The 121896-nt window shown below is 36.8% G+C and overlaps 1 protein-coding gene and 1 long non-coding RNA gene across 3 annotated transcripts; both read right to left on the bottom strand.

The window, feature by feature from the left end:
- Window positions 1-6466: 6466 nt before the first annotated feature.
- Window positions 6467-89839, bottom strand: SNX7 (sorting nexin 7). 2 transcript variants are annotated; one of them, XM_037498993.2, is made up of 9 exons: window positions 87645-87835; window positions 67393-67575; window positions 62054-62164; window positions 61230-61394; window positions 59025-59223; window positions 54545-54744; window positions 51257-51343; window positions 19644-19796; window positions 6467-6854 (listed from the first exon to the last, which is right to left on the bottom strand). In XM_037498993.2, exons 1-9 carry the CDS (start codon window positions 87822-87824, stop codon window positions 6777-6779), a joined length of 1356 nt encoding a protein of 451 aa, XP_037354890.1. In that variant the 5' UTR covers window positions 87825-87835; the 3' UTR covers window positions 6467-6776. The 2 variants fall into 2 exon arrangements, with proteins under 2 accessions (XP_037354890.1, XP_054547824.1); XM_054691849.1 differs by lacking the exon at window positions 87645-87835 and adding an exon at window positions 89806-89839 and having other exon boundaries at window positions 6469-6854.
- A 6673-nt stretch (window positions 89840-96512) lies between these two features.
- On the bottom strand, window positions 96513-98607 carry LOC129145198 (uncharacterized). The gene is made up of 3 exons (XR_008550390.1): window positions 98557-98607; window positions 97360-97462; window positions 96513-96772 (listed from the first exon to the last, which is right to left on the bottom strand). It is a non-coding gene; the product is annotated as an uncharacterized LOC129145198 (long non-coding RNA).
- Between the last annotated feature and the right edge of the window lie 23289 nt (window positions 98608-121896).

The following is a 121896-nucleotide window of genomic DNA, read 5'->3' as shown; positions in this document are numbered from 1 at the left end:
ATCAATACTGGTTATGGACAATTTGCAGCCTGTCCCCTTCAGTAGTCAGTGATATCACTCCTACATAGTCAGTGTTATTCTTCCTTATATTTAGCCTTTTCCTTCTCCCTGTTCTTCTGCTGTTCCTAGCTTGCTAAAATCCTCCAGTGTCCCCACCTTTTTCACTTACTATCAAGGCAGTCATAAAACCATATTGATTGCACTCTTTGTGAGCCTATAGATCTATCTGCAGTCAGGTCCTGGAAATTACTCACAATTCCTAAGAGCAAACAAACATAATTCTACTAAAATTAAACAACTTATCTTGGGACCACTTGTCTCTCATTCAGCATACTCCATAGACCGATTTTTTTCCCCTTTCTTCCTGTACATCTAGATTTTCCCCACTGCAGGATCTTTGCATGTGCTATTTTACTCAATCACAATCCATTCCCCTTTGTCTATTTGGTTCATGCTTATTTTCTGGGTCCAGTAGCCTTGCCCTGTTTACTCCATTTTAAGCAGATGCTCCATATTATGTTAGGAGTCTGCTTCATAGCTTTTGTTGCAATTCGTACTATGTGTTGTTATGGATTGAAAAATGTTGAAGTTCCAACAGTACCTCAGTTCCAACAGTTCCTCACTGTGCCATTATTTCAAAATAGGGTTTTATTCAACAGAACATTTGTACCCCTATGTTTACTGCAGCACTATTTATAATAGACAAAACCTGAAAACCACCCAAATGCCCAAAAATAGATGACTGGACCAAGAAGATGTGGTATATATACACAATGGAATACTATTCAGCAATCAAAAAGATAAACTCATGCCATTCGTAGCAACATGGATGGAGCTAGAAGGAGTTATGCTCAGTGAAATAAGCCAGAAGGAAAAAGAAAAACATCGGATGGTTTCACGTGTAGGAGGAATATAGGAAACCAAAACAAACAATTATAAACCAGAGACATCCTGCAGGAGAGGAGGAGGGAGAGGGATCAGAGGGAGGGAGGGAGGAGCACAGGGGACTGTGGTGATGGTGCACAGGTGCCTTTGTGAAGAAAATCCTGTGGGAACTACACCTGAGGAAGGGAAGCAAACATTGTTTAAAAATGAACAATAATGTAAAAAATATATAAATAAAAGCACAAAATACGGTCTTTATAGAGGTCATTAAGTTGAAATGAGGTCAGTGGAGAAGATCCTAATCCATCATGACTAATGTCCTGGTGAAAGGGAGAAATGTGGATAGAGACCCTCATGAGGGAAGACAGTGTGAAGACACACAAGGAGAAGATAGCAGGGAACACAAGTATCAAGAATTTTCCAGCAAACACCAGAAGCTAGAAGAGGGAAGAAGGATTTTCCCCTAGAATTATCAAAGAGAGGATGGTCCTGTGGAACCTTGATTTCAGACCTCTAGCTTCTAGAACTGAATGAGTTGTGCTAAGCCACCTGTTTTTCAGTACTTAGTTATGGCAGCCCTGACATTTATTATTTACATATGGTGGTTTCCTCACTGGACTGACTGACTTGCAGGTTATGCTTATTTTATTTAATTTTATTGTTTACTAACAATAGATGAAGGTGTCTGGCACCTATTAGCAGTGGAGTATTTGTGGAATTATTGAATTACTGCACAGGGAATTCATGAAGGATGAATACAAAATGCATGTGAACACATTTCAAAGATTTTAGAATCTCAGATTGTGCAAATAAACCACATAAAAACAATAGTCATGTAATTTTAAAATCAGATATCGTATCATAAAACTTCAAGTAGGAAAAGAAAAGCTTTTATGTATAATTATCAAATGCCTCATGTAACCAGATTATGATTAGCTATTTAAATTGCATGTTCTGGGATGACTTCCTTTAAAATGAGAGAGCATTATTCTTCTGATCTTAAAGATTGCCATGTCATATTTTAACATTAAAAAAAATAAGTCTCTTCAATCTTTATGACTTACATTAAAAAATATAAACAAGAGTAGAAGTTCAATTTTTTTCTTTCTCAACATATGTAAGTATAGCTTTAAAGAATTACAGAAGTTAAGGTAGGGGCAAACACACAACTAACTGTCCCGTTTGAAAGTATCTCATTGCTCATAGTTCATAATCTTATGAACTTAAGCATAAATACGTTTTCTTGGGGGAATTTTAATACATGAAAAGGAGGGTCAAATGTAACAATCGTATGCATGCGGTTGGCTTTCTGCTCCACTGATTTTTTTTTTAAGATTTATTTTATTTATTTATGCATATAGGAATTGGGGTATAGACCAGAGATGTGGGGGGAGGGTAGTGTAAGGATTCACCAGAGACAGAGTGGGGAGCAGAACAGGCAGATCTACTGAAATATACTGCTGTGGGTAAGGTGGCTAGACAGGAGAGATCTGCTGCACCACATGGGTTAGTTACCCGGCCAGGGATCAAACTCAGGCTGCAGTGGCTGGTGATGGCTTGATAGTTCTGAGACTTAACCCCTTATGCCACCAGGGAGGCCCTGCTCCACTGATTTTTAATTCATGTCTTTTCACTGGTTACTACACACATTCACATACCACATGTACACATCCCCCATATATATAAATATGACCTTAAATATTTACCTGTATCTATTTCTATTCACATATATGCATCACATTCTGAGCCTTTCTTACCATATCTTAGTAACTATGGCTTAGTTTGCCTTATCTCAGAATATCCTAAATTCATGAACAGACTGGAAGTCTCTAGTATTTAAGGGGTAACAAGGGGAAGCTGATGCAGAATTTAACGCTTTTTTTTAAAAGTCAAAGTAAGTAGTCAAAGTCAGTTGTGTATAATTTATTCTTATACTTCCCAGCAATGTAGAGTTGGCAGATTAATTCCCCCTTTCCACAGATGGGAAATTGGGGCTTAGAATTCTTAACAAGCTTGGAATTTCAAATGCTAAAATGCTTTTTCCTTTTTTTTACAGTATGCTCAGAATTTAACTCTACCTCTAATGACTCTGAGTTTATCCAAAGCAATTATTAGACACACAGGAACATTATTTCTACATTTCTAAGCTAGATGTCAGAATCGGGTTGCCAAAAAGATGTTTCCAGAAAACTCTCCAGAATATTTTCAGCTAAACTCTGAAGTTAGAATGCTCATGATTCATGTTTTTGTAAACCAACATCTGCTTTTTCAAAAACTAGAAATTAGGAAAGTTTCTTGATTAGTATATGACCAATGAATTTCTCAGTGCCTAATAGTTGCATATTTCTATTCAGTTTATGTAGCGATCGAACTGATTTTTCTATCTAGAAAGTAGCCTATGATGTGACGTTTCTATGTGAAAAACAATTACATCCTTCTAAAATACTCTATTTTTAGGCTTAACCTGTGCACTTTATATGTACAAACCTTTACATTTATTATTATATGTAGCACTATAGTAATTAGGTACTATCATTAGTTTTTTTTTAATAGAACAGGTAAAGGAAATTAAGTAATTTTCCTAAGGTTACAGAACTATAAGTCAGAGTCAGAACATAAGTCTAAGTGTCTTAGCTCAAATTAACAGAGGATTTTGATATATTTACATCATTTGATATATTCTTATAGGCTGTGCATTCCCAGTAGTGATATAACCTTGTTATTCAAAATGCAGCCTTTGGGCTGGAAGAATCAACATCCCCTGGGAACTTGTTAGAAATGCTGGACTCCAGGCTCCATTCAAACTTAGTGAATCAGAGTCTGCATGTTAACAAAATTCTTAGTTAAAAAACATATTAATGTTGGAGAAGCAATGGTAGAGGACACATTAATATTGGAAGGAGACCCAAGTGATCCTTGCCCCATTATTTTCTCATTGATCATAAGGAGTAAATTCATTTTCCTAATATCCAATTTTCTCATGAACATACTATAGAGAAAATAATACCTATGTTTCTGGACTAGTAGTTTACTTAAGAAAATGCAAGTAGGGCCTCCCCTGGTGGCGCAGCAGTTGAATGCTGGGCTGCGAAGCTGCCTGCAGCCTCTACAGCGCCGGTTCAATCCCCAGCCACAGACGAGGGTCCCACATGGCGCACAGACCTCTCCTGCCACCCGCTGCTCCCCTCAGCAGTGTATTTCGTCAATCTGCCTGTTCTGTTCCCCACTCTGGCTCTGGTGAATACTCTCACCCTCCCATGCTTCTGACTGTACCCAGTGCTCGTATAAATAAATAAATCTTTAAAAAAAATACTTTCTTAAAAAATAAAAAAGAAAATGCAAGGAAATCACAATCAAGCCTTGTAGGCACATGAAAGGGACTTAATAATTGATATACTAAAAATCTCTTAAAATAGTATTCTGTTTATGCATCTGATAGGTTTAGAGTACCTGGAAAAGATGACTTTTTAAAAATAATTTAATTGTATGTGGAACAACATACTGAAATAACAATCAAAGTGTTTCCTTAAATGCTTCCCAAATTCATTTAAACTTTAGAAGCACTTATGTCCTGAAAAGTGACATTACACGATCAGCAAGCAGAGAAACCTGAGATTCAAAAGTTTAAATTCTGAGGTCTTTAAGCACAAACAATAAATTGATCAAGAAGGATGAAGGATAGATTCTGAAATTTGGGGTCTCACCAATCAATGCAACCTCAAAAGAAATGTGGGAGAACAAAATGATGATGCATTAGTCAGGGGTCTGCAAAGAAACAGAACCAACAGAGGGGTGTGCGTGTGTTGTTTATTATAAGGAATTGATTCATAAGCTGACAAAACCCATAAATTCTGTAGTTGGCAAGCCAGAGACCTACAAAGAGCCAATGCTTCAGTTTGAGTCCAAAGGCAGGAAAAAAGCCAGTATTCCAGTTCAAAGGCAGTCAGGAAGCAAGAGTTTTCTTACTCAGCCTTTTTGTTCTGTCCAGGTCTTCAAGTGATTGGATGAGTCTCACCCACATTAAGGAGGACAACCTGTTTTACTCCATCTATGGGTTTAAAATAAATCTTAAAAAAATAAAAGTTTCACATTTAAAAAAATAAAATAAAATAAAATGTCTTCCAAAAACATTCTTATGGAAATACCCAGAACAGTCCTTAACCAAGTATCTGGGAACTCCATGACCCAGTCACATTGATACATAAAATTAATGATCACAGATGATTTAATTTTTATTTTATCAGTAAGGTCATTGCAATGATCACTACCTCTTAAAAAAAGAGGCATGTTCATGACTTCAAATGGAAATTTCAAAGGACATAAAGTGAAAACAATTTATAGAAATGTTTGGCTGTATGAGCACTAAAATACATTATCCTTACTTTTCTCATTTGATGTGGACCAAAAAAACCTCTACCAAGTTTAAATAAATTAGAAATTTGATTTTCCCAACATCAGTTGCTTCCTTTTTGCTGTTGTATGCTCCTGGCTCCTTTGTTGCAATTTAACTGTGAACCAATTAAATTATATATATAATTTTATATATTTATATTATATATATTTATATATTTATGTATGTACATATTTATATATTATATACTAATATATATAATTGAAACATGTAATATTACAATGCAATGTTATTGTATTTAAAAAGTATAACTTCAGCATATGTTAACAAGTATACTATATATTCATTTTTATTGCATCGTGAGTTTCTCTGCAATACTATTACTTTGATATTAGGAACTTGAATATATACTTTTTAAATTCAACATGTATATATACACATTAAGTTCACACTAAAAGTCCAATTCTATCTTTCAGCATACAACTGACCCCTTTTGCCAATCATCTTTCCTCCCACACTTTTGGCAACAACTACTCTTATAGTCTCAAAGTTTATTTTTGTTTTGTGTCATTCATTTGCTTCTCTATATACCACATAAGAGTGAAATCAAAATGTTGTCTTATTCTGACTTATTTCACTAAACATAATACCTTTTAGGTCCATCCATGCTGTTGCAAATGGCAGAATTTCATCTTTTTCATAGCTGAATAGTATTCCATTTTGTATCAAAACCATATCTTCTTTATCTAATTGTCTGTCAATCAGCACCTAGGTTGTTTCCAATTCTTGGCTATTGTAAATAATGCTGCAATAAACATAAAGGTGCACATATATCTTCAAATTAGTGTTTTTGATTTGGGGGGCAAATACCCAGAGTAATGGGATAACTGATTCATAAGGAATTTTTAGTTTTTTTGAGGAATGTCCATACAGAGGTCAAACAGGCAGGCACATGAAAAGATGTTCATCAACTCTTATTTTCAGGGAAATTGAAATTAAAACCATAGTGAACTATCAGCTATCAACTCAAACCTTTGAGAAAGCCTAATATCCTATTAAAAAAAAAAGGGGGGGGGATATGGAGAGAAGGGAACACATACACACTGTTGGTGGGAATGTAAATGGTGCAGTCATTGTGGACAGCAGTATGAATTCATGTTAGAATCTGTTTCAGAGGCCTGAGCGACTTTAGTCAAAAAAGAACACAGCTAGCCATTTCATATTAAACTTTTTATTAAAACTGAATCTTTACAATATATTTAAAATGACGTGTTTCACAAACAAATACTTTTAAAAGATTTTCTATATGCAATTATTGGCACAAAAATTTGAGAACAAAAATCTAAACTATATATATATTATACATTATGTATATAATCTTATCAATAATCTGGAATACCTGAGTTTCAAGTTGTTGGTTTTCCAGATAGTGTGAAACATTTTTCATCTACTTAATAAAGGACACAGCCCATTCAGAAAAAAATAATTTTGGTTAACAGATGCTATTTCCCAATGATCACACGGGAAGTCTTCAACGGAATTAAGGTTTATCTTCAGAAGCTTCTTCCAAGTGAAGGCTGGACTGTGATGAAAGAAAGGATTCCCAGGTAGCAAGGCACTGAATAATGGAAACACACCATGAGCAGATTAACAACGGTTCATTTTTGGTGTTAAAAGGATAAACAAATCCTCACATATTTATTCCTAGAGCAATCTACCCTACTCTCTCCCATCAGTTTCCCAGAATCATTGCCATTTCCTATCTATTTTACTTATTAAAGAGTGTTACTACTGCTAAATAGTATGAGACAACCCATTATTATCCCATTGTCAGGAGAGAAAACAGGTAAGCACAGGAGAGATGGATTTGAGGAGGAAGGAATTAGGTATCTTGATTGAGGAGTGGTGATACAAATGTCTTAATCACATCTGAATCCTACTACATCAGGTGTGATTTTTCACAAGTTGATTAATCTCTATTATGTTTCGTCAGTTATAAATTAGGTTAATGATAGTATATACCACCAAAGCAATTGCGAAAATTAAATTTACATAATCTGTATAAACCTCTATGCAAAATATCTGGCACAAAGTCAGCTAAAACAACTAGTAATTATTATATTATGGTAGTCTGTTTTGACTAGGCGGTGAGACTGGGCCATTAATGTGTCATAGGAAATGAAAATGGGCCAGACGGAGGTGAAGGTGATTCAGACACAAAAACAATAATGGGATCTACATCATGATTTTGCTTAGAGCCGATCCTCATAATAGTTCTGTGTCAGTCATCTGTATAAACTTAATCCTCAAAATAATTATAATAGTTTGCATTTTACATACAGAGAAAGAAAGATAAGTGACTATTTTTCACCTGAAATAATGTAAGCAAGATCACAGTGCAACATTTTTAAGGTGGTCAAAGAATGAACTGGACATGGTAACTACATAGGTATTTATTTTTTTCCTATTACTTAAATTATTTTAGATATAATTGACTACTTAATAACACCAACAAGATCTTGTAGGGCGTATACGTGTAAGTAAAATATAAAGCAAAAATGATCATAGAGGCCAGGAGAAAGGGAGTGAAAATTATAATTGTAGTTTCTAAATGACAGGTGAAACTGTATATTACAGGTAGACTATTTGATATATATAATGAACCAAAGTAACTACTAAAATAATAAAACAGTTATAAATAATACATAAATATTAAAAAAAAAACAAAACCAGACTATTAACTGGGACTGAAGGTTGACAAAAAAGAGAGTAGACCCAAACTTCACATTTGGGGATAGCTCCATTTCCCTATAAATGTCATTTCTACTCAAGCTCTCTGGCCTTCTTTCTGCAAATCCATACACAATCTACTATCTGGTTACCCTGCAGGGCAGCCCAAAGCAATTACTGCTTTCAGGAGATATCTTATCTTTTTCATAACTCTGCCAAGCTAACATTTAAATAAACTTCTGAGCGACCTCAAGGTAAAACTCAAAATGTAATTTTGAGCAGTCTGCTCTATTTAGAATTCCTGTCAAATGCATGATCCAAACTGCACCAAAGATTAGTCCTCAAGTGAACAAATTTCAATCACACTATTCTGCTCCAACTACTCTAGTTTAATAGTGTCTAAGGAAGATATTCAGTAGTTAACCATGCTGATTAGTGTTGTGAATTTATATTTATTTTTTTTAATTTCTGAAATAAATCCTAAAATTGAAGCTTAGTGAAAAAGGCTAATTAGCTATTTAACTATTTCCTTAGCATCCATAGTACCAGAGGCAGAAAAATAATTTATGTATTTTGAAATATAGATTAAAAGACATTAACATAGAGGAACAACAGAAGAACATGGCAACTGCTGCATGTCGATATAAATACTTGGCCAGGCATTAATAGTTGCTTTACATATTACCTTCTTTAAATTTCATAATGAAACTTTATGAATATTTTACAGGTGAGGTATCTGAGCTCCAAAGGTTCAGGATATGAGGATATTACAAATCTGAAAGGTGGTATATTTATCAGCAAATGGAAAATAATCTCTTCAATGACCACCAAGGTGTTTAATAAGCCACCGGGTCATTAAGATAAGAGCTTTCTTTTAGATAATGGAAGGAGGGTAAGAAAATATATGACTGCAGGGCCATCAGGCTGATCAAATTTTAGGAAAATATATATGGAAGTTGAGGGTTTAGAAGTGGATTGCCTATCATACTTCTTGGAAGTTCCAGGAACACAATACCTTTGAAGATGATTGAGTTAATACATGCCAGGCATACAAAAGAGTTCAGTAAATGTAGATGTCTATTGAAAAGGAATGCATTGAATTTCTGATGCAAAGATGCTGGTCCTCATAAAAACTGCATTTTTCAATCTAAATATGAATCAATTGACATCCTGGTTTCTGCTGCTCTGTAATCGTGTTAATGTTAAGTTGTGCTATGAAAGTGTGACCCCACTCTGGTTTCTGGGTCTGTAAAGCAGGGGGTTTGACCCCAAACTGTGCGGTTCCTGACATTGCCAATCCTCTCTTAGAATTTTTATACCATGGAATATTACTCAGCATTCAAAAAAGATAAACACATGCAATTTGCAGCAACATGGATGGCACTGGAAGGGATCATGCTCAGCGAAATAAGCCAAAAAGAAAAAGAAAAATACCGGATGGTCTCACTCATAGCAGGAATCTAGAAAACTTAAATAAGGGAACAGGAAAACGAATAACTATAAGAAAGTGAAAATCAAAATCAACAAAAAACTACGAACCAGAGACACTTTTAGGGGAGGGATTGGGGTCAGAATGGGGGGGCTGCAATTGTATGGGGAATATAAAAATAAAATTTATTATAAAAAAAAAATAAACAATAAACAATTAAAAAAAAAAGAATTTTGATAGCATGCATTGTACTAAATAAATGGTAACTGCCCCCTCTTGCCAGTGTTTAACATTAACCTGGAACCTAATAAATTGTACAATTATTCAGTTTATATATATATACACACACACACACACACACATTCTAAAATAATAAATCATGTCGAATACTGCTTAAATCTACTCTTTCTTGCTTTCTTTGGCTATTAAAAACTTAAGACATTAATTGTTTTAACCACATAGTTAAAGTAATTCAGTATAATTCAGAATCTATGTCCAGAAGGCATAATTGAAAGATTTAAAGAATCTTCAAAATCAAATCTCAAAGCCTAGTATGAGACTTGCTTTACAATCATAAATTTTCTTTTTAAAAAAGATATTTCTATTTTTTGGGCCTCCCTGGTGGTGCAAGGGGTAAGCACTGCACTCTGAAGCAATCTGCAACCTCTGTAGCACGAGTTTGGTCCCCAGCCTGCCAGGGAGCAACCCACATGGTGCAGCAGACCTCTCCTGACTTGCCCAATGCTCCCCTCAGCAGTATATTTCAGTCAGTCTGCCTGTTCTGTGTCCCACTCTGTCTCTGGTGGATCCTCTCATCCCCACATCTCTGGCCTGTACCCCATCTCTTATATGCATAAATAAATAAATCTTAAAAAAAGATATTTCTATTTTTTACTTAATTTTATTAATAATTGGCTTTTCATTATTTTCTACCAAACAATTATTTTTTCTTTTATATCACTACAATAAGTAAAACAAGCTGGTATCTATCAAAATGAGAGTAACAACAACAAAAATATCTAGCAATACTGTCGGCCTCACCTTTAAGAGTACCTAACTATTAGCTCATTCTGGTTTTAGACTCTTGTATTATCATGGGAGAATCAGCAGGAATTCCACTTTTTAAGTGGAATTAAGTGTCATAATTTTTCACATACATTATTTGATACTATATATTTTTAAAGACTATAATTGCATAGAATAAATGGGGTGCATACCAAAGGTGCGGGGGTGAGAGGATTCACTAGAGACACACGGAAGCACAGCAGGTGGATTTACTGAAATACATTGCTAAAGGGAGCAGTGGGCAAGACAGGAGAGGTCTGCTGCACCATATATGGGTTAGCTCTTTGGCTGGGGATGGAACTCAGGCCTTAACAGTGATAGTGCTGAGACTTAACCCCTAGGCCACCAAGAAGGCCCAGGTACAATATATTTTGATGAAATCAGGTGTTGCCTCATACAGATAAGAAAACTGTGATTCATGGAGTTCACTATTTTGCTGTTTCCAGTGCTTCATGCTTCTTGCTGCATAAAAGCCAAAAAGTATGCTGGCCATTCTATCAGGCAGGAGGCTGGGTGACCAGAAAGCAAGTTTATCAATAACGCTATTTAATTGAGAATCCAGTGAACGTTTCCCCCAAATAACTCCAGTTAAAGATCAAAAACTGTAGCTTGTCCTTGAAAGGCAGGCCTGGGGAACCACGTTATATGTTAGGAAGATGAGCCTGGGTGAGGGGAAGCTGACCCAACAGGTAAGCTAAAGATCTTTTGTTTCTACACCCATGCATAAAATCTCAAATGCACAGACAATATTTAGGAATTTAATTCTCAAACTAATTTTGAAAGTAAACATCTTGCTACTTCAGCAAAGGTGGTGATGGCTTTTTGCCACTGGAAAAGATAAATGTCTCTTCCCTTCTCATAATTGGGCAATAATCCCATAAGCAAATGTGCCCAAGATTTTTAAAGAATGAATGATGACAAAAGGGATGTTTCTAGAACACAACCCAGCTTCCAAAGGAGTCCATAATTTTTCAAACTGGTGACTGAAGGCTCTGTTTCACAGTGTGACTTCAGGCAGATCTCTTACTTCTCTGGGCCTCTTTATACATAAATTCATTGAAGATGGGCTTTAGAATGTGTGTCCATTAAGTTTCATTCTAGAATTAACAGTGAAGGTTTCCAGGGGCTAACTGACCAAAAAGAATTAGCAATGAGATCAGATACCATTTATAAATCTGCCTTGCTTTGCTCAGCTTGATAAGAGTGGAAATGCACAAAATTTTATCAATAAAATTGATAAAAAGCATTTCCAGAGGTAAGATTCATAAGTGAATAAGGAATATTTTCAGTTAATTTTATTACTACTAGCAGTCTACATTTACTGAAACCTTATTATGTAGCAAGCACTGATTTAGGAACTTTACAAATATTTTATTCATCTATCATTTATTTAGCAGCTTTGAAATATTTTCTATATTGGCTATTTCAGGTTAAAGTAAAATAAGTGATGGTTTAAGAAGTAAGCTGGTTGAAGCTCCTCTACAGAATTTATGAGTATGAAAGCTTTAAAATATTTTTAGTGACTTATTAGGAATATGAAATTTTGTTTCTAGGACTCTTCTTTCATCTTTATCCATTACATGCATACATAGATACACATATTTTGCCCGTAAACAAATCTATGATATAGGTACTATTATTCTCGATACTTTATAGATAAGGATACTGGCGCTCACATACATAAAGTCTTATAGCTCTCCCAGCTAAAAGTCACAAGTTATGTGACAGGCACTGCCTGTCCAAAATCCAACTTGAAGTTTGATATCTCTATAAGTTATGCTACAGGCCTGTTCATGGAGCCAGCTAATCAAACATTTAGTTTCCTTCAAATTATATTTGCCAAATTAAGTATTATCTATGTAACTATGATGATAAAGTAAAATAACCACAAACTTGCCTTTAATAACAATGATACCTGTTACTATAAAACCAGAAGTTCCCATATTAAGCCAAAACTTGCTACGTCTCTAGTTGTCCAACTAACCTAAAATGTACCTTTTAGAGAGTACCATCATAATTGAATCTCTCCTAGAAAACAAAAAATGAGAAATATGACTGAGAGTTCTCTAAGTATTTTAATACTGCCTTAAATGATCTTGGGTGAAATACCATACATATTTGAGAAAACACTGAAGTTCAAATTTGTACTTCAAAACATCTCTACACTAGGCCAATATCATTGAAAAATAAATTATATTATAAAAATTTTAGCTTAGCCCTAAAATGAGGGAAATAGGATGTATGACATTTTAGAAATTGTTTTTTTATCATCTAAACCTAAGATTCAATGCAGAAGAGGACACTGCAAGATGCTGCATATTTAAAAATTCTGAAGTATAATCAATCTGAAAACAAATTATATCTGATATTCTGAGATTATTTCTATTATTTTGTAATATTTCAGAATTAGTCATTATATTTCACTAAAACTTTTTTTTATAATGACTAGTAATCACTGGCCATTACATTTCATTATTTTTTTTTAAATCACTGGCCAATTTATGTATCTAGAAACATGAGAAACTTTAAAATAAAATTTTTAAAATTTTCCCCTGAAAGTTACTTTTACATTTCTCTTAAGAACATAAGTAATAAGCCTGCATTTGTAAACACTGTAAATATTTAATGTACTGCAACAGTTAACCCAAAAGACTCTAGCTACAAACGCCACCTTGTGGTCCATTTTAAAATTATTTGTAGAACTAGTCTGCAGAGTTCTAAATCAAGATTTGCTTATGATAGAGTCGTCGATAATATTTATTTCACATCTCTCATTTTCACACATGGAAAAATTGGGACTCCAAAAGACTTAATACAGTAGCAGTATTTACTGTCAGAATTAATAAAAGAATCCTTTCAACTCATACTTCTTCTAGACCTTATCATTGTTTATGCTTATAACAAGCAAACATGAAGTTTATCATTTTAGTGTTAGGACTTCAATCACCAAGCTTATCATGTTCATCATACAATGAAGTACAGCATACTAGACAGAAGAGTACATTTACCTCTTGATTACTGGAAAACTACCAAAGCACAGTTAGGATGCTTACGTGCTCATTGAAAGCATTTTCCATAAAAAGCATATCCCATATATAAATTTACTTTCCTAAAGACATGTGAGATGTGTATGGACAGGAGGGTGAAGATACAGGGGGAAGAGTATCAATACTGGGCCTCCCAGGTGGCGCAGCGGTTGAGCGCTGGGTTGCGAAGCTGCCCGCGGCCTCTGCGGCGCCGGTTCGATCCCCGGCTGCTCCCCGGCCACCAGAGGAGGGTCCCACATGGCGTGCAGACCTCTCCTGCCGCCCGCTGCTCCCCTCAGCAGTGTACTTCGGTCCTTCTGCCTGCTCTGCTCTCCGCTCTGGCTCTGGTGAATTCTCTCACCCTCCCGCGCTTCTGACTGTACCCAGTGCTTGTACAAACAAATAAATAAATAAAACATGCCTCTATAAAAAAAAAAAAAAAAGAGTATCAATACTTCTGTATGACAGATTAGCAAACTGGGTATAGATAGGGCATGATTAAGATTTTATAATTAGCTAGTGATAGGCACCCTGATACTCAACTTTAATTTCTTTATTAGTAAATCTGTTTTCTTTCTTTAAGGTTTTATATCATGTAATGTGTGTATGTGCACATACATACTTTAAATCATTTTTTCCTTTTTTTTTACAGGAACTATTATATTGGCCCACAGTATATACTCTATCATTTATAAAACACAATAAGATGAAAGTTTTTGATTCAGAAACTATGTATTTTTATAAACCATATATATTATTTCATTATGGATATATAATCTGTTGAAATCTCTGATTAACTTAACTACAGAAAAACTTAACTAGTCCAAAGGATGGAAAGGCACTGATTGCCTATTTGATGGCATAATTGTGTGTTTCACACCCAAATGCAATGTTATTTGTATAGATAATTGAGAAATAATGATATTGAAGAACATGAAAAATTGATGAGAATATTTTTATGGATGTTTTAAGCAAGTAAAACCCTGAAAACAAAATTTTTTAAGAGATAGGAAACATAAGAAGTGATATCAGCCTGCACCCCAGCTCTTGTATAAATAAATAAAATCTTAAAAAAAAAGATAATACTTGAGAATTACATGTACCATGCACTTTTAATGAAAGAATGAACACTACCTATAAAAAACGTAAGAGATGAACAGTCTTAGAAAGCAGAAAGGAGTTTAAAGCAGTACTTCTCAAGTTATCTGTGATGAAGAACACATAATATTTTCTGTCTGCTAAGAATTGTGATGCAAGTGTGCACAACTAATCTGCATTTCATACCACCTGAAATTACCACAAAAACTGGATAATACCTAAACTGGCTTTTACCTTATACAGCAAAACAAGTCTATTAGTCACCTACTTGGGTCTCCTAACAATGTCTAATTGTTATAAAAGCTTTAACTTATAACTTTCAATTTCAGAATTTAACTTGTTGTGAATCTGTAATAAACCACTTATGACTGAGGATAAGGCTCACTTTAAGTAGTATTAATTTGGAGAGCAACATAAATATCCAATATTTCCCAAATTGTGCCTTATGGCACACTGATCATACAATACTGACACAGGTTAAGAAAATTATGTTCCAGGGCCTCCCCCGGTGGTGCAGCGGTTGAGCGCTGGGCTGCGAGGCTGTCCGCAGCCTCTGCAGCACCGGTTTGTTCCCCCGCCACCGGCGAGGGTCCCACCAAAAAAAAAAAAAAAAATTCTGTTTCAATTCACAAACCATATAAACATGTAAAAGACTGAGAATTCTAGTAAATAAAACTGTTCATTTAATCCAAACTTACTTTACTATAAAATCTTTTCTTTTAAGGTTAACACTTACTAACATTACAAAAATTAATTTTCTATAAGCTGTATCTAGAGATTCTAGATAGAATCGCTCATTTACATCATTCAACAATTGCTTAAAACATCCAGGGTCAGGGAACTTATTTCTTTACAATGCAATTTAATATAATTTAAAAAAACTTAATGCAAGGAATACTTTTTGTGTGAGTTCATATTTTATGGTTTCCAAGATTCTTGGTTTTCAAGCATACTTGATAATGGTTCTCAATGTTTTGTGAATCAACAATAGAACATGCACTCCTCTTTCTTCTGTAGCTACCCTACAAATATCTTTATTCTCTTTTAATTCCTTTCATGAAAATGCATTGGTAAAACCTTTATCATAAATGACTACATTATTCTGATCATGTGTTATACTGAAAACACATCTCCAGGACTGAATTCAGTGTTTTGATCGCTAGTAAAGAATGGAGATAATCACTTTGCTCAAATATTTTTTCAGTAATAAGTGTATTCTAACAGAACAGGAGCTTACTATGACTCCCATAAAACTTAAATTTTGAAAAAAAGCAAATTTCAAAATTATTACCAAAACAATAAATTAAATGAGTTGACTTCTACAAAGTACACTAACAGTTTACATGGTGACAATACTCTTCTGCATCCTTTGAAATGTTTCCACCATCACAATCTTTATAAACATCATCAATATCATTAGTATCAAGAACAAAAATAGATAATCTTTCGTACCTGCTATGGACAACTAAGGAACAATGAGAAAACCATTATGCGCTTTTTTCAACATTCAATATAATGTTATATACTTTCATATCATTCCATATGTTAGCAGGAAATTAACAGGAGATTCTTTAGTTATTTCAATACACTTTGAAATTATTCACCCATGTTCAACTGGATTTTTGATTTTACTGCTTTCTTATTCTTTTTTTTTTTTTAAGTAAGACTCAATAACTTTATACTTAATTATTGGTCTTACAGAACAAAATGGGAACAAACACATTATACCTGGTCAGTGTTTACTTAGAGATAACTTTTTTATATTTGTTGTCAATTATCTCCAAGTAAAACCACACATCTCAGTACATTTTAATATGACAATAATTAGCATCTGATAACAACCTATAATTTAATCTGATTTTCCCATCATTTTGATATTTAAATTTTAAGTCATAAACAACTTGTGGCCAATTCACTTAACAAAAATAAGGCCAAAAGCAAATGTATATACCCCATTTCACTGACAACCAGGAGCAAATCTCTTTGGGGGAATTAATTTTACAAATGTTGATGAAAAAGAAGTATTTCCATAAGAATGTGATTAAGTTTAAAAAAAAGGGAATGGAAAGATTCTGGAATATTTCACTTCTCTGTGTATCTGAGATATTCTGAAATTAACAGATAAAAACAGACTGTTGCTGTTTCAGGCCTCACAAGCTGTGTGCTAATTAGGAAGCTTTGATTATTTAAGGGATCCAACTTCCTGATTATGCTTCAACTGATGTGCCAAATCAGTTAAAAGTTATTCCCTCAGGAAACAAAAAAACAACAACAAATAACTAGATCTGGAGGGGTGCTTCAATGTTATAATACAGAAAACCAAAGATTCCTCCACATTTATGTACACTAGATGCAATATACTTGACATATTTTTAGTAACATTTAGAAATATACTTCACTTTGAGGAAAGAGTTAAAAACATAACACACTGATATAAACTGCTGTGAAGAACAAAATTTGCAATATGGCATATGGCACACTAATGCTAATTTAACTGTTTCTAAGAAAGCAGTATTTTATAAAAACTGAATTAAATCTAGGGGAATGACAAAAACATGTATTTATGTTTGAGGTAGCATCAAAAATGCTATGAACATTTTTTCTCAAAAACATAAAAAAGTCCAAACTTAGAAAAGTTTGCAGACTTTATCTTTTAAAGGAAATGACAGTAGTGTAATTGTCAGGGTGATTTTCATACTCTCATATATTTGTTTTGTAACCATAATCACTACTAGTTATCACATATTCTAATTAGCAAGATCTTTTATCAATTATTTCAGTTTATTGTCATAATGATCCTGCAATGTCAGTGTGGACAGGATGTATTGCAAAGGAGAAGTACTATTTTTTCTGTGCATTTAAACAGTGAAGGCTGGTATTAAAACCTATGGTGGGAAAAGTGTTTTCTTAAACACACATATTTTATATCATTTTGAAATCTGAGATGGGTGGAAAACTCCTTTTAGATACTTGAATGTACTTAAGGTTGTGAATGTAGAATAAGGAGAGAGAGAAAGTAAAGGTTCCAATCCCACCTACACATACAAAAAAAAAAAAAATAATTTGAATCTGTCCATCAGTCTCCAGCCCACAACTATGAAACCCCTAGGTCAGTTCACACTTTAGCCTTTGTTGTTGCAGTATCCTCCCAACTAGTTCCAATATGTCCAGTTCTCCATTCTGACCCACACACAGCCAGAGAGATCTGCCTAAAATGCATGCCCCAAACCTTCCTTGTGGAAACTCAATGGCTCCCTTTCTCCTGTAAATAAAAGATAAACTAAACTTATAAGGTCCTCTTCAGCCCGATGAGGATCAGGACATGCTACACTAAAATCTGACTCACTCACTGGCATACTGAATATTTTAAGTTTAAGGTATTCGACAAAAAAGGCAGAAGCAGGAAGGTCAAGTCCCTGGTCCTTCCTGCCCCCCCCCCAATAGGTCATAAAACCACCAGGTGAGAGGAGACACCTGCTGCTCTACTCCCAGAGGAAAGGACATCCTGACCACCAAAAATAAAGGAAAACCAAGATATTTTCAAATCAACAGGGCCTGCCAAGTTCCCTCATACTCCTTAATCTTTCAGATTTCTACATGACTGTCCACTCTTCATCAAGTCCAGTATAAAAATACTCAGATCTAATTGTCCCTTCCAGTCTTCATTATGAAGTTCCTGTGTCATGAGGAACGTCAATTAAATCAATGTGCATGTTTTTCTCCTGTTAATCCATTTTTGTCATTTAATTTTCAGATTCAGTCAGAGATCCTAGGAGGATCAGGGAAAACTATTTCCTCCCCTACAAGCTTCATTTTCAACTTAACATGACCTCCATGAAGCCATTCCCAAAAAGGAATGAGTTAATCAAGCATCTTCTTGCTCATGTCTAGGCTTTTGCACATGTGCTCTCTTAGAACACTCTTTCCTTGGCTACCTCTTCTGTGTCATTCTGGAGTCAACTTAAACATACCCTCTGCAGACTCTTCCTCATTGCTTCTACACTAAGTTAGATTTGCTTGCACTGTCTTTCCGTTCTGGAATTCATCCCATTTTATTATAAGCTTTTGTTTGAATTGATCATTTCCCTTATGGAGTTGACTACGTGAGGAAGGGACTGCGTTTGTCATGCACTGTGTTTCTCTCCAGCGCTCAGCACATGTCTGCTGGTAGGAGATTAAGGAATTCTTGTTGAATGAAAATATCAATATCAATTAATCTTTCAAAATATACAATGTTTTAAAGTACCTTTAAACTGACAAGTACTATAGATGATAAAGCATACAATAATTTTCTTATTGCATCACTTTCACATATTTATTAATGCAGCCAGAGAAAAGATTAAAGATCTATGTTTAAAAATATACCTTCTAGAGAAAAAAATTTACTTCTAGAGAAAGTAAATTTACAATATTTTAGATGGAGACAATATTATAAAATTTATTCAAAAACAGTAACTACCTGGAAGAACTGTTGTTAAAAAAATGATACTAAGCTAGTTCCTGAATTAAAGCAATATTGGTACTCTATTGTAAACAGAATTGCCTGTTCCTTTGTTGATTTTCTTTTAACAGCGAAGGAATACAAAGTGGGGATGGCAGGAATACGGGGTGCAAACCCTGAACTGATTTTCTGCTCACTCAAACCTCTGTTCCTTTGCTCATTTTGCAAACATTGTAAGGGCGAGGAAAAAGAATTGAGATGACAGAATCATTGGGAAGCACTATCAAGTGCTTCTGAAGAGTTCAAATCTTGAGGGGAAAACAAAACAAAATTATAGCATAATTCTTTCTCACATTTAGTACAGCCCAAATTAGGCACTAAGGGCATGCTGTGTAAGAAGGAAAACTCATCCTTCCTCCACATAAGCACATTTGCTTTAGTGGGTAGGTTTTGCATTACCCTAGTAATTGGCAACTCCATTGGCACTGAGCCACCAAAAAGGCTTTTGAATGTGATACTTGGTTCCTTAATAGACTCTTTCAATAATACTGGACAGATAGAAAGTAAAAGAGAAGGCAACATATAAAAAATGAAGCAATATCAGAAATGGTGAATTACCTGTTCATAATAGTGGATATTCTCCTCAGCTGTATCTGTAAATGCTGACTTGATATCATTTTGCATATTTTGTTTCCATCTTTCCCAATCTGCTTTCAGGGCATTATTTGCACATGCCACTTTATCTTCAAGTTTTTCAATTTCTTCTGTAAACTGAGTTAGATCACAAAGACAGATAAATCTATGTATTTTTGTTGAGATCAAAACATTTACACTGAACATTATATCAAAACTACTTAAAAATAATCCTTTTTCCGGAAAAGTCACCAGTATTTACCATGTGTATGAACTAGTTAAAAACACTGGATTCACTCAGAGATGTTTAAGAGAGTTCCAAGGTCTGCTACTAATTAACACTTGACCTTGGCTAATTTTCTAAAGCCTTGGGCTTCAGTTTCACTCTTTAAAAAATAAAGAAAATTAAACTACAAATAACATCAGAACTCTTTTACATCAACACACTACTGAAACAATTGTTTGTGGTGATAATATTTACATTAGAAATATGGTTTTGTTTGCTTCACCTCCCACTCTGGGTTTTCATTTTTCAATTGTTCTAACAGAAGGTTTGATTAACTGACATGTTATAACATCCATACGAATTGACTAGCCCCACCTGCAGGTACAGGGAATTAACTTGTCAAATTTAGTCAAATATCTTGTACTAGAGTCTGGTTTATATCACCAAACACTTCACACCCATTCCACGCCCTAGTGGGGAGTCTACATGAGATACTTTCACCTGCTCTCCCACCAATTTATTATTTTACCTTTGGTGCAGTTACATAAATATTTATAGTTACATAGTTTATATACACATATCCACTCATATATTCAGTATATATTTATTAAATTCCTTCTCTGAACCAGGCATTCTCCTAGGAGTTGGAGATTCAGTAGTGAAGGCCATAGATAAAAATGCCTGCTTTTCTAGAGTTTATACTCTATTGGGAAGAGACAAACCATAAACAAAATAAATAAAATATGAACTATTAGTTGATAGAAAATGATAAAAAGAACATTGAAACAAAAAATAGACCACAAATGCTAAGATAATGAAATTTTAGATAAGATGACCATCAGAGAATGTCTAAATAAGAGTCATTCGAATAAATATGTTAAGTCATCATGAGAGTGAACCCGGAATTCTCAGTAGGGAAGCATCCCTGGCAAGAAAAATGGCCTGGAGGTTGAAAGATACTTGGTGGTCCAAGAAGAACAACAGGTGAGCATGACTATAGCAAGTAGCAGAGTTGGAAAAAAAAAAAAGGAAGGAAGTTCCCAGAAGATGAGGTCAATGAGTTAATGAGTGACCTGATCTTACTGAGTCATGTAGTCCATGCTACAGTTCTTGGATTTTTCTGAATAAGATCCAAAGCCACTGAGATTCAAGGGGAAATTACAACACCTCTTTCAAGTTTTAAAAGGGCATTAGACATTATATATTACCACTGTTGTGTGACTGAATGTATTTGAAAGAAGAGACCTGATTTCAGAGATGTTAAAATGTAAAATTGTATGCCTTAGTATCAAAGTTATTTTTGTATACAGTGGTTGTTTCAATTATTACTTTTTATTATTATTTTTTTTTGCTATGGAATTTCACCTCTCTATTCTTATTTTCTTGTAGTCAGTCATCTTTGCTATTCCGCATCTAGGACTCATTTGGTATTACATAAATTTTTTATTACCTATGGGAGATCTAATCCAGTAGTTAGTAGACTTTCATTTTTTGTGTATTTATAGTTTTTACATTCTTGTTTTGTTTTTAAACTATCTCTGTGAGGTCATTTATTAGTTTATGAGTATGTGCACTCCTTGGGGTAATTTGTTTGTTCAATCTTAGAGAATTTGTCTCATAGGATATTACTTGAACAAACAATAATGGTAGCTTGTGAATGCTGGGAATAAGCCAAGAGTAAACTTGATGAAAGGCCAAACTCAAACAAGATCTGGGTTTGCTGGAAGAAGCCCAGGGGCTAGTTAGAGAACTTAGCTCCTCTGGGTTGTTAAAGGAAACCTTGCCAATTTCACAGCCAGATGGAGAGTATAAGCAAAATGTGTCTCTTGCTCTACTATCAAAAGTTACCTGTACCAACTGCAAAAGCACTCTTACTATCCTCTAGTTAAGTCTGCAGTCAAACATTGCTATGCACAGGTGTGGGATTACTGGCAGAGTTCCCGAGTGAAACTGACTTAACAAACACAATATCTAAGTCATATATTCTCTCTTTTCCCCCTTTGGAGAGAGAGCTTAGAACGGTGTCACTATCATAAGGAACTTACAATAAAGAGTTTTTCTTTTGTCAGTGTGTTACTTCCCCTCAGACAAGTCCTTGAAGTGGTGTTAGGGATGGTTGGTGCTTCTGCTCTGGTCAAGAGCTACTGAATACTAGGGAAGAATCCTGACCTCACACTCACCAACAGAAAAAAGGTCTTTCACTTTATCAGCAAAGCATCAGAGTTAAGAAAATTGACAATGGGTTAGGGTTAGACCAACCTCAGTTTAAGTCTCATTTCTGTCTGTAACAAGTGATATGACATTGGGTAAAACTATCCATTGAAGGCCTGGTCTCTATATCCTTAAAATGAATATAAAAATAATACCTATCTCATTCTATCTCATTGGGATTTTTTTTAAAGATTTATTTATTTATGCATACAAGAAATGGGACACAGGCCAAAGGTATGGGGGGGTTAAGAGGATTCACCAGAGATGGAGTGGAGAACAGAACAGGTGGATCGAGTGGAATACACTGCTGAGGGGAGCAGCGGGAGAGACAGGAGAGGTCTGCTGTGCTATGTGGGTGATTTCCCTGGCTGGGGATGGAACTCGTGCTGCAGTGGCTGCGGACAGCTTCATAGTGCTGCACCTTAACCTCCTGTGCCACAAGGGAGGCCCCTCATTGAGATTTTTAAAGAAAATTGCATGAGAAAAAGGATCTTAGTTGATCTGCACATTGACAATTTGCCCGATGCCAGTGCCCTCACCACCACTAGTAGCATTATCACCATCATCAGAGTTGGCGAAACTGAGGCTGATTCCATTTCTACATCTAGTATTTTAGCTTCTGGAAATATCCCGTTGTTATTTCAGGATCTAGGTCTTAAATCAATTTCTTAATTTGCTCTTACCAATGTAGAAAATGACATATATTCTTTAAATCTATATAATCAATTCTTGTGATTTTTGGTTGCTATATGTATTTTTTCTTTGATGAGCTCATCATGATTTTTTTCTTGAAAAAGGATAAAAAAGACATTGTTAAAGGGAGGGACTATTTTTCCTACCCCCATTTACATGAAGCTGCCTTGGACTATACATTCCAGTAAGCCATGAACCAGACTTCCTGAAGGGGGAGCTACTGGAACTAGGGGTGGAGCTAAGCAGCCATGCCTGGTATCTAATGAACATATGCCAGCTCAGGACTTCTTGTTTCTGTGGCCCTAACGTGTACCCTGGTACTGCTTGTAGCAGGATAGATTGCATGACCATGTGTTAGTCAATTAACTCTCTCCCTCTCTCTCATTCTGTTCTCCCTCTTCTAGCTGCCATTGTTAACAGTACTTTTTTTTCCTTCATTTATCTTTTCATGTCCACTTTTGAGTTCTGTCCTCTGTCCTGAATTCTTTTTTTTTTTTTAAAGATTTATTTATATAAGCACTGGGTACCGCCAGAACCGCGGGAGGGTAAGAGAATTCACGAGAGCCAGAGCAGGGAACATAACAGGCAAACTGACGAAGTACACTGCTGAGGGGAGCAGTGGGCACGGCAGGAGAGGTCTGTGCGCCATGTGGGACCCTCGCCAGCGGCCAGGGATCGAACTGGCACTGCAGAGGCTGCGGGCAGCTTTGCAGCCCAATGCTCAACCGCTGTGACACCAGGGGAGGCCCCCGTCCTGAATTCTTAAGTGAACAGTGAGGACTCACACCCAGGTCACCCCATTTCTCCAGGGGCTTCCCTGAAACAACATTATGTATTTCCCATACTGAATCATTTTCTTATAATTTTAATTCTAAGAAGATTTAACTGACATTAAGTGCAAAACATTTAATTCAAATTAAGAATGCTCTGCATTCTATCTTCCCTGACAATTTATGAAAGCATAATTTTTGAAGTTCCCTTAGTTGACATCAATTTTAGCAAGTTCTTTGATACAAGGGATTATGCATTCAAATGATGTCACCAGGCGCTGAACATAGATAGTGAATTAAAGTTAACTAAAATGCCAGAGTAAGCTGTGTTTGAAACCTGGTGGTCCAAAGAAGCCCCTTAAGTACTTTGGTGCCCTCGAACCATAGGTTTCAATAAACCTAAAAGTAGGAATTCAGTTCACATACTCTACTGTAAAGTGGCATGAAAAAAGAAGAGTTGAAAAAGATAAAAGTTTGAATAATTCTTTTTACAAATACTTGAAGTGATCCGGCGGCCCTCTATTGGTGGAAAAACTGAAGAAGAAAGCAGTGCATTTTGCCAGGAAAATGTCGTAATGCCAGAGTAAGTATAAAAGATTGTAAGATAGCCAAAAAAAAAAAAAAAAGTATATTTACCAGGAAGGATACTAGGTAATTTCTAGCTTCAGCTATTTTGAATTAGAAATTAGCCACACAATTAAATGAAAAACCATGAGTAATAAGAACTCAGGCAAACAAGTACTATCCTCTAGCGGTGAATACCTTCCTTAGTACCAGTAACAGCTGTTACAATAATAACATCTTACTACATTTCTGCCATGGGCTATTGCGTTAAACTATGCATTTTACATATAGTATTTCATTTAATTTTCATATACATATTGCAAATTTGGTATTATTATCTCCCTTTTACAAGCTGGGAGACTGGAAGAAAGAAATGAAAAAGATTACATAGCTATTTGTGGCATAATAGTGATTCAAAGGAAAGATCTGCTTAGGTCAAAGCTCAAGCTTTCTATATGACTAAATAGGACCCAGCTAACTCTCTGTGTCTTTCAAGGTTGAACTGATTCAGCTCTTACTTCCAAGAGTTTGTAATGTATGAGTACAGTTGAGCAAAAATGAAACAAAACCAAAAGCTGTAACACAAAGGCAGAATGTGATATATATCATAAAGGAGGGGGAAAAGGAGAGAGAGAGAGAGAGAGAGAGAGAGAGAGAGAGAGAGAGAGAGAGAGAGAGAGAAAATGAAGCTTAGTGTGGACTGGGTAGGGCATATCTTGACTTAATTCACTGGGTCATAACTGGGAAGGAAACAACTAAATGATGATATGCCATAAGTCAAAGCACAGAGATGGTAGGCTACAGGACGTGACAAAGAATGGGTAAGAGACAGGTCTGGGGCCTCCCCGGTGGCGCAGTGGTTGAGCGCTGGGTTGCGAAGCTGCCCGCAGCCTCTGCGGCGCCGGTTCGATCCCCAGCTGCTCCCCGGCCACCAGAGGAGGGTCCCACATGGTGCGCAGACCTCTCCTGCCGCCCGCTGCTCCCCTCAGCAGTGTACTTCGGTCCTTCTGCCTGCTCTGCTCCATGTTCTGGCTCTGGTGAATTTTCTCACCCTCCTGCGCTTCTGACTGTACCCAGTGCTTATATAAATAAATAAATAAATCTTAAAAAAATAAAAAAAAAAAAAAAAAAAAAAAGAGACAGGTCTGGAGTCTGGAAGCTGGGCATGCAAAGAAGTGGAGTGCAGCTGAAGAGGCTGAGGGGTGACTGACCACTAGGGGGTTTATAAGATATGAGCATAACGTGAATTGTGCAGGAAATGGGAAGTCACTGGAGATTTTTTTCCAGGGCAGAGCTATACTTTCAGATAGATTCCTGAATCAGAAACACACAGCAACAGCTAAAAGAGGAAGGAGGGTGGAGAGGAAGGAAGGAAAACAGTTGATTTGCATTAGGATTAAGGAAACAATGAAAAATGAAACAATATAAGGAGGGTTTGGTTCATTCCTATTGACTCACTCATACAGTAGTGTTCACTCTTGACTACTCTGTGTATAGAATGAAAATGGAGAGTGAAGAAATAAATCTTTCCCTCAGGAACTCATGCCTAAGGGAAGGGAAAAAAAGGCAACCAGATAAAGAAGTATGAAAGGCATTTTATTACAAGCAAAAACAGCAGGTATTACGTTCCAGAAGCATATTTACTTTGAAGTTTCTAAAAAAAAAAAGTAGGTAGTTCATTCAGGTTGGTACCTAAAATGTGAGTAGGGAAATGCAAAGATGACTAAAGAGAGACAGTCCATTTCCAGGTCCTAAAGGGGTTTCTCTTGGATGTGTTTAGATTTTAACAGAAGACAAGCTGAATTCCTGAAGGAGTTTGAGCAAGAGAACTGGGCAGTTCTACCTAATGTCACATAACTTGTAACAGATAGAAGTGGAACTTAATCTGAGGTCAGTCTAACCTACTGTCAGGGCCAAGACTGGATCAGAGATACTGAGAGGAAAATAAAAAAACCTGGGGGGGGGGTTGGGAGGGGCCAAAATCAGCAGGATGTGGCAACAGACTATATTTGAGCACTGGGAGAAAAGTGTATTGTTGCTAAGGTAAACTGGAAGAACAGGTGGGGTAGGGTGAGACAGAAGATGAACGCCTAAAGGTAGCATTAATAGACATTTACTACCCCAAATAGTTGTTATAGGGTGAGGTACACTGCGAAGTAAATACTCAAAGTCACTCAGTGGCATATGAAATATCAGATAATTTTTGGAGGTCAATAGGTGTCAAGGTCACCCTTAACCTTTGAAATTTCTGAAGTGATTTTGTTATAGTAATTTGGTTAAGTTTGGGTAAGGTGGGAAGTGATAAGGACATACCAATTGCAACGAAGTACACTGAATATTTTAAATAATGAGAAATTAGAGAGCGATAGCTGGGAAAGAGAAGGAAAACTCTAGGAAAACTAACCAGAAAAATGTTTTGCATCTCAGAGTAGCTGATGCACAATGCTAATCTTTCAGTAGAGACCTCTTCAATAAAAGGATTTTACTTTGATAGTCTAAGGACACTTCCATTATCAAAGAATTCCTTCTAGAACAAAAACTAGGCTCACTTGAAAACTGTTGAAACACTTGGTTCTATAAAAGGAATACCTAATCCAACTCATTAAAATAGATAAACTGATAAAAGTGGTGCTATTTGTTGCCCGAGACCTCTTCAGATATAATCAATAATATTGTTTCATAGCACTATGCTGTCAGAATTCTCTGAAAGCTGTAAAACATTTTGCTGGTTCCAAGAAATTCAAATGTCATTCACATTTTATTACATAGAAACTTCCAGTTTAGTATATCCATAAGAGAATGAATTCACAGTGAGGAATGCAAACAGACGCAGGACATTTAATATTTATAGTGACTGGGTTGTGGGGAAATGGGTGTAAAAAGTAACTCAATTTTTCCACAAAAGAACAAAGAAAAAGATAGCAACAATAGAAAATTTAGAAGCAGTTCATACTCATGAAGAAAACCACCTTGCAAGAGTTATATACTAAAAAGATGATGACAAACTTTGTTCACTTAGAGTTAATAAAACTGGTTCAATTCTTTTCTACTAAGGGGAAGGCACACAGCAGCATATGAGAGACTTGGTGCAAGGAATGCTTCATTTCTTGAGGCATCAAGGGCTAAATAAATCTTAGAAAACAGCAAGTCTTACATTTTAGAGTTTCCCTTTGTTCTAGAAAGAAGTTAGGATTAAACTCTACACTCCTTTTCAGTTAACCACTATTCTTCCTGAAAGGGGAACACAACCAAACTGTGGTAAACTTGTGACAAATTTCAATAAAAATTCTTACTACATTTCTGACAAATGTCAAAAATAAATGTGCTGACTTCTGAGGACAGAAGAAAAATTAAAGGGAAATAATAAAGCAATCATCACACTGAAACAGTAAGTACACCATAATGTCAACATACAGAAGGTTACAGTGATATTTAATTACTATAGCTATTATTTCTCATCCATGATAAGTAGAAGCTAAGAGGAAGGGGTTAAGTTGAAGAAAAAAAGGCAAATTATATTCATGTAATGTCCCTGGACTCAGCTGAAGGGAACTCCCTCCTTTATTTCTAAGGTTGGGCTTGCTGTGTTTTCTTTTTGCTTTTTATTAAGGTAACTTCTATTTACAACACTGTATATGGGATATAGGATCACTCCTCTACTGGTATATGTTACCACACCCACCACCAAGGCATCCACAGTCATCTACCATCGTCCACTGGGCCCCTCCCCTGCCCCCTTGGTACCCTTAATTTTCAGTCAAATTCCCAGGGTTTGTTGTTTTTTTTTTAGTGTTCTCTGGCTTTGTTTTGTTTCTCTATATTCCACGTGGGAATGATACCATCAGAACCTGTCTCCTTCTTGCCATGTTTCTTTGATTCATTTCAATCTTAACTGGAGAATGGCTTGGTGATGAAAAGGGCCAAGAACAGGTGCACTGGGTTACATCGACACCAAATTGAGCTCTGAGTCCTGGTCATCACCCTGTGCGTATTTGTTACAAGTCATGTGGGAAGCTGGGGAAAATACTCGGGTGAATCTATGCAATAACCTATTTTTTATTGCTAGAAAACAAGACCTACACTCTACTCACATAGGCCTATGGACCGTTTTGACAATTATAGGCCATACAGCCATATTTAACAGTTCATTCATGTTTTGAAGCACATAGATGTTATGTGACCAACAGGTGCACTCAATTCCTCAATCCGATTTGACTATATAGAGTTTTCCCCTCCTTATACCCTCAAGGCTGACGAAGTAAACCAATCCAGCAAACCTACAGTATTTCAATGACTTTTATTAAAATGCATTAACATATTTTAATTTTCTACTTTTACAATTTAAATTTGCAGGAGCATATTTTCATGTAAGTATAAATATCAGAAATAGCTCTGCTATTAAAGTTATATAAATCCCTACAAAAATGGCTTATTTATAACATTTTATAACCAAATAATTAACTAAAATATGAAGAAAAATTTTTGCAAAGAATGGGTCTCCCTGGTGGTGTAGGGGTTAAGACTCAGGGCTATCAAGCTATCGCCAGCCACTGTGGCATGAGTTCGATCCCAGGCCTGGGAGCTGACCCACATGGTACAGACCTCTCTTGTCTCACCCAATGCTTCCCTCAGCAGTGCATTTCAGTAGTTCTGCTCCCCACTCTGTCTCTGGTGAATCCTCTCACCCCCCACACCTCTGGCCTACACCCCAGTTCTTCTATGCATAAATAAATCTTAAAAAAAATTTTTCAAAGAAAACTAATATGGTATTAATTTATCAAATGATTTATGAGTGCACTTTCCATTCTATAATATTTTTGTGACAAAATTTGATCTTGGAAATTACATGACAAGTATCGATTTGTCCATAAATAAATACTAGAGATGTGAATTATATTCTCATGATGTTAGGGTAGCAAAATATTAAAAAAAAACAAAGATATTGCTTGAAAGAACACGCTCCAAATATAAATCTCTAAAAATATTTGATTATAAATGAAATTTGGAGGTTTCACTTTATACTCATTAACTATACGCAGTAAACAGATACATCCAGAGTGCATATATTTGATCTAACAACAGACAGTAGGACATAATTGGGCTTTTCTTCTTAGAGATTAAAGTGTACTTAAAGATGACTACGTAGGCTTACGCTTTTCAGAGTTGTCTGATCTTTTGATGTATTTCTCTCAATGCATTTCCATCACAGAGGCAAGAACTTTCAAATATGCTTACAGAAATAACAATTATTCCACTGAATTTTTTTCTACTCCATGCCCTCCTACAAATGGACATCACAAGGTATTTTTTTGGACTTTCTGGCAGGAAAGTGCAACTATTTAGGAATTACTTTAGAAGAGCTCTGGCTTTGGCAAGGACTATAAGGGAGAACAGTCATCTTTTGGAGGGATGAGCATAAAAAATGAGTAACTACCTACCCTGCCAGATCAGTGAAATAACCTCAGTTATTAAGAAAAGGACAAACAGTGCTGATCTCTTTATATTCTTGCTTCACAGTCTTTTGTCTCATTTTTCTTTGTTGATAGTACTGCCAAAGATGGACTAACAGTCAGAAAAAGTGGGGGACTCACATTAAGTGCCCTGAATTTATGATGAGAGGCAGGGCTACGTTCCTGCATGTATGCAGCACACTGTAGATTCTTATCATCTGCCGGCTAATATTTCAAATGTGGACCTTCTCCAACCAGGTCTTGTGCTGTTATGTCTCATGTGGCTCCCATTTCAACTTCATTATGTCACAGGGAAGTTGTGCTTGCACCAATGTAGCTGGCCCAAGTTTTCAGTAATGTGAGCAAAAGCAGAATTTGAACAAGATGTGGGTCCCTATGACGGTATATTTCCACATCTGTAGGCCAGTTCTTAATTGTTTTTCTTCTAAAATGCTGGCCAACTTAATCCAAGGATTTGCTTATTTGTTATTTGTTTGTTTTATATTCTTGCCCCCCCAAACATTTCATTATATTTATTTGCATTCCTTAAATCTCTTTCCCCCTCCAAAACAGAGTTTCTATTAATAAGATGGAAGAAGAAATGGGGTATAAAAGTAAATATTTATTCAACAAATCTTTATTCCTAAGAGCTTACTATGTGCTAGCCAATGACTCAGGCACATGACCAAGGCCACAGGGGTGAATCTAGAGGGAAAGTCCCACCATTGGGAGCTTATGATCATGACCCAAAGAAATTTAAGAACCACATTACACACTGGGGTCTCCCCCACTTATTTCACCTTACCAACTGCCTCAGTCTTTTCTTGATTTTTTTTCTCTTTTCATAAAATAAGGACGTACCTTGCAAACTAAATTTTAAGAAATCCAGAATAATTAGATTAAAAAATTCTTCTAAAAAAGGACATGTATCTTTATATCTAAGAAATATCCCAATTGCACAAAATATTCATGTGATGAAATTAAGCTAAGCATTGATATAAACAAATAAACAATCAAACTGCAATCATCACAGATGGGGTAACATTTGCATTTCCAGGACATCTGTACAAATCCAGTGTCTGTTGCATGTGGGGAGTAAGATGCGTGCCTGTTATAATGAGGACAGCACCTGCCTCAGTGACAAGCTCCATGTGTCCTACTGATAGGTGCTCTTTGGCCCAAGATCAAGACTTGGACTCCAAAAACACTGTCTACTTAGGAGGCTTGACACTGAAGAACTAACATTTCACCGTTCTCAGTTGCCTTAGGGTATAGTATGTTTGTTTTGGGGACTTCCTCTCCTTTTTTTAGAACTTAAATATTTCATAATCACACACATTCATAGGTCCGTGATCTATAGTCTGGAATCTGAAGTCCCTGGGTGCAAATCCTGATGTGTGATATTAAAAACAAGTTCACTTCCTTGAAAGGCCACAGTTTCCTCATCTGTAAAATGAGGAGAAAGAAAGAATCTACTTCAGAAGTCTGCTTTGAATAATGTGTTAGCAAAGCTTGTGGGATGTGAGCATTTAATACTTGTAGACTTAGAGAGGCACTTTGAAGAGATTATGAAAGTGTTATTCTTGGAGTCTCAGAAATGTCTTGACCTAATCTGCCCTCTCACTCACTTGTCCTATGCTAGGAAACATCTAGCATGTGCATAAAAAAGGAACAACAGACAGAAAGAAAGAAAGGAGACATTTTATTAGTAGCTCAGAGAATCCCAAATCCCTGAAAGACCTGCTTGGTGGAATGGACAATATGGTCAGGCTAAAAAGTCTATGGAAGGTTAGCAATTATGGGTAAGGCCAGAGAGTCCAGAAATTCTCTTCATTTTAAGGAACTGGAATGTTCTTTTTTTTTTTTTTTTTTTTGCCACAACACATCGATAACTCCATGCTTATCCAAGGAATATCAGTATCTCACTAATCATGAATTAATAAAACCCTAACATGCATGCAAAAAACAATTAGACATTTCCTCCCTGAATCTGAAGGTACTTTGAATATACTTCCTCATAACTAAAAAATAAAATCTGTCCAGAAACTTAAGAAGACCCCTAGTCTTCCAAACACACTCTTAGGCGATCAGTTTTTCTCATTTATTAAGATTCCTTTTTAGGGCCTCCCTGGTGGCGCAAGGGGTTAAGCACCACACTATGAAGCAATCCACAGCCTCTGCAGCACAAGTTCAATCCCCACCCATCCAGGGAGCAACCCACATGGTGCAGCAGAACTCTCCTGACTCTCCCATTGCTCCCCTCAGCAGTGTACTTCAGTCAGTCTGCCTGTTCTGTTCCCCACTGTCTCTGGTGAATCCTCTCACCCCCCACATCTCTGGCCTGTACCCCAGCTCCTGTATGCATGAATAAATAAATCTTTAAAAAAAAGATTCCTTTTAAAAAACATATTAGTTCATTCAACAACTATTTGTTAAATGTTTACTGTGTGCCAAGTATCACACTGGCAGAGTGCCCCTATACAAAATATTTTCCTTCTTTTCTCATTCAACTTCTGACATACTGATTCAATTTACTTAATATGAAAGTCATCTGAATTCTGATAGTTTCACAGTGAGGCCAATATGAACATTTTAATGCATGTCTCTAAAACTGGGATGTCTAGAGACTTAACCAAAGTAATGACTAAACATGACTTAATCTCTGATTTCATTTTATGGAGATAACAATAAGAATTTTTTAGAAAAGGTTTTTTTATTTATGCATACAAGAACTGGGGTACAGGCCAGAGGTGAAGTGGGGAGTGAGAGGATTCACCAAAGACAGAGTGGGGAGCAGAACAGGGAGGTGTACTGAAATACACTGCTGAGGGGAGCAGTGGGTGAGACAGGAGAGGTCTGCTGCACCATGTGAGTAGCTCCATGGCCCGCTGGGGATCGAACTTGTGCTATAGAGGCTGTGAATAGCTTCACAATGCTGTGCTTCATCCCTTGCGCCACCAGGGAGGCCCACAATAAGAAATTTTTAAGTTAATATTAAAATAAAGATAGTATAGAGCAGTGAGTGTCAACAACTTTAAAACAGAAGACCTTTAAAAAACTGAGTTTGCACTGACCCCTCTCTTAGACTAGGTAGTGTATATAGTTCCAAATTTCCCACAGCAAAGACAACAGAAGCACTTTTGGTAAAGGTATTTGAACTAAACTCTGCATTAAAATATGTGTTCAAAGCAAATCTGCTTGACTGCTAAACTGTATAGTTAATAAATAATTAATACACGTTGGCATGACAGTTCCCGGGAGTTAACTGCCATGATTACCAACAGTTGTGTCAAAGTATCATTTATAAAAATACAGATTGAAAAAAGCAGCTTGCTCACAGTCCATTTTTTCTATGAATAGCTCTCAGAAAGAAAAAAAAAAACAGTATTTTCAAAACTGTGATCTATCACCACTAAAAAGCAATCTACATGGAATTTCACAAGAAAGAGCCACACTTGCTGATTAATCATCCACCCTTCATCATTTTTTCCTGATACTAAAATCTGTAACTCTGGGCAAGTAAGCATCGCTCGTCCTCACCCGGTGGCTGTCTCCAGTTATAAGGACAGTTAAGGGCAAGAGGGCAGCACTATTAAAATGTAGCATCTCAGGCCTCCTCGGTGGCACAGCACGTTGAACACAGCGCTGTGAAGCTGTCCACAGCCTCTGCAGTGAAGGTTCGACTCCCTGGCCAGGGATCTACCCACATGGCATGGCATACCTCTCCTGTCTCGTCCACTGCTCCCCTCAGCAGTGTTTTCTGTCCATCTGTGTCTGTCTGTTCTGTTCCCTGCTCTGTCTCTCACCCTCTTGCACCTCTGGCCTGTACCCCAGTTCTTGTATCAATCAATCAGTCTTTAAAATGTGGCATCTCTCCAATGCAACTGAGCCCCTAACACTTAAAGAGCTTACAAGAGTCTGCTCCTAGGGCATTATTAGAACAGTGTATTCTTCATTAACATATGATGACAATCTCACACAAATTAATCTAGTGTGTAGAAATTTATGAGGCTAGTACAACCTAGATATAAAAACTGGCATTTCTGGTATGTTCAATGGTAATTAAAAAACATTCTTTTTCAGATAAACTCATGTCATTCATAGCAATAGAGATGGTGTGGAAGGGATTATGCTCAGTGAAATAAGCCAGCAGGAAAAAGAAAACTATCAGATGGTTTTACCTATAGGAGGAACCAAATAGGGGAACCAAATAAGGGACTGGGAAAAAAGTGATTGTAGTAAGTTAAAAAACAAAATTAACAGGCAACTATTAATGAGAGACACTCAGCAGGGGAGCGGGAGGGAGAGGGATCAAAACAGGAGGGAATATGTTCTTACACAAGGGACTATGGTGATGGTGCAGGGGTGAATTTGGTGATGGGAATTTTGTGGGACTACACCTGAGAGGATAAAGCATGCATTGTGCAAAAAGGAAGAATGATATAAAATATATATATATATCTAGAAAACTTAAATAAGGGACCAGGAAAATGAATAACTATAAGAAAGTGAAATCAAAATCAACAAAAAACTATGAACCAGAGACACTTTTTGGGGGGTGGGGGGCGGGAGGGGAGGGATTGGGGTCAGAATGGGGGGGTTGCAATTGTATGGGGAATATAAAAATAAAATTTATTATTTAAAAAAATAAAATATATATAAAATAAAATTAAATTATAAAAAAATTATTTTTCTTCCCAGCTTTACTAAAGTATAACTGAAAAGTTAAAACTGTGAATGTTTAAAGAATGTACAATAAGATGAGAAATCACTGTTATTCAGAAACATAGATTTAGAAGCCCCACAAAACTATGCAAGCCCAAAGCAGCAATGGTCATAATGAATTGTTACCCCAGGGATCCAAGCATGGTTGAAATGAGAAAAACCTTAGTGTGAAGCACCACATTAAGTAAATAATAGAGGAACATAATAGAGTTATATGAATGGGTTGTAGAATAGCAGTCAATAAAATTCAAAACCCTCTCATAAATCAACTTATTATCACACAGGTGTAGGTAAGAACTGCTTTAACCTGATTAAAAATACATAGAAAAAAACTATAGCAAACATGATTACTGAAAAAAAAAATCCTGAAGCATTTACTTTAGAATTAGGAAAAATGTAACTACCATCACTAATAATAAAATGCATTTATAGCCAGTTTAACAAGAAATAAAAATATAAATAAAAAGTGTGAAGATGGAATCAATGAATCAAAACTATCAATATGTACCCATTACAAGGGTTTCTTTTTTTCATTTTTGCAAGTTTATTCTAGACATTTCATATAAATGGAATCATATAACATCTGACCTTTGTGCTGGACTCTTTTACTTAACAATGTTTTCAAGGTTTATCCAATTTGTAGCATGCATTGATACTACACACTGTTTTTCTTTTTAATGACTGAATAATGTTCCATTATATAGATACAGCCAGTGTTGTTTAATGAAGGGAATATATTCTGAGAAATGCATCATTAGGCAGCTTTATCATTATGCACATGTTGTAGAGTATACTTACACTAGGCCCTAATGTATAGCCTGTTGTGACCACGGTTGTATATATGGTCTATGGTGGATTGAAGCATTTCCCCCCCCCCCCTTATTCATTATTCTTCCCTCAAGTGGAGTCCTGCAGGTCTCCCATCACTACAGCACCTGTGATCCATCACCATAGACCCTTGTGCTCTTCCTTGCCCTCTTCTGACCTGTCTTCCTCCCCTTCCCTTGCTGTTTGACTCAAATCTATGATCAGCTTGCAAGTTTTGTCTTTTTACTGACCTGACAAAGGCTTCTATATAGAAAATGCCATAGAGGGGCCTCCCTGGTGGTGCTGGAACTAAAGTCTCAGCACTATCAAGCTATCACCAGCCACTGAGGCATGAATTCAATGGGAATTCATGAATTCCCAGGGAGCTACGCACATGGCACAGCAGATCTCTCCTATCTTGCCTGCTGCTCCCCTCAGCAGTGTATTTCATAAATCTGCCTGTTCTGCTCCTGATAGTCTCTGGTGAATCCTCTCACCTCCGGCACCTCTGGCCTATACCCCAGTACTTGTATGCATAAATAAATAAAAAGAAATTCTTAAAAAAAGAAAATTGTGGGGCCTCCTTGGTGGCGCAAGGGATTAAGCACAGCACTATGAAGCTATCTGCAGCCTCTACAGCAAGAGTTCAATCCCCGGCCAGCCAGCGAACAACCCGCATGGCGCAGACCTCTCCTGACTCACTCGCTGCTCCCCTTAGCAGTTATTTCATTCAATCCACCTGTTCTGTTCCCCACTCTGTCTCTGGTGAAGTCTCTCATCACCCGCACCTCTGGCCTATACCCCAGCTCTTGTATGCATAAATCTTTAAAAAAAAAAAAAGAAAATCCATAGAGTATAATTAAAATAATTAATATAGAAGCATTTTAGAAATTTGCTGGATGTAAGATAAATATGCAAAAGTTAATTGCATTTCAATACTCTGTACAGAAAGTCAGAAAGAGAAAATTTTAAATTATTTAAATTACGATAAATACAAACAAAAAATTAAGTTACTTAGAAACAAATTTATAAAAAAAAGATTGAAGACCTTTTGGGAAAATTTTTAAAAAATTTTATTGAGAAGTATCAAAGAAGATAAATAAATGATAAGGTATATGAATGATAAAGTATTCTATATTAAATCTTCTAGTTTTCTTTCATCTTATATACTAATTCCTCAGATAATTCTCAGAATAATATTATAAAGAGTAAGTTTTATTTATTATTTTCTATTTCAGTCCACTGTTCATTTCCTTAACATTCATTAGAACAATCATTGTATGTATGCATATATGCATGCATGCAATGTATGTATGCATGTACGTATGTATGCATGCATGCACTCTACTGTTAGAATCCAAATTCTACCACTGGGAGCCATATGTCCGTCTTTTGACCAGTAGATCCCCAGTGCTTACACTGTATGGGCATTGGATAATTATTTGTACAAGGTATAAATGATTTCAGCAAAGTGAAATATGATTGATTAATCCAGGCTGGTTTCCCTATGGCCTTTCCGATGATTATTTCTTTGTAGTTTTAAATACTACAGAAATGTATTATGAGCCTGTATCTAACCCTAAGGGCATCTATCACCAACATTTTGGAGCAAAACAATACAACTTGAGGATAATAGCTATTCTGACTTTAAAATGTCTTCATTGTCGTCTTTTTAAAATGGCTTCCCTATTATTTCCTTTTATGGAAAAAAAATCAACCATTCAATCTATTTATTCAAATGCTAAAAAATTTCTCTTCATAATCAGAAAAGCTTGGAAATTGTCATTTTAAAAAGTTCTTGAAAATAATATACCTAAATAAAAAGATTTAGATTGCCACTCCATCAGAAGACAATAGAAAATTCAAAAATTCAGTTCTAATCTGACAGCTACCTCTTCTTAACAAGTATTAATTAAATTGCAGGGGAGAGATAAGAGGGCTCTTAACAATAAAATTATATTATTTTCTGATTTGTGAGAGAGGTAAGATGTGTCTGAAGAAATTAAATGCTTGATTATACAATGCTGCTCAGGCATACATGTGATTACTAAGTAGTACCTTTTTTATATACTTTACAATACACACTTTTCTTAAAAAGTAGAAACCTCTCTCTCTGAAACCCATTGCCAATTTTGCTATCCAAATGTAACTTGTTCAGTAAAACACAATGCATTTTCTAAAAATGACAAATTGAGTCATAAAACACCCACAAATGTAGTTGATGCATCACCTTTCAGCACTTCCAGTACCATTAACATCTCTCAAATGAAGAATAATCATGATTTCATGTGACACTGGAGGCAACAGAAAGCCAATTATTTAAACAGCCCCATTTTAGGAAATGTGGTTATCTCCTTAGAATCCTCTGTAACAGGGGCACAATAAATATACCTTGGACTGAAAAGGATACATTTTCTTCCAGTGCTTCCACTGAGATGTGTCCTATTAATATAAAACTTTTGAACAGCAATGATGTAGACTTAAAAAACTTTTTTAAAAATTGAGGTCTCTTAAAAGCGAGGAGAATCAGGCCTCCCTGCTGGCGCAAGGGGTTAAGACACAACCTATGAAGCTATCTGCACCTACTACACCATGGGTTCGATCCCCGGCCAGGGAACTATCCACATGGCACAGCAGACCTCTCCTCACTCACCCACTGCTCCCCTCAGCAGTGTATTTCAGTCAATCCACCTGTTCTGTTCCCCACACTATCTCTAGTGAATCCTCTTACTCCCCACAACTCTGACCTGTACCCCAGTTCTTGTATGCATAAATAAAGAAATCTTAAAAAAAATGAGGGGCCTCCCTGCTGGGGCAAGGGGTTAAGCACTGCACTATGAGGCAGACCACAGCCTCTGCAGCACAGGTTTGATCCTGGGCCGGCCAGGGAGCAAACCCACATGGCATGGCAGACCTCTCCTGTCTGCCCGCTGCTCCCCTCAGCATTGTGTTTCAGTAGGTCTGCTTGTCTGTTCCCCACTCCATCTCTGGTGAATCCTCTCAGCCCCCGTATCTCTGGCCTGTACCCCAGCTCTTATATGCATAAATAAATAAATCTTTAATTAAAAAAAAAAGTGAGGAGAATCCCTAACTTATATAGTTGAGTACACAGGCTATTCCAGTTATATTGATCACAGATTTCTAGAACTGTTCTATGTAGCAAGGTAGCTTCTTAGCCACATATGACTGCTTACATTTAAATTGGAATTTTTTTATAATTAAACACAATTAAAAATTTAGCTTCTCAGTTGCACAGTCAAAGGACTGGGGCTTTGGATATTCTAGAATTGAACACTTCTATCATCACAGAAGTTCTATTGACTAATTCTGGTTAAGAACAAGTTGTAATTTTGGGCCTCCCTGGTGGCAAAAGAGGTTAAGTCTCAGTACTATGAAGCTATCCAGCCACTGCAGCACAAATTTAATCCCCAGCCAGGGAGCTAACCCACAGGGTGCAGCAGACATCTCCTGTCTCACCCGCTGCTCCCCTCAGCAGAGTATTTCAGTAGATCCTCCTGTTCTACTCCCCACTCACACCCCCATACCTCTCTCTAGCCTACAGCCAGCTCTTGTATGCATAAATAAATAAATATTTTTCAAAAAAGAATAAGTTGTAATTTTAAGAGCTGTTTTTGAAGTATGCTAGTGGTATCGACTGAATCAAAGAGCAGTCATTTCTAATGGAGGTTACAATTTTGGTAAAAATTCATAGAGAAGAAATTAATGTCTGAAAGAAACATCAAGAGAATTCAGTTGATTAAAGTATAAGGCACACAGTAACTTCAACAAAGATATCATGGTAGTCACTAAACACTTTGATTACATACTCTGTAATTGTAAGGAATAATCATTCGGAATCAAACAGAATCATAATGAATAATACTCTGCACCTAAATATTGTTAACATACCTCCCATATATATATATATACACACATACACATGTGTGCATTTTTAATTTAGAAATTACTTGCTCTGCTATATTGATATATTTTATCTGTTTTATAAACTGTGCACATAAGTTAAAAACATTGAATAAGAGCTCAGTATAAAAATATTAAACTCAATATATTATGTTTCTTTGTGCAACCCTAAACAGTCTTATATGTGCCCTGAAGTTCATATGCCCTGTTGAGGACCTTTGTAGTATGGTGGGATTGGATCCCAAATTAGAGAACCTTGCTGCAAAAAACAAAAACAAAAAAAAAAAAAAAACCTCACTTAAGACTCATTAAACTTACTTTCCTTGTGAAAAAGAATAGGGAAAATAACATTTATATAGCCTGTGATGGTCTGTAAAGTAAGTTTAGATTTTGGCTTTGAAATAATTTCTAAGTTTGGCAAATCCTAATGATAACATAGTATATTGCTTTTCTAAGATGAGCTTTTCTTCAGAAACAAATACAGGAAATTATATCTTACATTTTAAGAGTGCACCTACTTAATCTTAACTTTTACCTCTCCCAAATTCACAGTGTTATGAAAACCATGATCATACATTCTCTCATTTCACACCCTCTTTTTACCGAAAGATAAGCAAGGCAGGTCAATTTACTCTAAAATGAACACTGCCAGTTCACTATGACAGCATATTTCAAGTCACCAAGGATGTTTTGCAGCAGGAATGACAAACATAATTTATCACGACGGCATACTTTAATTCATTGCTATTAGTTATCTGAAACATTTTGGTAAGTATCTTCAGGTGTTATCCTGGAATGCAGGTGTTGCATCCTGGAATATAGTTATTAGCACCATTTCTAGAGTTTCTCTGCAACAATTCCTATATGTTCTCCTGAGCCGTAATACTTTGTACCTCAGCCTTTGTATTTATAAAATAAGGAAAATAATAGTAACTCCACCACACTGCACTGTGAGAGACTTAAATGAGTTAATACACATGGAACACTTAGAATTCTCTTGGCATGTGCTATAACTTAAGAAATATTAGTATCATCCTCATCAATTAGTGATCAAAGAATATATCACCTTTAATGGGACAAATAAAATTACGTGTTACTTAACAGGGATCAATAAAAAGATCACAGCATCATTTGACCAACATTCAAATGATGATCAATATTCAAAGATTGATCATTTTAATCCAATCATAAGGAAATATCTTTCCTTGAGGAAAGATATTAGAACTGTTATTAGATATTAGAAAGATAAAAGATATTAGAAAGATAAAAGAACTGTTCCCGAGCTGTCAAGCATTAAAGAACTGCCAAGAACCAAAATGGAGTCTGAGCATCAGATAACAGTAATATGAATTAGTTTTTGTATTTTTGGTAAGTATCCAGAAGATGGATAAATAGATCATATAGAATTTCTATGTTTAATTTCCTGAAGAATTTCCAACTGCTTTCCGTAATGACTGCACCAATTTACATCCCCACCAACAATGTACAAGGGTTTCCTTCCCTTCACATCCTTTCCAACACTTGTTGCTTCTTTTCTTTTGGAAAAAGGAAAGAATATTCTGACAGGTGTGAAGTGATACCTCACTGCTGTTTAGCTTTGCATTTCCCTCATAACAGTGGTAATTTTTGACACATCAAAGGGTTATATGCACAAAGTCTGCAATTTACTTTTCAATGGTACTGGGGGAAAAGGATTTTTGAGCTGTACTTAGAAATTTTCTGTAAATTTGTCATTTCAAGGTTAAAAAACACCATATTTAAAACATACAATATATCAAATCATAACTCTTCCTTGCTTGAAACTCTTCAGTGATGTCCCAATGCAACAAAAGTGGTCACTCTTGGTCACTGTGGTCTCCCCACCACCAGTGCTTAGACATGGAGAGATCTAAGAACTATTGGCTGATTGATAAGACCCACATGTTCTGACACTGCTTGTTTTCATTCCTCGCTCCAGCCTCAACTCCTCCCTTCCTTAATATACTAGACTGAACTGGGACATGTGGGGCTCATCCCATTTCAGATGTGGATTATTCGTTCTTAGAACTCTTGTGTCCATACTTTAGAGTCACTACTCCTGTCAGCACTCAGCTCTCCCTGCTCAATACCTCAGAAAGGCTTTCTTTGATAACTTGAGTCAGAGTTCTTTTCCCTTACTGGTATATTCTATTTCATTACCATTTTATTTTCTTCATAGCACTAATTGCTAACTAAAATGATCATAATCAGGGGCCCCGAGTGGTGCAGAGGTTAAAGTCTCAGTGCTATCAAGCTATTGCTAGCCATTGCAGCATTAATTTGATCCCTGGCACAGGGAGCAGCACACCTCTCCAGTCTCACCTGCTGCTCCCCTCAGCAGTGCATTTCAGTCTATCTGCCTGTTCTGTTCCCCACTCTGTCTCTGGTGAATCCTCTCACCCCACTCCACCTCTGGCTCACACCCCAGTTCTTGTATGCATAAATAAAATAAATTTAAAAAATAAAATAAAATGATTGTTATCACTTATTATTTTCTTTATTTTCAATTTGTCCCCAGTATAAGCTCTTTGAGGTGTGGTCACTCTTGGTCACTGTGGTCTTCCCCACCACCAGTGCTTAGACATGGAGAGATCTAAGAACTATTGGCTGATTGATAATCTAGACCTTGATTTTCTCATTTACAAAAATGGGAATGAACTGCTACATTCCTTATAAGATTACTCAATGGATAATATATGCAAACAATTAGCAAAGCACCTGGCATGTGAAATGTACAGGATATGTTTACAGAAAGGAAAGCATTAATTGGGTCTAGAACATCTATGAAAATTGAATGGTATTTTCATAGGGACATTTCTTCCCTAGATTTACTCTCCTATTGACTATGATTCAGTGGAGAGAAAACTTACTCTCCAAAGCCTATAAATACAATGAAGCAAAATGTGTTTAATTTAATGATATAGCACTGTGCTAGAAGAAAAACTACCAGCTCTATTCTTTGTGGAAATACAATTTTTTATTCTTAGAAGTACTGGTTAAACTATTCACTTTAAAAATGTTTTATATCACCATACATTCACTAATTTATTGTTCTTATACTTTCTTCCTATAACTCACCAAAATTTTTACTGACACAAACTCTAGATTTATAAACATTAATACATCTTCAAAAAATGTTTCTTCAAAGTAAGCATTATTTCTGCATGTTCATGGATAAGGAATAATTAATGTCTGATTAAGGTCACACATTAAGTAAAAGTGAATCAAAGCCTTCTCCAGGCCTCAAACTCCAGTGTGTTATTGCTCTAAGCATAATCAAATATTTATTGAGTGCCCAGACAGGGCTGGGAGTGAAAGAGATATGTAAGACAGAACCTTAGGACACATTTCTTATTAACAAAAAGTCTAAATTAAAAGGAAATTGAATCTATTTTGACTTTCTATGTGGGGCAGATGTTTAAACTATTACATCTTTGCTGGATAGAATTCCATAAACCAGACCACAAGTCTGCAAGGACACCATAAGCAGAATTTCTTAAATCCTGGGAAGAAATGACTGGATTTTAAACTACCCCTTTTACTTATCCATCTGTTACTTTTTCTGTTGCAGTTAAGGGAGGTGGGGGAGATGTTGCTAGAGAAAGACACAGACTTAGAATCTCTTTTAGAAAATCATCTACAACAATATTACAGTGCTTCTCTATTTCTACAGTCTCATGGTCCAGGCCCCCCTCCGCCCTCACCCACCACAAATACACACAGGCCTTATTCATTGAGACTATAGTTTATGTGTTCTTTTTTTCAAATCTGTAAGCCTTACTATGCAATAAATTTCCTGAACAAATTTCATGGGTAAAAATTCTGCAAGAGGGCAATGTTTTCACCTCATCCTCTAATATCTCCTAATTTTCTGGATAACTGCTCATGTGAGTTAGTCAAGTATCCAAGTTTGTGTTCATAACAGACATGCTGGTGTTTGTGGATTTCCAAAGATAACAAAAAGACACTTTTGTCACATATATGTTGCAAAAATATAAAGATCTCTGAGATGATTTGGAATACTTTCCCTCTAGTTCTCACTTATTAATTTGTTTCATAAGATGACTTTTTAAAATGATTCTCTACAACTAGCTTAAAGATATTAAATATGGGCATCCCCTGGTGGCGCAGTGGTTGAGTGCTAGGCTGCAAAGCTGCCCCCAGCCTCTGCAGCACTGGTTTGATCCCTGGCCACCGGTGAGGGTCCCACATGGGCGGAAAGGCCTCTCCTGTCTCGCCTGCTGCTCCCCTCAGCAGTGTATTTCAGTCAGTCTGTCTGTTCTGTTCCCCACTCTGTCTCTGGTGCATTCTCTCACCCTCCCGTGCTTCTGACTGTACCCAGTGCTTGTATAAATAAATAAATAAATCTAAAAAAAAAAAGATATTAAGTAGATGAAGACATCAGTGCACAGAAAAGTCAGAGTGGGATAAAGCTAAGCCAGGTGAGGGTGACACTGCCAGGTGGATCAGAACTGAGTTCTCAATGGCACTGCAGTTAACATAAGAGTTTTGGAACTAACATAAAGAGTGAAACAGGATCAGGTATAAAACATAAGAAGTGTGTATGCTGATAAGAAATTAAATCGTCAGGATAAATTAAATCCTATTGCTGGTCTGAGACATAAGTGAAACAGCTCTTAAGAGTTCTTAGAAAGGAAAAATATAGTGCTTAGTGTTGCTGATACTTATAATAAAGAGATTAATGGTTCTCCTTAAAATGTGTTTCATTATTGATCAATAAGTACAATACCAGGGCCTCCCCAGTGGCGCAGCAGTTGAGCGCTGGGTTGCGAAGCTGCCCGCAGCCTCTGCAGCACCGGTTCGATCCCCGGCATCCGGGCGAGGGTCCCACATGGCGCGAAGACCTCTCCTGCCATGCCCGCTGCTCCCCTCAGCAGTGTACTTCGTCAGTCTGCCTGTTCTGCTGCCTGCTCTGGCTCTGGTGAATTCTCTCACCCTCCCATGCTTCTGACTGTACCCAGTGCTTGTACAAATAAATAAATCTTAAAAAAAAAAAAAGTACAATACCAAGTACCCTATGTTGTTATATGGGAACTGATTCACATTTTGAGAGTCTATATAAATTCAAAAACATTTAAAAATATTCAATTGTTTGGCAAAGTGTTGGGGGATGGCGGGGGAGGGCACTTACTATTCCACTCAACCCCAATGCTGCCTCATTTAAAAATAAACAAAACAAGCATGATTATAGCTACTATTTCCAAACTTCGATCCAATATACACTTCCTCAAAAGAATTCCTTTAATATTGTTTGTAAAATATTTGCAATCTAATACTAGTTAGCCAGTGGTAAAGGGTTGTCATAAACTGACTTAAAAACACTTCAGGAGAATTATAGTTGAAGGAATGAAAGCAAAGAGAATATAAGTAACTTGCCCCAAACTACCAAGGCACATAATTCTGTGGCTGAAATCACACGAAACTCTGTGACTGTCTTAAGAACTTTTTCAGTGACTTCTCTACTTGAAAGTTCCAGGGGCATAAAAGCAAATTACAGAGGGAAAAGATGATATGGTAAAATTCTAGATAGAGACCCCAGGCTCAAGAGACATGTGTTCCTAGGATAAATGATTTGTTTTTGCTATTTAATTATTTATTGATTTATTAACTTTTATAAGATGGACTTTTCCCCCTTTCCACTCAAAATACTGCTTCTCTGAGTGAGACACCTGACAGTGAGGCAGGAACTATAGGTGCAGGAGGGGTTACTGGGGACCTTGGGATTACAGCATCACTCACTGGACACATCCCAAACTACTTCCTAGCTGCGCATGTGCAGCTCCATCATGCTGGCACACTGGGTGTGAGTAGCACACAGTTATTAGTTGTTTACCCAGAATCCATTCATCACTCCCTTTTTTTCTATCTGAAAGGGCCCAGCTTTTTTCACCTGCCTGCAACAAGGGGCATGTTGTAGCTAGTCTAAGTCAGTTCTAACAGTCATTTTCCCACTCTTAAGTGACTGGTTTGATTAAGTCTGCCGGATGCCTTTCAGGATAAACTGATCAAAGGAAGGATACAGGAAAAAATGTCCCTTCTCCATCCACTGGAATGTGGTGTGTCCTTCACTGCAGTATGAATATACGAGTATGTACACATGTGTAAGCATGTGTTTCTGTGTGAGTGAGAGAGAGACACAGCAGATGCAAACAGACAAAAGAGCTCAGAGAAGAAAACAGGTTACATTAGGAAGTACGATATAGAAAATGAAAATGAAATTTTTCAGGGAAGAGATAAGCCAGCAACCATCTGAGAAAAGGAAGAAGCAATGCTCTGCCCTCTACCTGCCCCCCCCAAATTATTTCAATATTACATTTTCTTAAAGCTTAAAGAGAAGGCAATTTTGCTCTCTGCAGCATTTAGTACACTATCAAGAACATTTGAAGATTAATAACCACTATTTGAGGAAGAGAGTAAAACACTGCTTCAAAAATAGCAAGTCAAACAGAGCAAAGACCAGCTTGAATAAATTTGGTATCTGTTTATATCCACTGAATGTGGCTTATATGCAGATCCAGACTATAATGATATTATGAAAATGCATTTTTTTTTTGCTCACATAAATATATTGCTAAACAGCTATGGCATTAGATCTAGATCCAACTCAGATTCTGTGCACATATTGCTAAATGTCAAATGTATTCATATTCATTTATATTTGAATGCTGCTTTGAGTGGAAAACTATAAATCATCCATTCAAAAATAAAAATAAAATGGATATGCAGCATTATTTAGCACCACAGATGAACCTTATTTATCTTACAGTTAAGAAGTGAAGTGAATAAGCATTTTCAAACAGAAGCTCTGACTCTGAAAACTTATACTAAACTGCAAAAACCACAAGTTCCTCTAAATATCTGAGTTTTCCTCATAATCTCAGTTATATTATACCTTTTCCTCCACAGTCAGAAATCTCTTTGACAGAATAACATCTGCCTATTTCATTGAACAGCTCCTATGTTGGCTCACATAATATAATTCTCAATTTCTCTTGAAATATTTTATTATCTATACCTATGTTCATTATTCCATATCAAACTTTCATAAATGCCTCATGAACGGAAAAGCAGTTTAAAAAGCTAAATGACCCTAAACAAATCTGTTTAGTTCATCTTATTGGTCCAATTTTCTACCACCAACCAAAGCTATTTATAAATTGCCTTTTGGTCTCCGAATAAGCCATTCCTTTGATTTTTTTTTTTGGTGTTGGAAGTAAGACAAAGCTCAATCCCAAGGTATCTGTTTTCTCATTCTTCAGTGACCTGAACATCTTTTTTTCTCATTCTTTAGTGATGGCTTTAAATACTACCTTCTAGCAACTCCAAATACATATACACATATACATATGTATATATTTACACATGTATATATTTAAATTTTACATGAATATTTATATATAACTCTATACTCAACACTTCTATATAGCTGTCTGATAGGTACATTAACTTTACATTTTCAAATCTGATTTCATCATCATCCCCATAAATCTGTTCTTCCCCAAGTTTTCCCTGTCTCAATTAATGTCAACTCTCGCCTTTTCGTTGTTCAGTCCAAAAACTTAGATGTCATCCTTGACTCCCCCCACCCTCTTACAGTCCACAATCCACCAAATTGAAAATGACTTTTATCAAAATATACTCAGAACCTGACCACTACCAGCCAGTTGCAAACACTCACCTATCCCTGGGATTCTAAGACCTATTCTCCGGCCTTTGTGTTCTCCCATCCCAAGTACAAACGACACATCAGTCAGCCATCTTTGGTCTTTCCTAAGCAGAGTAAACATTTTACAACTTAACTGTGTCCCTCCACTTCTAAGGACCTATCTGATTTGATACACAGCTACCTCTCTGGTCTCATTTCCCACAATTTCTCTGCTTCCAGCAACATGGGTTGCCTAGCTTTCTGGAATATGTAGGCTTACTCTACTTTGTATGTAGCATCCCCTCTGCCTGAAATGATTTTCTCCCAGATATCCTTTTGATTCAAGACTAGTCCCTTTCAGATTTCACTTAAATGTCACCTTCTTGGTAAGACCTTCTCTAATCTCTAATTTCAAGTTGTCTTGCTCTCCAAGGCTCTCTCTATTCCACTCTTACTACTATGTGGCAGTATCTTAAATTAATTACTCATTTTTTTTCTGTCTCTATCCACTGGAATGAAAACCTCAGGAGGGCATGTCTTCTTAAGCTCTATTTCCCCAGTACCTGGAATAGTGTCTCTTACATGGTAGGTACTCAATAAAATTTACTGAAAGATTTTTGTGGACCACCACCACCTTATATGTTATCATATCATGACATAGATCCAATTTTCTTCTTCCATTTATATATTAAAGCTTAGTGTATGGAACCACTGTCTGCCTTCCCTAGAAGCAAGAAATATTAAGAGTCACTAACAACCTGAAACATTGATGGTCCCTCATTCTTTAAGGATTATGGATTCTATCTTCCATCTATACTTCTCTCAAATTTACTCCCCTCTGCAACTCGACTACCACTTCTTCCGTTCAGGATCTCACTGGATCCATATTGTTCAAAGGACAAAGTCTATATTGTTCAACCTGACAAGTAATAAGAGACTCCTTTCCACCTGACTACAGTCCATCCACTGCAGCCACATACCCACACGTCCCCCTGTACCTTGCTCTCTATACACTAATCTGGTTTCCTTTAAAAAAATGCTCTTTGACTTTTACTATTTTTCTTAATATCTGCACTAGCTGAAAATATTCCCTCTGCTCTTCAATGAACAACTCCTTCGTGGTTTTACAGGACCCATTTCAAATATCACTTCTATAAAAACATCAAAATAACAGCAGTGAACAAGTACTGAATGTTTCTCTGATCCAAACAAATAATCATTATCAAATAATCATTAAACAAGGCTGTTAGAACAGTCCTAGTAATTTCCCCAAATTACGGTTGCTAAAAGTAGTCTAATAGAAGTTAGGAAAAGTATCCCAGCTCCCAAAATTAATAAGCAGATGAGCTAGGATTTGAGCCTAGTTCTATCTGATTCCAGAGCCTAAATGACAAAACTCTCAAGTGAATGCTGAACTGACCTTCAAATGAACAGGAAGAATCTCTTATACTGAGTTTAGGTCATTTTGAGATGATTAATTTTATTGTTGTGCAATGAAAACTAAAAACTATAAACTCTAAGAAGCAGTCATTTTACAGATATCCAGATAATAAATCCAAGAATTCATGCTAAGACATTATTTTGGTTTTTAGAAAAACACATTAACTTTTGTAAGCATAGTTGTTAAATGAGAAATAGTAGTAACAGTGCTATTATTGCCAAAGTGTAGCATATACATATTTATAGGCAAGGAAAAAACACCAGAGCCTTGTATTTCCATGCCACAAAGCCCACTAAATGTCACCTGATCTATCCAATATGACTTAGGGAACATTACATCACTGCCATATTCTGACCCAATAATTATAACTCCTCCAGGTTCTGGACTTCTTGGTAGAACTTCATTTCACTGAGTTTTTTAGCTTGAGTTGCTTTGCTAGATTAGCAAACACAATCCCACCCAAAGGTGAGTTTGATGGCACCGCTGAAGGAAGTCCCAGCAGGTTTCCATAGTAATGGCCCCCAGGTTTGTCTCCAAAGTGGCCCTGCTTGAGTTGCCATGGTAAACAACCAGGCTAAACAGCTATATTCAGTTCTCTGCCAGGGTCGCCATGGTGACTGCAAAGGACGGCTTCTTAGAAGGACCTCAAAAGGGCGCGTTTCCATGGTGACCCTAGCCTGCATATTTCCAAGCAACTTCCTTCAGTTGTTCTATGACCAGTCATGGCAGGTTCATTTTGAGAGTAACCCTGGAAAGGTTTCTCCCAAAGATAACATCGTAACACTTGGGGATTTGGAAGTGAGGTCTCCCTAAACAAACTGCTTAAAAATGCAAAAGTTCCATGCATTAATCATTTAGTCCCTACACATTTTAGAGAGATCTGTTTTGATAAGTAACAAAAATTATTTGCTGTGTTTTTGTTAAAAGTGCCTGTTTTAAATCTTAATACATTAAAAGTATCCTACAAAATATATTGTAAATAATAAAAGTCTAAAATTTCTCCACTCTCACAGCAGCTAACTAGACAAAAATACTTTGTAGTGGACATCCCACAGACACTCAAAATGAAACCATGAATACATATGGATTATTAGATTATAATGAGTTATCAAGGAAATTTTTAGTGCAAAAGATAAAATATTTGCAAGTCAAATGAAAAAAAAGTATTTTTTGGGTTAAGTTAGAAAAGCCTAACCATATTTGGACCCAAGCTATTTTTTTCCCCTGTACTTTTGTAACTGGAACAATCCCAGCTCCTCTTTCTTTCCATTTACAATATGAATATAGACCATTCTGAACAGATGCTTGGTTTTTCAGCCATTTTACTATTCTCTTAAAACTTTAAAATACTGTACTTTTTCTAGCATTTAGTCAAGAGCAAATTTTTATATAATCACTAATTTAAATATCATTAAAATTACTTAATATATGAAAATTCCAAATTTTAAAAGATGCAATAACAATTCTGTATGTGCCTTTTTTGTTCATTCCAATCGACTCTTTAAAAACAAATTTTTATATAATCCTTCTTGTATGTAAAAGATTAATCACAGATTTTCTCTTTTCCTTCTCGTCAAAAAACAGGGATAATGTTTTCCCTTGAGCCTAAGTTCCACCAGTTCTATAACTTTCTGTTGTACTCACTCAGATTCCATTCTCCTAGCAGTCCACAATAATTCCCTACTTCCCACTCACAGTCCAGAAATTCAGGGAATGAAGTAGAGTTTGAAAAATAAGCAAAGTCAAGAAAGATGAGGCTAACTCAGTCACTTTTTAGTGAAGTTTCAATATTTATCGTGATGTTCAATTTCATAGACACTTAGAGTTTTAAGCCTTTCTCTCTCTCTCTCTCTCACACACACACACACACACACACACACACACGAATCAGAACAGGCACTACAGTTTTCATTCAATCATTCACTAATATTTACCAAGTGACTACCAAGTCCAGACACTATTCAAGAGGCTGAGAACACTTCCAGAAACAAATTAAGAATTTCTGCCTGCAAGATGCTTTGATTAAGAATAGAGAGAGAAAGATAATAAAAAGAAAGGCAGTAAGGAAAACACATAATGTGCTTCAAAATGATTAACGATAAGGAGAAAATGAATCTGGGAGGAAAAGGAAGCAAAGTCTCAAGTCAGGTTGTGATCGGATTGTAATATTGTTATTACCAAGGGAGGCTTTATGACCTCTGCCACTCACTTAATAAGGTAGATTCGATATTATACTCTCCTCACTAATCTAAATCCTTAAGCTAAAACAATTAAGAAAGTATCATATAACACTCAATAGAAGTTAACTAAAGTAATAACCCTTTTCTCCTACTTTTATATTTGCTAGCTGAGAGGCAGCATGGTCTGAGGGAGGCAGGTGACATGGAAACCATCAGCTCTATATAAACTAACCTCTATAAACTCTATAAACATAGGCAAGTTATTGCAACTTCCAAGCCACTTCCTCAATTTTAAAATGAGAATAATTCTGATCAGCTAGCTACTCCCCCAAAATATGAAAGGTATTAAAATATACACACTAAAATACTGTGGGTGATAACATCTGGAATTTGCTTCAGAATATTTCAGGGACAAGAGGAGGAAAGAGATTAAAAACATTGGGGATAATGTTGGGAATTAATGAAGACCAGTGATGGGTAAATGAAAGTATGTTATTTTACCAACCTTTTACTATATTTGAAAATTTCCTTAAACATTTTAAGGATTAAACTTGTAAGCAAAAGACACTTTGTGTTTTTACGACCAACTTATTTTGTTTAAATATCCAAGAAAACTAGCAAAACCTGGATTGATTTACTGAGTACCTACCTTCTGAACAGTGCCAGGTCCTTACCTTCTTCTAGCATCCTAATTTTTAAAAATTAACTTCATACTTTTCTCATTCTAAGAGACAATAGAAGTCAAAAGCAGAAAAACACCACTGTTAAGCTTGAAGACTCATTTGTTCCTCAATGTATAATAGATTTTTAGAAGAAACCTTAGTATCACTTGATGAATGCTTAGAAACAATCAAGCCTTATACTTCTAATAAAAAAATTTAGACAATGAATTTTATATGATTATATCAAGAAAAGCAAAAACTTACCAGATCAGTGTCTCCCTTTTTATAGGTTAATGCTTCGACTTTGGAATCCAATTCTGCTTGTATTTGGTCTCTTCTTTTCATAACACCCTTCGTGATAAAACATAAGGGTGAAATAAATGGTACTTAGTTTGAATCATCTAAAAATACATTTAAGAATATAAGTAGTATCTATCCCCTAGTCTTTCACTTGGGAATGTAATGCCTTAAATTTTTTTTTTTCAAATTCTAATAGCTAATTTGAAAGCACCTATTTTAGAGGATTTTTTTCATAAATCTTTTATTAGCTTTCCCAGTGCACATTTTATTTGTTCAAACATTTCATGTACAACTTTTGATAGTGCACTCTAGGCATATACAGTTTTTCTAAAAGACTGAAGCATATAATCAAACAAAAAGTCAGCAGGAATTGAAATGTATGCTACAATGCAAACTTCTGGCCCTTGGGAGTTCATACAGGCCACTCACCTGAAAATACCTACAATCTGAGACAGCCCTCCTATCTGACTCCAAAAGGATACTTAATCAAATTGTCAATTATAACAGGGAATGAAAAAATTGAAGGGTGCATTCACATCTTAAGCTTTTCATTTTAGTTTCAAATATATAAATATTAATCAAGTAGCTAAGCTTCAGTGAGAAATCAAGGGTTCTTCTCTGACTGATAGGACTGCACTTTTTCCATGAATCGTCATGATTTTATGTCTCAGTGCCTTTACACTTCACCCTTGTGAAGCAACTTAAGCGCAGAATCCATCTACCGCTTTTATAATGTTTGCCACTCTTTTATTACATTGTCTTTCCCTAGTGTCTCACATGTCTCTGAAGACACCCTATCTAAGCTTCATAGACACAAGGACTGTTTTTATCATACCCAGTTTTCACTAGCTTTCACTGCACTTATTGAATCATAAATTTATAATAATAAATGCAAGTGGCCTGAAGAGCTGAAGGAAAAATAAAAACTAATTGTAGGTAAGCGAACAATTCAACCAGGGTGAGTGGAAATACAGGACACACAAGAGAAGGGCCTTAATGAGGTACAGGTTTTCAGAGAAGGGAGGAAATGAGACACAAGTCAGCTACATGGAGGCTAGAGGATATGTATGACTGTAGAATCTGAGTGAGAACTGAGAAGTATTAAGGTAAAAAGCATCCTGAAAACCGCTCAGTCTAGTTTTGTGTCTGGTGGAATTGCTATTACAACATTCAAAAGAGATTTACATTTTTCCTATTTTCAAAGAAATCAATAGAAAATTCAACTTATTATCACAACTTCCTTTATATTTAGACTTCAAGATTTAATTGCCATTGATGTCAGAAACCTCTTCCTTTCTCTAACCCAATGACTCCTACTGCAATTAGGCCCATTTATTTAAGGTGCTTCCATAAATATGAAGTACTGTGTTTTTTATAGGTAGAAATATTTTAAATAAGAGGTTGCTTCAAAAACAATTAGTAAAAAATCAGAGAAGTTTAATCATTATGGCAAGGCATATACTTTTCATTTAGGTCACACTGAAGAAAATATTCTAATATAAAACAAAGCCAGAACTGCAATATAAATACTACTTATTATATCCTACGAGTGTGTAAAACAATACAATCATATGAGGATCTATGAAATAATTATTTCTGGTTGCTATTACAAATTTTCCACATCTTTAATCATGCATCTTTTAATCGCATAATTTCCATCCTGCCATAATAAACAGCAAAACATCTAGTTAAGGATAAAGGGCAGACTATTTTTTTTTAATTCTATTTTTATATTCCCCATACAATTGCACCCCCCTTATTTTGGCCCCAATCCCTCCTTCCCCCCCCCCATAGTGTGTCTCTGGTTTATAGTTGTTTGTTGATTTTGATTTTTTCTTTCTTATAGTTATTCTTTTTCCTGGTCCCTTATTTAGGTTTTCTAGATTCCTGCTATGAGTGAGACCATCCGGTATTTTTCACCCAAAGCAGTGATAGTGAAGGCAAAGATAAACAGCTGAGATTACATCAAATTAAAGAGCTTCTGCACAACAAAAGAGACAATAACCAAAATAAAGAGAAACCCCACCAACTGGGAGAACATTTTTGCACCCAACACTAATGATAAAGGACTGATCACAAAAATCTACACAAAGCTGAGAAGACTCAACAAAAACAAAGAAAATAATCCAGTCAAAAAATGGGCAGAAGAGCTAAAAAGAAACTTCTTCAAAGAGGAAATGCAAAAGGATAGACTATTTTTAATGACTGACATCAAATCTCTTTGAAGAGCCACACAAGGAGAAGATCAATAATGAAGTAAAACAATGGGATGTAGCCAAGGAAGTTGATGGGGACAAGGAGGTGATGTCTCAGCAGTAAAACATTAGAGGCCTCAGAAAAACAAGAAGACTTTAAGGAAGACCCCAATAAAGTCAAATAACAGTAAAATCCTGAAACATCCACAAAGTTTTTAAGGACTCTGTGAAAGGAAAACATGGACATCATAAAAATGAAAGCAGTGGATCACATGCTGAAAGACTGAGCTTTTCTTACCAAGACTGAAACAAAATTTTTTATAGCCCTAAAAATCAAGAAACCAGAAACCAGATATGACTCCAATGTCACCACAAGTAACAGAAGAATTGGGCTATATTTGAAAGTATGCTGACCTCTCCTCCCACCAACATCCCAAAACACCTGAGGATATCTGTTTGTGCTAGGTAGTGTGAGCGAGGATAATACTGGATGAAAAATCTTCATTTTTCAGATACCACTGCTAAAATCCCAAATATCTGGAAAACTTGAGGAGGTTAAATGCAAAAATTTGATGTAAGAGGAATAAAAACATTTTAACTTGAAGGATTTCTTTTTAGACACATCTGGAAGGCAGAACAAATATCAAGATCCTACTCAAGTTCTTTCTAAACAATGCTACTAAATACAAATCTAAATCAAAAAAAGGGAAAACAGCTTTTTCATGAAAAGAAATTATTAAAGTGCTAAGCATTTTTAAAGTAAAATTTTAAAAAGTTAGCTAACTTGGTCATATTCCTTACTTAAGTCTTAACTGAGGATGCTTCAAACCTGTGTATAATCTTATAAATTATTACCATGGTTGAATAGTCCTGTCTCTTACCTTATTAATGTATTCTTCTCATCAATTCAGTCATGCAGTGAACAAATATTTATTGAGCATCTACATGCAAAGGATCTTGCTAGAATAGGAAATCGTGGTGAAAAAACAGAAACTGCCCTTAAAAAGGTTAGAATCAGGTCAGGGACCAAGGTATAAAAACAATTATGTATTCTTACCATTAACATTTCACTGTAAAGCACATACTCATGTACGACAGGAAGTAGGGCTTCTGAGAGTCCAGACATCCGTCTTTCAGTGGCCTTACAGCATTTGTCAATACAGCTGGCAACACCTTTTAAAGAATCAACCAGATCCTCTTCTGATGCTGACCACAGAATATGAATTGGTCCATATTCTTTCATTTCATCATAATACTCTGAAAAAAATTAATGTCACCCAATTTATAGAAGTTTTCAAAATTCCACTATTATAGACAACAAAGAAATCACCTCATTTTTCTCATCGTAAAAATATTTTTAGACATGAACAAAGAAAAAATTATCTTTCATTAAATTAACTGGTCAATCCTTGTAGATAAGTAGGCAGATGCATTTATCTATAACTAGACAGAGCTTATAGATACAAAGATGTTAATATATCATTAAACCTATGTAATAATTTATTTTTATGCTGTACTTCCTTAGTAATATAAAATGTGCTGAAACAGCATTCAAATCACAGTTGATTCAGACTGAATTAGCTGCACTATAATGTGTCTGTTAGTATCATTTATTTCCCCGATTAGTTTGAGCTGAAGAAGAGGTACCAACTTAATTCTCCTTTAAACTCAAGAAGAAGTAGTACACCATGTCATCAAAATAAATGTGCTAAATAAACTGAGAACACAAAATAAAATAAAATGAAATGATTGAGTATACAGAAAAAAAAAATCACCAGTTATGAACACTAAAGTCTTCAATACATGACTATGAAGGAATTACCCTATGTAGTTCAGATTCCCAAAGCTAAAAAGAAAGCTATTCATCATTCTGAATGGGATCTTGTCAAGTGAGTTTCAGGTTCGAAAGACCAAAAATATCCCTCAGTTTTAGGCTAGTCGCATTCACTATCTGAAAATGAGAGTTCAAATTTATAAAGTATTGCAAAATCCAGTTTTCTCTCTGAGGGTTTCATAAAGAGTGTACCTACAATTATAAAATTATTCCTTTGTAGCAACAATGATAAGGCATATTGTTATTATACATATCTCTTGTGTCAATAGGTTCCAGGGGCATCTTTGAATGGCTCTCTCACTAAACTATGCATCAAGAATCCACTTAACAGGACTGGACCCATAGAACCTAGTTAAAAGAATTACTTACTGAGATTTAAAAGAGAGACTAGTTTAAACATAAGCAGGCCAAAAAGGGTCAAAAGAAATCATTAAATTATATTGTTACTGCAATGACCTCAAATGTAAATACATGAAAAAGGTACAGATATAGCAAAATATATCTAGTCACAACCATTTTTTCTTTATCTCTTTTAAAATCAATCAATTCTTGATAAGGAAAATTTTCCTACCACCAAATCATATGTTCATTTATTTTTCAACCACCGAACAGATTTCAATTGAGGACGTACTATGTGTTAAGTGCTAGCTATTCATAGATACTAGAAATAAAACAAACAGGTTGTCTCTTTTTATCATGATGGAACTTAAAATTTAGTGGAGACACAGACAAAATGATAAACCATCAATGAAAGAATTTTAAGTAATTTTTCATCTGTAAAACCAATTTACATTAGGAAATATATTTCTTGACTCAGTCACTTATATTTAATGTACGGTAATGCCATCAATCAGCAAAAAAATCATAAAATTAGAAAAACTCATGGGATAAAATCTAACTTATGAACTTAAAAAAATAGAAAATAGGGGAAAGAAGTACTAATAAAAATATAGGGAAAGGAACCTGTTTTCCAGAGATAAATCTCTCTGTCATATGTAGATAGATTCTAAGGTAGAGTACCTGTGCCAAAAATAATCCCCAGGAAATATGGAAATCCTATTTCTTGAAATATTTCCTTCTTTGAATAAGCTAAGACCATGTTAGATATTTAAAATCAACATCCTACAACTACATCCAATATCTTAAGCTCAGGAGGCTTACTCTACCACTATTATTTGTAATTTTTTTTAAAGATTTATTTATATATTTATTTATACAAGCACTGGGTACAGTTAGAATCACAGGAGGGTGAGAGAATTCACCAGAGCCAGAGCAGGGAGCAGAACAGACAGACTGACGAAGTACATAGCTGAGGGGAGCAGCGGGCGTGGCAGGAGAGGACTGCGCGCCATGTGGGACCCTCGCCAGCGGCCAGGGATTGAACCGGCGCTGCAGAGGCTGCGGGGCAGCTTCGCAACCCAGTGATCAATCGCTGCGCCACCGGGGAGGCCCTGTAAATGTTTTTTTTAAAAAGTGATTGATTAAAGCAAAAAGGGAAAGGCCGTGACTACCTTCAAAATCATTTAGGAATCAGAAATTTTCACATTATGCATGGGCAGAAGCCAAACTCTAAGGTAAAATATTAAGTTAATGTGTAATTTCAAAGCCAAACTTTGAAGGTAAGATATTAAGTTAATGTAATGCGTTTGGAAGTCTCTATTGCATCCAAACAAGTAAAATGTTGAACACAAAAATCAACTCTTCTTTCATCTATAAGAGAGGACAAGAAACAAGACAACCTACTACTCTCCCACTGGGGTGACATTACAGGGGAATGCAAGGAATCACTGCCTATGGTAGTTGAGATTCACACACAGAAATCAGCTCAGGAACCAGTGCCAGGTAGTAAAACCCAAATTGTAATTGACAAACTGAAGGAAACTCAGTGTGGACAGCTCTGAGATGTAAAATTCCTAGGTGACCTTGTCATAGTGGGAATCCCCCAATATTGTAGAATTTACCCAGCCCCACCTCTCTGTGTTCCCCAGTAAATATCCAAGAAAAATCACTCTGACACATTTCTGACAGGAAGAAGAGAAACAAATCATTTTAAAATAACCAGAATACTCTGTCTTCTTAACAAGGCCAGCCCTCAGGGGGAAGGAGCTAAGCAGAGTCTAACCTGCTAGAGTATTCCAGAACCTAACTGATCTAGGAAAATTAAGATATTCAACTCCAGTCCACTGTAGTTACCCAAAAAATAGAAAATAGGGGAAAGAAGTACTAATAAAAATATAGGGAAAGAGACCTGTTTTCCAGAGATAAATCTCTCTGCCATATGTAGACAGATTCTAATGTAGAGTACCTGTGCCAAAAATAATCCCCAGGAAATATGGAAATCCTATTTCTTGAAACACTGATAGAAACTGAAACACTCCTGAAGTTCACAGTTTAGAGCACATATAAGATCAGAGAACACTTGCCCTCCACCCACACCTCATCATCACATTACTATTTACAGAAGTTCCTTTTTCCCCAGTAATAAATCTGGCTATCAAGAAGAAATTTAGGGCTTCCCTGGTGGAGCAAGGGATTAAGCACAGCACTGTGAAGCTATCTGCAACCTCTGCAGCATGAGTTCGATCCCTGGCCAGCCAGGGAGCTGACCCACATGGTGCAGCAGACCTCTCCTGTCTCTCCCGCTGCTCCCCTCAGCAGTGTATTTCAGTAGATGTGCCTGTTCTGTTCCCCACTCTGTCTATGGTGAATCCTCTTGCTCCATCCCCGCACCTCTGCCCTGTACCCCAATTCTTGTATGCATAATAAAATCTTTTAAAAAAAATTAGAGGAAAAATTAGAGGAAAATTACAAGGCATACCACAGGCAAAAAACCCAATCTAAAGAGACAAAGCAAACATCAGCATCTAACCTTAGTAGGAAGTTGGAATTATCAGACCAGGAATTTAAAACAAGTATGATTAAAAAGGCAAGGGTGGCCTCCCCGGTGGCACAGTGGTTGAGCGCTGGGTTGCTAAGCTGCCCGCAGCCTCTGCAGCGCCGGTTCGATCCCTGGCAGCTCCCCTGCCACTGGAGGAGGTCCCGCATGGCATGCAGACCTCTCCTGCCGCCCGCTGCTCCCCTCAGCAGTGTACTTCGGTCCTTCTGCCTGCTCTGCTCCCTGCTCTGGCTCTGGTGAATTCTCTCACCCTCCCACGCTTCTGACTATCCAGTGCTTGTATAAATAAATCAATCAATCTAAAAAAAAAAAAAAAAAAAAAGCATCTCTACTCCTTAAAAAAAAAAAAAAGGTAAGGGCTATTGGGCCTCCCCTGGTGGCACAGTGGTTGAACACTGGGCTGCGAAGCTGTCTGCAGCCTCTGAAGCACCGATTGGATCCCCAGCTGCCAGCAAGGGTCCCACATGGCGAGCAGACCTCTCCTGCCATGTCTGCTGCTCCCCTCAGCAGTGTATTTCGCCAGTCTGCCTGTTCTGCTCCCCGCTCTGGCTCTGGTGAATTCTCTCACCCTCCAGCGCTTGACTGTACCCAGTGCTTGCATAAATAAATAAATCTTTAAAAAAAAAAAAAAAAAAAAGCTAAGGGCTCTTATGGGTAAAACAGAAATAATGCAAGGGCAGAGGGGTGAAATCCTAATAATGAAGGAAAACAAAGTGCTAAGTCCATGTTGCCTCACTATACCAGCAAATGTGATGATCTGTAAGAGATTGGACAGCCTTGAAATCCCACTGCAGTGATTCCACACACCTCTTTCTTCCTTGTAAATTCTTTGAGATATTTTATCTATCAAATTTATTTTCTGGCTAAATATTTCAATAAAGTTGTTCATTTCCATGAACTCCTCCGGGCGGCTTTTAACTCCTCTCATAGATGACGCGACAGCTCTGACGGTCTGGCCCATTCTGCTGAGCAATCCAGGCCCTTGCTTCTTATGAGACAAGAGTTCCTAGAAACAAAAAAAGAGAAATGTTTGTGCTGAAGCAAACAATATTCCAAGACTTATCAAAAAAATCCTGAATTATAAGAATAATAAAATGTTTCAAGTATGTTAGCTTGAAGCAGGTGAGTTTCGCAAGGTTTCAATCTCCTTGTCAATACTTCTTTTCAAAGTACTTGTGTTAAACATGTAGACAAGCTTTCTTAGAACATGGATCTTTAAAAGAATATGGTTTAAGAAAAGGAAAAGTGCTTAAGGACACACTGGAGAAGATAAGAGGATGATATAAGATGCAGACTATATTTCAAAACAAAATTATTTTATTGAAATTTTTATGAAAAAATAATTGAGAGAAGGTACCTGAGAGTCTAAGCTACTCCCTGAAAAACTGAAAAATTTCATTAACTTCAGTTATAATAGTAGTTAATATTTATTCAAGACTTGTTATTGATATGTTCCAGTCACCATACCCATATATATGTACACAGACACATATACACACATATATACGTATATGCATGCATATACGTATATATGTGTGTATACACATATACAACAATTCATACAACACTGTCAGGTAGGGTTACTATCCTTATTTTACAGAAGGGCAGCGCAAGAAGGTTAAGGAATGTGCTTAAGGCCAAGAGCAGTTAAGTGGTGGCAAGGATCAGAGACTCAGTCTGATCACAGAGAATGCACATCTAAGACTAGGCTGCTTTGTTTTCTTAAAGTCACAAGGATAGTTTGCAAATAGATACTTCTGACTACAGTTTTTTGACCAACTAAAGTGGGTAAACTGTGACACTACCCCCACTAGAAAATTGAACGTAGATTTTTAATGTTATGTAACTAGCTGTTTTACAGTTAGCCTAGAAGAGATAGCTACAGACTGGCAAAACAGAAGAAATGCTATAAGAGGTCACACTACACAAAAGGTTACCTTCAAAAGTATGACATTTTAAACAGGAAAAAAAAAAAGGACAATGGGTTTTGATAATAGTTGTAGCATGTGTTGAAAAATAGGTTTTAATCAAACAAAAGTGAAGAGTCTCACACACACACAATCTATAAACAACATTGACTATCAATAATACTGTGTATTATTTACCCAAATATTAAATAATATATCTTTCCAAAAGGTCTTAGAGAAAATAAGTATATATAATATATATACATATATGTAGTACACTTATTTCCAAGTCAATATGATTTTGTGTGCACATTTGATAGAGTAAATATTATCAGACGACAAGTCACTGGAAAGCTGTTACTATAACTCTTGACTGTGCAGAATATTTCTAACAGTTTCTATGGTTCCAGAGTCAGTACACAAATTCATTTTGCAAAAGTCATAAAGAACTTCCAAACGTCAAGACTATTTGCAAGATTGAGATGAACTTCTTAGCTTCTGTCACTTTGGCAACAGTGGAGATTATAAAACTCAATGCTGCTCAGTTATTGTTCCATATGGACCATTTGTCCCACCCAATATCCTCCTTGAGGTCTACCTTCATAGGAGAAAAGAAAAAACAAAACAAAACAAAACAGGAAGATATAAAGTTTTTATTCTTTTACTAGATTTTAGACTTGCAGTTAGGTAGCTTCTGGAAGGAAATAAAAGGAAATTCTATCATCCATCCATCCAGTTAATAAACTCTTACTCTAACCTAAAAAACTCTGACTCAATATTATTCAAAACTGTCAATTAAAAAAAAAAAACACATTGTATATGTTCAGTACTTGCAATATATGCCAGGAGTACCCTGACATTTTTCAAAAAGCTATCAAGAGAAATGTGAGTGTGTGTTAGTGAAGAAAATATAAGACTTTCGTAATGTTTATATGTAGGTTTGCCAGAGGGTTATATCTGATGGATATCTCGCCAACTTTTTTAAAGATCCATTTAAATTCAAGAGCCCACTGACTCATTTATAAAAGTAAACTAGAGGAAGCATATGACCTACAATACACATAAATACTAAAAGATTACATGAGAATAAATCAAAATTTCCTACCCAAGCTTGCGCAGTAAGAAAAATTTTGAAGTCTTCATTAAATGTTAAAGTTGGGTGATCAGCAATTCGGTTCAAAAACTTATGCAATGCCTTCCTGCGTGTCTCAATGAAGTCATCATTAAAGCGTTCCACCATCCCTTTGACTATAAATTTTTCTGGCAAAGGCTGAGGCAATAAAAGTATTTTAAGTTACCTGAGCATTATGTGACACAAGATTATAAAGATTCTACTTTCCTTTTTTCAGAGACTATTTAAACACGTGTTCCTTTCTCATAAAACAAATTTTAAAAAATCCACAATACTAGAATCAAAAACTACAGAATTTAACATATTACAATAGTATTTAAAAACCAAATCTAGAGGTCTTCCTGTTGATGCAGGGGTTAAAGTCTCAGCTCTATCAAGCTATCACCAGTCACTGCAACATGAGTTCAACCCTGGCCAGGGAGGTAACCTACATGGCACAGCAGACCTCTCCTGTCTCACCCGCTGCTCCCCTTAGCCATGTATTTCAGTAGGTCTGCCTATTCTGCTCCCCACTCTGTCTCTGGTGAATCCTCTCACCCCCATACCTCTGGCCTGCACCCCAGTTCTTGTATGCATAAATAAATAAAAATAAATCTTTAAAAACAAAAAAAACCCACAAATCTATTTTAACCTCCTAATGATAGTTTTTAACAAAATGAAATGATTTGAAAATTTTTGAAATAAGTTTCTAAGTTAATGAATCACATTAAATTAAAAGGTCTGAAATTAGGTTATTGGCATTTAACAATTCACAAGACAAAATGGCAGTTATTCTATGAAAAAAAGTGTAAACTTACTGGAATAATTAGAGTGGGGTGTGCTTCTTCAAGTTTCCCCTTCAACCAAATGAAATCTTGATAACGCCTTCTAACTTCAAATTCGCTGGAGTCAAATTCTCCACGAGATGTCTAAGGAAAGGAGAAAATAACAGCACATGCAACATAAGACATTTGCCTAACGTTATTTTAGACATTCTGAAATAAATGTGTCTCTAAGAAAAATTAACAAATTCTAATTATTCAGTGTTTGTCAGCCTTTGCTTTTTTTTTTTTTTTTTTGCTATCATCAATTCATGTAGCAGATGAAACAAAGCAAACTTTCCAGTATTTCCAGAAAGAAAGCAAACACCATGCTCAAATTTCAAATCCAAACTGAAAAATCTGTCTTAGAGCAACCATCTGCTTTCCACAAGATTTTAACTACTATTATCTTTGGCATGACTTTCTTGTTAAAAAGAAAGTGTGTTCTGAATTTAGGCTTCAAATATATTTCTTTTTTCAAGTTCATGAGAATTCAGAATTTGAGGAAAGTCCTATTTTTGCAATTTGGAAAATAACCTGAACGTAACTGAGAAAAAATGTTTTCCTGGAATTGGTCCAAATGAATTGCTTTGCTAAAATTTGCTTTTAGTATATGAAAATTTCACAGAATGATTTTACCACTGTTTTTTAAAATGTTATTAATGGATATCTGATGTGAAAAGAAAATGTTCCTGTCATTTCTCAAGGAATTTTATTTTGAGTTATATGCCTAAACTCCCCCAAATTAAGCAAATATATTAAAATATCTGTTCTCAACAAACTAACAATCTATGCCAAGACATATGACAAGAAGAACATGAGTACAATATCAACTCACTTCCTTTGCCTGGATCCCAAGGCAAATACAAAAGCAGATTACCTAATGTACATTCACGTCTCATAAGAAAATAGTTAGTCCCACCCTTATTTTATTTAACTGAGCCTTTGCATATTAAAAATTATATGCAGGAACATTAAAATTGAAATTTTACTGGAGAAGTAAAGTTGGACTAATGCACTGCATACATAGTTCACATTCAGCAGAAACTGATTACCCACATGGATAAATACAATTGTAAAATTAAGCAGTTCAAGTCAAAGATGCAATTTAAATTAATCTCAAAAGTTATACCTTCCTATGTTCATTATTTCAAATGAATGTTTAGAATATTATACTCTAAACTTTAGTAAAACATTACTATTTTTGTGGGGAAAAGGTGAAAATAAATAAGATATAGAAGATTAAGAAACTAGATGCTCACAAAATACAAAATCTTAACTATCAGGAAAATGATAGAAGTTACAGAAATGCTAGAACTAGGCAAACTAAATTTAATAGCACAATTTAACAACATAAACATGAGTCCTAGATATGTATATGTGTGCATGCAAACACAGTTTAGTGTCACTCATTAAAAATACTATTGAATATGTCCTTGTGTCAGGTACATATGAACAGGTTCACCATCAGTTTCCAATTTAAGCAAACATAAAACAATCTGATATAAATTCTAGCAAAAGAAAGTTATAAAATCAAGTCAAACTGGGTGATTCTGGCCACATCACTCTGGTGTTAAGTGTTCTTTAATATACTACAATAACAGAGGAATAAAACAAAGGATAAGTACAAATCTCAAGGACAGTATGTTCTTTTTTTCCTACTATAAGAATTTTTCCTTCAAAGATATAAGAAATGTATTCATGTATATATGTTACATATATGAATGAGAGTATTTCTAAGTCTGCTCAGATCATTACTTATTTCCCCACTGCGGATATTATAATTATTGTCCCATTAGATGTGACCAAATTTGGTCATTAAGAAGATACATAAAAGCATCTAACTCTAGGAATAAGTGAATTTGATGACAGATCTCCAACTTATAAAGAGAACATATGTTCTCAGAAGTTCATGTGGCACACAGAACAGTGCTGTTAATCTGGAGTTAGTTTTCCATGGAAACAATATTGTAAATGGTGATTACTTTTTCATGTCCAACCACAAAGGTTGGGAATTTGGGGACTTATGGATTTACCTACACCCCTAAATGCATTCATTCCACAAGCACCAACCTTTGGTGAAATGTAAACAGCTATTCTGAACTGAGGATTTAGAAACTGCATCTTAGAATCAGGGATGGACTTTAACCTTTACTGCACAGTGACAGATACTTAGGGGTTTGTCTTCATGATGAGCATGTGGGAGGAAAGACGCTTGTTAAGTCTTCAGTTTTATTTCTATATGTACCAAGGGAAGGAAAATCTCTAGATCTTCAAAAGGCAAAGCACTTTTTAGAGCAGTCCTCTTCAAATACTTTGACCTAACGAATAAAGGGCAAATTTCATAAGGAGGAAAGATGCCAAGAACATGAGCTTCCTGATATTCATAATTATTTGCCATCAAGTTATACTTAAGCAGTCCTATGCAGAAGATTGTCAGTGTATATACTACATTTGCCTTTTAATCTTAATGTCCATGAATATAAATTTTTATAAAATTAAAACTTTCCCAGGGAAGCCTTCTCTGAGTCTCCAATAAAATGGGATATCCTATGCTCATAAAATTCTGTGTTTTTCCTTCATAGCATACATAACTATAATTAAATAATTAAACATATAATTATTTAATACATCACCCCCCCCAGATTAATAGGTCCATGAAGGCACAGGGTACATTCATCTAAATTACTGATGTAGTCTCAAAATATATAGTACCTGGCATATAATTGGCACTCAATAAAACTTTGTGGAATAAAAAAAATTATGGTAAGTGAATAAGACTATGATTGATAATATACATATACTAAATGCTTGTATGTGTCTGAAATTCATATTTTAGCACATATAGGTTTAGTCTTTATAACACAGTGTAAGTGATTGGAAGAAGAACAGCAGAATTTAGTTTATATTTATAATAGTTAAATTGGAAAATAGTTTGCCACAACCACACATAGATGCACAAAAATCAAAAAGTAAACATGTATAGCATGAAAGTCAACTGTCTGGGTTTAAGTCCTTAGCTCAATCACTATGTTGTGCAAATGGGCACATAACTAAGTTTCAGTGTCCTCATTCATGAAAACAGTGGTAAATCACAGCATCTAGGCCCTAGGATTGTTGTTTTATATGAGTTAATATGAATAAAGTGATCAGACCATTGTCTGGTACAAAGTAATCCCAAGTGTTAATTTAACACACTGTAATATTAATACTTTTATTACTGCTGTAACTACTATAAGAGCAGTACATTTAAAGTATGATGTTAATATGAATAACTCATAGTAATTGTATGTGTATGATGAGGATGAAATTCATATGATGGTTTATAAAGGGTATCTCTCTGAGATAAACAATGAGAAAATAATTCAGTTTTATAAATTCTTTGATAGGAAGGATGATGACGATAGATGACTGTAATGGTAGTAACAGAAGAAATCTGGCTTTTATTCTTATGTCTGTATTAACACATTCAATAGTTACTAATTTGAATCAATTTTACGCATCCTTATATTCACTATAGCATTAGTTTCAATTGTTAAGACTTGGAAACAACGAATGAGTGGATAAAGAAGATGTGGTATATACACAATGGAATAGTACTCAGCTATTTAAAAAATGAAATCTTTCATTTGCAACAATACGGGTATACCTAGAGGGCATTGCCAAATGGAATAAGTCAGACGGAGCAAGTTAAATACTGTATGACTTTACTCAGTGTGGAACATAAAGAAATAAAATCAGTATGTTAGATAATGAGAACAAAATGCTGGTTATTAGAGGGATGGGATGGTGGGTGGGTAAATCAGATATAGGGGATCAACTGTACGGTGGTGGAAGGAAATAAAATTTTTCTGGTATTCCTAATGCACTAGGTACAGCAGTCAAATTATAATGTTGTATACCTGAAACCTATCTAAAGTTATAAACCAAAACTATTTCAATTATTTTTTTTAATTCAAAGACCCTATGACGTTATTACTGTTAGATACATTCACAAATGAGGAAACTAAACATAAAATGTTAATTAAATTAAAGGTACTTAGTAAAGAAGAGGAAGAATCGAGATTTAACTCTATATTATACTATTCTACAGTCTCTTGATATGACTGTAATACTATAACTTTTACACTCTATTTACCCAAAAGTTAAATTGCTTACTTACAATACTCTAAGGATTGTATTGGAAATTACAGATAACTTAAGATACAATTACCTTTCTTGAGAAGATCACAGATATATTGGGAATAAATACAAATAAAGACATAGTTCTCACATACAGGTAGGTGGCAATTATTGAACACTTATTATGTATCAGGCTAAGTGTTCGCTAAGTGTTTCCCATTGATCAGCTATACTAAATCGATTATTATAGAAAACTACAAAACCAAGTTCTATTATCATTCCAGTTTTACAGATTAAAAAAAAATCCTGAGGCTTAGAAGGATGAAATACATGCTTTTAATGTCTTTGTACACCAACTCCAATGTTTTACATTCTTGAAGAGTTCGTTAGAAAAGTATGAGAAAACAGAAAAGGACTTTTCAGCCAGCAGGGGCAGGAGGAAGCAGGCAGTGATCAACCAGAGAAGACTTCACAAGGCATCTTTTTGAGTTGTGTCTTGAAAAATAAATAGTAGTTCATCTGTCAAAGAAGGGGAAGGACATACCACACAAATGGAAAAACATATGCAAAGTCATGAGGAAGAAATATCCTAGAATACTCAGGAAACAGAAGCAGTTCTACAAGAAGGGGACAGAATTAAAAGTAGGGAGTAAGAGATGTTCTTTATATGTCATACAAGGAGTTCGTACTTTATTCTGTAGGAAATGAGAAGCCTAAGAAGAATTTAAAAAATTTAAGTAAAGAGATTCGGTGTATACACTCACACACCCAAAAATATATCTATATATTTATGAAACACAACTAGCTAAGTGTGGAGGCTCCATTAGAAGAAATGTTTACAGGAAGATGATTCAAACCTTTTAGCTACAAAAGAAATGTACTACAAAAGAGATATAGGATGAGGTTTCATAAAGAAAACTTTATAGCTTATAAGTAGAATTTTTACAGGCTGCTATTACATAAATGTTTATGAAAAATCCAATAACTATACTATATAGTTGTTTTATTTTTTCAGAGGTAAACTGCCTTTTTCTAGACTTGTTCTAGGATTAAGGATACTTGGGTTCTAGATCTATTAGGTCCTTGAATTATTAGACAATGCATGTATTTTATAAGCCACTTTATCTCACATATAAGCTGTTTGCTTTTATGAAATTATTTTTTGCAATCAAAGACAATACCTATAGTCAAGAAAATAATCATTAAATATTTACCTTAGTAATAATCCTGTAAGTAATAAAAGTTTCAATTGTAGTGACATGGCTTTCAGGTTCATCGACTGTAATGAAGATATCTTTCATATCTTGCTCATCTTCAAACTTGATTTGGTTGATCATGGATAAAGGGGATGTTGGCATTGTAGGGCTGAATGAATTTATGTCCATAAATGAGGCATCCTGAGAATAACACATTCAAAAATTATTGTCAATAGAAAAAAAAGTTAAAATCCTCCTTATCTAGACACCACCAATAGTAATACAATGTTAAGAACAAAGAAGGATAAGTGGACTTCTGGTTAAATAGGGTATGTTGAACCCATATTTCTATCTCAGCTTCATCTTAAAATCTCACTTAAAAAATAATATCAAAGAAACAAATGCAACAAAAAATGGGATAAAAGATCAAGATAAAAAGAAGAGAGAGAGCAGAGTGAACTTCCTTTTGGAAACTGAAAATCTGATTACCAACAGGTAGCTATTAATAAAATGGAAATAAAGGGCCTCCCCTAGAGGCACAGTGGTTGGGCGCTGGCTTGATCCCCAGCCACCGGCGAGGGTCCCACATGGCACGTAGACCTCTCCTGTCGCCCGCTGCTCCCCTCAGCAGTGTATTTCATCAGTCTGCCGGTTCTGCTCCCCGCTCTGGCTCTGGTGAATCCTCCCACCCTCCCGTGCCTCTGGCCTGTACCCCAGCTCTTGTATAAATAAATAAATAAATCTTTAAAAAAATGAAAAAATAAAATGGAAATGAAGAGTTAGCTGAAAAATAAACCTAGGAAATAAGGATAAACTAGAAAGATGAAGGTGTATTTATGACAGAAAATCCCCAGAGAGAAGTAAGAATTAGAAGCACCAGAAACCTGTGGACATTGGGTTTTAGAAGAACTGAATCTGGAGGATGTTGAAAAGCTAACAAAACAAAAGAGCAAGAACCGCAGATTCCATCACCAAACCCAAGCAATCAGGTGATGTATCATCCCCAATTTTGTAGAAAACCCAAAGAATACTTTCTGAGGTGTTTCTGAGCTCGAGTGTGCAAAGCAAAATGGAGAGTTCCATTCATGTTGTCACAAATGGCAAAATTCATGTTCTTTTACAATTAAGCAGGATTCTACTGAGCATACAGAGCCCATCTTCTTAATCCAATCATCTTTTATCGGTCACTTAGGTTGTTTCCAGACTTAGGATATTGTAAAAAATACTTTCAATGAACATAGCAGTGCATATTTCCCTTCAAATTGACATTTTTGCACTCTTTATATACCTAGGAATAGAATTGCTGAATCACAGCTGGATCAATTTTAAAAATTTGAGAAACTTCCATACTGTTTTCCATAGAGGCTGGACCAGTCTACATTCCCACCAACAGTTGTATGAGAGTTATTTTTTCTCAACCTCCTCACCAACACTTGTTGTTTCTGGTCTGGTTGATACGGGCCATTCTCAAGGGTATAAGGCGGTATCGCTTTGTGGTTTTGATTTGCATGTCCCTGATGATAAGTGATGAAGCACATTTTTTATGTGTCAATTGGCCATCTGTATGTCTTCTTTGAAGAAGTGTCTAGTTAGCTATTCTGCCCATATTTTGACTGAGATATGTGTTTTCTTGTCATTCAGCTGCATCAGTTCTTTGTACATTTGGGATATAAGCCACTTATCAGATGTATGATGTGCAAATGCTTTGAGAAAGTATTTGAAAACTAAATGATCTAGGGCCCCCCTGGTGGTACAAGGGGTTAAGTCTCAGTACTATGAAGCTATCTGCAGTCACTGCAGCACAAGTTCAATCCCCAGCCAGGAGATAACCCAGGGAGCTAATATGGTGCAGCAGACCTCTCCTGTCTTGCCTGCTGTTCCCCTCAGCAGTGCATTTCAGTAGATCCGCCTGTTCTGCTCCCCACTCTGTCTCTGGTGAATCCTCTTACCCCCTCTTCCCCCGCACCTCTGGTCTGCACCCCAGCTCTTGTATACATAAATAAATTCTAAAAAAAAAAATTAAACAACCTAAGTAGACAGTTCCTAAATAAAAGGAATTAAAAAAACTAAGAAGAAAGTTGTTCTTGCAACTGGAGTATTTCCAGGTTGACAGGGATTATTAAACCTCCTCAAAATGAATGGAACAATACTTCTACAGCAGACAGTACTTCTACAAGCATCCATCACCACAGCACATCATGGTAGCAGAGATTTTTTCAAATTCTTAAAGTCCACAAAGACTACAAATAGGTAAAATACAATAGGAATCATAGAAATCAGAATGGCATCATATTCAATGGTAACACCACTGGAAACTGAAAGACAATAAAATAATATCTCACAATCTTGGGAAGAAAATATTTCCATGCAGACTTCTATAATATACAGCCAGGTAAATTCTAATTTTAAGTAGAACAAAGTCATTTCAGATATGAAGGATTTTAAAAACTGACTTCCTAGGCACCCATTCTTTGGAAACTTCTTTACTTTTCCAAAATATAGGCATATGCTATGAAGGAAGAAATAAGATCTAAAAACAGTAATTTAAATGAAAGGAGAACTAAATAAAATTCTCTGGTTGACAGTGAAAAATGGGTTTTAGTCCTCTCTCTACCATTGACTAAATAGGTAACCTTGAACAATTAATTCAGTCTTTCTAGCTTAAATTAAGGAGTTGAACTTGAAAATCTCCAAAAATCTCTTCCAGTTCAAAGGCTAAAGTAACACAACTTCCAAATGTATCAAGCGTAATATATGCAAATAAGCATAATATAGCAAAATTCTGATATTTTAAGAAAGGGTGCTTTCTTATGGTACTATAAATGGAAAAGGATTTAATCATAATATGAACTCTCTTTTTTTTTTGCAAAAAAAAAAAAAATCCATACAAAAGTTAGTTATATGAGGGTCCTCCCTGGAGGCGCAGGGGTTAAAATCTCAGCACTATTGCCAGCCACTGTGGCCTGAGTTCGATTCCTGGCCAGGGAGCTAACCCACATGGCACAGGAGACCTCTCTTGTCTTGCCCGCTGCTCCCCTCAGCAGTGTATTTCAGTAGATCCGCCTGTTGTGCTCCTTACTGTGTCTCTGGTAAATCCTCTCACCCCCTGCACCTCTGAACTACAACACCAGTTCTTTTATGCATAAATAAATAAAATAAATCTTGTATTTTAAAAAGTTAGTTGGTGAACTGTCATATAGCAATTGGTAATCCTCTTCAATGCAATAATACAAAATTATGGTAGACAAAGGAAGCAACAATAATATCAATGATTATTTAGATTAGAGGGTTCAGATTATTGTGATTACAAAGTGACTTCTAAAAGGAACATACAGGCATAAATTGGATCAAGCACTAGAAGACAAATTACAGTTGGATTAATTAGATACACAAAACAGAGAGGCAACAAATGGTTGCAACAAAAGCCTTTATTGATAGATACATTAAAGGCTATCCATATGTTAGACTACAAAAAAGAGATTAAAGCTAATGTTTTAGAAAAATATATAGTAACTTGAACAAAGGTTCACAGTACTTTATTAAGAGAAAGTTGCAGTTTATAAAATTTGTATACATAAGATTCTACTGTGTATAAGTGTACTTACATATGTGTATGATAGGGACAAGAAGGCAGGAGAAAAAGTTTTGGTGTGGGGAGAGCAAAGAAAGAAAAGTGCAGATGTTAAAACTTAGAAGTGACACACACAAAAAGTTAACAGAAGTTATTCCAGATGTTGGGACTGCTATTTGAGCTTAATATTTTCCCATGTGAGTTTCTGTATTTGTAAATATTCTAAAATAAGCATACATTATTTTGAAAAAAATGTTGAAATTGTTAGTCAACACTGTACACAATGTTTCAGAGACAGTAGAACTATTGTGATAAGCAAAAAGAGTTGTCTAGACCGTTCTGGCAGAAGACTCTGGATTACATTTGACTTTTTTAAAAATTCATCAAAGCTGCACAGTTAAATAGAAAATTTTAAAGGATGTCTGAAATCACATTAAAATGGGCTTGTCAAAATAAATTATGAGATGCTAACACAATGGAATACCAAGCAGCCATTAGAAACAGAATTTAGAGGATCCAACTAAATGTGCAATTAGCATGTACAAAAGTCTCTCAATAACCATTTCATATAAATACTAGTTTTTTAAGCTGACAAACTTTAATTTGATGGGCAAATGTACTTTTAAATTTCACTGACATTGAATACAACCATGTGCTTTGGCATTCTTTGTTGTCAACCTCTTAACTCACCACAACCCACTTCTTTTACCTACTACATAATTTAGCATTCTATTTCTTCTACTTAAAATGCATCCTTTTGTAGAGTGGAAAGATCTGCATGAATTTACAAAGGCTCACAATTCCAATGAGTGTAGTGTGGTGTCATAGAAATACGCTTCAATATCCTGCAAAGGAAGAAAATTACAGGCTGAAATTTAGCAACATCCAAGATTTCAGTAGAAGGATTGAAATTACTATGAATCACTCAAAAACATTCTTAAAACCTCAATAACACTGACTATCCAAAGTGTTTTATATTCACTTAAAAAAGGGAAAGAAAATATACTGACAATAGTTAAAAGATTTACATTTGGACAGGAATAAGTGAAGAAAATAAATGTTTAACAAGATCCAAAGAAGCAATTAACAACAACAACAAAAATTCCATATAACCTTTTGTGGTTGATGCTTTTTAGGAGTAACAGATCACTGAAATGTGTTCTTTCAGAACAAAGGTCTCCCTTCCACAATATGTTTGCCTCATTCTCCTGCTAGTTCTGTCGCACTCTGTCTCATTTATGCATTCTTAGTATTTGGATTTATGTCCATTATCTTATGCTCTTTTACATCACGAAAATACATCTTTTTGTTTAAGAGATTAAAGCAAAAGGCTGATCATCTATGTAGTAAATCTCTACTTCGTAAATAATACTGAATACCTTTTCCAATACCTTGCATAATGAAAATAAACTCTCTCTCTCTCTCTCTCTTTCTCTCTCTCTCTCTTTTATGCAACAAAAAATGTTGGGATGATTTCAGGCTGAGATTTTAATTTATGTAACAGAGAAGTTAAATACTCAAGAATTACTATCTTTTATCCTTACTCCAAACCAACAACACATCCACTATAAAATTACTTGTTATTTTGCTGAAATAAATGGACATTAGAATTATTAACATGATATTGAAATTTACTGCAAACTCACTTTCAAATTAAATGCAAGGCTTTTTTTTTTTTGTTGTTGATAATTTTGGTTTATTGTCAGGATATGTTATGGGTTGAACTGTGTCTTCCTCAAATATGCTAAAGTCCTAAGCCCAGGTCCTCAGAATATAACTTTATTTAGAGATAGGGTCTCTATACAGGTAATCAAGTTACAGTGCAGTCACTGGAAAAAAAACAAAACAAAACAAAACAAAACAAAACAATGCAGTCACTGGAATAAGGCCTAATGCAGTATGACCAGTGTTCTTATAAAAAGGGCACAGAGACATTGCAGAGGGAAGACCATGTTAAGGGACACAGGGAGGCATGACCATCTCTACGCCATGTTGAAATGGCTGGAACAGTTCCTTCTTTCACAGCCCTCAGAAAGAGCCAATCCTGCTAACACCTTAATTTCAGACTTGTACCTTCCAGAAGTGAGATAATGAATTTCTGTTTCAGACACCTAATCTGTGGTGCTTGGCCATGGGAGCCTTGGCAAACTAGCAGTATGTCTATACACAGAGTTGTATACAATTAAAAAAGGAAGGACACGAGTAGGAAAGAAGGAATATTCCACCCTTGCACCATTCATTTTTTCTTTTAAACTGGTTACCAATAAACTCGTCATTTCTGAAAACAATTTTTGCCTCCTGTCTTTAGTGCTATTAGATGGTTCCAAAGTTCCACCACTGAAAGAAATAAAATATATAGCTGAAATTTAAAACAACTGCTTGCCAATATTTGAGTAATTCCAGAGATAAACACCAAAAAACAGCAGGTTAAAAGGTGAGATGTCACCTCTCTAAGAGTATCCTCCATTAATATCCCTCACTAAAATGCCACGCAGGAGCATCTCATAAATATAACATGAATTACTCTGATAATACTAAATTGCATCTACCATCTGTGCACAAACAGCTATTTTCTTTTCACAAGTAGAGGGGGAAAAAATCAATGTGAGAAGTGTGATAAATCAGAATACTGGCATGAAAAGGCCATGCAAATAAAATTGCTGATGCACAAGAAACACGTACACCAACAGACATCTGGTAAAAAAGCAACTTAAAGTGGAAAGAGTTTGAGAAACCATGTCGTTATGAGGGACACTCATCTTGATGGGCCTAAATTTAGACTCAGCAGCTGTGTTTTGGTTTACAACTCCTTCCAATCTGCCTGCTTATAATAATAATAAAAAATTAGAAAGGCCTTCCATGGAACTTGAAAATGTGATTGGGGGAAAAGCCAGCCTGTGTGATGTTCTATAAATGGGTATACAACACCCTAATCTTGTTTGACATAATTTCCAGTGCATGCAGAATATATACCCTTGTATGCATATACCATAATTTATTCATTCATTTTTCGTTTCTAGTGTTTTCTATTTTCCAGCAGTATGGCCTCAAATGTACTTGAACTTCCTCAGTATATACCACCACAAAGCTAATATAGTGACCACAGAAATTTTTTATGTAATTTTGATATACTTTTTCCTTCTGGTAGAAAAAAAGGCTGTGGTATATTAAGAGGAAAACGTTCCTGTGGTCAGGCAGGGTTAAACTTAATTTACGTTTTCATGTACATCAGTTGTGTGAAACTTGGTCACTTTTCTAAGATTCAGTTTCACACTTGTAATCCATCAGAGAGGCTATATTTCACCTCGGATCAAAAAGAATCAAAATGATAAAAAGACAATAATAAATATGATGTACACACTGGCTGCATGAAGGCATTATGGAAATTATCTTAAATAAATCTTACAAAACCCTAGAGAGTATGTTCTACTTCTTCCCCCTCCCTTTTTTTTTAATCAGGTAGCAATACTATTGTGAGGCTACGCTTTATCTCCTATTTTTAGATAAGAAAATACAGAGGTAAAATTACTCATTCCAACTATATTGCTGTTAAGTAGAGGACCCAACATCTGACCTCCTGATTGCCATTAAGTCAGATGTACATCAAGATATGATATGATGATCCTGGTCCCTGAGAGTAGTCACTTTATACAGTATCCCATGAAACTAAATAGAAATCTAAAGCAAGAATAAATCAATTTCTGTAGTTACTATATAGTTATTTTAGTACACAAAATCTGAGGACTTACAAGCACATTCAAGGCATTGTTGATGGAAACAGAACACTGGAAACAGAAAAATGGATACTTAAGACTTGTATATACAAGTTTCCACATGTTGCACAGCAATGACACAATGGTAACTGCAAGAATAGTGAACAAATCACATAAACTAATTAGCAGGGAAAAAAGCAAATCAGAGAAGGATCACACAGGATGGTATCATTTTTAAAAGGTCCTTAAACTTATAAAGTCCAAATATGCATCAATCCTTAAAATATTTGCATATATATAAACTTTTATAATAAACAAACATGATAAATACAAAATTCTCATTATCTTAAGGAGACAGAAAGAGTTGAGGAGGGGCATACGGGGAATGTAAAATTTTGGGTTGTTTTATTTTAAGTTGAGTGGTGGATGCAGATATACAGATTGTAATATTCTATTATCAGGGGTCTGCAAATATTTCCTGTGAAGGATTAGACTGCAAATTTGGGATTTAAGGTAATCTGGTCTCTGTCACAATTACCCATCTGACTGTAATGTGAAAGCAGTAATGGACAATATGTAAGTTGGCTATATGCCAACAAAACTACATTTGTAAAAAATTAGGCTGATCATATTTGGCCAGAGGTTGTTTGTTGCCCCTGTTTATGCTACAGATATTACACAGAGAGTTGTATAATATTTAGCAACAGATAAAGTACATAGGCAGGTATACGTTTGTATACATGAATTTATTTTATAGCAAAAATAATTTTAAAAGTTTTAAAAAGGTATGTTCAGATAGAATAGTTATACTCTTGATTATGAAAATTGTCCATTGATATTTTCAGGATTTTCATGAAACTTTTAAATAACAGAAATACAAATAAAGTACCATTGGCAGATATAGGAGAAAATATGTACATTTCAGATTCTTAGCATTTGCATTTTTAGGTCCATTATTATATACTCAGATATACAGATACACACACATTCACCATTAATGTGTTTAACTGCAACAGTGAACGCTATTGCACATGCAAGCAAGGACAAATAAATCAGGTAAAATGCGAAGGTTAAAAGACAAAGGTCGGTACTCTGTATCCTCCAAACCATTGCTACAGTTTATATGTGTGCCTCAGTAATATGTAATATTACTGCACATCGAAGATATTTAAAACCATGAAGGTTAAATTCACAAGGGACAACTGAAATTGTCTGAAAATAAATTTTGGGATGCAGCACTACTTACAACAGCTAGGGCAGGGAAACAACCTAAATCTCCATCGATAGACAACTGGATCAAGAAAATGTGGTTTGTGATACAATGGAATACTATTCAGACACATGCAAAGACAAAAATGCTGCCATTGCTAGCAAAATGTGTAGTAAAGAAGTCAGAATGACAAAGACAAATATCAGATATTTACATAGCAGATGATTCAACGAAGTAAAATACCTGTAAAAACTAAAGGACACAATAGACATAATGAGTTTTCTGAGGTTTGGGGGTAGCTGGGTAGGGAGAAAGAACCATGGGGATATAAGGGATGTGGTGGGTGGGGAAAAAGAGAAGAAAATTTTGGAAAAAATAAGTTTTGGATACTGGATACAGATATGAAACATAACCTCAGTTAAGCACTTATTGTGGATTTAGTGATAACTGCCTAGAAGCAGAGAAAGCCAGCAAAAATAATTATTCTAACCAGAACTACTGCAGAGGTTGAATGTATGTTCTATGGGGAGTAACACTCCAGACCCAACTCAGGAATTAATAAGAAATGGCTTCTAAGGAGTACAACCAGTTAGTAGTATATTTATTAAGCAATACTAAAATGGATTCTGGCCTACAGCAAATTAAGACTACTCCCTAATAGAAAGTGCTGACTGTGTAGATATTCTGAATTGCGTTGATATCTAGCCCAACCAACAAACTTACAGAACATTTCTGAAGAGACTTAACATATGGTTATAATATATCAGAAGTACTAATGGCCAATAAAGCAACTGTATACTAAGAATATTCTTATACCCTAGTATTTCTAAATAGATTGGTAGGGACACATGTAATTGTTGGGGGGAGAGTATGTCCTGAATGAACTCCACACACTAATGTTTTATGGGCTCCGTCCCCACCGCCATGCCAAAGAGATCCCAGGTGCCAAGGGTTACAAATCCCATCATGCCATGAATTTGCCATGATTCTTGGTTTCCTGAAGAGGGGCAGACTGCTGGGAACTAAGGAGTTAAGCAGCCAAGCTTGGTATAAAACTGAATACATGTGAGCTGTGTTCTTTGGGGTGCCAGCTCAGAGTGTTACCAGCAGGATGCATTCATCCACTAATCTCTCTCTCCTTTTTTCCAACGTGCCCCATCTTTTCCTTTCCCCTTTGTAAACAAACCTTGTACTAACCTTCCTCTGTGTGGCTGCAGGTGAGTCTTGTTCTAAGTTATTTTTCTAGCTAAGAGATGAGGATTCACACTCAAACCATTCCATTTCCTTTTGAGGTGGCCCTGTAACATAATGACTCATTCAAAGGGGGAAAGCCACATGCATAATGTACCACTGAAGAGGATAATGGTAACAACGGTAAGATTCTTGTAACAACAATAAATGCAAAGCACATGCTTTAGTTAATTCAAATGAAAAGTATCGTATCTCTTAAATTTCCCCCCACACTTTCAAAACAAGTTAAAAACACTAATCTTACATATTAGCAAATACTTAAGAGTTTTCTAAGTGCCAAGAACTGTGCCTACACCATATACTTGCATCATTTCCTTTAATTGACTCGACAACCTCATAGAAACAACACAGTGAACATTGTCTACATTTTACAGATAAATAAACCTGTGCTATGGAGATGACAACAATGCTCTCAAAATCAGAGCACAGACTCAACCACACTACCACTACCGCATTCATATGCACACACAAGAAACACCTACTGTAGCAGTTTTATTTCACTTATCAAATGGCCACTGAATGTCAACCACGTGTCAGGTACTGGGCTGGGATACCACAGGGTGACAACCCACATGGCTCCTGTTATCAGGAAGCATGTGCTTGTGAAGTTGAGGGAGAGGGTAATAGGTAATAAAAAAAAAAAGAAAGACTAAAAAAGATAATTGCAGAGATGATTAAATGTTGATAAGTAAGGAGTAAGTTCCAAAGACAGTAGTGTGTGGGTTGCTGGGTTAAAGGGCTAAGGCAAGGAGCAAGAGGAATGCTTTTGACAGAGCCACTAGAGGAGTTGTCTTTATGGAGGTAATGTGAAAAGGAGTTGACCACAAAAAACACTGAGGAAAAGAATTCCAGTCACGGGAACCAACATGGTCTAAGGCAGGGAAGGTCTTAGAATGTGCAGGACCAGAAAGGATCAGGTTTGGAGGAAGGTATAGCCAACAAAACTCATCTGTGTCCAAACTGCAAGTATTCACATTTCTTGAAAACACAGAGGTAAGATTCGATGATAAATGAATCTTACACCTGAAAATCCCAAAGTAAGACATTGTTGCACAACCAGAGATTTTTAGGGATTTATATGCTCATACTCATAAGCATTGGGCAAACAGGGGTTATCAATCATGACTGATGCCTTTCCACTTACCTCAATTATACTTGGGTAAATTTTTGCCTATTGAAAAACACTCTGTTTTTAACAGTCTTTAGAAAAAATTAGTTTTCCTTATTCAGAAAAGGCCAGCATGCCATCTGCCCAAAACTCTGTGCCATTTGCCACAAAACCATAAGGGAGACAGCAGGGTTCCTCCCATGAACCTCTTGTCTGCTGATGACAGGTCAACTGTTAGAAGACTTTCAGTGTCTCCTTATGTAAAGAAAATAGTTGCCCAGAGCAATGGATTCGATCAGTGACTTGCTCTGGACAGTGGCATATGTGGCAGATCTGGGAACATTGATTGCTGTTTTCATCAGTGTTCATGTTCTTTTCCCTATGCCACAGGAATAGCATGCCTCGAGTAGGGGTAGTTCCTCAGTCTTGATCCTCAAAAGAAGACACACAAAGTGGAGTGAAAGCCCGGACTATACTCCACTCAGCTGACAGGTAACAAGAAAAATCTTGTTAATCAAGTAAGCCATATAAAAGAACACATTAAAGTTTTTTCTAATTTTGAAGATTTATAGACTAAGATTGTATCATTTGTTTTTGGTGACACATAAGGTTTTCATTTTAATTCTTAAGAGAATTAAAATTCTGTTAAATTTCAACTCCTAAAATTTCATTTCAAATGATTGAATTCTATTTTTCACTTTAAAAATGATTTCTTATATCAGAAAATGAATAAAATTACAACAAAAATCAATCTCAAAAATATGGTGCTGACAGAAAAACCACAGACACAGAAGACGATATGATTCCATTCAGATGAAAAGTACTGAAATGACTGATCTAAAGATACAGAAAATAAATTAGTGGTTGCTAATCCCTGGGAGGAAAAATTATCTATAAATGACATGACAGATATTTGAGGGAAAATGAAAATGTTCTAAAACTGGTAGTACAACTCAGTAAATTTACTAAAAAATCACCCCAAATGAGTAACTTTTATGACCTAGAATTTATACCTCAATAAAGTTAGTTTAAAACAATTTAAAAGTATGTCATAGCAAAGTATTTCTCACAGTAAAAAAAAAAAAAGGATAGAATTATTTGCTTCAATGTTAAAAACTACTGGTTTAATCTTCTGCTCTACCCTAAGTATGTTTACTAATTTTTATATATCTGTTACAACTTTTGACTCTGTAACTGCATCCTTGTTTATTAACACTACAGATAACACTATAACCAGCATGATTGATATACAGTACCAAAGTTAATCTAATATTCCATTTCAAACAGAATAAAATACATTCTATTATATAGTATAAGAATAGTAAAAGTATGGAACTTTTCACTTGTTTATGGAGAAAACCTTAAAATCTTAGAATGTTTCACTTTGAGTCTTAGATCCCTCTTTGGAAAAGTTCAGGTAACAAATACGTTCATGAATAAAATAAAGTTTAAATACTAAAACTGCATAGCTGTCGAATCTGGTTCCTTTTGATCACATTAGCCATGTATAAAGCCATAGCAATGAGCGTAATTGGTTATACCATAACATCCTATCAGAACTTTAAGTATGGGAAAATAAAATTCCACCATTAGGACAGAATGGAATATACTTTTAAGGCTAAAATAAACTCAAATTTGGTGTTCTTAACATCATTTCCCTAAACTGTTTGCAATAATTTTGCAATTGAGCGATAAATAAATGAAATACTGTTGTCTGCATAAAAGAACAGTACTTCCCTTTCCTATAGGGCCCCATGGATGTTCTTCTGTTTTGCCTAAATGATCCCTTTCCAAATATATTGGTAATGTTGGTTATAGTTTCTGCAGTGCCCATTCCTTTCTGCTTCTGCATTTCCTGCCCTCAAATCTATTTTGTCAGACACCTAATATTCACCATTTCATTCCTTTCTTAATGGAGTTGGCTTCAATTATTGCATGTAACCAACCCCTGAATGAGACAGGTGCTAATAGCTTAAAAAGATTTATTTTCTAAGTAAAAGAAGGTCTCCAAGGGATTCCCTTGTTTTTTTTTAATGTTTTGTGTTTATTTCTTCTACTACAATCTTAAATAGGAGATTTTATCCAGGATTGATGATCAACATCACCCTGTATAATCTGGTAATAACATCTACTCCCCATTTATTAAGACCAATTTGTTTTAATTCTATTTGGTTTAGTATCTATTTGGTTTAGATAGGAAAGGCCAATATAATACAAACATCATTAGTAAATTACTGTGATAATAGGGTATATACAGAGAAAAGAAGCCACAGGCCATGCCGTTCATTAATGTGCCTATTCGATAAATATTTAGAGTTCCTACTATTCTGCTTTTTAGGAGTTTAATCTATTTGGGATAGGAAAGCAATGAAGGTCTAAAGAGTAAAAATAAATATTCTGAATATAAGGCAATATATATTAAAAATTATAAGATTCAAAACACTCTAGGGAGCACAGAGTAGAGAAAAACTGTTTTATCTGGGAAATGAACAGCAGTCTTAGGGAAGAGGCAGCCTTAAAAGGAACCATGAACAATGGAAATGATTTTGTTTTGTTGACCCAACAACAATTACATGAAAGTAGAAAAATATGCAGTAATCTCACATAGAGGCAAGTGGAACAATCTAGACAGTGCTGCCACATCAGGGCTTTTCAAATAGTAAGGTGTGAATGAATCACTGGGGTATTCTGTTAAAATGCAGATTCTGATTCACTGTATTTCAAACAGGTTCCCTGGTGATGTGATAAGACTTCTGGAACATTCTTTGAGTAGTAAGACTCTAGAAGAGAGAGTCTGTTAACATAAGATCAGAGCTGTGTACTCTGGACACATCAATTTGCATAAGTACATAGGATAAACTAGAGGCAGAAGATTAGAAGAATGAAGACCTTATAAAACCATTTTCACAGTCCTCAGAGGTTAGTTACCTATAAACACTCTGTAGCAGTGGGTATGGGAGAAGGCACTAATACTAGAGACAATAAGCAGATAAAGCCAAAGGAGACTTTTGAAGCATGTAGGGATGAACGGGATAAACAGACAATAACACAAACTATTTTATCCTGGATACCTGAGGAATTGTCACATCATTAGCACAGAACCAAACGGAAAATTTAATGGATAGGAAGATACATATAAGAATTAGAGAATGGTGGAACACAGTTCAATTTAGGGATTAAGTTGAAGGGATGAGTAGGACCATCTAATTAAGACTTTCCACTGCTCTTGTAGTTAAATTTAGTAAGTCACAATTCCATCTGTAACAGTCTCTTACTAGTGGGAAGGGACTGCTCCACTGCTGTGCCTGCCTCTCCCCTGGGACAGTTAGTCATCCAGTTTGTCTAGAACACTTTGAGGGACAGAATACATGACCAGGCTGAGTAATCCCTTTTGTTTTTGAACCTTCAATTAGGAAAAAAAAAAAAAAAAACCCAAAAAACTTCCTTAAATTGATCTAAAATTTGTCTCCACATATTTTTACCTAGTGGTTCTAGTTTTGCCTGTCAAGTCTAAATTTAGTCCATCTACACAGGGCGTAATGACCCTTCATAAAATTGTCGCTAGAATTAACCCACAATTTTTTGAAACAAAATTGGTGATAAAAATAACCTACATTTTTTTTCAAAAATGTAACTAATTTTTGTTCTTCCTCAGCCTTTCTGTTACCAGAACATACCATTCTCCTTCAGGTTGGCAAAACACGGCATGACTGTTGCTACTACAGGCCTCCCCACTGCCTGCGGCAAGGGAAGAGACTGCTGATGTACTCCAGCCTTCTCTGCTGAGGCCAGACTAGCCCTCAAGGTCTATCTCATCGGTATTCCAAAGAATCAATTACAGGACACTGACACCTGCACATGAGAAAGACAATCCCTTTCCCATCGTCTGACACTGACTGTCACTTCTTTAACACAGAGGATGGAATGGAACTTCAGAAGTGGCATGGACAGTTCAGATTACAATTCAATACTCCACAGTGACCTTGAAAAGATGGTGTTTGCTTAAATTCAATGGTTTGTCATTTGTATACAGATCTTTTAGCCACTGAACACTATGAATGTTGTACAGAGTTCCTTCACAAGGGCTCACATGCTAATTCTGAAATTTCCTTATTGTTTTAATTCTATTCATGACCATATATTCGACTCATAAGAACTTGAGGGCTTTTCATCTTCCTCTTCCCTCACCCCCTCCTTCTCTAGGAGGCTCCTGCTAGCCAAAAAGAACTGCAATGCAGGGCATGTTCTATATCTGTCTGTCTAGCATGGCAGTCACTAGTGACTTTTGTGCCCTTGCAATGTGTCTGGGAACTGAACTTCAAAGGTATCTAATTTTAATAATTTACATTTAAGCAGAAATAGCCACCTGCAGCTAGACAGTTTGAGTAGTACAGAACTAAAAAACCAATTATTTTATTTTTAGCTTGAGCTATGGCTTCTCACGAGCTATCCTTAAATGAATAATGGTTTCCTACTTGGTAATCTAGACTGAAATATATAAAACACACACTGTACACTCATATATATGTGTGCATATATGAATGTGTATGTGTGTATATAATGTGTGCATGCACACATATGCAGAATATGTGTGAATACATTCTCAATTGTTTAACTCACTTAAAATCTAGAAAGCTGCAAGCAGGTCTCATGTTCCCCTTTTCCTGAACTATATCCCGATGCTGCTTCAATAGGTCTTACTATTTTGGTGGTTAAAAAAAAAAGAGGAACCGGGCCTCCTTGGTCATGCAAGGGGTTGAGACCCAACCTATGAAGCTATCCGCAGCCGGGGAGCTGCCCACATGGTGCAGCAGACCTCTCAGGACTTGCCCGCTGCTCCCCTCAGCAGTGTATTTCAGTCAATCCGCCTGTTCTGTTCCCCACTCTGTCTCTGGTGAATCCTCTCACCTCTCCGCACCTCTGGCCTACACCCCAGCTCTTGTATGCATAAATACATACATCTTTTAAACAAAACCATTTCAAAAAATAAAAGAACCAGTAAGGCAAAGAAAAATTGGGAAAATCTAGGACCACTTATGTTGTTTTCACTAGAAACTTCACTCTCTACCATCATAGCCTTTTTGTATATTAACACTACTACTATTAACTTACGTGGAGAATTTTTGGAGTGTTCACAGACCCAAAAGGTAATTTACCAAATCATACCAATAGGATCATTCTACTTTCAGATAGCAAGAAAAACTGTACATATTATCACTCGCTAGCCAGCAGTGAATCTGAGCATTTACATGTGGTCTCCGAGGTAACCTGGGCTTCCTTGCAGCATGGGGGACTTAGGTTACAAGTCTGAGAAAAAACACAACATTCCACTGCTCAAAGCAAGTCTGCATTTCTTTTTATGATCTAGCCCTGGATGCTGCAAAACATCACTTCCACCATACCCTATTGGTCAAAGCAGTCTCAACTGCACCCAGATTCAAGCAGAAGGGCATAGATCCCACTCTTCACGGAAGGTGGCAGATCACACTTTAGAAGAGCATATGGGATAGGGCCTCCACTGGTGGCACAGCGGTTGAGTACTGGGCTGCGAAGATGCCCAAAGCCTCTGCAGCACTGGTTCGATCCCCGGCCACAGGCGAGGGTCCCACATGGCGCAAAAGACCTCTCCTGCCGCGCCCGCTGCTCCCCTCAGCAGTGTACTTCATCAGTCTGCCTGTTCTGCTCCCCTCTCTGACCTTAGTAGCTTGTCCTGTAGGGGTCACAAGCAGGAGATCCAAGAACCAGGGGCTCAGAGAATATACCCCCTGTTTCCTCCCTGCACCATGTGACACATTTCTAACTACATCACATTACTATGTAACTTTTTAGCTCACATGAAAGTGACCCTTTCCCCATAGCTCCAGCTCTCACTGGGTTCTAGCAAGATGACTTCTACTTCTCTTTCCTTTAAAGCTGGGGGTGATAATGGCTTTTGCTACTGCCAGTTTAAGTGCCTGAATATCCCTTGTTTAATCCTGAACCCTGCCACAAAGCCTATAAGCAGTTCTGCATCAAAATCTCTTCATTTAAATAATTGAGAATTCTTATTACCAGGACCGTGATTGATACAGGCACAGGATGGAAACCAAATAAAGATTCAGAGAACAATGTGAAAAAGTAATAACCAGACTTCCAATAATTTCTCAATATTTGATAAAGTGTTGAAGACTATAACTAGGTCCCTCCATGGAAAATGACAGATTTTATATATATATATATATATAGGAGCGGTATAGCACAATAACTATATCCTATTACTCTTTTGAAAATAATCTTTTTCACAAAAAATATGGGTAATCCCTTAAACCCTTGATCAAATAAACATGTTCATTGTTATATTTCCGATTTACCATTAAAACAATCCTAGTTTCTATCATTCTTATGAAACATGTTCACCTCTTTTCAAGATGTTTATAAACAACATAGTAGTTTAACAGCTTTTATAGCTTCATTGGAGACTGAAATTAAGCCTGCTTGTCTAAGCTTCCAAAATACCCTTTTCACCAGTTATTTTTAAAAGGAATGCTTACCTGTCTCCTAGTTTGGAGCTACTACGTCTGAAGTCCATGACTTCTCAAAGATGACTAGTGCCAATGAAGTTAATTTATGTCTGTAAATTCCCTGATTACCTTAGGTGATACAGATCTCACTTTATGGTCCTAAATATCTTTAAAAAGACTAAAAAGAAAAGCTATCACATTTTGAATACCAGTTAAAACATCTCAACTTAACTGTGACCTATTTCTTTTCTTTTTTTTAAAGATTTATTTATTTATTTATACAAGAACTGGGGTACAGGCCAGATGTGCGGGAGGGTGAGTGGATTCACCAGAGACAGAGCGGGGAACAGAACAGGCAGACTGATGAAATACACTGCTGAGGGGAGCAGTGGGCGAGACAGGAGAGGTCTGCTGCACCACGGGAGTCACTCGTGCTATAGAGGCTGCAGATTGCTTCATAGTGCGGTGCTTAACCCCTTGCACCACCAGGGAGGCCCACTATCTCTTTTAATTTATATTGCCAGTTACAGTTTCTGTCACCTGAACTCCAAAGCTGTGATAGTAAGATCTAAATCTTGCATTTCTTTTGTCTAAAGTATACTTAACAAAGCATCTTACCCAGTCATATTTAACATGTACTTGTCAAGTACTTGTAATATGTTGTGGGAAGAAAAGAAACCATAATAAACCACCAATTCTCCTCTTTGAAAAGCTTCTGGAGGGAGGCAATATGTATTTATTCATAAACAATCTAAGGTAATAGGGGATTACAAATGTAAATATAAACTGAACATGAAAGTAGTTGAAGTCAAAGTACTCAAGGGAACAATGGTGTCCATGAGAAGCCACTGTCCATATGGTCCTAGGCTAGGGAGCCTTAGACTTGACAGATGAGTAGAGGATAGGAGAGTGGAGAGAGCAGGCCAGAGAGGACTTTCAGTTTGCTTGTTTTAACTGTGACTATTGGTTGAAATATGCAACTTACAAAAACATAAACAGGTAGTTAGCTAAAACTTTTTCCAAGTATTTGTTTCAGACTTTAGTGAATGTCACATTTTACTTAAATCTATGTGGCCGGTTCTACATAAGTGGTTCTGAACCACTTATAAGTGGTGTCCTGCACCCTTAGAACCAACAAGCTGAGTGGATCCAGGTGTGTGGGTTAAAGTTTACATTTTAAAAATGCAAAATTACAAATACAAGCAGTATGTGGAAATGTGGAAAACTGAATTTAAAATGAGGAAAGAAATCTCAACAAATGACTGAAACCATGGAGATCTAGATGCCTTTCTTCTGAGATAGCTGTAGGCCATAAGTGCTTAAGTAGAAATATCCGAGGTTGCAAACTCCATTCCCTTCCCATCTGCGAGCAGCTGGGATACTGGGAACACCTACAACTCCCAGTAACCCCAACCTTCCCAGAGGGCTAAATTAAAGAGCTCTGAAGTTTAAATGTCATTAACTTCACCTTAGATCTACCCCTGAAACTCATTCAAATTCTGATTCTGCAGAGGGGGCTGGGGCACTCAGAATCTGGGGAAAGAGAAACCATCTGACAAATTTAAAATAATCCCAGATGATTCTGATAGACAATTGCCACTCCCAACCCTCCCATCTCCCACAGTGGAAGCCTCACAATGCAGAGTCCATACACCAATAGTCACGGATTAATGGTAAGGTAGAGAAAAACTGGCCAATTGCACTTGATCTGAACATAAAGTGTGCGCAGAATATGCAAAGTCAGTGTCAACTTTTTACAAGCAAATATAAACTATATGATTCCACTGTTTTACTATTTAATCCATTGACAGATCAAGTAACTTTATCAAGAGCACAAAACTGAGACACACCATCCAGAATACAACTGTGCCTGCCATTTCATTTAATCCTAAAAAAAAGGGGGTGGGGTGGGGGGGGGGCGAAGGTGGTTCTTCGTGGGATCATAGTATGCTTGCTCACTTTGTAACTTCCAGGATAATGCAGAACTTAAGTGTCCCGCTTTATCTAATACCTCAAGGTAACATGTACCTACTGCAGTCTTTTCAGTAATTAATACAATGCGCTTATCTCAAGTCTTCTAGCAGCTGCAACCTGAGAAACAGTAGTGACATTCAGCTGCCTGCAAGAAAGGTGTTTTTCTTTACCGAAATCCTTTAAGAAATTACAACCACCAATTTACACGCACCATGGTCTACGCCCACCACTAACCCGAGTCAATTTCCCGCCAACTATAACAAGTTACAAGGGGCATCTGGTCCCAGTGGGCTGGGGGGCTGAGGAGCTGGGGGGCTGGGAGGCAGGAGCTGACTCTTGAAAAATCCATAGCTCTGCTGCAGAAGAGCTTCCTGTTAGACACGCGAGCATTTTTCTCCTGAAAAGGGAAATCTCTCCCACCCATTCCCAATGGACTGGAGTGGAGACACATCTCGGGGGTCACCCAAGTCTCAAGCCCATAACCACAACACTAAGAATGATTTTCTAGCCTCGGGGATCCCTCTCCCAGAGTTCAGCGCCGGCTGCTCCCGAAAAGCTGCTGCTAGGGTCGGGGGTACTTCGGGCCACCAGGCTCCGCGCTTTGGGCTCCGTCCAGAGATGTCGCGCCAGAGAAGAGGTGAAAGGGGGTGCGGGGTGCGGGAGGTGGGGAGAATCACAACTTTGCAAACTCCACGAAGCCCCAGCTCTGCGGAGCGGAAGGTCAAAGTGCCAAGGAGGGAGCGGCTGCGGGTCAGGGCCCCGCCCGCACGCAGCCCGGGGCGCGGCGAGCTGCCCGGCGGGCTCGGGCAATCGGGGGAGACCGCACCCACCTCCAGCTCGGAGCCTCCACCCGCCCCGCGAGCGCGCAGAGGCGGCTCCTGCACGGCGGGGCCAACTCCCCGAGTTGACTTGGAACTTTCCCGGGACGCGCCGCCGCCCTCACCTTGCTGAACACCTCCAGGTCCTCCTCGTCCTCGTCCAGGTCCAGCACCTCGGCCTGCAGCAGGACGGGGCAGCCGCTGCCGCCCGGGAGGGGGGCGCCTCCCCCGGGGCTCTCCCCGCCGGCGCCCCCAGCCGGGAGCCCGGAGGAGCGCGCCTGAGATGCCCGGCGCTCGCCCTCCATCCCGAGAGTGCGCGCCCGGCCCGCCGCCGCCGCCAGCCCGGCTCCCCCGAGCGTGCCCATTGGCTCCCGCGCATCCTGCGCCTCCCCGGCCGGCCCAGCTCCAGCCCCTGGCCCGCTGCGCAGACGCGGAACTGCCGGCGCGAGCGCGGGGCCCGCTCTTCGCCACCTGGCCTGGGCCTGCTGGGGACGCGCGGGCTCCGGGTGGGGTGCAGGGAGGGGCAGTCCCTTGGGGGAGAGTGGGGCGCTGGGAGGTAGGAGCAGGGCGTCCCCGCACTGGCCTGGCTCTGGCTCTGGCTGGAGGGCTGCGGACAGTTTCCAGGGGACAGGGGTCTGGGAAGCAGCAGCAGCAGAGATCCTTGAACTTGGGGGGGCTGGGGGAGCGGGGTTCACTGCGGGGATTGGAAGGCAGCCGAGCCCACCCATCCCGCCAAGAGGAAAAGCCAATACTGTATTTCCTGTATTTTAATGGTTACCTTCCTTCTGGGTTTTCCAGTGTGTGTTCGACTAAAGGTTAATGCAAAAGTGAAAGACGTGAAAAGCTCCTTTGCTTTGTCATTGATTTTTAACCCAGGGACCGGACTCTGTGGTCATTTCACTGTTAAACCAGAGGAGTTAGATTTAAAAGCTACTTTCAGCCACTTTCAAATGTACCTTTACTTCTGGAAGTCTTCCTGAAGTTAATGAGCAAGAGGCTTACCAAGAACTGAGGACACGGAGCAGGACTAGACGTTGCCAGCAAGAAATAAACGCCAATGCAAAACTAATTAATTAGCTGTTCACTGCTTAAAAATAACAAAAAATCTACATTCCAAAAATAATGATAGTTGAAAGCAAACTTAGAGATTCTTAAACTATCCTCATGTTTTCTTACTCTTTTCACCCCAAGCTCTTTTCTCCCATCAGGCCTGGAAGTAATGTATAAGAAGTTTGCATAACTAGGGAGAAGACTAAGGAAGACTTGATTTCAAAAGCCTCTTTTGGAAAAATATGTAGCCAATTTTTAAATGAATTTTTAAAAATAGTAGAAGATCTGTATCTATGGAGCATGGAAACAGAGAATTTCTCTGTGTCTGATTAGAGAATATGGCCTTATGTGTGCCCTCCTGAGTACTCCAATGTAGCTTCCATCGATTTTGGTGCATACATGAATTTTTCAGTCATGCTGGTCTTCCTACACCAGGAATAGGAAGTCTCCTTCCTGTGCTTTATGGTTTGTACCAAATGTCATCTCCTACCCAGGAATTAGCTGTTGTCCTATCTCTTTGAGAAAGACTTTCCAATTTAAATTTCCTAATTTAGCATTAATTTTATTCTATCTTATAGACTGTATTTCTTACAGATAAGTGCTTTACATTCCTTAGTAAAGTACAACCTTTTAAGGTTTGGGATCACATTGTTTATTAATACAACACAATATCAGGTGCACTCACTTTAAAAAGCTTTCTGCTAAGATCCATAAGGAATACAAGTTATTAAAAGATTTTTTTTGTCTCTAAGTTCATCTTGCTGAGGTTTTCGAATTGTCATCTGAACCAGGAAATTCTTAAGGATAATGTGATTCACAGAAATGCCAGAAAGCATAGGAAACACATGCAGAAAATGGGCAGAGCAAACCAAGACTACACCACAATCGAAACTGTGCCACAGAAAAATCATGTGCAGACACCACTGCCTGTGTCTCCTCTGTGATCATCAGTATTGGTAGCACAGCCGCTTTGATAACTGCCACAGCTTTTACTCCCACAAAATGACATGCATTCCTGTTTCCTGTGTTAATAATTTTAGTTTTGAACCCCCAGAGAGCAGATCTGCTTGGCCCACTTCACCAAGTGCACAGAGCTGCCTAAAGTAGAGAATTTTCTAGACATAGAAAAGCTATATTGATGCTGGTCAGGCAAATGAAGAAAAAATTTACTTCTACTAGAAATCACCCAAAAGTAATAATTTTGACTACCCAAAAGAAATAATTTTGTTTACTTACATTCTTTTCCTCAAGCACCTGGGAATACAGTCCCCAAAGGGAGAAAACCCAAGGCTACTCATTATTGATACAGATCCAAGTCTATTCTGCCTGTAATTTCACTGTAATCTGGTTAATATTTTGTAACTTTTGGACTACCTTTTTAGCTTAATCACCAACCTGCTTACTCATTACCATGAAAAATCTACATTGCACGTTAGCAGTCTCAGCTTCCCATTAAATGGGATCAAAATTGTGTTCATTAGTAAAAAATTATTCTTTGGGTACTAAAATCTTTAAACCAACAGAGTCCAAATAAGTACAATTATAATATCAAGAGGAGCCCCACCCATTCCTGTCCCTTGATTTCTGGTTCTTATTATAAAAGAATAGTGTATTATTTTTGATTCTGAGAATATATATCTATCCAAAAAGTTCCCTCTCCCCCAGCCCCACACATTCCCAGTGGGACCTGCTGAGACCAAAACCAAGTCTTTAATGTGCCATTTAGTGGAATTCAAGCTAAGGTAAGTCACCCCTTTGTGCCTTTTGCTGGAACATGATTGAACTGTCTTTTTATAATGGTGTGTACAAAATATGATGGAAAATACCAATTAGTAAACTCATAAATTGTCATGCTGGGGGAAACTTGCTGAGCAGAAGAGCAAACTCAATATGTCTTTTCCACAAAGTGTTGAAACACTGGAAGGTTCACAAACCTGCCTAAATGAATTCTTGGAAGCTCAAACTTCAAAGTATGAAGTGAGCTACCACCGCTATCAGTAAGGAACATCAGCAAGAAACTCAGAGTGATGTAAAGAAGTTAGGAATTTATTAGGGGAAGGAGAGTAGAGTACAACCCCCTCAGGGGAGGGGATCTCCAAGGAGATACTGGTGAGATAGTTTATTAGGCTACTTTATATATTCTTTCTGGCTTCATCAGGCATTGCCAAAGTCTCTTGCTTCATTTCCAGCTGTTGTTTTTTCTCATTATTGCTTTCTTCTTGGCCAGCAGATGTTTTCTCTGAATCTGAATTTGGTCTGGGGTCTCTGGCCACTAGAAACCTACTGGGTGCTTATCCTACTGCCTGTCACAGTATAAATCATGGTTTCCTCCAGATTGTGTGGCAAGCAGGCCCCTGACAGTTGCTGCTATGGCAAGTTGAGTTCTTAGCCTTGTGAGAACTGGTTCCCCTTTACAGAGGGGGAAGTCCATGTTGTTGAGCCAATGCAGACACATAGCCCTCCCACGACAGTTGTGGAGGCAGTACCTCAAAGGACCAGGTAACAAATGATTAAGACAGTTAATTGTAGGGCCTCAGAATCCAGGAAGCCAAGAGTTAATTAAGGATACCAATTGCTAACTCTCAGCAGGAGGTTAGGATGCAAGGTTGATTTGCTGAAAGCATACTATTTGATTAATGTATGTTAAATGGACTCCTTAAGGGCATTTGAGTCCCCTTCTGATTTGCTCTTGGACAATGATGTCTCTGACTAGCCCCTCACCCCTACCCCCAGTTTGCTTTACTCAGGGGTAAAAATGCCTAACAAAAACAATTTATTTTGATAACCAGTTTGCAACCATCCCTATTCAGTTTAAACAGCCCATTAGTCCATAAAGAATCCATGGCATCCATAGTTGCTTCCTTCTGGAGCTGAAATTCACATCAGTCTCATTAACATACTAAAAGCCCCCCTAGAGGAGAAATTGAGCTGCCATTTTCTGAATATGAGATGGAGAAGCATGCACTTTTCTGCTCATACTCAGATGAGCAGGGCTGCCAATATCTCCGACACCCAGCCAAGACTCCCTCATCTTCTCTTACTCTCCTTTTCTTTTAAAACCCTTCCTAGCTTCTTTCTAAAAAGATTTTTAAAATTTTTATTTATTTATGCATACAAGAACTGGGGTGTAAGCCAGAGGTAAAGGGGATGAGAGGATTCACCAGAAACAGAGTGGGGAGCAGAACAGGTGGATCTACTGAAATACACTGCTGAGGGGAGTAGCTGGTGAGACAGGAGAGGTCTGCTGTGCCATGTGGGTTAGCTCCCTGGGTGGGAATGAAACTCATGCTGCAGTGATTGGTGATAGCTTGATAGTGCTGACACTTAACCCCTGAGCCACCAGGGAGGCCCCCCTTTTCCAGCTCTTACCCAGAGAGGCAGTCAGTGGGGCATTCACATTCTTTTTCCTTCACTACCTGTACAAGCAATAAACTTCTCCACCTCCAACAAAAGTTGTGTCTATTCTATTTGGGCTACATTCAAGCCATGAATATATTAACTATGTTAACACCTCGGTTGCTTGATATGTGAGGCCATGGAACAAGAACTGAGAGAGAAGTAGCATTAGCATTTATAGAAAAAGAATTCTTATTAAACTTCTATCTGATCATATAAATTCACCAGGTGGAGCTTTTTGGAAAGCATTGCCATGGACCAAAAATGTGCTTTTATTCTAGGATTAATGCAAGGAGCCCATCATATACATTGACCCAAACCTGCTTAACTCCTAGGTGCTACCGCTAGATGTTTCTTCTGAGTCACATCAATTGCAATCTCTAGCCCTTGTCCTTGAGACAATGTAGAATACTCACCCTAGTCTATCACTCCTGCAAAGTGGGCAGTTATGTACTGTGGAGAGGATTTCTCTTTTTCTTTCTTTCTTTTTTTTTTTTTTTTTTTTTTTAAGATTTACTTATTTATTTATACAAGCACTGGGTACAGTCAGAAGCACAGGAGGGTGAGAGAATTCACCAGAGCCAGAGCGGGGAGCAGAACAGGCAGAAGGACCGAAGTACACTGCTGAGGGGAGCAGCGGGCGGCAAGAGAGGTCTGCGCGCCATGTGGGACCCTCCTCCGGTGGCCCGGGAGCAGCCGGGGATGAACCAGCGCTGCAGAGGCTGCGGGCAGCTTCACAACCCAGTGCTCAACCGCTGTGCCACTGGGGAGGCCCGGATTTCTCTTTTTTATTGCCCTTTCCCACAACAGTGTACTTCTAGATGATCCCCGCACATCATAAAGGACTATGTGCAAACTGTTTTTTTTTTTTTTTTTTTAAGATTTATTTTTTATTTATTTATTTATTTTATTTTATTTATACAAGCACTGGGTACAGTCAGAAGCGCGGGAAGGTGAGAGAATTCACCAGAGCCAGAGCGGGGAGCAGAGCAGGCAGAAGGACCGAAGTACACTGCTGAGGGGAGCAGCGGGCGGCAGGAGAGGTCTGCGCACCATGTGGGATCCTCCTCCAGTGGCCCGGGAGCAGCCGGGGATCGAACCGGCGCTGCAGAGGCTGCGGGCAGCTTCACAACCCGGCACTCAACCGCTGCGCCACCAGGGAGGCCCGCAAACTGGTTTTGAATATTTTGAATATTTTGTGGTACTCCCTATGATCACTCCTATCTGGAGAGACAAATGCTGATACAATAATGCTTTGGGGACCATTTTCATATATTCCGTTTCCATGACCATATGGTATGCTGAAGGCTTACCCAATTTAATGATTTTTAAAATAATATAGTACCTGTTTCATGATGAACTCTTCAGGACATTCTGATGTCCCATGTCTAAATATTTGATCCTTGCCAGAACTCTGTAACAAATCAAAGCTTTGCTGGTTTGTTAAGTGTGGAAAAGAGGGCATATTTTGCTTTAAAACTTTATTTTTTTGTATTTTTTTAAGATTTATTTCTTTATGCATACAAGAGCTGGGGTACAGGCCAGAGATGCGGGGGGTGAGAAGATTCACCAGAGACAAAGTGGGAAACAGAACTGGCAGACTGACTGAAACACACTGCTGAGGGGTGCAGTGGGTGAGGCAGGAGAGGTCTGCTATGCCATATGGGTTGCTCCCTGGCCGGGGATCGAACTCGTGCTGCAGAGGCGGCGGATTGCTTCATAGTGTGGTGCTTAACCCCTTGCGCCAACAGAGAGGCCCCTGCTTTAAAACTTTATAATGTTTCAGAATTTGTCATAGGCCCCAGAGAACATCATTATTTCCACTGACTCATCAATAATATTATTGGGAATAGCTAATTGGTGGTGAATTTGAGTCAGATAATTTCATAAGTATATTTTATGTGTTCATTCATTTACATCTTGCAAACACCTTATGATGTAGCTGCTATTTTTAGCATTCCCAGATTACAGATGAGGAAAATGATAAGCAGAGATGTTTAGTAACTTGCCCAAATTAAATGTAAGTGTAAATAATTTACTGCTCATTGAAAAAAGTATTATATGTTATCTTTTAAAAAAGAGGATTCATAAGGATATTTGGGATTTCTTATAACTAGAATTTAGGAGAATAGATAATTCTAAAATCCTCCCATTATAAACCCCCATCAAGTATAACAACACTCCTTTTAATGTTTGACTGAGCTTGTAAAGAAAGTAATTAACTTCTAGGTGCAAGAAACAAAGTAATTTTAAGAGAATGAGACTAAACATTTGAGCTGATACTCTGACTGCCCTCAGGGTGGACTGGAAGGTTTGGCCTCAATAATCTAAAAGCTTGAATGATCAGGAAGGAATAACGGAAGTGTAAAATGTAAGATATTCACTCAACACTAAAACTCTTTTGAATTATGTCAGGATGTTACAGGGCAGAAGGAGGGGTACCCTGGGACCTCCCAAACTGCTGCTCTAAATGTGTTGTCATTCACTGCATCAAGAAAACATACTTTAGTGCATAAGACTTTTAGTAGAAAATAATTTTAATGCAATTAGTGTGCAATAAAAAGGAGAGAAAGAATATAGTTAAAATAGTTTCCAATTAATCATCCAAAGTTACCCATCTGTTCATGGATAAATGCCCACAAAACAGGGTTGGCCCAAAGCAAGACCACTGAGTCCCAAAAGCTTGTCAGAAGTCTAAGGCACCTTCTGGTGGAGACCCATTGAAAAGGGACAGAAGGAGCCAGGCAAATCTAGAAGGAAAGGAGAAAAATGAAAAACCATATAAAGATAAAGGCTGCCACTGTCAGCCTCACCATGATTCTCTCACCTACATCTCTTTCAAGTGCCTCCTCCATGTCCCCCAAGTCCTTTGTACAAGTCCAAGGTCAAGCAAGCACAGCTTCTTCACATCTCTTCTCTCCACATGCCTCCTTTAGGTCCTCTTCTTGATCTCCTTCCTTACTTCTCCCAGTTTTCTAGAGCTTCTCCTCCCTGTTCAGTTCTTCCCTTTTGTAGGGTATGGCAGGGAACCTGAACCCCCCTTCCATGGGAATTACTCTGTTACAAGGCTCCATATGGGAAAGATAAATTCCCCCCAAAACCTATACATAGTCCAGGAAGTCATAAATCAAAAGACTGCACGTTTTCCTGAATTAGTGATATTTACCTGGAATCTCTGGCACAACACATGTGTGCATGTGCATGTGAGTGCCTGCCCCCCTAACTCCACACACAATGTCTCAACTCATTTCAGAGAGTGTGGCCATGATATAAAACCACAGAGAGATTGAGGAGCAGAACAGGCAGATCTACTGACATAAATTGTTATGGGGAGCAACAGGTGAAACTAGAGAGGTCTGTTGCCCCATACGTGGGCTAGCTCCCTGGCTGGGAATTGAACTCAGGCTATCAAGGTGATACAGCTGAGACTTAACCCCTATACCACCAAGGAGGCCCTAATAAGTTTTAAATTAGAGCACCTCCCAGAGGAAAGATTTCCCGGTGTCACCAATGAGGTCCTTCACTGATTTCTCCACCATTCAGGAACTTAAGGTGGTACTCACTCCAAAGACATCTGGATTTATTTATTTACTTTAAAAGATTTATTTATTTATGCATACAAGAGCTGGGGTATAGGCTAGAGATGCGGGAGGTGAGAAGATCCACCAGAGACAGAGCAGGTAACAGAACAGGCAGACTGACTGAAATACATTGTTGAGGGGAGCAGCGGGCAAGACAGGAGAGGTCTGCCTCACCATGTGGATTTCTCCCTGTCTGGCTGGGGATCGAACTGGTGCTGCAGAGGCTGTGGAGTGCTTCATAGTGCGGTGCTTAACCCCTTGCACCACTGGAGAGCCCCGACATCTGGATTTAAACCATAACAGGGAAAGGCTTTTCCTTGGAATCTTTTCTCTGTCTTAAAAACAGTATTTACATTTTATACCTTTTATTTTCATATCATTTAGAACAGTTTTTCTGATCCTCACAAAATAATTCTTCCTTGTTTCAGCCCTCAGTTAATAAATATTCCCCATTCAAATGACCTTGGTTCTATCTCCTGACTGAACTTCAAACGTGATAGAATTGGTAGCAGTGATGATCCCAGCACATACACCTATAAAATGGAATTCTGGGAATGTCCTTACAACCAGCTGACTGAAAAAGACTAACCTTGAGCCTGGCTTATAGATGAATTTTCATAATATGAAAATTGAAAGTGCAGCTGATTCTATAGCATCACTCAAGGACAAACCCAAAAACAGCGGTGACAGAAAATCCTCCAAATGGTCAGAACTTCGAGTGTGACATTTGATTGTCCACTATGTCTGGAGTGTGAAAATAGCCAGAAGTAAATGACTATATTAATTCATGGATAGTTTCAAATGGTTTGGTTTGATGGTCAAGGACTTGGAAGGAAACATTAGAAAAATGGTGAAAAGGGAGCTTCAGGAAAAAGTATGCTGATGGACTTTTCAGGATGGACACAGACTGTGAAGATATTAGTGAATAAGAAATGTGCATCAATGGGCCATGACTGCAGAGGAAATTCTTTTTTTTATTTTTAATTTTTTTAGGATTTATTTATTTATGCATACAAGAGCTGGGGTACAGATGTGCAGGAGGGTGAGAGGATTCACCAGAGACAGAGCGGGGAGCAGAACAGGCAGACTGACTAAATACACTGCTGAGGGGAGCAGCGGGTGAGACAGGAGAGGGCTGCTCGCCATGTGCGTTGCTCCGTGGCAGGTGCAGATGGAACCGGCACTGCTGAGGATGCGGACAGCTTCACAGTGCTTCGCTTAACTACCTGCGCCACCAGGGAGGAAATTCTTAATGATCAGATGGACAAAAATATAGACTCCAGGACTGTCTGCATCCTTTCCCCAATCACTGCATTCCCTATGTAATGGGCATGTGAACTAAATGATTATGGTGCCAGGATGGAATTTAAAATGTACAGTAAGTTCTTTAAAAAGATAAGCTCTGCTTAGGGCATGATTGTGTGTGTGTGTGTGTGTGTGTCTGTGTATCCAAGAGTCCAAAACCATGGGTTTAGTGCATACTATAAGCCATATAATATATTTGGTATGGAAGATACAATGGTGATGCTATTTCTTCCAGGAAGGCTTCCCAGAACCCACATGTTTGGGAATCCCCTTTATGTGTTCCCTGAGTAAATCTCTACCTGCCACCTACAATTCTAATCATGTTTTCTCTTTCTTCTTAAATTTACATTGCTGACAGTCTGTCCTTATGCTTGACTTAAAAACTAGTAACTGGTACCTATTTTATCAAAAATAATTGAAACTACCTGATGGGAACTTAACCATCGTTCAATAAAAGATGTGTCGATGCCAACCTACTTGCTTTATACATCAGTGTCATTCTCCTTACCTTGTTTCATTTTTTGCAATTTCATCCTTAGTGGTGTGAACTGACCATGTAGGTTGAGAGAGACTGTGTGTGGACTGGATCCTGGACCTTGTCTGGTAGGGAGCTGGAGTAAAATGAAAGAAAGCAGTAAGTCCAGAATAATGTTTTTTTTAAAGATTTATTTATTTATTTATACAAGCACTGGGTACAGTCAGAAGCATGGGAGGGTGAGAGAATTCACCAGAGCCAGAGCAAGCAGCAGAGCAGGCAGAAGGACGGAAGTACACTGCTGAGGGAAGCAGCAGGCGGCAGGAGAGTTCTGCTCGCCATGAGGGACACTCCTCCGGTGGCCGGGGAGCAGCCGGGGATCGAACCAGCGCTGCAGAGGCTGCGGGCAGCTTCGCAACACAGCGCTCAACCACTGCGCCACCGGGGAGGCCCAGTCCAGAATAATTTCTATGAAAGTTTTGAATTTTAAAACTGGGATTGACCAGGCTAAAGTTAAATAACTGTCCAAGATCACACAGCTAGTAAGCAACAGGGTCAGGAGTTCATTCCTGAGCAGTATGGATCAAAAACTCTGTGCTTTTCAAGTTCGATCCCCGGCAGGCCAGGGAGCAACACACATGGTACCGCAGACCTCTCCTGTCTCGCCCGCTGCTCCCCTCAGCAGTGTATTTCAATCAGTCTGCCTGTTCTGCTCCCCACTCTGTCTCTGGTGAATCCTCTCACCCCCTGCATCTCTGGCCTGTAACCCAGCTTTTGTATGCATAAATAAATAAATCTTTTTTAAAAAAACACAAAACTCTGTGCTTTTAATTAATATATGTGCTGTATTTTCTCCTTACTTGGTAGTAAAGAATTATATTTTATTATATTAACTTTGGAATTTTTCTCCAACATAGTTGGGGAAACAGTTTATTTGTAGTGTTTGTTAAACACTTTATTGGCAGTTTATTTCTAACACTTGTGAAATGACTGCAAAATAGAGACAGGCCCAAAAAGGGGGGGTTCATGACAAGTCCCACTGTTACAGGGCAGCCCCGATATAAAACGGGTTGCCTGACTGTGGGTCCGCACACTTAAAAAGGACTTATTAATACTCTACCACAGGCACACCAAAAGGTTAATAAAAGGTTTATTTACAAGGGAAGGGGAAATGAGGAAATGCACAACTCAGGGAGAAAAGAGGGAAATAGAGTCTTAAATGCATCCTACCCTTTCTGCTGCCCTGGAATCCCATTGTCGCTCTGAGAGCTGGCCGCAAGCCACGAGCCATGAAGCCAAGAGGAGAGAGAGACCCCAAGGCCCATGTGTCTGGTTTTTATACCAAACCTGGCTGCTTAACTCCACCCTCAGGTCCCAGCAACCTTCCCTTGGTGGTGATGGGATTTGTCTTTCCCAATGTCTTGATAACTTTGGTCTGGAGTTGGGGTGGAGTCCACAAAGCCTGTATGGAATTAGCTCAGGACATCCTCTCCCCGCTAACAACACTAAGACTTATCACTTAAACTAATTACAGTTTCAGCTGCTCCCAAAAGTGAAAATTTAAATTGAAAAATCTGGAGTTTCCAGGTCAGCATTTGTGAGATAATCTGTAGGATAAGGCCTACCTGCTCTCCCTTAAGGGAGGGCAGCTTTGCCTGAAGTAATTTGTCTTTTCTTTTGCTAATGACCTTGTTCCACCCTCTTTCTGACTATAAAAATCTATGCTTTTTGTATAGTTCTTTGCAGGGCTTTTCAATTTACTAGATGGGATGCTGCCAGATTCATGAATCATTTAATAAAACCAATTGGTTCTCTAAATTTTTTCAACAATACTTACTTAAGGAAATACTGCTGTTAAAAATGCGCTAGGGGGCCTCCCTGGTGGCGCAGTGGTTGAGCGCTGGGTTGTGAAGCTGCCCGCAGACTCTGCAGCGCTGGTTTGATCTCCTCCAGCCACCAGGCGAGGGTACCAAATGGCGCGAAGACTTCTCCTGCCGTCCGCTGCTCCCCTCAGCAGTGTACTTCGTCAGTCTGCCTGTTCTACTCTCTGCTCTGGCTCTGGTGAATTCTCTCACCCTCCCACACCTGACTGTACCCAGTGCTTGTATAAATAAATAAATAAATATTTAAAAAAAAAATGTGCTTGGGAAGCTCAGGGGTTAAAGGCTCAGCATCATTAAGCTATCGCCAACCACTGTGGCATGAGTTCCATCCCTGGCCAGGTAGCTAACCAATATGGCACAGCAGAACTCTCCTGTCTTGCCCACTGCTCCGCTCAGCAGTGTATTCAGTCAGTCTGCCTGTTCTGCTCCCCACTCTGTCTCTGGTGAATCCTCTCACCCCCTGCACCTCTGGCCTACACCCCAGTTCTTGTACGCATAAATAAATAAAAATAAATCTCTAAAAGAAATGCACTTGGGGAGCTGAGGGAGCAGAAGAAATCATCTTAGCAGTCAGGTCCTAGTGCTTCTAACAAAAAGCAGATACACCTTCAGGAAATATAGTATCAAGGGTTCATAGCCATCCTGGGAATAGTAAATGTTTTATTAGCTCAATAGCTCTCAACTCTACTCTCTTCTGGAGTTTTTAATGCGCGTATATTTGTTTTTGCTTGTTTATTCAAGGTAGATCTCAATTTCACAAACTGTTGGGGACAGTTTGCTACTTTCTAATATCAAGACATAGTCTTTTGATAAGTAAAGCAAAGCAGACTGACTTTCTTTATGTCAATTCTATTCTCCTTTACATCCAAAGTTTAATTTGGGAAACAAAATAATATGACCCAAAAGAGGACGTTTTTGTTTAGAAAGAATGGCTTGTGGCTGTTTTCTTTAGAAAACTCTAGGTGTAACAGACACTTATGAGTCATGAAATATTTAGTACTATAGTCTAAGAGTAATTTGTCCGTAATACAGAGATTAGTGCAAAAATGTGTTGAAACTTTAATTGCTGATAACATTCATTATATTAGTAAATATTAAAAATAAAATCAGTATTATTTGTTTTTAAATTGATTTAATTTCAACAAACACTTCTTGAGTATCTAGTAGTTGACAGGCTGAAGTTATAGTACTAGGGTTTTTACAGTAAACAAAACAAAACCTTTAGCAACTTTCATCTATTTCACACTATTCAAAGGAATATAGTTTTGTGTATATGCTTATATGTTCTTATATGGTTAAGAAGGAAGTGAGATTTTATTTTTATATTCCCCATACAATTGCAATCCCCTTATTTTGACCCCAATCCCACCCCTCCCCACCCCCACCCCTCATAGAGTGTCTCTGGTTCATAGTGGTTTGTTGATTTTGATTTTTACTTTCTTACAGTTATTTATTTTCCTGGTCCCTTATTTAAGTTTTCTAGATTCCTGCTATGAGTGAGACCATCTGGTATTTTTATTTTTCTTTCTGGCTTATTTCGCTGAGCATGATCCCTTCCAGCGCCATCCATGTTGCTGCAAATCACATGTGTTTATCTTTTTTGATTGCTGAGTAATATTCCATGGTGTATATGTACCACATCTTCTTGATCCAGTTATCTATTTTTGGGCATTTGGGTTGTTTCCAAAGCTTAGCTATTGTAAACAGTGCTGCTATAAACATAGGGGTGCAGGTGCTCTTTGGAGTTGATGTTTCTGTGTCCTTTGGATAAATACCTAGGAGTGGAATAGCTGGATCATATGGAAGCTCTATTTAAAAAATAAAATAACATAAAATAAAATAAAAAATCAGGTTTTACATAAATTAAAAAAAAAACAGTGTTACTTCAATAAAATGTTTTAATGTTTGAAGTGGTAAATTTATGTTATATGTATTTTACCACAATGAAAAATTAATGCATATTCTTTATTTTTTTTTTTATTTTTTTTTTTTAGAGGCATGTTTTATTTATTTGTTTTTGTTTGTTTGTTTATACATGCACTGGGTACAGTCAGAAGCGCGGGAGGGTGAGAGAATTCACCAGAGCAGAGCTGGGAGTAGAGCAGACAGAAGGAACGAAGTACACTGCTGAGGGGAGCCGCGGGCGGCAGGAGAGGTCTGCGCGCCATGTGGGACCCTCCTTCGGTGGCCGGGGAGCAGCTGGGGATCGAACCGGCGCCGCAGAGGCCGCGGGCAGCTTTGCAACCCAGCGCTCAACCGCTGCGCCACCGGGGAGGCCCAATGCATATTCTTTAAAAACGATATTTTAAAGTATATTAAAAAGCAAAGTTAACTACCACAATTAATTTATATTTGTGTTACAACAGATTATACAAACAATATAAATCTAAATGTTGTTTCTCATTGAATTGTTTATAATGTATTCATACATGGGAAAATGTGTTATTTATAAAATAAAATGTATGATAAAGCCTTGAGAATAATTATGAATCAACTATTAAAATCACAGAGAGTATCACAATTTTATGAGAGATAAGAGAAAAATTTCTCTTTATATACAAGAAAAGAGAAGGTGAAAATGTTAAAAATTAAAAACTAGAAGTTGTGTACAATTCTATTTTTGGTTAATGAGAACATGAAAGTAGCACACATTAATTTTATACAATGAAGACTGACTATACTTTGAATAAATATGTCAATCTGTGAAAAAAAAGAGAAGGAAGTGAGAGTTGGGAAAGTTACTGTTTTATGGAATGGTCAGGGAAGGTAATATTTGAGCAGAGATCTACTGAAAGGGAGAAAATAACACATTTGGAGAACAACATTGAAAGTAAAAGAAACAAAGAGCAGAAGCAAAGACCCTTGGTAACATTGATTCTTGGCATGACCATAGACATAAACAAGGAGAAGTGTTATAAATGTTAGGTCAGAAAAACTGGTGGGAACTACATCACTGATGCCTTTGCATGTGCTTGCAAAGATTTGCTTTTTTACTTGAGGAAGACAGAAGAACATTGAGAAATGTTTTTGTGCAGAATTTTTTCAAATCATACATTTGGAAAAAAATCACTCTGGCTGCTATGTGGAGAACATAATTTAGGAGGACATAGTAAAAGCAAGGATGCCTTTAGTGAGGTTATTGCAACACATGATTATGGTTTAAACTGGGGAAGAAAGGGTTGATTACTAGACAAATCCTGAAGATTAACCAAATGGACATCCCATTTACTTAAGATTTTAGGACTTGAGTCATATGATCCTCCTTCTTAGGCCACATTGATTCAGCCAGGGATTCATGTCTAAGACAATGGCAGACAGAAGGAAAACAAGATTGCCATAAGAAAGCTCAATCTCCTTTAATTTAATTATGAAGAGACTAGGGGCCGAGGATGAACCCACAATTTTTGGCATAAGCGATTTAAATAGTATTGCTATGGAGATGAGAAAAATTGCGTAATGGTTAGGTTTGGGGAAGGGTAAAAAAGCAGAATTTCAAATTTAGATATGTTAACTTTGAGAGGCCTTTTAGTATCAAGTAAATATGTTGAGTAGGCAATTAGCAATTGTGAATGGAGTTTCAGCAAAAATCTAGGCAGGAGGTAAAACATGTGAGTCATGAGTATGTAGATGAATATGTAGATTAAAACTCTGAGATTTAATGAGCACACCAAATATGTAGGGCTAGAGAGACAATCTGAAGACTGAGGCTGTGGTGCTCTAATGTTTAGAGTTTGGGAAGAAGAAAGGAAACTAGCAAAAGAAACTGAGAAAAAACGTAAGTGAGCTAAGAGATAATAATTTAAAAACATTTACAATTTTCAGACACAGATATGCACTGTGAGGATAAATAATCCATATGGTGAAATTATGCAATATTTGCTATGGAATGAGCAGAAAAACAAGTATTTTAGTTTCATAAAAGAAGAAATGTATTCTAAGTCTATATCTTTGCTTCTGTAAAAGTAGAAACATTCTGATTGTTTGGGATAAGTTAATATAAATGTGCTAAGTAGTTATAAGGCAAATTTGAAAAAGTTTTTCAGATAAAATACAGTCTGAAGTAAAATAAATCTAAAAGTCAGGAAAGCTAATATTAAATAAAAAAATTAACCAGTCTTCTAAATTCTCCTTTTGAGAGAAACTTGAGTTTTTCTAACTTTTCAACTCAATATGTTCTCTGAGGAGACATATATGAAGAGTTTCAGGTACTCAGGTTTTTACATTCTGATTTTATCTAGAACTATTATCAGAGTGATAGTAGAAACAACAAAAGAAGTCATAATTGCAGGCCCATACAAAATCAATTTGGTTTGGATTGTCACTTACAAAGATGACTAGAAACATTTCATTCCAGGAAATGAAAGTAGAATTGGCATGTGTTTTGATGTCAGAGCTAGGAAAAGGTTTTTTTAGAGAGCTGAGCCTATTTTTCATCTTCTCTTAAGATTTCAAGATAATGTAACATATACTCAGATGTAGCTGCACTGTCATCAAATCACTCAGGGCCTTTTATAAAGTCTGTCATTCATTTTTTTTTCCAGTTTCCAAGTTAATATTATACCCAAATATACATACCAGACTGAAATATTTTAAATATTCTGAGATGTTTATTAAACTGAATTAATCTGCAAAAATTAATTTGCCTTTGACAAAAACATTTTTCACTTATTATTTATTCTGTGAATGCATTCTGCACTAATGTAGTCATAAAAACAAATAAATTGTAGAACTTCAAAGAAGTAACTATTTATTGAAAAAGACATTGATTTACAGCATGATGTAAAACATGACATTAGTAATAAAATCACATCACTTATAATTTCTGGGAGGTGGGGCAGGGATTTGCTGATGTCTTCATCTCCTAGAACAGCACTTGGCACTAAATCCCTATTAGTCCATGTCTTATCCAGTGCCTTAGTAGACAGCATTGTTTGATGGCACTTGAGAAATTTCTAGTGGATCTATCAGCTGATTCTTAAAACATGAGCAAGTTTTGGAAGTAGAGAAGAAAAAGAGATGGTACCCAAGCAGAGACAAAAAGCTCAGGGACACAGAGGTTTGTAAATGCGGAGCCTCTTCAGAGTATAGCATAGGGTTTGTGCACAAGAGGAAGAGATGTGGAAGTGGTTGTGATCAAATTGTCAAGAGCCTGGCATGCATCCATCCTCAGAACTTTTGACTATGTCTTATAGGCAATGCAGAGATGCCAAAGTATTGTTTTTTAAAGATTTATTTATGCATACAAGAACTGGGGTGTAGGCCAGAGGTGCAGGAGAGGTGAGTGGATTCTCCAGAGACACATTGGGGAACAGAACAGGCAGATCTACTGAAATACACTGCTAAGGGAGCAGCGGGCAAGACAGAAGAGTCTGCTACACCAAGTGGTTTGGCTCCCTGGTTGGGGATGGAACTCATGACTCAGTGGCTGGCAACAGTTTGAGAGTGCTGAGACTTAACCCCTGTGCCACCAGGAAAGCCCCTTTTTGCCTGAGTTTAATAACGTATAAGAAATGAGAAAATTCTTAGAAATATACAACCTTCTGAGACTGAATAAGGAAGAACTAAGAAAGCCTGAACAGACCATACAAGAAAGTAAATAGAGGGCCTCTCTGGTGGCACAGGTGGTTGAGTGCAGTGCTGTGCAGCTGTCCACAGTCTCTGCAGTGCCGGTTTGATCCCCTTTGGCTACGGAGGAGCAACTCACATGGCATGGTAGACCTCTCCTGCCTCGCCCACTGCTCCCCTCAGCAATGTATTTCAGTCATTCTGCCTGTTCTGTTACCTGCTCTGTCTCTGGTGAATCTTCTTACTCTCCTGAACACCTGGCCTGTATCCCGGTTCTTGTATAAATAAAATAAATCTTAAAAAAAAAATTAAAAAAGAAAGTAAATAGAAACAGTCATCAAGGGTGAAAAGTCTCCCCCAGAACAAAAACTCAGGACCAAAGTAATACCAAACTACCTTTCTCAAACACTTGAAAAAAAAGTTGAGTGTGAGGGAATGCTTGCCAACAAATTTTATGAGGTCAACATTATGCTGATACCAAAAGCAGGCAAAGATATAACAAAAAAAGAAAACTACAGACCAAAATCCATGATGAACAAAGATGCAAAATTCCTCAACAAAATCTCAGCAAGCCAAATTCAACAATTCATTACAAGGATCATATATCATGATCAAGTGGAGTTTATTCCAGGGACACAAATGTAGTTCAATCAAAAATTGACTCAAAAAGGAGTAAAGACTTGGATGTGAGATCTGAAATCATAAAATACAGAGGAAACATTCAAAGCAATCCATGACATTGGCTTCACTGATAATATTTGTGGATTTGCCTCCAACAGCAAGAGAAACAAGAAATAATATAAACAAATGGGATTACATTAGACTAAAAAGCTTTTGAACAGAAAAAGAAATTGTCATTAAAACAGAAAGACACCCTACTCAATGGGAGAAAATATTTGTACATCATACCTCTGACAAAGGGCTTATATTCAGGGCCTCCCTGGTGGCACAGGCGGTTGAGCATCGCATTGTGAAGCTGTCTGCAGCCTCTGTCTGCAGCATGGGTTCGATCCTGGCCAGCTGGCGAGAATCCCACGTGGCATGGCAGACCTCTCCTGTCTCGCCCGCTGCTACCCTCAGCGGTGTATTTCGTCAGTCTGCCTGTTTGTTCCCCTCTCTGTCTCTGGTGAACCCTCTCACCTTCCCACGTATCTGGCCTGTACCCCGGTTCTTGTATAAAAATAAATAAATCTTTATAAAAAAAGGGCTAATATTCAATATCTACAATGAACTCATACAACTCAACAGAAGGAAAACAAATCCAATCAAAAAATGGAAGTACTAAATAGAACTCCTATAGCTCTGGGTGAAGAAACAAGAGACATCTAAGAAGTCTGGGGAAAAGAATCCAGCAAGACAGTACCATTATCACTTAGGACTTTTTAGGTGAACCGGCCAATGTAGTTGCTTAAGCTTTAGACTCTAAATCAGAAACAGTGATGACAATTTCCAAATGCTACTAGTCTGTGGGACCAACTCTAATAGGTTGTGCTGCTGCATTGCCATTGGGCTTAAAAGACAAGGTACCCAAAAAGCATGTGGTGGGTTGACCTAAAAGTCAACACAGTGATAAAGTACATAAATTTTCACTCATGTCCTAGAACACCAACTTTTAAAGTGTCCGCATAAACATATTTCAAATATGACAATTTTTATTGTGACTTAAAAAACCTTTATCAAACACATTTTCGTGACTTACATTGTTACTTGAGGCAATTACTAAGCATTCATTGATGTTTCAAAGAGAAATGTTCCATAAGGGTTTTCTTTTTTAGTGTTTTTAAAAATCAATTTGGACTACAAAAACAGTGACTCATATTTTACCTTGATTTTATTTGTCAGTATCGTTGACAATTGAGTAGCTTTTAAAAAGTATTTGATGTGAATGCTTAGGATTGAAATATTATGGACAGCTTGTGGGAGAGAGCGTGAATGACTTTTCCCTTTTCACTGGTATCTTTAAATGGGAAAAAAGGGAACATTAGGGTGGGACAAACTTTACTATGTAAATATATAATAATATCAAAAACTTTAAAAAATAATAGCTGCCATTTCAACAGAATTTACTTTTGAACATCCATCGCATTTTAAATTCACAAAAGAAATCACTATTCAGAATAATTGTGAAAGTTTATCTATTTTAGTGATTAATATGTAGATACTTTCAACTTGGTAATATTATGTTGAAATAAGTTAATTTCATTTAGTATTAGAATTCAATTGTTTCTTCCAACTTTAAAACATTTTATTACAATAAATTCATTTAATCTCAAAATTATAGTGTTATGTGTTTGACTACATTCATTCGATTTTGAGGTGTAATATAAAAATGTTACTTATTCATTTGGATGTTTTGCATAAAAACATTCTTCTTCACAATATTATTTAAAAATCTACCATCTAGGAGAGAGTGGGGTATAATGATTGAATGTGGAGTTTTAGATTCAGAATGGTGGTCATAAAATTCTGACTTTGTTCTTAACCAACTAAGTGATAATGATTTAATATCTCCAAGCACTAGTTGTTGGAATTGAATGAAATAACTCATGAGAAAACAATTATTAGGGCCTCCCTGGTGGCGCAAGGGGTTAAGCACCACACTATAAAGCAATCCAAAGCCTCTGCAACATGAGTTCGATCCCCAGTAGGCCAGGGAGCAACCCACATGGCGCAGCAGACCTCTCCTGACTCACCCACTGCTCCCTTCAGCAGTGCATTTCAGTCCCTTTGACTGTTCTGTTCCCCACTCTGTCTCTGGTGAATCCTCTCACCCTGCCCCCATACCTCTGTCCTGTACCCGAGTTCTTGTATACATAAATAAATAAATCTTAAAAAAAAAAACAAAAAACAGTAAAATGCCTTGCCAACAGTGAATACCAAAGGAGCACCAGCTATTACTAGGAAAAAGAATGCCATGATTATGTTTAGAGGCCCTGTGGGAGTGCAGTATGATCTGTCAGAACTATTAACCCTCTCTGCAATTAAAGACCATATGGTTGGTGTTGGGAAAAATACGTTGAATTGTACTTTAGAAAATACAGACTCGGGCCTCCCGGGTGGCGCAGCGGTTGAACACTGGGTTGCGAAGCCGCAGCCTCTGCAGCGCCGGTTCGATCCCCGGCTGCTCCCCGGCCACTGGAGGAGGGTCCCACATGGCGCGCAGACCTCTCCTGCCGCCCGCTGCTCCCCTCAGCAATGTACTTCGGTCCTTCTGCCTGCTCTGCTCCCCGCTCTGGCTCTGGTGAATTCTCTCACTCTTCCGCGCTTCTGACTGTACCCAGTGCTTGTATAAATAAATAAATAAAACTTTAAAAAAAAAAAGAAATGTTTAAAAAAATAAAAATAAAAAAATTAAAAAAAAAAAAAGAAAATACAGACTCTAATGGAATCTGTCTCTTATGAAGACATAAGTTAGGGAAACACATTTAAAATCCCTACCCAGGCTACTTTATAGTGGTTATTTAAAGCTCAAAACAGATCATATATATGAACCACAAAGAATGCTATCATCTATGGGACTGAATACAATGGTTCCTTACAGGTTTATATCTTTGAGTTAGGATAGTGCTTCTCAAATTTATTTTTTAAGCTAAGAATTGCTTTTTCAAGTGACATATTCAAGACGTGAACTGTCAATAGAAGTAGATAATTATAAGTCATTAGCAACTTGATTAAAATGAGTTGGTTTAGCTATTTTTGTTTAAGGTACCTAAAGTTTTTTTCTAGCTTTCCTATCCATTCTTTAAAAATTAGCTACAATACCATTTCTTCTGTAAGAAAAATAGATTAGTCACAGGGGAGAGTCATTAAAAAAAAATCCACCCAAATAAGGTATAACTTAAAGTGAATTTAACAGGAAGAACTAGTTACATAGATATTAGAGGGTTGACAAAAATACAGGACATGGGTAGCCAAGAAATGAAACCTACAGGAAAAATCTACCAGAGAAGGCTGACGAAACAAAGGGAAGAGGTTGGGGGTCATCAGAACCCAGAAGCTCGGGGGTGCAGTCCCACAGAGCTGAACTGGAGGCCTAAAAAGAGGAAGCCATGACCAGCTCCAAAGAAGGACCAAGAGGAGGATGGTTCTGGGCACCTTGAAAGAATCTGGAAGCTGGAATCAACTGCTGCTGTGAGAACACTTGACAATTGAGAAATAGTCAATATCAGCTCCCAGAGCACAAAGGAGCAAACCTCTCAAATCCTCTGCTTGCTCTCAATCTCCTTTTAATTTCTTCTTTTTCTTTTTTTCTTATTTTGAAATTGTATTTTTTTTGAAATAAGAATATACAGCTTTATAACACTGTATACAACATAGGGATTCGTACTACTTCTTTTATTTTTTTTTTTCTTGTGACAAACTGCAATTCCATTTTTAGTCTCAAAGAAGGTATAAAAGTGATTTCAGAGCTGAAAGTATCTAAATAGCTCACCTACAAAATTAGTTTTAGTTTAGCTCACCTACAAAATTAGTTTCTTTGTATCCTAGTTCTGCAATACTTTGTTCCTACCTAGTTACTATTTTTTTTTCACATATTGTATCTCTATATGGATATATTACTTACTAGACTCAGTTCAGTACAGTTTACAGGATCTCCGTGGATAAAGACTGGTTGTTATATTCAAACCAGTCAGGTGATAGTGATAGAAACATGAATAGGATGCATTTTTGTTCTTATCATCTTGGGTCATTAGCTGACATTTTTCAATAAAAGGAAGCAAACAAAACAAGACCCAGAAGGGAAGCAATTAGCCAAGCCTCTGGCAGGGCAGAATAATAAAAAGACACAAGAAAAGGATGCTTGCATGGGACTTGAACTTAGTCTTGAAAGATAAGGAGAAGTGCAGAGGTGAATAGTCTGAGCAGTGTGGTTTTATTAGAGCATAAAGTGCAGTGGCCTCCCTGGTGGCACAAGGGGTTAAGATGAAACCTATGGAGCTGTCCACAGTCACTGCAGCATGGGTTCGATCCCCGGCCAGGGAGCAGCCCACATGGCACAGCAAATCTCTCCTGGCTTGCCCGCAGCTCCCCCCAGCAGTGTACTTTGGTCAGTCTACTTGTTAGGTTCTCCACTCTGTCTCTGGTGAGTTCTCTCACTCTCCACACCTCTGGCCTTGCCCCAGCTCTTGTATGCATAAATAAAAATAAATCTTAAAATAAAAACAGAGCATAAAGTACAACCTAATAAGGGAGAAGTGATAAGTGTAGAGATACGGGCAGGGGATCATGCCTTATTTTTTTCATACAACCCTAATAATTTATGTAATGTCAGTCAGGCACTTAGTGAATACTCAATAAATACTTGAATAACAAAGGAATAAATGAAGGATCATTCAGAACACAAATGATATAGATGGTGATAAGCTCTGAGAGGCTACAGGATTATAGTTTACCATTAAATATGTAGGGGAGCAGTCAGCAAAAGAAGTAGTTGTGGAATCCCAGGCAGAAACTTCAGGAGCTCAAATAACACATTTTTTTTTTCCATAATATAATTGCTTAGGAGATGATAATCACCAATGTCAGTCAACTGGTATGGTGTTTCTGGACAGTCATTTGACATTAAATTTCAAGTGCCTGGCACAGGAAGAAAGAACACAAGAGCAAATTTTAAGTGACCATGAGAAAAAGTTCTTTTGACATTGAGGCTGCAGGTGGAACTGAAGGGATATTCTTTCTCCCTCTCCAGAAAAGACAATGAACTTAGGGAAGAAGAGAAATTTATAACTGTTATCTGGGAGAAATAGTTATAATATCCAAAGTAAAGATTCGAGTTAACAGCTATTAAAAAGAAAAACAAAACTAACTGACAGCCCACTGCAAGGTATTTGATTATATCTAAAGAGATGAGAGAACAGAGAAGTTAAATTGATCTACTGTTTCATGAAATCCTTAAACTTCTGTTTGGGTATTTCACATTTAATTTTCATAAAATGAGAATGAAAATAATATAGGAACATCTCCTTGAAAAATTAAGCACATTTTAATTCTATCTAATAATTCGTATGATATAAATGATGTGGGCAAAGACTGTAAAAAATGAAAATGTGGTTAATGTCTCACACCTGATAAGTGCTCAGAATTTTAATCATAAATGACTAAAAATGGATAATATTTTGAATTAAACTTTTATTATATTTTAGCAACTTTTATTTTTGGTTCTAAAGCATCTCCTTGTTAATTAAAATTTAATCTCTTGATGAAGTTGTTTGAGCTGGTTAGCTTATCAAAGCAAATTAAACATTTTCCATGACTCAAGAAAAAAATCTGAAATATATAGTTAGGACATATTCAGGTTAAGAATGAAATCAATATGGAAGTGAGAAAACCTAATTGCTTGTATGGAAAAGTGAAAAAATGCAAAGGTGGTAATATTTTACAATGAAGGCCAGGAATATTTTTAAAGTACCTTTAAATCAAAGTGGGTTGGGCCTCCCCGGTGGCGCAGCGGTTGAGCGCTGGATTGCGAAGCTGCCCGCGGCCTCTGCGGCGCCGGTTCGATCCCCGGCTGCTCCCCGGCCACCGGAGGAGGGTCCCACATGGCGCGCAGACCTCTCCTGCCGCCCGCTGCTCCCCTCAGCAGTGTACTTCGGTCCCTCTGCCTGTTCTGCTCCCCGCTCTGGTGAATTCTCTCACCCTCCCGGGTTCTGACTGTATCCATTGCATGTATAAACAAAACAAACAAACAAACAAATAAATAAAAAAAAAAAAAAAAAAAAAAAAAAAAAAAAAAAAAAAAAAAAAAAAAAAAAAAAAAAAAAAAAAAAATAAATCAAAGTGGGTTGAATCATCAAGATAATGCATTTTAATAGAAGTTAAATACAGAGTGATTTCTATGAAAAATTTCTATAATGTTTATTCTTTCTCCCTCTCCAGAAAAGACAATGAACTTAGGGAAGAAAAATTTAAAACTGTTATCTGGGAGAAACAGTTATAACATTCAAAGTAAAGATTCGAGTTAATAGCTATTAAAAAAAAAAAAACTAAAGAGAAAAATTCCTGACTTTATTTAATGATATTAATCCATTTTCTATCTGATGAGTTGCAAGATCGCCCCCCCCCCACAATGCATTGATGATTCATTATTGCTTTTGGTGTTCTTTGTTGTGAGATGATTATCATTTATAAAGCAATACTCTTTTTGTATACAATAAATTGTTTCATTATAATATTTAGGAGGCTAACCATCCTAATTCCTCCATTTTTCATTTGTATAAAGTAGAAAAAATTTAAATCAATTAAATAACTTGCCTTCTAGCATTGTTGAAATGAGTAATTGAATAAATGACCCATAGTGCTTGGAACTATTAAAATTACTTTTAAATATAATTTTACAATCAGTAAAATATTTTTGTTATATTAAGGAAATAGTCTTTAATCCATTTTAAACTATTTTAAAAGTTAAAAATGATTTTTGAATAATTTTGAGTACCTGTTTAGTCAAAATATATTGATTATAGAAAATTCTTTAAAATTGAATTGCAGAATTTCCTTTAAAAATAACTTAAGACAGTTTTGAAAACCAATGTTACCTCAATAAAAATAAATAAATATTAAAAGTATGTGGATTTTTGGGGGCCTCCCCGGTGGCGCAGCGGTTGAGCGCTGGGTTGCGAAGCTGCCCGCGGCCTCTGCAGCGCTGGTTCGATCCCCGGCTGCTCCCCGGCCGCCGGAGGAGGGTCCCACATGGCGCGCAGACCTCTCCTGCCGCCCGCTGCTCCCCTCAGCAGTGTACTTCGGTCCTTCTGCCTGCTCTGCTCCCCGCTCTGGCTCTGGTGAATTCCCCCACCCTCCCGTGCTTCTGACTGTACCCAGTGCATGTATAAAACAAAACAAAACAAACAAATAAATAAATAAAAAGCATGCCTCTATTAAAAAAAAAAAAAAAAGTATGTGGATTTTTATGCTAATAAAATTGTCTACATAATTATTTTCTGCATCCTTTATTGATTTAGTTTAGAATCATCCTAGATCCATCAAATTAATGGGGCAGGTTTTTTTTAAATAAATTTTCTCAAAATAGAGTAATATATTCAAGAACCAGCAATATCTGTTCTTAAAAATGTGAAATCCCACATCCACAAAGCTATGTGGTCCAAAACCTTTTGATCAGTTATTTATATATTTATATATATATATATATTACTTTCCCCCAAATTCTCCTCAATAGTGTATTTAGTAGAGATCTTTCTGTGTCAATTATTTTTTAATTTCTTCATAGACAACTATTTCTTTTTCAAATGGCCAATAGATATATGAAAAAATGTTCAACATCACTTATAATCAGGGAAATGCAAATGAAAACCACCTTATACCAGTTTATAGCCACATACTTTTAATATTTATTTATTTTTATTGAGGTAACATTGATTTTCAATACTGTCTTAAGTTATTTTTAAAAGAAATTCTGCAATCCAATTTTAAAGTAATTTTCTATAATCAATATATATTGACTAAACAGGTACTCAAGATTATTCAAAAATCATTTTTAACTTTTAAAATACTTTAAAATGGATTAAAAACTATTTCCTTAATATAACAAAAATATTTTACTGATTGTAAAATTATATTTAAAAGTAATTTTAATAGTTTCAAGCACTATGGGTTATTTATTCAATTACTCATTTCAACAGTGAGAATGGTACATATTAAAAAAATAGGCAACAGAGAATGTTGGCGAGGATGTTGAGAAAAAGGAACTCTCCTACACTGCTGGTGGGAATGCAAACTGGTGCAAATCTCTATGGGAAGAGGTGTGGGGGTTCCTCAAACAACTACAAATGGAGCTACCATATGACCCAGCAATTCCACTCCTGAAAATCTACCCAGAGTACACAAAACCATTAATCCAAAAAGATACCTGTAATTGTATGTTTATTGCAGCACTATTTATAATTGGTAAGATATGGAAGCAACCCAAATGTCCAAAAATAGATGACTGTATCAAGAAGATGTGGTACATATACACTATGGAATATTACTCAGCAATCAAAGATGATAAACTCATGCCATTCACAGCAACACAGATAAAGCTGGAAGGGATTATGCTCAGTGAAATAAGCCAGAAGGAAAAAGAAAAAATATTGATGGTTTCACTTATAAGAGTAATATAGGGGAGCCAAAAAAGAGATCAGGAAAAAAATAAGTATAATAAATTAAAAACCAAAATGAATATACAAATATATAAAATATAATATACAAAATCAATATACTTTTTAATAATCAGTAATTTCAGTGTTTTCCTGATTCTTAATTTTAATATATATGTTGTAATCTTAATTCACTTTTAAAGCATTTTTTCTAAAGAGTCTTCATAAAACTAAAAAAAGTCTTTCTGAGTATTTGTGAAATTTGTTCATTGTTAAGTAAGAAAATAATTGAAGCCTATTCCTCTCTATTCCCATATGGTATTTTATATGGTTTCTATCTTTGATATTTCTGGAATTTGTTTTGATATAAAGTGTGAATTTAAGATGTAACTTTTCCCCCTCTAAATATGTTTAGGAGTTGTAATGATATTTATTTAATGAATCATTCTTTATTCACTGACTCAAAGCACAGCATTCATAGCATATTAACAACCTTTATTGTTATATAAATTTTGTGTGTTTATGGACATTTTATTTTATTCAATTGATATATCTGACCCCTTTACCACACATAAAAATTTGTAACTTACTGGCTCATGTCAAAACTGAAATGAATATTTCTATTTTCACTCATTTTTCTTCATCTTCTCCTAGTATCACTCAATGAATTTGTCTTTTTTACAGTTCTTCAATAATACTCTCTTGACTTTCATTATTCCACATTTTCTTTGTTTGACTTCTATTCCTGTCTTTCTTTTAAGTCACCTACAAATGTATTCTTTTTATATCTAAAACTGGAATGAATTTTGTATAGTAGACATATGTGAAATAAGCTGAATTTATTGATTTTGTGATTATAATAGTAATAAGTATTCCAATATCTTGGAAATAAGTACTTCTGACTTCCCATTTTGGGCCAATAAGAGAATTTATATCAGACGTGTTCTCACAATGAACAACTGAAAAAGCTTTATAGATAAAAAAATTAAAACTGTTCATAATATTAAAGAATAGCCAAAACTTTCAGGACTTGAGAGACCAGGATGTCTGAAATAAGAAAAATGCATTGAGGGCCTCCCTGGGGGCACAAGGGGTTAAGATGCAACCTATGAAGCTATTCGCAGCCACTGCAGCTCCCCCACCAGGGAGCTACCCACATGGTGCCGCAGAACTCTCCTGTCTCGCCTGCTGCTCCCCTCAGCAGTGTACTTCAGTCAGTCTGCCTGTTCTGTTCCCCATTCTGTCTATGGTGAATCTTCTCACCTCCCACACCTCTGGCCTGTGCCCCAGTTCTTGTATGCATAAATAAATAAATCTTTAAAAAAAGAAAAAAGAAAAATGCATTGAGCTTAGTCTAACATTTGGTGTCACTATTCCCCTTGAAGTGCTTGTTGTTTGTAAGTTGCAGAGAAGAGTCTGAAAATCAAGCAGAAAGTAGAAGTTAAAAATCTGAGAAAGATAGCAGGAATTTTAACACTCTTGTGGTGTGAGGAAGACAAAATTCATTTTAGGACCTGCCAAGGATAAGGGCTCTGGAAATTACTCTAGACATTAAGTTGGGATTCCTGAAAGGTCATATTCTAAGAATAAGGATTAAACAAAAAATAGATTATTCCTCACAAAGACAGAAACCCAGTTTTCCGCAGTCTAATGCATACTGGACTAAGGTCATGTACACCGATATCAGGTTGATAGCCAAGAACAAATTAAATATTCTCTGAAAAAAAAGGATGTCCTCCAGAGTCTTATATTAGCCTCAATGTGTGCATATACATTATCTGGCATTAATAATAAAACAAGACCAATTCCCATAAAGAGGACTCAGTATTAAATAATTGAAAGCAAGAGAAAAATAGATAATATAAATAGACCCACAGGTGATACATATATTGAAGTTACTAGATTTAGATTTTAAAATAACTGATATATTTTTAAATGGTGACAAAATCTGTACTTTTAGTAGATAACTAAACTCTACAAGCAGAGTAAACTGGATATCCTAGAATGGACAAATAAAATAATTAAAATTAATGACTCAATAGATGGATTTTTAAAATTGTAGTCTAATTAACATGTAACATCATTTAGTTTCAGATGTACAACATGATGATTCAATATATGTATATATTGCTAAATGACCATCAATAAGCTAGTTAACACCCATCACTGTAGTTACAATTTTTGTCTTTATTTTTCTGTGATGAGGACATTTTTTTAAAGATTTATTTATTTATTTATACAAGAAACGGGGTACAGGCCAGATTCGCGGGAGGGTGAGATGGTTCACCAGATACAGAGTGTAGATTAGAACAGCAGACTGACAAAATACACTGCTGAGGGGAGCAGCGAGCGAGACAGGAGAAGTCTGCTGCGCCATGTGGGACCCTTGCCTGGCAGGCTGGGATCGAAGCTGCGGTCAGCTTCACAGTGCTGTGCTCAGCATCCTGTACCACCAGGGGAGGCCCTGTGATGAGGACTTTTAAAATTTATTCTTTAGCAACTTTCAAATATGCAATGAGTTATAGTTACCATGCTGTATGCTAAATAGAAAAATAGGAGCTACAACTCCTTTCAAAGGCAAAGCTTAGAAATCAAAGGAAGAAACTGAGTATTAAAGTGCTAAAAGAATCCCATTGTTGACCAATGAAATTAATTTTCAAAAATGAAGATGAAGTTGATGTATTTTGGGTAAACCAGAATTCTTTAGTCAAAGATTCATGCAAACCAGATATTAAAATTAGTTCTGTAAGTCAAGGCAAATACTACATAAAAATGATGAAAAAAAAATTTCATTACTACAAACCATGTCATTGTATGAGAAATCATAAATAAATTCAATCTTGCTAAGGACTAAATGTTTGTGTCTCCTTGCACCACTCCCACCCATGCCTTCTTATGCTGAAGCCTTTATCCCCACTGTGGTGTTATTTGGAGGTGGAACCATTGATAGGTAATTAAGCTTGGACAGGCTCACACACGCGGAAGTAAAGGACCCATAATCAGACCTGTTCCCTTATAAAGGGATGAAGAGACCAAAGCTCTCTCTTTGCCATTTGAGGAAACTAGGAGCAGGGCCCTCACCTGAACCCAATCAAATGGGCATCCTGATTTTGGGCCTTTCCAGCCTCCAGAATAATAAATAAATGTTTGCTATTTAAGCTCTCTCGTAAATGGTATTTGGTTATCACAACCTGAACTAAGAAATCATTGGTGGTCACTTATTTATTTTTTGATGGTCATTTATATGATCCAAACTTTTGTATTAATAACAAAACTTCGATAAATAAGTGTGTACAGATGTCATTTGGAAAATCTGCCAGTATACCCTGTATTACTCAAAGTTGAACTGTTACAGCTAACAGTGTTATATCTAGATCAGTGTCTAGATTCCCGACTTATAGAAATTGCCAGATTGATCTCTAAAACCTTTGTACAATTTGCACTCCTATTTTAGGAATTTGAGGGCACCTTTTCTCACAGTGTGATCTTTCAATTTTTTTTTGCTTGTTTCTTAAAATGATAGGTTAAGAAGTGATATGCTTATTTTATTTAGCATATCTTTATAAGATAAAGCAACCTTTAAAAAACACTTTATCACCTATTATTCTTCATTTTCTGGAACTGTCCTCTATTTTTTTTTTATTGCCAGTGTTTGTCTTATTGATTTGAAATGCCTCTACACAGATTAAATAAGTCATTTGTGAAATTTATTTTTCAACCTTGTTTTTATGCAAATATTTTAATTTTTTTATACTGTCAAATTCATTAATCTTTTCCTTCTGGTTTCTGGGTTTTTTGTCTTAGAAAGCATTTCCAATTCTAAGATTATTGAGAAAATAAATATTAAGTGATTGATATTTCAAACTTAATTTGATACAATAAATTTGATAAGATGAATGCAGTATGATTATTTTCATCTACTCATACTTTGCCATCTTTATCATAAATGCTTTTGGATCAGTGTAGTTTTAATTCCTGTGACCTAACATCTGGTAGGATTTTTCTTTTTCAAAACTGGCTGGCTATTTACACTAATCTGTTTATCCACATACGCTTTAGGAGTAAATTGCCTACCTTAAAATCTAGAGAACTGTCATGTTTACAAAACTGACTTCTTTTATCCCAAAAGCCAATACATTTTGGAATTTATTCAAATCTTTTTTCTTTTCTTTTAGTAGTATTTAAAATTTTTTATTATAGGGCCTCCCCGGTGGCCCAGCAGGTGTGAAGCTATCTGCAGCCTCTGCAGCATGGGTTCGATTCCCGGCTGGCCAGGGAGATACCCACATGGCTCAGCAGACCTCTCCTGCCTCTCCTGCTGCTCCCCTCAGCAGTGTCTTCAGTCGATCTGCCTGTTCTGCTCCCGGCTCTGTCCCTGGTGAATTCTCTCACCCTCCCGCACCTCTGGCCTGTAGCCCAGTTCTTGTTCAAATAAATCTTTAAAAAAAAAGTAATTTTTTTATTATATAAATATGCAACCTTTCTCATTAAGTTTTTCCTTGAGTGTCTTATATAGAAACTTTTTAAATTTGACTTTTGTTTCCATCAAGTTTTCTACCAGGTTACTATCTGTATACAGAAATGCAATAAATTTTTATGTATCTGGCATATTTTACTGAATTTTCTTTTTTTGCGGGGCTTAATAATTGTACAAACTATTCTCTTGAATCTTTAGGTATATAATAATGGCTCTCTAACTGAATTAATAAAAATACTGCATTCTTCTTTTAAATGTTTATGTCTCTTATTTCTTTCTCTTTACCTTTGCTATATCTGCTAGACTAATTATAGCAATAAGATGATTTTTTTAACTGGTTTTTATATGCATGTTTCTATGGCTGAACCTTCACTTAGCTATTAGCTTTGGACTGATATACACACAAATGACATTTAATGCTTTACATTATATACAAATACCTATATTGATCAGAATAAGGAGATACCTCTGTTCCTACTTTAATGGGAATCTTTTAAACAAATGTTCTGAATTTTATCTGGTACCTTTTCCTCTATGAAGATAATAATTCCCCTTTTCTCTAGACCTACTAAATGGTGGATCATAATAAAATCAGTTTATTTTAAATCATTCTTCTACTATTTTATCACAGAGTCTGTTTTATCATAGCTAACAAATACTTTTCATTCTATTTGCAATTCTTTTATTTAGCAATGATATTCAATGGTACTATTCATCTTTGGATTTCTTATGTTAAGCTGGGTTTGGACAATAACAAAGGGAGCATTTTCCCTCCTTATTTGCTGTGGGTGGAGCTCTAGCTCACAGGTAAATCTGGTATAAGTATTTTTGCTTTAGACTATTTGGCCTTGAGTCTTTCAGAGACAGAAAGGTAGGCAGCGAGTTTTCCTGCCACATATGATTTCATTTCCACCTGCCCATTCTGCTAGTTCATTTCTGTGAAGCTGGTAGTTCCTTGTATTGTCTCAACTATCTCAGTACCTTATCTGCCTGGTATCAATGATTTATTTTTATAGTGTTTTTTAAAAAGATTTATTTATTTATACAAGAACAGGGGTACAGGCGAGGTGCTCTGGAGGGTGAGAGGATTCACCAGAGACAGAGCGGGGAACAGAACCGGCAGACTGATGAAATATACTGCTGAGGGGAGCAGTGGGTGAGACAGGAGAGGTCTGCCGCACCATGTGGGATTCTTGCTAGCCAGCTGGGATCAAACCAGTGCTGCAGAGGCTGCGAACAGCTTCACAGCGCGGTGCTCAACCGCTTGTGCCACCAGGAGAGGTTCAGTATGTTTTTGCTTTTTTAAGTACAGACCTATCTCTGTTAATTCATTATCATTTCCTTGCATTATCTTTTCATTTAGTCATATTCCTTTTAATTTCTGCCTTAATTTTCAAATATTCCTTGATTGTGGAGCATGGTAGATATGCCTATTGAGTTTATAGAAGATATGAAATGTTTATAACATTTTACTTTCCTATGTTAAAGAAAATGATTGTTTTTAAAAATGATCGTTTTTTTTTCTTCAGTGATTTCTTTTCCTTTGGCAGGAAAATGTTTTCAAAGCCCCCAATCGTTACTGTTGTTTCCTCATTACTGATTTTCAAAGAGTAGAGATCTATGTAGGTCTTACATTTGCTGTCAGACAACACAGATGCAATTTCTTATAACCCTTACATTGTTCACCGACATACTTTACCTTCTAAAGCCCAGACCCTGAAATTAGGTGAATATTCACATATCATTTTAAGCTCACTTTCTAATGCCAAAAACCTAGGGGACAGGGATTATTTGAACAGTAGATTTGCTGCCTGTAACTCTTTCTTTAACTCTCCATAAAATATCCTGAGAAAGGGGCCTCCCTCTTGTGCTAGGGGTTTAACCTCTCAGTGCTGTTACCACTATGGCCTGAGTTCGATCCCCAGCCAGGGAGCTAACCCACATATGGTGCAGCAGACCTCTCCTGTCTTGCCAGCTGCTACCTTTAGTAGTGTATTTTAGTAAATCCTCCTGTCTTTGGTAAATCCTCTCCCCACCACCCCACATCTCTGGCCTGCACCTCAGTTATTCTATGCAAAAATAAATAAATAAAATCTTCAAAAAAAAATCCTGAGAAGGTACACACACACACACACACACACACACACACACACCCCTGCATGTGTGCTTGAAAAGAAAGAGTAAAAATAGACTCGAAATTTTTCACTACCAGCATTATAATTAGGGATTTTTTATAAGAATAAAATAGTAGTGGTTACAGTTTACAGTTTTTAGGATTATTGGTCAATAGAAAACATAATATAACTCTTTAAAAGACTGAATAACCTCTAAAGATAGCATCTAACTGTCTGCAGAGGTCATTCCATACTGTCTGCAGAGGTCATTCCATCAGAACACCAGGCAAAGACCACTGTTAGTGTCTTTCCCTCATCTTTAATCCTTTGCCACACCAACATCTCATCTTTTAGCTTTCTTTTACTCTCTTATTGCACCAGCATCCAGGCTAGTTATACACCCATCGGGAGACTACACTTTCCAGGAAGCAATCATTAGAAAGAGTAGTTGATGTGTTATTATATCCTGCATTATGTTCTAGAAAATGTAGTCATATTAGGAAAGGTACTACCAATGGCTGAACAAGCTTAAGAATCCTTGGGTGATAGGTGGTGGACAGACACACACACAAACACACACACACAATTTAGAGGCATAATTTGACCTTCATTTATTAACATATTCTTACTAAAATAAGATTTTCATTTGACAACATGCTATGCCAATGTTAGAAACACCCAGAATCAAATAGAAGAAGCACAATGTATTTCAGTAATTATAATTCAGTGACAGGCATTCTTAATTTGGTTTAGGCTAAAAATAATAAAGTTATCACATTCCTAATTTTGAATAAGAAGCTAAAGCACTTAATTTTATCTCAACTCCACATTTCCTTCCAATCAAATGGAGACAGATCATTGGTAAGTGATGAACCAAAATTTAGAAGCAATTGCATAGTGTCTAAAATATATAACTTTAGAAAAATGCTATGAAAAGCTGAGAACAATAAATAATCCATAAAGTATATTGAGTTTATACTTCCATTGAAAGCTGTGTTCCCTCAAGCCTTGAATAGTCCATGAATAATCCCATTAATCATTGATATATAGTGGACACAATAAATATCACTGATTTGTTGCATATAAAGCACTTCATAAAGATATTAAAAATTAGCTAAATTATATTTCAGCTAATCTTTTCAGTTTCAAAAGAATAAAAGATCATCTGTTTTTTCATATTATAATCTTGTTTTATATATTTTTAAGACTGTGATAAATGAATTAATTCATTCTGCTCTATTACATATAATACTTTTGAATCTTTTATATTGTCATCCAAAAATAAAATAGGTGAATACAAACTTTTAGTAATTGGGTTTTACAAAACACACTGATAAAGTCAGCAATTTTAGTTACTGTTTTTTAAAAATTTTATTTATTTTTGCAAGAAGAACTGGGGGTATAGGAAGAGGTGCAGGGGGTAAGCGATTTCACCAGAGTCG

This window comes from Talpa occidentalis, unplaced genomic scaffold (genome assembly GCF_014898055.3).
Source record: "Talpa occidentalis isolate TD23 unplaced genomic scaffold, MPIMG_talOcc4v2.1 talOcc4.9, whole genome shotgun sequence".
In the NCBI taxonomy this organism is placed as follows: domain Eukaryota; kingdom Metazoa; phylum Chordata; class Mammalia; order Eulipotyphla; family Talpidae; genus Talpa; species Talpa occidentalis.
Note: the sequence above shows the minus strand (reverse complement) of the source record. Positions and strands in the feature narration are given on the sequence as shown.

What these genes read in the sequence shown, in the direction of transcription:
- SNX7 (XM_037498993.2), bottom strand. Translation starts at nt 87,824, where the DNA reads ATGGAGGGCGAGCGCCGGGCATCTCAGGCGCGCTCCTCCGGGCTCCCG. An exon ending in CTTACAGGATTATTACTAAG is followed by an intron (nt 62,165 to 67,392) that starts GTAAATATTTAA and finishes TCCTTTCCTTAG; the next exon opens with ACATCTCGTGGAGAATTTGA. An exon ending in ATATCCACTATTATGAACAG is followed by an intron (nt 6,855 to 19,643) that starts GTAATTCACCAT and finishes TCCATTATTCAG; the next exon opens with TGCCTTGCTACCTGGGAATC.